General features: G+C 48.3%; 2 protein-coding genes across 3 annotated transcripts; one reads left to right on the top strand and one right to left on the bottom strand.

The window, feature by feature from the left end:
* The first annotated feature begins 697 nt into the window (after positions 1 to 697).
* Positions 698 to 33118, top strand: Gns (glucosamine (N-acetyl)-6-sulfatase). The gene is made up of 14 exons (XM_038314384.1): positions 698 to 956; positions 6885 to 6944; positions 10498 to 10704; positions 12169 to 12234; positions 12597 to 12695; positions 14117 to 14284; positions 16355 to 16437; positions 17557 to 17675; positions 19037 to 19140; positions 26197 to 26298; positions 29254 to 29361; positions 30063 to 30173; positions 31303 to 31463; positions 32137 to 33118. The coding sequence occupies exons 1-14, from the start codon at positions 783 to 785 to the stop codon at positions 32213 to 32215; spliced, it is 1641 nt and encodes a 546-aa protein (XP_038170312.1). The 5' UTR covers positions 698 to 782; the 3' UTR covers positions 32216 to 33118.
* Positions 33119 to 48944: 15826 nt separating this feature from the next.
* On the bottom strand, positions 48945 to 111570 carry Rassf3 (Ras association domain family member 3). Of its 2 annotated transcripts, none has more exons than XM_038314524.1 (5): positions 111342 to 111570; positions 58142 to 58249; positions 55753 to 55990; positions 53934 to 54043; positions 48945 to 51828 (listed from the first exon to the last, which is right to left on the bottom strand). In XM_038314524.1, exons 1-5 carry the CDS (start codon positions 111450 to 111452, stop codon positions 51679 to 51681), a joined length of 717 nt encoding a protein of 238 aa, XP_038170452.1. In that variant the 5' UTR covers positions 111453 to 111570; the 3' UTR covers positions 48945 to 51678. The 2 variants fall into 2 exon arrangements, with proteins under 2 accessions (XP_038170452.1, XP_038170450.1); XM_038314522.1 differs by lacking the exon at positions 111342 to 111570 and adding an exon at positions 73108 to 73254.
* Between the last annotated feature and the right edge of the window lie 27487 nt (positions 111571 to 139057).

Genomic DNA, 139057 nt, shown 5'->3' with positions numbered 1-139057 from the left:
TTCAACAAAGCAAAGGATTTGTTGCGATTGATAGAGCACAGTCTAAAAGCTTCCAGGAAGGCTTGCAGAAACTCATCAAAGAGGCCTGGCTAGGATGACTCAGCATGCAAGCCACCTGCAGCCTGAGTTCGGTCCCCTGGACCCACTCACTAAAAGGCAAGAACTGACCTTCACACAAATGCCGCAGAATGCACATGAGCGCACAAAATACACCAAAATAAATGCGTATTAGAATGTAATTAACTTTTAAAACATCCACCAAGAACTATTTAGCGTAAAGTTGTTAAGATATTCCTAAATTGTTTGAAACTACACGCCAGCTAAGCTAAGTAGAATTTACAACAGCTGAGCCGAATGAGAACTTTCATCTCGAAAGGTGAGAAGTCAAAGGACGCAGGCAGAGACGTCATTAACCCCAGGAATTAGCCCGGACTTTGGCCACCAGCTGATCTGTGTACACAGCAGACGCGCTCCTTCCCTCTGGAGAGCGGAAGAGCCGACTGCGCCCTGATTTCGTCCCCAGTGCCCTGCCGTCCCGCCTCCAGCAGCAGAAACAGGCAGGGCCCTGGCTCCGCGCGGTCCTAGCTCTGTCCAGCCGCCCAGCGCCCGGGCTCTCCGCCGCTCCCCAGACCCCGCCCCCGGCCGCCCGTCACGTGACGACGCGCCCCACCCCCTGCCCCCGGCTCACGTGATCTCGCTTAGGGAGAGCAAGCCTGACCCGGCCGGCCTGCTCACACTCTGTGTCTGTCTGTCGCTCTCGGTCACCGCAGAGCGCGGCGGCCATGCGGCTCGTGTCCGCAGCCTGGCCCCGGCCGGGCCGCTCACCCGCGGTGCTGCTGCTGCTGCTGCTGCTGCTGTCGCTGCTGGGCTCCTGCCTGGGGCTCGTCGGGGCGGCTCGCAGGCCCAACGTGCTGCTGCTGCTCACCGACGACCAAGACTCGGAGCTCGGCGGCATGGTAACGCCTCTCCACGCCCTTCCCCCACTCCCCCGAATCCCCTTTGCTGGGTGCCTTGGCCGTGGGAGGGTGTGCGCGGCCGCTCCGGACCCTCCGTGAGCTCGGACTGACCGAAGGACTCGGATTCCTCTCCTGGGCTCGCCCGCACGCACGCACCATGCACACTCTGCCTCTAGTCCGGACCTTCCTGCTGCAGTGTCCACTCACGACAAACCTGTGGAGGCCAGAGATGGGTCAGGGAGATCCGAGGCCTCGTCAGCCCCCTTCACGAGGGACCTGGGACGTCGGCATTTTTGCTTCTGTGAAGACTATATAAATGATGATAGGAGCCAGAGTGGTTGGCGGGCCGTGGAGCTCTTGAGAGTGTGTTTTGCTTTAAGAAGCATCAGGAAGAAAAAGAAAATCAGCCTAATTGAACACCTGGCTGAGGCATTTCTGTCAGAGCTCCACTTTATAGCTAATGGGTGTTGTCATGCGACTTCATTTCCTTCCCTGAGTCACTTCTGCTCTTTCGAGGTTCTGGAATTTGACCTTAGGGAACATTCACACCAAAACCCACCCACCCCCCATTCCAGGGTCTTGCCCAAGGCTCTGAAGTAGGAGGGGATTAAAAGGAAACCTCCACTGTTCTTCCCTCCTAGGTCAGCAGTGCTCTCATTTAAAGAAAAAAAAAAGTCTTTCCCTTCTCTCTTCACTCTCTTCAGTTCCCCTTTGGCTCTCAGCTGATGGCTGAAGCCGGAGGGTCCTGCCCTTTCCTCTGTGGCAATAACCCTAGGCTCAGTGCCCTTCAGGTTGCTGGTCCCAGCCGGCCTGTGAGTTGTGAAATCAGTCTAGAGAGTGGCTGCCAACATTTTGGCTTTCCGTGTGTCACGTGTGATAATGGTAAGCAGAGCCATAGGTTTCGGGACCGTGAAGTAATGTGTGCCTTGTATTCCGTGGACCTTCTCTGCTACGTGGTGTTTAAGGTGTCAGTGTGGCCACTCAGTCCCACAGCCTCTCTGTTCTTCCTCATAGATCCCATTGTCTGGTTGCTTTGTAGTTTCCACTGAGCCACGAGGATGCCTCATGCATGCTGAGCCAGTGCTCTCTCGGTTTGAGCTAACCCCCCATTTCCTGAACCAAAAGTCTCGATTTAATTTCACTCTTAAATTTTAGGTTTTGCTATGTATCACTCCAGCTGTTTCACAGCCTCCTGCTCCCAGAGCTTTCTTCTCTTATTCCCTTTTTTTTTTCTTTTTTTGAGACAGCGTCTCACTACGTGGCTCTGGCTGGCCTTGAACTCACAGAGATCTGTCTTCTGCTTCACATGTGCTGGGATTTCAAAGCTTAAAATTAAAAAAAAAAAAAAAACCTACTGTTGAAAACCAAATTCTCTGCGCAGCTATAAGGTGCTCTCAGTTCAGTGAGCTTCTCTTAGCACAGCCGTTGGCCGTGTGTAGTCGAGGTAACTGAGGTATTATTTGCCCTCTATAACTTTCTTTTTTGTTTGCTTCTTTCTCCCAGCAGATTCTGTGTTTAGAGGTTGGGGATGTGCGCATGCCACCGTGGCCTGAACGTGGAGGTTAGAGGACAAGTTGGAGGAGTCACCTTGCTCATTCTCCATGTGGGCCTTTGGAATTGAACTCAAGTTCTCAGGCTTGGCAGCACATCTCCTTGTACTCCATAAGTCATCTAGATGGCCCTAGCTTCTTTTTGTTTTGTTTTGTGAGTCAGGGTTTCTCTGTAGCTTTGGAGCCTGTCCTAGAACTCACTCTGTAGACCTGGGTGGCCTCGAACTCACAGAAATCAGCCTGCCTCTGCCTCCTGAATGCTGGGATTAAAGACATACGCCACTACCACCCAGCCTAGTTTTTTTTTTTAATTAATTTATTTATTATGTATACAATATTCTGTCTTTGTGTATGCCTGCAGGCCAGAAGAGGGCACCAGACCCCATTACAGATGGTTGTGAGCCACCATGTGGTTGCTGGGAACTGAACTCAGGACCTTTGGAAGAACAGGCAATGCTCTTAACCTCTGAGCCATCTCTCCAGCCCGTTTTTGTTGTTTTTTAATAGAAGTATATAGGCTAGCCTGAGAAACCAGAAGGGATGCAGGGGACAAGTTGAACTTGCAGCCTCTAGCACTTGGGCCGTCAATAACCTGAGTTCAGTTCCCTGAGTCCTGCAATGGTGTTTTTATTTGTTTGTTTCAAAGCTGCAGCCCCTGGCACTTGAGAGAATTCTGACTTTTCTCGCAGCCCCTTTCAGAGTTGTGACACTGAGTTCAGCTAGGACAACAAGGTGGCGAGCCGAGACAGGAATGGTGTTCAAGAACCTCCTTGGTACCAGGCGAGGTGTGAGGTGTCTTATATTTGTGTTTCTAACATCACAGAAGCTCAAAGGGACAGCAGTCTTATTTGCTTTGTTAGAACACTGTGGTAGCCCTGCCTTGGCACGTGTCATCTGGTACTCACACCCACGGAGGCACTTCGCACTGTGATCTGAGTCTTCAGTAGCATTCTGGAATGTTGTCAGTGGGGAGGTCACCCTTATTCCTTAATTTATGTGTAAAACTTTACGTAAAGTGTCTTTACCGTAGAGAAGAATTGTGCTTCGGTTTTTGTAATAGTTGGCAAAGTAGGCAGTTGGGACCCCACACACATGCACCCCTGGCTCACACCAGCACACCCACACTGACTCAGACCACAGTTTGATATCATAAGGTTTTCATTTATTGTGAATTTTTTTTCTTTTATTTTTTCTCAAGTCAATCCATCCTACTTAAGGACATTATTGCTGTGTTGAAACACTGTGACAATAAACAGCTTGGGGAGGACAGGGTTTGTTTGACTCACGTACCCATAGACACAGTCCATAAAGGGAAGCCAAGGTAGGAACTCAAACAGGGCAGGATCCTGGAGGAGGAAGCTGGTGCAGAGACCCTGGAGGGGTGCTGCTTACTGGTTTGCTGCCCATGGCTTGCTCGGCCTGCTTTCTTATAGAACCCAGGACCACCAGCCCAGGGATGGCCCCACCCACAATGGCTGGGCTCTCCCCCATCGGTCACTAATGAGGAAAATGCTCTAGACAGCCCAATCTTATGGAGACATATTCTTGGCTGAAGTTCTCTCCTCTCAGATGACTAGTTTGTGTCAAGCTGACCACGCTATCCAGCATAGTCCAGGAGGACTCGTTAGCTGTGTGGCTGAGGGTGTACCTGAATTCCTGATCCTCCTGCTTCTACCTCCCAAGACTTGGGATTACAGGCACACACCGTGTTTTTTGATTTTTAATGTGTATGGGTGCTTTGCCCATATGTGTGTATGTGTGTACAGCCGTGTGTGTGTCCTGGTACTACGGAGGCCAGGAAAGGCATCAGATGTGCTGAGACAGGACTGAGATGGTTGTGAGCTGCCATGGGGGTGCTGGGAATCAGACCGGGGTCCTTTGCAGGCTCAGCCAGTGCACTTTCCTGCCGAGCCATCTCCCTGGCCCCTGTCATTACCCATCTTATTCCATCTCATTTGTGGTCAGAGCATCCTTCACAATTATCATTTCATAGCATTTGTCCCGCGTGTTATTCGAGAGTCTCTGCTTTCATGAATTTTCCCAGGGTATGGTGTCCGCAAAAGCACGGGCTGTTTCTTAAATCCTTCACTCTAGGAAAAGGGGTGCTTGGTCGGGAGCCATGCGGAAGTGTAAGGAAAGGCTAAATATGACCTGCGTTGACTTCCATTGTTCAAAGGAAAGTCAGCCATTGGATTATCAGAGTCATCTGAGGACATTCAGAACGCTGCTGTGCAGGATCAGGAGAATCAGTGGTTCCTCCGTGTTTCTCAAAGGGAGTTTGCTTAGGATGATAAGTAACGTTGCACGTCTGCTCATGAGAGAGTAAGTGTGGCTGTTTCTTAATCCCATCACATGGCTTCCGCCTGACCAGCCACTGTCACTTCGGATTAGCACGGACACATACATTCAGTACCATGCGATTCTTGCTCGGGACCTGTTCAGCCATGCGAAGATTATTAACGTTAACGTTTTTGAGTTGAAATTCCTATGAAGCCCTGTGCTGTCTGTCACCTTGTGTTCCCCTTCAGTCCTGAGCTGTTTCTTCCACATTAACTCCTTCCGGTTTTCTCTGTTGGGATATTTGCCTGCCTCAGCCTGTAAGCTCCTCCTCTTCAGCCCGTGAATGACCTTAGCCCTGCCTGCACGCTGTAGGGACCTCAGCAAAGTTGCCTCCTTTAAGGGCCCTCCCAGTTGCTCTTCTGAAGTAGCCCCTGCCTCCTGCCCGACAGCTGTGCCACTTGAACCTGCTGTGTTCCCTTTGTAGCACCTGTACTACCTGAGGTGATTGATCACCTTCAGTTGTCCTGGTCCTAGAACAGTATGGTGAGGTCAGGACCTTGTTACCTGCCTTTGCCTCAATCAGTGTGTGGCACATAAAGTGTTTAACAGATGTGTTAGCATCACACCTTCTATCTTCCTGGGAAACAAATAGTGTCTAGTAGTTTTGCCTGTGTACAGACAGTTTGATGACTCTATTCCCTCTCGGTCCCGGGTCTTCCTCTAGGTCAGCCGTTCTCAACCCCTGTCACCCTTCGCTAAGTTCCTCATGTTGCGGTGACCTCCAGCCATAAAATTATTTTTGTTACTAATTCATAACTGTAATTTGCTACTGTTAGGAATCGTAACTATCTGCTATCCAGGATATCTGCTATGCGGCCCCCAAAGGGGTCTCGACCCACAGGTTGAGATCTCCTCACGGCATCTTCAAAGCTTGACTTGAAGGAGTTGAAATTGTCCTTTGGAGACTGCAGGCAGCTTGGGCTTATAGATCAGTGGGAAAGTGACACATTGTTGACAGCGAGTCTTTTGTTAGCCTAGGTGTGTGTTTGGAAGCTCGATCTTCAAGGAAATCACTGTGCCAGATGGACGGAAGGTTGTATTTAGTCTGTTCTTGGGGTTCAGAGAATTCAGAATCGCATGGACTTCCTCTAGATCCTCACTGTCGGCGGTAGTTTTTGCTGTCTAGAAAGTGAACAGGATCAGTGTACCTTTCTTCATAGTTAAATAACTGCCTTCAAACTTCTGTCCTCTGGGATGACGTTAACCTTTCCCTGTACTTGGTTAAAAGCTGTAGACTGTGAACAGAAGATGAAAAGCAAGAGCAATAGGACTGGATTTGTAGGCCCTGGGCTCAATCCCTAGCCCTGAAGGAATGGTGTGCATGATTGACAGGGGGGGTGTGCTACTGAGGGGGCTCGTCAGCAGGACCCTCGCTGTCAGAGCTCCGTCATTACCTGCGGAAGCTTGGAAGCAGTCTGCCAGCCTTGAGGTCTTGTCTGGTTTCCAGACATTTCAACACTCCATCTAAGTGTTGGCTTCCCCAGGAGTGATGTGCAGGTTTCCTTTCAGATCATTTCATGCCTTGGGGTTATCGGCAGTAATAAGAGGGCACTGCGATTTATTACCTGCACTCAGCGTGGATAGGACAGCACTATGAGCTGTGAACTTCGCTTCCTGCTTGCACAGGGTTCATCTGATTGTAACCAAACCTGTTTGGTTCTGGTTCATCTACAAAACCATTGCTCTTTTGCTTTGTGTCAGAGCTGAGCAAATAGATGACTAAGATAAAGCAAAAGAAGCTGGAGAGATGACTGAAGAGTTAGTTAAGAGCACTCGTTGCTCTTGCAGAGAAGACCCAGATTTGGTTCCCAGCACCCATGCAGACACTAACAACTGCCTGTACGTCCATTTCCAGAGGATCCAGTGCCCCCTTCCGGCCTCTGCAGGCACTGTATGAGTGTGCATGGTGCCCAGACATACACAGGCAGGCAAAACATCCATACACATGAAGTACATCTAAGCTGTAACCAAACACAAGTGCTGTTTGTATGTTTTATTTTATCAAGCATTGTTTAACAAGGAATTGTTTCCCTTGTAGACACCACTGAAGAAAACCAAGGCCCTCATTGGAGAGAAGGGGATGACTTTCTCTAGCGCTGTAAGTTTAGGAGCCAAAGTCATGTTGTCAGCTTTCCTATCACATTCTGGGAAGAAACGCTCACGCTGGGATTCTAGTGTGGTTTACGTGGAAGGATTTTTGTTTGTGTTTTTCATCAAAATGTCTAGCCTTAGGGGTTTTATTAATTAACTAGTCATCTGAGAGGAGAGAACATTCATTGAAATGATAAATTAATTGCTGGTTTTTGTTTTGGGGAATGGGTTGTTGTTGATTTTGAGATAGGGTCTGACTGTGTAACTCTGGCTGCCCTGGAACTCACTCTGCAGACCAGGCTGGTCTTGAACTCACAGAGATCCGCCTGCCTCTGCCTCTCAAATGCTGGGATTAAAGGTGTGCGCCAATGCACCCAACTAATGGCTGGTATTCTAGCCTGTCACATAACTGGGGTATTTTATTGAGGTCCTTGCTGTTAGAGAGTTGAAACTAGGTTGTACAAACCAAGAACATTTATGCTATGTAAATTGTTACGGAATAAAAGTTCCATGAGCTCTGCTAGCTGACTCTGACAAAGGTACTGAGAACACACATGTAACATGTATGGAATCAGATACCCAAAATCTAACCATTCATATTCAAGAACCTTACAGAAAACTCCTAAACGGTGGTGTGGTAGCTTCCTACCAAGAAATCCACCGAGCAGCAGCACAGTGTCATGCTTGGGTTTAAGCATAGACTTTGAGCCAGATTGCCCAATTTGAATAGTTACTTATTTACTTATTCTCCTGCATTTTGGTTTTTTGTTTCCCCATTTTAAATGAAGTCTGTACATCTGCCTCAGGGTTACCATGGTTACATGGATTGGTACATGTGACGCACATGCCAGTGTAGGGCCACAGTAAGTTCTACATGATTTGGGGTGTGTTGTCCACAGGAGTAATTGAAGGGGAGACGTTCATCGCAGTAGGTGTGTGAGGGCAACCTTACTAGAAATGAGTATTCCAGACAAGTAGCATGTATCACTTAAGATGAAGGGCTCAGCATAATTAGGGATAAGACCTCCTTGGCCTGAAAAGGGAGGGAGGGAGGGGAGGGAAGGGGAAGGAAGAGGGGAGGAGATGGAAATTTTTTAAATAAAAAAAAATAATTAAAAAAAAAGACCTTGGGTACTGATCATTCAGGGTTCTGGATGTCATTACTATCTTCAGAAGTAGATAAAACTATGGGAAAATGACAAAGTTATTTCCATTCTTTTGGATTTTTTTAAAATATTTATTTGTTTATTTATTATGTATACAATATTCTGTCTGTGTGTATGCCTGAAGGCCAGAAGAGGGCACCAGATCTCATTACAGATGGTTGTGAGTCACCATGTGGTTGCTGGGAGTTGAACTCAGGACCTTTGGAAGAGCAGGCAATGCTCTTAACCTCTGAGCCATCTCTCCAGCCCCGGATTTTTTTTTTTTACACCAGGAAAACTCATTCTATGTAACAACTTAAAAATAGAACCCAGGGTGGTGGCACATGACTTTAATCCCAGCACTGAGGAGGCGAGATTGGCAGATCTCTGTGAGTTTGAGTTCCAGCCCAGGTTACGTAGTGAGACTTTTTTGAGGGAAAAAAATGGAAAAAAAAAAGTTCCATTCCTAAAAATAGCAGCAGAAAATTCACTCCAGGAATAGCAAGTGGTAGCCATAAATGGTTAAGATTTATACAACAACCCAGACATAGTGACATAAACCTTTAATCCCAGCACTCAGGAAGCGGGATTAGGCAGATTTTTGTGTGTTTGTGGCCAGCCTGGTCTACATAGTCCCAAGACAGCCAGAGCTACATAGTGAGATCCTGTCTTTGGGGAATGTTTGGTAATGTTGCTGGGGGCATTTGTTTTCTATGTGAAGACACTATTATAAAATATAGTTCTAATTAAAGTCAAAACTTTTCTTAGATCCAGTTAAGTGATTTGAAATATTATCTAGAATGATTAGAATGAAGATTGGGTAAGAGCCATCACAATGGTGTGTCGTTTGGTGTTGGGATTGGTACCAGGGCTGCTGTACTCATGCCCAACCACTGGGTTACACATCTGGCCCCTAGGTAGGGTTGGTTTGTGTCAGTACCAGAGATCAACCCCATAAAGGCAATGTCTTTAAAGGAAGGAATGCCTGACCCAGTACTGAAATGAAATGTACAAATTCAGTAATAATGCCATACTGGCCATAAAAGGTCACAGGGCAGAAAGGGAAAAGTTGCAGTTTCTTTTCTGCTACTGCGATAGAATACGACAACCGAAAGCAGCGCGGGGGCAGGAGGTCTGATCGTTCATAGCTGAGGCAAGTCAGGGAATTCAAGTAGGAGCTTAAACAGGAACCATAAGGGAGACCACCTGCTGGCCTTGCTGGCCTGTTAGCTTTCATTTGTTCCTTTTGTTTTGTTTTTCAGAATTTCAGTATAGACCAGGCTGGTCCTAAACTCAGAGATCCACCCACCTCTGCCTCCTGATTGCTGGGTTTAAAGGTGTATACCACCATGACTGGCTTTTCTAGCTTTCTTATACAGCCCAGTACCACCTGCCTGGGGGATGGTGTCACCCACAGTGGGTTGGATCCTCCTGTGTGGATTCACAATCAGGACACTGATCTGGACAATCCCCCAGCTGATGCTCCCTTCTGGGTGACTCTTGGCTGGGTCCGAGTGACAGGAGGCACGGCTGGAGAGGAGGTCCCACAGTGGCAGCTGCCTGCTCCATCCTGAGGACTGGAATGTGGGTCCGTCGACCGTGTAGCACTGGTTGTGACCATGTAACCATGGCCCCACTATGAGGGACCTGACACCCTCTGCACCCACACACAAGCGACACACTTGTGAGCACACATACTCACACATACATGTAAATAAAATCTTTTTAAAGGCAAAAACTTGAAAAAATGTTACAGGGGACAAACACATCTGATTTATAAAAAGGAAAAAGCGAGTGTTCATGTGGAGACCATCACCCTCCTGAGTGTTTCCAAAGGCCAGTCAGAGCTGGAGGCTCAGCTCGGTGGGGAGCACACACTCAGAACGTGCTGGGCCCTGATCTTTCTGTCCTAGCACCTAAAGGCAGGAAGACAGCAGCAAGTCCTTAAAGGAAACAATAATGCTAGCATGAATTCCAGATGATCAGTTTTTGTGCTAGGAAACAAAAAGTAATGGGTCTAATTGTGTGTGTGTGTGTGTGTGTGTGTGTGTGTGTGTGTGTGTGTGTGTGTGTTCCCTTCCCCATCTTCACTTCCCTTTTGTTGCCCCCCCCACCCAGCTTCTGCTTTCATGTTGTATGTGTCCTGTTTACCGCCCCCACTTTGACCCCAATCTCTTCCACCTCTCTCATGATCCCCTCTTCTCAAGTAGCAACTTGTTCACTTTTTTTTTTTTTTTTAATCTACTCTGTTGTTTCTGATGAATGACTTTTGAGCAGCTCTGGAGTGCGCCGTGTGTAGAGAGAGCTCTGCTCCAGGAGACCCTGAAGTTAAAATGCAAGTATTAAGTGCTTTCCTCTTCCCTCTCGGGGAGTCTTTTTTGTGGTATAACCTCACCCTTTCTTCTGTCCCTGTAGTATGTGCCGAGCGCTCTTTGCTGCCCCAGCAGAGCCAGCATCCTGACTGGGAAGTACCCGCACAACCATCACGTCGTGAACAACACTCTGGAGGGGAACTGCAGCAGCAAGTCCTGGCAGAAGATCCAGGAGCCAAGCACGTTCCCCGCCATCCTCAGATCAATGTGCGGTTATCAAACCTTTTTTGCTGGGAAGTATTTGAATGAGGTGTGTTGAATGATCTTTTCCTTTCCTATGATGGCATTTAAATGTAAATTACTATATTTCCTGAGAATAATTTTTTTCTCATTGGTGTTAATTCAAGTCATGCTATTAAAGGGTTATTTGCAGCTTTTTGCTGACCTGCCCATTCAGCAGACAAACACGTGTGCTTGGGTTCTGTAGTTACTTTCCTTCTACCCAGTCCCCACAGCGTTTATTTACAAATTGTCCTAAGTGCTCTTCCATCTGTCTCTGCTTCCCTGCTCTCTCCAGGGATTCTGGTCACATGGCTGTCGAAGCATCTTCGTTTCCATTTCCTCTTTTCCAGCATCAAGTGGGGGGCTTTTGCTGAGGTCTCATGGGATCATTTCTTAATTAGCACAATTCAGGGTGCAGCTCCTTTTTTACCTTCAGGGTGAGAACAGACTGAACGACCAGACTGTGGGGAAACTGATCAAGGAACGGCCCCATGGGCGGTGCGGGTGTGGGAACATATGGCTGGCCTCGTGGGGCTGGGCGGGGCGGTGCCTCACTGTGGCCTGTCACCTCGAGGTCCATAGCCCCAAGTCCACCCCCTGGGACTCAGTTTTCTTAGCATCTGCTCTGTGTTGGGGGTGTTTGGGTTCTCTAGTGATGGCTGAAATGGGGTGCAGGGTGAAGAGACAGTGTGCATTTTCTCACACCCTTTTCCTGTGGTAGCCAGAGGTCTTATCCGGATTTTCTCAGCTCCTTCCTGTCACTGAGGGGATAGCTCTGTGACCTGTGAGTCAGCTTGAGAGAATCATGGAAAGTGAAAGACGTTCTGTTGTGGGGTCAGAGACCTTCGATGGCCAGAAGGGAACTTAGGCTGCTCTGCACACTGAAGGTCATCTGGTGTGTATGTAGTGACGCTTCCAGAGATTCCATCCCGCCTTAAATGGCAGCACTAACTGTGTTTAGGCAGGGAAAGTGTATGTAGATTTCATCAGGACAGCTGAAGTAATGGTCCAGGGTCTGATTCTCTTGGTCGTAGCTCAGCTCTCACCCCATGAGAGTCCCCTGTAGTAGCCAGATGGTGAGGGCTGGGCTTCATAGGCCACACGCCATGTCATAGAGCTGTCGCGGTGTCGTCACTGCGTAGATGCAGCCCTGCTCTCTCAGAAGTGTGTTCAGATACAGCCTCTGCATTGAAGTCTGAAGCCTGTGTCGTGTGACCAGCTCTGTACATTTAAATGATTAAATGGCACGCTGGCCATTCAGAACACCAGGCAGGCAGGCAGGCAGGATTTAGCAGTGCCCAGAGTTACTGAGTCCCACTGAAGAAATGGCTTGAGTTAGGGAGTTCTTTATTCTTTAACTAGTTTGTGTGTTTGGGGCAATTGTTCACCTGCTGTGTTTTAGGCCCTGGCCAAAAGGTGTGCTTGGTTGACTGTTCTTTCTGGTCTGGTCATATCTAGGGAGTTCTAACATCCTGCTTGGCTGTCTTTTCAGTACGGAGCCCCAGATGCAGGTGGCCTGGAGCACGTCCCTCTGGGCTGGAGTTATTGGTATGCCTTGGTAAGTGACTATTCAGGTCAGTGTCAGCTAGTCACAGCCCCAGATGCAGAATATGTGTGCTCTGACTTAGCCCCAATGCCAGCATAAGTCTCACTTTATGGAAAACTATTTGTCTCTTTAATGATGGTCTGTTGACTGGTGAGTCACTCCGTTCCAAGTATTTTTCCTACCATTAGTGGGCTGGTCTTCTTGACCCATGTCTGGCTTCTAAAACCACCTAGACTAATGAAACTCTTCCGGTCTATGGTGATGTCCCCCGAACCAAGTTCAGTGTTGGCTTGAGCAGTTGTCCCTCTTACTCCATCGAGCCCAGCGGGAGCTCACGCTCTGGACTCGCTGCTGATTTTACTTCCTTTCTACAGGAGAAGAACTCTAAGTACTACAACTACACGCTCTCCATCAACGGGAAGGCGAGGAAGCACGGTGAGAACTACAGCACAGACTACCTGACGGACGTTCTGGTGAGCTCTGGGGCCTGGTGCTTGGTTGGTCTAGACAGGTCTGTCTGCCAAAAAATAATTGCAGCTGATCAGAACCTCCAGAGGGTGCTTTTCTTCATATATAAGCTAGTCTTGGGTCTCGTGTCCTCATGATCCCTGCAACTCTAGTGGCTGCCTCAGAGAGACTCTCCTCAGATGTCCTGCAGGGCTCTATGGAGGTGGCACCCTCCTGTCCCGACACGTGTGTGATGGAAACCGTCCCGAGTGTTTACTCTCAGCCTAGCACGTGGTGCAGCCGTTCACTGATAAGTGAGCAAAGCCCAGTTCCTCGGAGGGCAGCCTCTTCACGGCCAGCAATTAACCTGCCGTGGGTGTGTGGTCCTGTGGTTGTGTGCACACATTCCTCTACCGCTTCCTTAGGCTGATAGGTTAGACAAAGGGAAAGAGCGAGTTAGGTAACTCTTGAGCAGAAGCCTGAGGGAGGTTAGAGTAACCAATACAGACAAGGGAGGAGGCATCGCAAGGGCTTTGGCCAAACAGAAGTGAGTCTTGAAGAAACCACAGGAAGCTGTAGAGCCTGTGGTGTGAAAGAATGAAGACAGACGCCCTTTAGAGTTAGTGTTGGGAGAAATGAGGGCGTGAAATGATTAAAGAGTGTGGGATCAGTTCTGCCCTTCCACCATGTTGGGGTGTCTGGGAGGAGACGCAGCTCGTCAGGCTTGGCAGCAAGCACCTTTGCCTGCTGAGCCATCTCACTGGCTCTCTTAACGCTCTTTGAGATATATCATCATATTTTAAGTTAATGCTAAAATAGACAGTTTACTATGTCTTACTGTTTGGGGAGCATAACAACCTCTAGGTCTTGTAAAGTTAAGGTCTCAGTTGCTTTCCTTGGTAGACATGTCAAGGTTGTAAGCATTGTCCAAACCAAATTATTATTCCAGCAGTGTGTTGCGCATGAGGTCCTTCTATATTTGTGTTGATTTCATTGGTTGAATAAAGAAGCTGCCTTGGTCTTTTGATAGGGCAGCTCTTAGGTGGGCGGAGTAGACAGAACAGAATGCTGGGAAGAAGGGAAGTATGGCAGACGCCATGCTTCTCTTGCCCAAGGTGGATGCTGGTTAGACTCATGCTGGTAAGCCACAGTCAAGTGGCGATCTACATTAATAGAAATGGGTTAATCAAGATGTGAGAGCTAGCCAGTAAGAGGCTGGAGCTAATGGGCCAGGCAATGTTTAAATGAATATAGTTTCTGTGTAATTATTTTGGGTGTAAGCTAGCCGGGCAGCAGGATTTAGGCTGCCGCTCTCATACTACACACATGACTGTGACGTAAAATACATTAGAGATTCGTAGCCACACTGTCTACCAAGAGAAATTTCCCTATTGGATGTGCAGTTGCTAGGCAGGGGTAGGAGATGACAACTCTCTGTGTGTGTCAGGCCAATCTCTCCCTGGACTTCCTCGACTACAAGTCCAACTCTGAGCCATTCTTCATGATGATCTCCACTCCAGCACCCCACTCACCTTGGACAGCTGCACCTCAGTACCAGAAGGCTTTCCAGAATGTCTTTGCACCAAGAAACAAGAACTTCAACATCCACGGGACGGTAGGTTCCTCTAATCCGTTAAGTAAGCCTCACTTTCCGTATCTAGCAGGCAGGGGACCATGAGCCTTGAAAGAAGTCCCCTCCCCCCAGAGCTCCTAAAGGGACCATTGCACTTGTTCCTAGTGCAATGTTTTCAGGGATACAGACAGAAAGTTCCTGCCACACATCAGTCAGCAGCTGGAATAGATTCCCAGGAATGGTAAAGACACCACCACTCCTGATTATAGGCATGTCTCCTGCCTCCTCTGTCCTGGTAGCTGTGTCTCTAGAACATCTGCCCTTGCAGCACCTTCAGGGCTTCTCGCTGGCCCAAAGCATGAGAAGAAGGGAGGTGGCACAGTGCAGCGTGTGTAGGGATGGAAGATGAGATCAGGCTGCCTGATGAAACCACAGCCAAGCAGTTGCCTCGTCTGTTAACGGCGCCTGTATCTTAAGCCTGTGTAGACCAGGAAGGCCTCAAACTCACAAGGACCCTCATACTTCTGCTTCCTGATTGCTGGGATTAAAGATGTGTGCCACCATGCCTGTCTCCTTGAAGTATTCTTTAGTTAGTGAGTTGTGTATCCTTTGGCAGAGGGTGTAAGCAGGTCCCCATTGCCTGAGTCTTCTCGAGAAGTCACAGTGATAGTACAGAATGAGTCTTGACATCAGAGCCGGGAGCATCAGTTTCTGTCTGTGAAATGAGCGGGAGTTTATGTTCTCCCAAAGGGGGCGGCCTCAGGCCTTCGATTACTGTAATGGTTACAGTGGAGAGAAGCATCTGGCATACTCTCGGCCACACCACAGGCGTGTGCTCGTTACAGTGGAAGCTGACTTAACTAGTGGACTAGTCTCAATTTTGTGTTCCAAAAAGAGTTCCTATAAGTTACCAGGGAGCAGCAGTAAGATTGAAAACCTTGAGTTACGTAAGTCACAGGACTTTCCAGTCACATGATCTCATGGGAACTTCCGACAAGAGAACTTAAGATTGAATTTCTAAAACCTATTAACCAAGGAACAGTTTCAAGAGTATAGTTTGAAAAATCGTCACTTAGAGTCTTGTAAATACATGATAATTGATGGCATATGGGAATGTTTTTGTTACTTAAAATGTGGCTACTATGTAAATAAAAAAGTCCCTTTTGCCTGGCAGTGGTGGCACATGCCTTTCATAGAGACAGGCAGATTTCTGTGAGTTCAAGGCCAGCCTGGGCTACAAGAGCTAGTTCCAGGACAGGCACCAAAGCTACCCTATCTCCATCTCTATCTCTGTTTCAAAAAGAAAAAGAAAAATCCCTCCAGAATTGAAGGGATTTTTGTTATTTTTTTAAGATTTTGTTTGTAGTTTTACATGTGTGTCTTGGCTGTGGGTTTATGTTGTGGGTGCATTACCCAAGGAACCCAGAAGAGGGCTCAGCAGTTGTGAGTTGCCCTTTGTAGACTGCTGGGGGCCACGCTTACATGCTCTGCTAGTGTGTCATAATGTGCATGCTCTGCTAGTGTATCATATGTGCATGCTCTGCTAGTGTGTCATATGTGCAGAACTTGAGGTTTTAAACCCAGGGTTTTTCCGGGGATGTCAGTCTCTTGAGCTGACAGACCCATGGAACGCAGGGCTGTACAGGCAGAACTTAGAGAGAGGTAAACTAGTACTTGCCCGTAGCTGACGGGATTAGAGTTACCAGCTGAATCTCACTTTAGCTGGTGGCTTCCCTGTGCCGACGAAAGCGCACCGGGTGTTTGCCAGTGGGAGGCTGGAGCAGTCCATCTGTCCGTCTGCAGAGCTGACGCTGGCAGGAGTACAGAAAGAAGAGGCAGTCTGTCATGTGACTCTCAACCTTCCTGATGCTGCAACCCTTAATTCAGTTCCTTATGGTGTGGTGACCTCCAACCGTAACATAGGTTTTGTTGCCACTTCGTAACTGTAATTTTGCTGCTGTTACGAATCATAATGTAATACCTGATAGGCAAGATATCTGATTCATTTAGATATTCTGTTCTCGATAGTTTGCTAGAGTGTAGATGGTCCTTTGTGTTCCCTGGTATGTGACGGTGACAATTGATGTTACACTGGTTTCTTCTGAACTTTAGAACAAGCACTGGCTAATTCGGCAAGCCAAGACTCCCATGACGAACTCTTCAATACAGTTCCTAGATGACGCGTTCAGAAGGAGGTAAGCTGCGGTGGTGAGGTTGTGTTTTATTGTTAAGACCGTTCTCAGTGTGCGTGGTCTGAGGCTGGGATGGCCACTGTGTTATTCCTGAGCAAACGGAGGCAGGCCAGTGAGAGACGTGCTGGGGGCGCTGCCTCTCCACCAGCAGGCGTTCGTCGGCCTTCAAGTGCATGAGGTGTTCTTTGGACCCCAACACTGATTAAAATACCTACTTTTAAGACTTGGTAAGGAAGTGACAAACTTGAACTATTTGCTTGAACATTTTTCTCCAAGCTTAAAGGAAAAGCTAGATAGAAATCAGACCAAATATTGAGAACAGTATTTATCTTTGATGTTTGGGAGTTTAAAGATGTGCTAGGTCAATTTTTGTGAAAATTTACTACTTTTCTCTTAGAGTGGATTGACTTTGGACCAGAGGTCAGTAAACATTTTTTATAGGATCAGATAATAATCATAGTAAGTGTTGCAAGCTTGCAGGCCATGTGTCTCAGCATAAAGGCAGCCTTAGGTAATATGAAAATATTGCTATGTGTCGATAAAACTTTATAAAAACAGGCAGTAGACAAGCTTTGGCCTCTTGCTTATAGGCCAATGCCTAGTGTTTTGACTAGTAAACAGTGCAGCACAGACTTATTTGAACCAACCTAAGTGATCTATGCTGAATTAACAACTGTCCTTTCTGATTAACTCTATTCCCAAACAGTAAAATATAAAGTTAGCTCATTATTAAAAGCCTGATTTATTTCTTTGGAAACAGATTTGAAATGAAGTAATTATTGTGTTCTGGAATTTTCTTTTCTTTTCTTTTCTTTTTTTTTTTTTTTTTTTTTTTTTTTTTTGTTTTTCGAGACAGGGTTTCTCTGTAGCTTTGGAGCCTGTCCTGGATCTAGCTCTTGTAAACCAGGCTAGACTCAAACTCACAAAGGTCCACCTGCCTCTGCCTCTCGAGTGCTGGGATTAAAGGCGTGCACCACCACCACCTGGCAATGTTCTAGAATTTTCTAACCTGTCTTTTGCAATGACAGAGTCTTGAGCTCTTGGTGTTTGCTTTGGTGGGATGGGTGTTTTTGTGCAGCCATTGCCCCTGAAGTCCTGATTCCACCCTGTGTTGGTTCCCAGGTGGCAAACTCTGCTCTCGGTTGACGATCTCGTGGAGAAGCTAGTGAAGAGATTGGACGTCACCGGCGAGCTGGACAACACATACATCTTCTATACCTCAGACAACGGCTACCACACAGGTGAGCGGCAGGGTCAGCACTGTCGTCCGTGAGAACACATCCCCATTGTCACCCGTGTGGTCGGAGTCCAGCGCTTCACAGCAGACTTGCCAGGCCGAGGCACAGAGAAGATGAGCTCATCTGTAGAAGTGAGCTTAGGGAGTGTGGTGTAGACGCGAGACAGAAAGCTGCCTTGCGGGCAACTTTAGCACTGAGTCTTGCAGTTTGGGGACATTCCTGGTTTTTGAAAGCAGCAGTTTGAGTGGACTCCGTGCCCTTGACTTGCACCTCCTCTGGCTAAAGACAAGCGTTTTCTTTTTTCTATGTCTTTACGTTTCCTCTTGAGCTGGCATGAGGCGTGCTTTTTGTGCATATTGACTCAGCATTTAATATATTATCGTGGCTGTTCTTTAACAGGCAGAGTAGAAGCTGGAGTGGCTGGGTGTGACGGCGTGGCTGTTGTATTAGTAACTGAAAAGGCTAAGGCAGGAGGATCGCTTGACTAGGAGCTTGAGGCCTGGTCAGCATCCATCCTGCGTCTTTGTAGAAGGGCACTAATGAGAAACGCCTTCCGTCTTCCCGCTCATATTTTCAGCTACAGATGACAGTCAGACTGCAGCCCTTGCACCACTCTCCCCGTGGGTTTCTCTGTGTGTAGGGGTGAGGGGAGCAGGGTACTGCAGTGCTGACAGTCAGACTGCAGCCCTCGCACTGCTGAGCTACACCCCAGCCCTTGGGTTTTTGATGGGGTCTCACTTGACCTCACTATTGCCCCGCTGTGGCCTCAAGTGTGGGGATTAATTACCATGTACCTTGGCACCCGGCTATTTTCTAAGGTTTTGAAGACACTTGGGAATCCACAAATGGGGCATGTTTCTCTCTTTATGTGGCAGTGTTGGAGTGGCACCATTCACCTGGATCGGCTCACATGGGCACACATGTTTCCATGTTTGTCTCTCGTTCCTTCCCAGACATCATTTTGCTCAGTTTGCCCTGTTTAGAACAGGTCATTTTTAGTTACTTATCTGGAGAAGGTAAATTCAATTATTTTTCCTGTCTTGTGTTGAAAAGGACCCCAGGCAAGTTAAGCTTTGTATTATAAAACTAGAATTAAGGGGCTGGAGAGGCATGGAGTGCTTCCGGAGGACCTGAGCTTAGTCCCCAGTACCCATGTCAGGTGACCTGTAACTCCAGCTCCTGGAGATCCAGCATCTCCTTCTAGCCTTCAAGGGCATGCACACATGTGGCATACTTTTATACAGATACACACATATGCAACACATAGATCTTAAAACGGCATCTTTTCAGTTTCTCAGTGGCTCAGAAGGTGTGTGTGCTGCCAGCGTCCTGGCTCTGCATTGACCTTGTGCGTTTTGTTTCAGGGCAGTTCTCTTTGCCAATAGACAAAAGACAGCTGTATGAGTTTGATATCAAAGTTCCATTGCTGGTTCGAGGGCCTGGAATCAAGCCAAACCAGACAAGCAAGGTAGGTGCCTGACTACAGCCAACCCTGTGTGGAGGTCACACTCGCCTTGGGAAGTCAGCAGTCACTCCCGGAGAGGAAGGCTCTTCTGCTCTTGGGAACCTTGGAAAGAGGGGCTTTTCTCTTCCCCAGCTGTCCACTGCCCCTGTGAATGTATTCCCACCGCCATGTGTGTATGTCAGCAAGCACAGCTTTGGTTCATTTCAGGATTTACTTCCAGCCTAGAAATTCTCATGAGAATCACCATTGGAAATTGTGTGGTTTATTTCTTTCCAGTTTTCATGTGTGTTGACAGAGGTTCCTGTCCTGCGTGGTCCCACAGCCATTCAGTCCGAAAGAAATACACAGAGGTCTACATTAATCATAAAATGGTTGGCCTATTAGCTTAGGCTGATAATTAACTCTTATAGTCTGTAGTAGCCACATGGCTTGGTACCTTTATCAGTGAGGCATTCTCATCTTGCTTCCTCTGCATCTGGGTGACAACTACAGTCTGACTTTTTCCTCTTACCAGAATTCTCCTGTTCTTGTTGCCCCCTGTTGTCCTGGTTTCTGTCTTGCCCAGTTCCCACAATTGTTAAGTCCCAAAGAAATCACACAGAGGTCTACATTAGTTATAAACTGATTGGTCCATTAGCTCAGGCTTCTTTTTAGTTCTTATATAGCCCATTATTAGCCCATTATTCTTATCTCTGTTAGACATGTGGCTCAGTACCTTATTCAGCAAGGCAGTCACATCTTGCTTCTTCTGTGTTCGGGTCAGGACTGCAGAGGAATGGGCTTCCTCCTTCCCAGAATTATCCTGTTCTCATTGACCCACCTCTACTTCCTGTCTGGTTGTCCCACCTATACTTCGTGCCTGACTGCTGGCCAATCGGCATTTATTTAAAATATAATTGACAGAATACAGACAGTTCTCCCACACCAGCCCCCGTCTCTACTTTCTGGTTGCCCTGCCTATACTTCCTGTCTGGCTACTCACCAATCAGCATTTTATTAAAACAATAGAAGACCATTGTCCCACAGCATGTGTGAATGTGTGTGTTTTTCTGTGTGTGTGTACACATGGGCAGTACATGCATGTGTGTATGCATGCACATGTATATGCATTCATGTAGAGGTCCAAGGTTGATATCAGTAATCATCCTTGATCAGTCTTCCATTGTATTCTTGATTGTTCTCCCACCATATTCATTGAGGCAGGCTGTCAGTCAAACTCAGACCACACTGATAAAGCTAGTTTTGCTACCCAGCATGCTCTGCTCCGTCTCCACCTACCAAAGCTTGAGTGGAGGTCAGGCTGCACACCCACCTTGACTCAGGAGATGTGAAATCTGGCCCTCACGCTTTCTTGGCAAGCACTAAGTGCTGACCGCCAGCGCAGTCCACTCTCTGAGGTCATGAAGGAAGGATTATGATTGGCCTGCGGTATAGAACAGACACCCAGCACCTGCTTTTCATTGCCCTTTCAGTGTGGATTGAGACCTGGTGTGGACCTCATGTGAACACCCCAAGCTTTGTGCGTGGGACTCCCCGGGCATCTTGTTAAGACACAGGTCCTAACCACCTCCTGGGGGCATCTGCTGCTGGGCTGACCTCACTGAGTGTAGTGTGAGGCTGTGGAAGTGTTTGACTTTCCCGAGGGGCTGTGAACAAATGCCCGTCCGCCCCAGATAGGGCACTGATGGTAAAACCAAAGCCATGGCTCCACCTGGCGAAGCTGCTGAGTCAGTGATTTGCTGGGGTTCCTTAGAGATGGCGCAGGGGCTTATCACTGGAAAGCCTATCCCAGAATGGGCGTTGAGTGATAAGAGACACTTCACTGGGGCCCTCTCCGGCTGGAAGCTCCACCAAGGCGTCTGCTCCATTCTACCGATTGTTGCTGCTTGTTAATATAAACCTTAAGGGGAGTGGCTTGCAAATCGTGTCACTTCCTGAACTTCCAGAATCTTTCTTCCCAATTTCATGAATCTACTCGCAGGAGAGCATACTCCCAGGCCCTTTCTTTTCCTTACTAAGCTTGTTTGCTCTGTCCCTTCTGGCCTGCAATGTGCAGCATATTCTGTGGCTTCCATTGGTCGATGCCCTTTACCAACCCATCTCACTGAGGCTCTGTTCCTAGAGGTGGTGGCCGCCTTGATCCCGAACACGTCTCTCTAGTGGTCAGGAGACCACAGTAGGTTCTCCAGCTATGTCTTCTCTCTTCTTGATTTCACGTTGTCACCTAAGCTCTGGGACCAGAGAAAATGAACAAACAGATAAAGCTGAAATTGTAAGATGGGTTTCCAGAGGACCCGGACTTCCGGGTACGTATGGTGCAGCACTGTTGAACTGCTCCCAGAAAGGTAGAGACTTCACAGCCGCCATTTGTGTCACATTTGCTCTCATCAAGACCTCTGTTCCACTACAAGTGTTGGCACTTTCTGGTCAGGCCACTCCTCTCAAAGGAGGCAAGCTGGGAAGGTCAGCAGATCTTAAGGATGGCGTTTGACCTGAGTGCAGGCTCTGTATCAGCAGGATGTGCACTTCTTGTATTCTGAGGGAACAGAGTGAAATGTGCCCAGCAGCTGCGGGAGGAACAAACTGTTCCTTCTTTTCATCAGCTTGCTCTGCCAGGCAAATATTCAAATCTGAAACCGCGCCTCTTGTAAGCATTTAAATGGTGTCTGGTTCATCATCAGAGCTGTAGCCTGTCGGCATGTGGAGTTCTGAGTGCTGTGTGAATGGACCTGTGAGGTCACGCCCTCTCACCCCATCCATCAAGGAAGGAACTAAGGGGTCAAGGGAATTGTCTGAGCTCACATGAGTTCATAAGTAGCGGAGCCCTGCCTTGCAGTTCACGGTGTGACTCAGAGTCCACGCACTGGCAATGGTATTTACATCATTTTTATGATGGCGTTGCCTGCCTGAAGTCCTGGGCATAGCAAGAAGCAGCCAGGGAAGGTAAATTCTTAAATCCTTGCATCTGAGAAGACCAGAAACGTTAGCCGCAGCAGGAGAGGCCTCTGAGCATTGAAGAGAGACCTAGATGTTGAGGAGAGTGAGGTCACATGGTCCGTGGATCCAGCACTCTGAGCAGAACAGTGGAAAAGCAAAGATGTTAGAGCAGGCAAGGGAGGTGGCAGCATTTGTACGGACCACTTTCCCCTCCCAAGGAAGCCGTACCTCTCCTCGGCTTTGGCACAACTGGCTGCTGCTTCTGACTGAATTACCCACCTCAGCTCCCCAGCCCGCTTGTCTTTAAAGGCTCTGGAGTGGGGTTCTCCTAGGAAGGGTCTTATCACTTCCCCTGCCTGGTATCCATACTTCTCTATACCTTCGTCCACTCTCAGCTGGCTTCCCATCCTGTTGAGTTTACTGCTTGTTCCTCTGTGGTCCCTCCTGAGTATGGAATACCTCACATTCCACAGGCACTGGGCTCTCCCACACTGGTAATAATACCTCACGCTCACATGCACTGGGCTCTCCCACATTGGTAATACCTCACGCTCACATGCACTGGGCTCACCCACACTGGTAATAATACCTCACGTTCACATGCACTGGGCTCTCCCACACTGGTAATACCTCACGCTCACATACACTGGGCTCTCCCACACTGGTAATACCTCACGCTCACATGCACTGGGCTCTCCCACACTGGTAATACCTCACGCTCACATACACTGGGCTCTCCCACACTGGTAATACCTCACACTCACATGCACTGGGCTCTCCCACACTGGTAATACCTCACGCTCACATGCACTGGGCTCACCCACACTGGTAATACCTCACGCTCACATGCACTGGGCTCTCCCACACTGGTAATACCTCACGCTCACATGCACTGGGCTCTCCCATACTGGTAATACCTCACGCTCACATGCACTGGGCTCTCCCACACTGGTAAGATGGATTTGTAGTAAGCAGAGTCAGGACTGAGAAGAGCTGTGGCTGTTGTCACCATGGGGTTTTGTCACATTCGCTGGGCTGACAGGTGTGCAGTAGAAGTGTGAACTTCCGGGGAATGGGGTGGGGGGCCTAGAGAGGAGCTCAGCAGTTCAGAGCAGGGCTGCTCTGGCAGACAGCACAATTCTGCCCCCAGAACCCACATGAAGGCTTACGCTCTGTAACTCAGTGCTGTAACTCAGTGCTGGGGATCTGATGGCACCATCTTCTGGGGTCCTTGGCACCAGGCACATACATGGTACACATATATATGTGCAGGCATGTCTGCATGGCACTCATACACATGAGATTTTTAAAATCTTCAATTAAAAAGAACATCAGGGAGCATTACTGTGTGTTGGCAATCACCAAACAGCCAGTGGCTCTGTTTGATCTATGGCCTGAGCTACCTGTCACTACTCAGAAGCGGGAATAGAGTGTGTCTGTCAGAGCCAAAGTTGACTGATTTTCTCCTCCGGTGAGACGTCGGTCTAGGTCTAGATTTAGCAGTAGCAGTTCCTCAAAGAAGCTTTAGAAAAGGAACGATTTAAAAAAAAACTGCTCTGGCCCAGGGGAGGTAGATCTGATTAGAAGTCAGGAGGCCACCCGTTAGCTTTAAGACCCTGACAGAGAAAGTCCTGCTCTCCCTGGTCCTCAGATAGGGAGGTATTAGGTTTCTTCCCTCCCTTCCTCCCTACCTCCCTCCCTCTTTTTCTCCCTCCCTCCCTCCCTCCCTCCCTCCCTCCCTCCCTCCCTCTCTCTCTCCCTCCCTCCCTCTCTCTCTCTCTGTGTGTGTGTGTGTGTGTGTGTGTGTGTGTGTGTGTGTGCAGTACCCACAAAGGCCAGGACAGTGTTGGATACCCTGGAACAGCAATCCTCAACCCCTTTGGGGGTTGCATGGCAGATATCCTGCATAGCAGGTATTTATGATTCATAACAACAACAAGATTACAATTATGCAGTAGCAACAAAATAGTTTTATGGTTGGGGTCCCCACAACATGAGGATGGTACTCAGTGGTCCCAGCATGAAGGGAGTTGAGAACCGGTGCCCTAGAACTAGAGCTAGAGGCAGCTGTGAGCCGTGCAGCGTGGGTGCTGGGAACTGAACTCACGCTCGCTGGGAGAGTACAAGTGCTCTTAGCCACCTTCATCTCTACTGGCCAACACCCTGGGCTTCTTCCTACCTGGAGAAGTAAAGGCAGATCCACCTGCTGCCACTTAGCTTTGGTGGCGCTAGACTCTTGCCAAATGAACCCTTGGTGCCTTCTGGGGTGCTGTGTGACTTGCCTTAGGTAGCCCTACATGGTTGTTTAATATCAGAGCTAAGTGTCTGGAAACCTGACTGTGTTCTGAGAGCACATCCCCTTGTTTTCAGTAAATTTGCAGGATTGTATTTCTTTCAGACCTAATTATACACTTGTGAGACCAATGGTAGATTCAATTCTTAATTTTCTGCTCATAATCTGTATCCACGAAAGGTCTCTGAATCTCATACAGTATGTGTACATTTTGAAACCATCTACTTCATAGGCAAAAATCATGTCATGTCCTATTTAGAGAGGACACAGTAATTGTGTGTATATGGGAAGAAAGTATCCTGGGAATACATGTATATTTGTGGTACTTAAGCCAAATCGTAGTGATTTGTACTGGAACTGACAGGCCTTGCCACTGAGCAAAAGTCCATTAGAAAGTGTCTCCCATCATGCAGCTCTAGAATTAGAAGTGAGGTTTTTGTTTGTTTGTTTGTTTGTTTTGTGTGTGTGTGTGTGTGTGAGAGACTGGCAGTCACCGTTTTCCTTTGGATTTTTGTTGCTTGGTATTTACAGTTTCTCTTACACCCTGCGTTGACTGCCCCATGGCCTATGGGACGGTTCAGGGGCTTATGTTCCCTCCTATGGTGATCTCTTCCATTGTTATAGCCAGACTTAGCATCTGTGAGCCCAGCTGCTCGGTTCACCCAGGGGTGTGGCAAGAGTCTCTGGGGACAGCTCTGGTGAGCTTTCTCAGTGACATATGGATTGCTGCTCCCTGAGGTGTCTCCTTGGCATGGTGATCCACGACATCTGCCGAGGTGCGCTGATATATTCAGCACCAGCTTGTACATCACTGGTGGCTCTCCCAGCTACCAGGAAATCTGAGCCCCGCTTTTCATACAGGCCCTTCTGGTTTGGTTTTAAATTTAAAATGACAGTTAATTGATTTTTCTGATCTCATGTTTGACTGCCTAAAATTAAGTTTCCTTCCTAGTTTCTGAGACTTACTATTATGGGTATGGGTGTGCACTAAAGATTGTGTGCATGGCCAGAGGTCAGCCCCAAGCGAGGTCCTTGGGAGCTGTTCGCCTTGTTGCTTTAAGACAGGGTCTCGCTATGTATTCCTGGCTGTCCTAGAACCCACTCTGTAGACCAACCTGGTCTCTGTCTCCCAGAGCTCCGCCTGTCTCAGCCTCACATGTGCTGGGATTAAAGATGTGCACCACTGGGCCTGGCTTCTCAGGGGCTTTTGTTGAGACAAGGTCTCTCTGACCTGGAGCTCACTCTCTAGGCTAAGCCGCACATAGATACGAGGACCTGAGTTTGCTCCTTAGAATCCACATAGAAAAGCCTGTGATCTCAGCACAGGAGGCGGGAGGTGGGGACCCAGAGGCTCTTCTCTAAGGCTTGCTAACCCCCAGACCAGCAAAAAACTCTTAGAAGAACAACATCTGGCCCTCTTCTGACTGAGCACTGCATGCTTGTGGTGCATTTACATCTATGCAGGCAAAAACACACACATAAAATAAAAATACATAAATCTTTAAAAAATGCTAGGAATGCATGTGAGGTCAAGTCTAGTGAACGAATGTGAATGTCAGGTTGCCGCAGGAGTCAGCAGTGCCCCCATGAGTCGTGGTGAGGAGACTGCAGGAGCTTTCCAGATGGTCTGCTAGTAACTGCGTGGTAGGATGAGTGCACAGCTTCCCGCGTGCATGCGCCTGTGCACCTGATGAGCTCGTGTTGGAGCTGCAGTTGAGCGTCTGGAACTGGGTCATGGGAAAGCGATGGTGCCGTGGGCTTCTGGTGGGCGGCTCGGGAAAGGGAAGGCGAGACCGGCTGTGTTTCATCCTGTTCTCTTTGCTCATCAGATGCTGGTCTCGAATATCGACTTGGGCCCCACGATCCTAGACCTTGCTGGCTATGACCTGAATAAGACGCAGATGGATGGAGTGTCCTTAGTACCCATTCTGGTGAGTACAGTCAACAGAGCCCGAGCTCTGAGGAAACCCAGGTAGACAAAGTAAAATTCCTAAGCCTGGTAGTCAGAGGACAGGATTTGTCTCTCGCCATGTGGTGGGAAGGAGCTTCCTAAAGGAAAGATGACATCGGGCGGTGGTGGTGCACACCTTCAATCCCAACACTTGGGAAGCAGAGGCAGATGGATCGCTATAAGTTTGAGGCCAGCCTGGTCTACAGAATGAGTTCCAAGACATCCAGGGCTACGCAGAGAAACCCTGTCTCAAAAACAAACAAACAAAAAAAAACCTGGCTGACTGACGGGGCCGACCACTTGTCATCTCAGCATTCTGTATTCCCTCCTCTCCCTCCATGAACAAACCAAGGTGACCCAGGGTCATCCAGGTTCCGTACAGGAGGACGGTTGATGGCATGTGAGGGCTTAGAAAGAGAGGTTGACACCCCAATAGAAATAAACCAGAGAGCGCTGAGTAACCAGCCACCTATGGAACGGAGGAATGGCCCGGGTCACTGTGGTCACCTCACTGTCCTCAAACAGAGGCTGAAGTAAGGAGGTCCGTGTCACCTCAGAGTGGCAAAGACTAAAGATTAGTCTGAGGAATGGAGGGCGCTTGCACGCTATTTACGAGGTCCAGGCAAATAACTGTCCGGCTAGTTTACTGCCCCGAGTGTGGGTGGAATATCGCAGATTGGCAGGATTGCGGGTGCGGCTCATGGTGGAGCACTTGCATAGCATATGAGGCCTTGGGCTCATTCTCCAGCATCAAAGGGCAGGGTGGGGGGCAGGAGAAGGCAGGAGAAAGAAAAGAATTAGGGGAAATCTATGCATGTCGACGCTCCTCGTTGTCCCCACGCTAGTTATTTATGTCACCTTAAACATACTAGTTTTGACCTTGCTTTGAGCATCACACACATGTACACATGCCCGCACACACTATTCTGCAGTGGATCTGTCTGGGCTTTTTGAGAATTCAGCATTGTTTGCAAGATGGATCCGTATTGTTCTCAGCTACCTGATCCTTCATTACCTAACTACATCATGACCCGGCTGTCTGTCTCTCCTCCGATAGTATCTGTGGGGCTCTAGCTCTGTCATTTAGCTTCTTTTCCAGATGTTGTCTTCCACCTCTTAATGCTTCTTACAGATTTCTGCAAACTGACAGGGACGTCTGGAGAGTTTCTTCTGCTCTTTTCTGCAGGTCTGCACAAAGGGGGCAGAAGTAGGTGTCTTTTCTCGTTAATCCTAGTGTTGCCCCCACCCCCATGAGAGCTGCTGATTTAATTGGCATGGGCCATAACCTGGTCCTCTGGACACTTGACACATTAGTGTGGGACTCGGGCCTACCCACGCGTGACAGATAAGCTCTCCCCAGTTCTGACAGCATGAACAAGGAAGAAGGGGCACTTCTGCAGTCTCCAATGACTCATAATTTGAAAGCTGGACCTGCACAGTTTTGCTCAGGTTTGAGTGTAGCCATGGGTTAAGTAATCCTCATCACCAACTCTCCCTTTCCTGGCATTCAAGGCCGTGCACAGGCTAGCACCCACCCCCTCCAGGTCTTCCAGCTTCAGTACAGGCTAGCACCCACCCTTCCTAGGTCTTCAGCTTCAGTACAGGCTAGCACCCACCGTCCCTAGGTCTTCAGCTTCAGTACAGGCTAGCACCCACCCTCCCTAGGTCTTCAGCTTCAGTACAGGCTAGCACCCACCCTCCCTAGGTCTTCAGCTTCAGTACAGGCTAGCACCCACCCTCCCTGGGTCTTCAGCTTCAGTACAGGCTAGCACCCACCCTCCCTAGGTCTTCAGCTTCAGTACAGGCTAGCACCCACCCTCCCTGGGTCTTCAGCTTCAGTACAGGCTAGCACCCACCCTCCCTAGGTCTTCAGCTTCAGTACAGGCTAGCACCCACCCTCCCTAGGTCTTCAGCTTCAGTACAGGCTAGCACCCACCCTCCCTGGGTCTTCAGCTTCAGTACAGGCTAGCACCCACCCCCCTAGGGCTTCAGCTTCAATGGTCTTTAGAGCTATGGTTCTCAGCTGACACCAAGGATGACCATGGACTTGCTAAAACCTGAACTGCTCTCCCCTGATTTAAAAGGCTTGAATTTATAGTTGATGCTGATGTTAAAACCACTCCAGCCAAGGACAGGATCTAGAGATGAACAAGAAAAGGTCAAAGGCAGTCCCGTCAGACTCTGCAGCCTTACTCTGCCTTCCTAGCCATCTCCTGCATCTTACTCTGCAGCAGGCGGGGGGGTCTCAGTGTCCCGCCCAGTGACCAAACTGGGCTCATCATTGCTCGTGCCTCAGCCTCCCAAGTAACTGGTGCTGCAGGCTTGTCCCCTGGGCCCAGCTTGCCTGCTGCTTGGGGCCTCCTGGCATTTAGACCCTGGCTGTCCACCCCAACCTGTTCCTGCTTTCTCCTCTTGGAAGCTGGGGTTCATGACCCACCTAGACCCGTGTTCTCTGCTATCCTGAACTCATCTGCTTTTGATCTCACACTTTATCCTGTTCTAGAGCCTGCCTTTCTCCAGTATTCATGTCTGCCTCAAATGTGTGTGTTTCAAATGCTGCAGCCTCTCTCCACATGGCTAATATGCAACACGGAATGCAACTGACATGTGGGTGGTACTTCAGGATCTGCACCCCACACTGCCCATCCCTCTCAGGCCTGCCTCCTCTCCACTAGGCACTATTAACACAGACCCTGGTTTGGAGCAGCCTGGACCACCATCAGCTCTTGTTAGCTACCGGCTTCCATTCAGCCTGCCTCACTTCTGCCCTGTAGAGGACTATAACACAGTCTATGTCCCTTTATAGACTGTAAATCCCAGAAATGACAGTGGTGGCTTCCACTGGCGTCCACTCTCACCACTCCTGTCCAAAGGCCCCGCAGGCAGCACAGTGAGAGCCATGCCCCGCAGAAACCACCTCCGCTCTTTTTCCTAGAAAGGAGCCAGTAACTTAACCTGGAGGTCAGATGTCCTGGTGGAGTACCAGGGAGAAGGCCGTAACGTCACCGACCCGACCTGCCCTTCCTTGAGCCCTGGAGTGTCTGTGAGTAGAGCGTGTCTAGGATTACAGCGTTCTCGCCACCCGACTCATGCCGTTTGCCTGGTCCTGGCATCAGGCCCCGCCCCCTCACCTTACCCCCTCCCCACGGCACTGTCAGGGGACTGATGGAGAGATGGGGTTTGCCCATGTGCCATCACAGGCCTTGCACTGGCGGCAGCCAGGCAGGTCACACAGATGTAACAGCCACATTGACTGGCTTTGGGAAATTGAGCCTTGGGTCTCCTGTCCCTCAGTGTTCTGAGTAAAGGACCCAGCCCAGTGTAGGCACACAGTCCTATAATCCTAGGTCTTGGAAGGCAGAGACAAGTGGATTTCTAGTTCAGGCCAGCAAGGGCCCTGGTTGGGGGGCTAGGGGGTATTCTTCTAAAATGTGTGCGTGCATGCGTGTGCGTGTGCGCGTGTGTGCATGTGCACGTGCGTGTGTGTGTGTGTAAAAACACAACACAGCCAACTGTGGACTGGCAGAGCCTGTGGAGAACGTGGGGTTTGGTCTTTGTAGCGCTGAGATCTCGGGGCACTCTGCGTTTTTCTTCTCACCCCAGGATGATCGTTCAGATCGTCCTTCAGAGAGACTCATTTGATGTCTGCTTCCCCTCCCTGGTGACTAGCGTCAGCTGGCTGGGCCACCATGAGATTCTGGTACTGTCAGAGCGAACCTCATTTAACTTGTAAACTTCCCCCAGCAATGTTTCCCCGACTGTGTGTGTGAAGACGCCTACAACAACACCTACGCTTGTGTGCGGACGCTGTCGTCACTGTGGAACCTGCAGTATTGCGAGTTTGATGACCAGGAGGTAAGGGGGATTTGGGCCTGGTGGCATTGATCGGTCCCAGCACTACCCAGGGAAGGTGAGTTTCTCCTCTGCAGTCTCAAGACAGTCCCATACAAACAGGCTTCATTCTCTGACTTTTCTCAATGGAGCCTTCTCTCCTCACCATCCCCGCAACCCCCACTCTTTAAGTGCACAGCTGACTTTCTCAGAATGACACACGCCTGGTCTGTGGGCTAAAGTGAGCACTTCAGCATCTACAGAGAGGAACTGGGACATTCCCAGCAGGCTGGCCAGCATCTGACCTACCCGGAAGCCCCTTTGGTTCACACAGCACAAGAGTGGGGGACAAAGGCCCAGAAGGGCCATCCTTGGGAGAAGACGGGACTTGGCCACACTAATAACTGTGGATCCCTGAAGGGTCCCAGGGCACAGGGCCTTGCATTCACACCCAGTCTGGCCCCCTTACCGTAGGAAGTAAATGTTCACTGTCTTCTTCAGAAGGGGACCGTCCCTTCCTGGCAGCTCAGCAGCACAGTCTTCGCTTGAGCTGAGCTGTCCTTCCCTGTGTTTATCTGTTTGGTACCATTGCGTGGTAGACTGAGCGCAGCGTTCACCTCGCATGTCCTGGAGAACCATATGCGGATTATAGGGAGGCACTGCTGCCAGACAGTCTACGTTAGAGACACTGCTGCCGTAGACATAATACAGCTGTAGTCTTCCCCGCTGGCAAGAAATAGCCCCAACTACTTTTTAAAATAGGAAATGATTCAGGGGCCAGAAGTCAGCGCAGTTCTCACCTCCTTCCTTGCTTGAATCCCCAGGTTCTGAGACAAACATGGCTTTCGGCACTCCCCTCACCGAGTGCCTGCAGTACTGTCTGGTACTGAGGCCAGGCCATCGAGGGCTCACCTCGTGTTCACCTCTAGAGTGTGTAGTGGACAGGTGACCCCAGTTCAGCATGGGCTGTGTGTCCAGTGCAGGTGAACCCAAACAGTATGTGAATGTGTGGCTCTTGAAGCCTGAGCCCACCTGATGGATGGGCCTTGGTTTTTCTATATTTTCCCTTTCCATTTAGAAATAATGTCCTTAGGAATATTCTCAATGTAACCTTTGCTTTTTTTTTCCTTTGCTCCTTCCTTTCTGCCCCTAGGTGTTCGTAGAAGTCTATAATATAACTGCAGACCCAGACCAAATCACCAACATTGCTAAAACTATAGACCCAGAGCTTTTGGGAAAGATGAACTATCGCTTGATGCTGCTCCAGTCCTGTTCAGGGCCGACCTGTCGCAGCCCAGGGGTTTTTGATCCGGGGTAAGTGTCCCCCATGCTGTCCCTAGAGGTCCTGCTCTTCTGGAAGACAAAGGGAGGCTGTTGGCTCACACACACACACACTTTGAGCTGTGTTTATTTTTCTGCTTTTTGAGGGAATGCTGTGTTCTTGCTGTGTCGGCTTGTTATGCAGGGAACATAAACTGCTTGGGACTTGGCTCTCTGCTACCAGTGGCTGCTGAGTCCACAAGCTCAGCCCTGCTCTCCTGTCCCCAGAGCTCTGCTTGGTCTCACCAGTCAGCTCTGGCCTAGCGCTACCCTGATCATAGCACTTCCAAGAGCAGACCGCTTTATTCCTTAGAAATCCTGTGTATGAAACACGGCTATTCCTCCCTTAACCACCTGCCTTTAGTCCCGGCACTCGAGACTGAGGCAGCAGCTCTGTGAGTCTGAGTAGATTTCCAGACCGGCCAGGGCTGTATAGCATTTTTTTTTTAAGAACCTCCTGCTTTTTACCATTAACCTTGTTCCTTGTTCTCTCAACTCACAGTTTGTGCGGAAATATTCTCACCTTCAGAAACCACCTTTAGACTACAGCCTCCTCCGACCAGCTCCTTCTCATGTGTCAGCCCCTCTTGCCCACTCTGCTGGAGAGTGTGCCACGAAGTCCCCATGACTAGCTAGAGTTCATGTGATGTCCTTTTCCTTCCCACAGGTACAGGTTTGACCTGCGTCTCATGTTCAGCAATCACGGCAGCGTCAGAACGAGAAGGTTCTCGAAGCACCCTCTGTAAGGGCCATGCTAGCCTCTGCGTTGGATCCTCACACGCCCCTTTCTCATGAAGTGGCTGCAGTAGGAGCCACGCCTGGATGAGCTCTGGCCTGGCCGTTCAAGTCCTGTTTGAAAAATCCCCCCGGTCAGCTGACTCAGTACTGTGACTCCAGCCCGTGCTGAAGTGGCTGACCCTGTCTCTTCCTTCAGATGACAACCAACACTCCTGAGGTCTTCATCCTCTCCATGTCCCTTCATCTTGGGTGGGCACCATGTGTGATGACCTCCCACGTGGTCAAGTCTGAATTTGTCAAACTGTTCAGATAAATGGCAATACTTTAGGGCAGAAAGAAAAGACCACTCTGACATTTCCACGGTGGGGCCGAGTGCTGGCTAGCCCCAAATCTACAGCCCTGTATAGCATTTCAGACTGAGCCTCACCATCAAACACACACAGCCCTGCAGAGAACTGTCTGCGGAGATGTAGAGAAGTGGTGTTTACAGCATCATCGTGGTGAACGTACAGCTTGTCACCCAGGCTCTGCTCTGTTTTGCTGGATCCCTGGGCTATGCTGATGCAGCCGGAGGCTGTGTAGGGTTAAGGTGAATCCCCCTTAACTCTGAGAGCCATCAGCTCCTCAGTGGCTCCAACCATGCTGCGTGCTCAGAAGCCCTGGAGAAGAGGCACACCACGGGAAGGGCTAGCATGCTTCATGAGTGCCAGAGGCCAGCGCAGAGCAGGCTTGGGTGAGCAGGTTGAAGGGCTGCACATAGAAGTGCCTGTCCAGGGGTTCTCAAGTGTCAGTGCCGCAAGATGTCACCGTGACCGGCTGCAGTTAGCTGCCTTTCTCATTTAACATGGTCAGTGACTCAGGGCCAGTGTGAAGGACCAGCTGCTTTGTCCCACCCACCCACCCACCCACCCACCCACCCACCCACCCATGTAAGCTCTTGAGTCTCCAGAGTCTTGACCAACTAGGGTTCAGTCCGTGTTCCCTGTCCAAGGTTCCTTGCTGCCCAGAACTGCATCCTCCAGTTCCTTAGCTCACAGACTAACATTTCCGCGGTGGGGCCAAGTGCTGGTAGGGCAGCAGAGAAGGGAAAAGTGTGATTTTAGCTTTACACGGCCTCTGCCCAGCTTTAAACACTTGGAACACACAGCTAGAAGCCACTTTTGGGATCCCAGAGGCCATGTTGGGGCAGTAGCCATGGAGTTCATTCCTTTACCTCATATGACCCCAGCAACTGCAGTGGTACTGAGACAGTGGGTGAACACTCTGCTGTGCCTGCTTTAGAGGGAGAGGATGGGTACTGGCTTCCAGGCACCGTCTTCGGCATTAGTGAGGGAGACCGGAGTTGTCCCCAGTACAAACCCAGCAGCTCTCACAGCCTTGGGCTGTGGCGCCGTGGCCTTCAGTTTCGTGGCAGCGCCTGGAAGCAGGTGAAGCCAGAGTGGCGTGAGCCACGACGAGTGTCTCTACCTCGCTGCCCTTACTTTAGGTGACACGTTCGGGGGTGGGGCATGGTGCCAGTCCTAACAGACCACAGCATGCACGGCTTCCCACCTACAAGGGCCTTGTAATCTGTGCTCATGCAAATTTTGATGTCTCCCTTGGAGGCTGGGCCGTGTCCTGCTGGTGTCTTCAAAATAGAGAACCATAAAACCAATGTGGAATGCAGGGATTCTGCCTCAAAAGACTTAATGTTTTAAAGCTGTCCCTCAGACACAAAGTAAAGGGCACACTTAGAGTGTCATTGGGTTTAACAAGTGGCACTGTCGCAAGCACCGTCTGAATTGTCAGAGCTAGGGTCGTGTATAAAATAGTAAGGGTAGCTGTGGAGGTTAAACCTTCATCTGTGAGAAAGAATCCTAAACTTGCAGCTATCTACAGACAGTGGGGCCAGAATCCTCAGGAGGAAGCCGAGGGACCTCAGCTGAGCTCCACTGGGTAGGCGACGCTGCGGGCTCTAGTTCACCAGCTCTTTCTGCTCAATGGACTTGGAAATTCTCTCCTTAGCATCGTGTGTTCTGGAAGTCACTCTGCCCCGGCTCTGTGTCATCTTGTCACTTAGAAAGTGCCCTTCAAAGGACCCTGTTCACTGCTGCACTTTTCAATGAATTAAAACTTGTTTCTGTTCGAGTGGGTGTGTCTCGTTTGTTCAGTCCACAAGAAGGCACTCTCCCAAGGTGGAAGGTGGCTGCTTCGTGGCCATTTGAGGTGCTGGGCACCAAACTCAGACCTGACAGATCAGGTCAGCATTGTCCCACCCAGAAAACCTTTCAGCTGCTGCGTGATACTAATCACTGACCGTTTCCTCCTCTGTGCTCTCCACCTGAGAAGCTCTCACATACCAGTCTCTGCCGATCATCCGGGGCCTGGGAAGGTGGCTCAGTGGGCAAGAACACTGCCTGTTCTTCCAGAGGTCCTGAGTTCAATTCCCAGCAACCACATGGTGGCTCACAACCATATGTAATGAGATCTGGAGCCCTCTTCTGGCCTGCAGGCAGAACACTGTATTCATAATAATAATAAAAGCATTTTTCTTAAAAAACGAACATTTGATCTTGCAGAGGGCCAGGTTCAGTTTCCAGCACCTACATGGCAGCCAACAACCATTTGTAACAAGCCCAAGGGGTCAAGTGCTTCTCTGCCCCCCACGATCTCCTGCATGCACACAAATACATATAAATTAGTTATTAAGAGAGAACATCCTGATTGCTGATGAATCATTTCTACTGTTTAAGTCAATGGATGAACCCACCCACGAAGATGCCTTGTGGTAGTCAGGGTTTTGAGCCATTTCCTGGAGAGGAAAAATGACATCTTGCAGGAGTCCACAAACTTTCTTAAAGGGACAAATACCTCACATTCTAGGCATATAGGTTACATGGTCTCATCACAACTACGTCACAAAGAGTTGGGGCTAGAGCTCAGTGGGTAGAGTTTGCCTCATTTGCACAAAACCCTGGGTTCCATCCCCATCACTAAGTAAACTGGGTGTGGTGAGACACCTTCAGCTCCAGTGTGTGGCTCTGTTCCAACTAAGAAAAACAAACTGGCCACAAACTACCAGCCAGGCAGAGTGGGTTACTTCACAGACCAAGGAGATGTTAGATGTTGAGAATTAGATTGACAGTTTACTGTCTGAAAAAAATAATTTGGGACTGGAGAAATGAATCAGAGGTCAAGAGCATATAGTGCTTTTGCAAAGGACCCAGGTTTGGTTCCCAGCGCCTACCTACATTGTGTGGCTCACAACCACCTGTAACTCCAGCCTCCGTAGGTACTACAGACATGCACAAGCCCACACATATACACTTAAAAATCTTTAAAATTAATTTGAGCAGTACTGTCAAGATCACCCCTATGAATCGCAGGCCTGTCTGCCTCACTTGTGTGAGTGCCCAGACAAAGTCCCACACTGAGGGGATACACGTGGGTTTTGTTGCAAGTGAGGAGCACTAAGCTGAGCCCCCTGCCGTTTCATAGCAAGCCTGCTCTTGGCCCCAGAGAAGACATTACCTCACCCATCGAAGCTGTTCATTTGCCAACAGTCCTGAGAAACGGCCCGCATAAACAATGTTCAGGGGCTTGCAACTGGGATGCCGTAGTTGACGTGCGCCCAACAGCTCTCGGCTGGGTAATAGCAGGTGGTCACTGAGTTGGATGCATTCCCTGCCCGACCACAGAGTCTAGAAGCCAGCAGCCATCCACAAATGCTGTGATGTGGTCAGGAGAGCTGCTTTTCAACCAACCCTGTGTTTAAGGTGAAGGGTGTGTATAGGTAAGTAATGAAGATGGGCACTGTGCTTTTACATATTCTAATCTCTATTGTGTGTGTGCACATCAGAGGACAGCTTCTGATAGTTCGTGTGTGTGTGTGCACATCAAAGGACAGCTTCTGACAGTTCTGTGTGTGTTTGTATGTGTGTGTGTGTGCACATCAGAAGACAGCTTCTGACAGTTCATGTGTGTGTGTGTGTGCGCACATCAGAGGACAGCTTCTGATAGTTTTTCATGTGTGTTTGTGTGTGCACATCAGAGGACAGCTTCTGACAGTTCTCTGTGTGTTTGTATGTGTGTGTGTGCACATCAGAAGACAGCTTCTGACAGTTCATGTGTGTGTGTGTGCACATCAGAGGACAGCTTCTGACAGTTCTTCATGTGTGTGTGTGTGCACATCAGAAGACAGCTTCTGACAGTTCATGTGTGTGTGTGTGCACATCAGAGGACAGCTTCTGACAGTTCTCTGTGTGTTTGTATGTGTGTGTGTGCACATCAGAGGACAGCTTCTGACAGTTCTCTGTGTGTATATGCGCGTGGGCACGCGAGTGCACATCAGAAGACAGTTGATGATTCTTCTGCCCACCGTGTGGTTCTTGGGGTTGAACTAGAGTCCTCAGGCTGAACTGGGAGGCTCTTTGCCTACTGAGTCATATAATCAGCTGAAGCACTGGCCTTTTGGCACAGAAGATACCAAAGCCTTAAAGAGATGATGAGGGAAAGGTAACAGTGGAGGTGTTTTGGTCAGAATATAGTCCTAAATAGAAAATAACAGTGCAGGGTGATTACAAACTACTCAAAAAAAAAAAAAGGAAGGTTTGCAGATCCCTTTAGGAAACATGAGACTTAGCTCTGTCTCACTGGCATGCCAACAGCAGTTGGCACAGGCCCTCCTGGAGAAGACCTAACATCTCACCTTGTACCGTTGACATGGCACCTGTCCCTTGGAGCCCCTTCCTTCCCCCCAGCAGTGGCTCTCAAGGGCTGGGCATATGCATGCAATGAAGTCAGATCCATGAACCACAGAATCCGCATGACCCAACTTTAAAACCGTGTAATGAATTCTTCTGGTGGCATTGGGGATCACTGTAATTAGACCAGGTGAAGGGGTGGGGCCAGGTGTGGCAGCACACAGCTACAATCCTAACTCAGGATGACTCAGCGAAGGTCAGTGCTGACTACATAGCAAGACCCGACCACCAAAGGCCTGGAGAGATGGCCCCTTGGGTAAAGCACACGTGTGAGAACAAGAATGGGTCCCTAATGGATTCCTAATAGCCACGTGGATGTGGGGAGCCCAGCTGTGACTCTAGTGGCAAGAAATCCCTGGGACGAGCAGGCTAGCTAGACTAGCAGTCACCAGTGAACCCTACTCCATTGGAGGTCCTGCCCCATGGCGAGGAGTGGCTGATTGTCACACACGAGAGAGAGAGAGAGAGAGAGAGAGAGAGAGAGAGAGAGAGAGAGAGAGAGAGAGAGAGAGAGAGAGACAGAGACAGAGAGAGAGACAGAGACAGAGAGACAGAGACAGAGAGACAGAGACAGAGACAGAGAGACAGAGACAGACAGAGACAGACAGAGAGAGAGAGAGAGAAGAGCAAACACTCACATAGCCACACAAATGGGAGGGATAGGAAATAAGAGTACCAGTTCTTATGGTATCATAGCCTAAGAGAGTTCCACATTATAGCTTTGTGTTGAACGGAAGTACTTTAGAGCTGAGCTTGGCAGTGCATACCTATAATCCCAGCATGCAGGAGGCAGGAGGGTCAGGAATTCAAGGCCAGTTTTAGCTATGGATCAAGACTGAGGTCAACCTGGGCTATGTGAGACTATTTAACAAAACATGTCATGGCCCCACTGTGAGACCCAAGCTGCCCATGTCCCTGTCTCTCCCTCCCTCTCCACCCCATCCCTGCGTCCATTCTCTTAGCCTACAGCTCTAACACCTGGTGATGAGAGGTTCCCAAAGCATAGAGAAATCAAAGGTGCCTATAATTTTGTTAACCACTAAAACTCAGCTGGGTGGTGGTGGTGCACGCCTTTGATCCCAGCCCTCAGGAGGCAGAGGCTGGATCTTGTGAGTTCGAGGCCAGCCTGGTCTACAGAATGAGACCAGCCAGAATTATACAAAGAAACCCTGCCTCGAAAAACCAAAATCAAATCAAAACAAACAAACAAACAAAAAAACCTCATGGGCCTGGTGTGGTAATGCACACCTTTAATCCCAGCATGGTCAGTCGCTTTCTCAAAACAGGAATAAAATGTATGGACAGATTACCCCTTCAGCGTAATTTATCAAAGCTCACAAAGCTAATTAGTAAAAAATAGATTTTTTTTAAAATAAGGATTTCAAAGATCCAGGTTTAAGTTGGGGATGGCGGGAATAAACCTGTAATTCCAGCTCCTGAGACGCTAAGACAGAGTGACATATGTTCACGGTTAGGCTGGGCTGCATAGCGAGTTCTCGGCCATAGCAAATCTCTCTCTCTCTCTCTCTCTCTCTCTCTCTCTCTCTCTCAAAGTGGAGCTTTAAGTCCATCTTTTGTTCTTTTTTGGCCAGGGGTGGAAATGGGGAGATGTTTCTTAAATTCATCGCTGCGCAGCATGTCTCTTCGTGTGACACCTAGAACCCTCCTGAGACATGCCATCTCCAGCACATTCATCTCCATCCACAGAAGGAAGTAAACTACAGGATACGGCAACAGCTTGAGATACTGTGGCCGTGTAATGGGGATGAGTGACGGCAGATACCCGAAGACAGCGCTGCTTGGAGGAGTGCATGGGAGAAGGCGAAGAGGAAGGACAGCATAAAGGAAGACTGTGGAACCTTGGGTGTGACGATAACACAAGCATCTAGGACTGCCCAGGATAGGAACAACTGAGAACCGCCATAATTGAGATGCACAAGCTTGCTTAAGCATGGCCGGGGCATAGATGATGATGTTGATGATGATGTTGATGGTGGTGGTGGTGGTGATGATGGTGATGGGGGTAGGGGTTGGGGCCTTGCTGAATAGTTTTTGACCTGACACAAGCTAGAGTCATTTGGGAAGAGGGAACCCCAACTGACAAAATTCCCCCACCAGACTAAACTGTGGGTAAGCCTGTGCTACATTCTTGACTGCTAATGGGTGTGTGAGAGCCCATTCACCCTGGGCGGTACCAAGCCTGTACAGGTAGTCCTGGGTGTATAAAAAAGCCAGTGGTGTCAACCCTAGGTGGGAGGTGAAAGGAGAAAGCCAGTGAGCAGCACCCCTACGTGGCCTCTGCATCAGCTCCTGCCTCCAGGTTCCTGTCTTGCGTTGTTGCCCTGACTTCCTGGGAAGATGGGTTACAAGCTGTAAGATGAAAGAAACCAAGCTGCTTTTGGTTCTGGAGTTTTACCACAGCAATAGAGACCCAAAAGAAGACAGATGGGGTTGCTAGGCTTGAACCCTCGAACATCCTAAGCCTGCTCTACCACTGAACTGCAGCCCCTGCCAAATCCGTTTTTCTGTTGAATCCACTCTTTCTGAATTCTGCAGGGTTTGTCCATCCTTTTTGCCAAAGCTTATTTAATGACAGGTGTCTGGGACAGAGCAAAGCCGGCCATTGGCAGAGACTCAACTCGTTTCCAAAGGGGACAGAACTACATTGTCCAGGTGCAGGGACCCACGGCTGTACTCCTGGCATTATGACTTAACCATCTTTGGGTCATTCCTGCTCAGTTCTTACCTCCCGGGAGGCAGGAGGATTACACTCTCAAAGCTGAACAGCTAAAGCAGCCCGCAGCAGCCCGGGATATACATAATGAGCCCTTGTGTCAGGAAACCAAGGACCGACAATGTTGCTGGGTGGTGGCATTGCCCACTGTGCACCAAACCCTGGGTTTAACACCCAGCACCGCCTCCACCAAGTTTATGTATATTACATGCACAAGAATAGAAATAAACACGAGCCCCCACCTTTGCTCCTAAAAGGAGCAGATGTGTCTTTGCGGAATGCTTGCTAAGTACTCAGCATATGTTGGAAAATATTTGAAGGGGCTCCCTGGCTGGCAGCTCATCAGTCAAACCTCTCTCTAGTGTGTTTCTGCAGCTCCCAAAAGCGACACAAGGAACAGTCCAGCTTAGACTGCCAAGCACCTGTTAGCACTCCCCCACTCGCCCCCACCCCCCAGCCTCCTCTGGTGGCTGTTGACGCTATTCTGCTTAAAGCTGCTCTGTGACCTTGCTACCCACCTCTCATCAGCAGCGTCTCCCACGCAGTGTGACACTCTGGACTCTGACTGGGGATCTGGAACGAGTGACAGTGACTGAAGACTGGAGTCACCTCTCAAGGCGGCCGTCCACCTTCTTCTGCACTCTCCCAGAGAAAGAAGCCCACGGTGCCACAGAGTGAGGAGAGAGACGCTTCAGGCCCGCGATGGCAGTCCCCTTTGTCCTCCCTGCCATGCCTGAGAAGCCCCACCCGAGCTCAGTCGGGGCAAAGGCTGCAGCAGGACTGACCCAAGCTGCATCTGGGTGCCCGGGGAGGGAGGACCCTTCTGTCTCCAAGGTATCCACGTGGCCACACGTGTCTAGGAAGTCTTTCCCGCCACATTTGTTTTTTGTTTTTTTTTTTTTTTCTCGAGACAGGGTTTCTCTGTGGCTTTGGAGCCTGTCCTGGAACTAGCTCTTGTAGACCAGGCTGGTCTCGAACTCACAGAGATCCACCTGCCTCTGCCTCCCGAGTGCTGGGATTAAAGGCGTGCGCCACCATCGCCCGGCTTCCGCCACATTTGGTGTCCCCAGCTAGGAGTGATGCAAAGGACACCAAAGATAATGTCTGGTCTCTAGGAAATCACCGACTGAAGGAGTTGGTTTTCGTCGTGGTGGTTTATCCCTGGGAGCTACCTAGACAGGGCTTCGCTGTGTGGCCCCTGCTAGCCTTGAGGCCACACTCCTCCTGACTCGGATGCCTCCATGCCCCGCTTAAGGATGGGGTAGGCATTTACTGACGTGGGAACACTGGCCTCCAGCTATGGCTTGGGGTCTGGCTCACTTGGCATCATCCTCACCTTGCCATGATATGACAGCCCTGTGGCCCTGCTGCTCCTGATCCTCTGATTCTACAGAAAAGAACGCACTCTGTAACAGGGCCAGCTGTAAGTCAGCCTCCATCAGCCGCCCACCGGGAGTGGTCTATGTGGGCATCAGTTCCCTTCTGCAAGCGTACACTTTAAAAATACAAACAAGACACTTGGCAGTGGCCACTCCCCAGCTCAGAGTCCCTCTGGCTCACACACTTTGCTGTGCCTCCACAACCGTGTCTGACCCAACCCTCAGAAGGCCAAGATCCAAAACTAAGTCAAAACTGAAGATGGCAGAAAGGAAAGAGGAAGAGCCAGCTTCCAAAGGGAATGCTGGGAGGGAAAGGAAGCAGGCAAATGACAATGAAATATAAATCACCAGGGCTGGAGAGATGGCTCAGAGGTTAAGAGCACTGACTGCTCTTCCAGAGGACCTGAGTTCAATTCCCAGCAGCCACTTGGTGGCTCACAGCCATCTATAATGAGATCTGGTGCCCTCTTCTGGCATGCAAACATACATGGAAGGAATGTTGTATACATAATAAATAAACAAATCTTTTAAAAAAATATAAATCACCAGCCTTCACTGTACTCCCCCACATGCACTGCCTTAGGTTTTTTTTTTTTTAAGATTTATTTATTTATTATAGATACAGTATTCTACCTGCATGTGTTCCTGCAGGCCAGAAGAGGGCACCAGATCTCATTACAGATGGTCGTGAGCTGCCACGTGGTTGCTAGGAATTGAACTCAAGACCTCTGGAAGAGCAGGTAGTGCTCTTAACCTCTGAGTCATCTTTCCAACTCTGTTGGTTCTTTTTATGGAGGTGTGCACACACATGCACGCACATGCATGTTGAAGGCCAAGGTTAATGGCAGGCAGCTGAGTTCGAGGCCAGCCTGTGGGCTGCAAATGCTGTTGAACATGTAAATGTAATATTTTGAAGCCTAAACAAAAGCTTTTTTACTTTGAAAAGGGTTCCTCTTGGAAACTGACATCTAGGATGTTCCTAGACGAGCTTTGGTGTCAAATGAGGACTGAGAAAATACCACTGGATGGACTCCGAGACTCCGAGGATTCGCTAGTGTCTCTTGTGACCTCATCTTGTCCTCACAGAAGCCCCGTGACAGAAGCCGACAACCCCGCCCTTCCCATCTTTCCATCCTTGCAGGGTCTCAGGTAACCCAGGCTAGTCCTGGATTCACTGTGCAGGTGAGAATGGCCTTGAACTTCGGATCACCCCGCCTCCACCTCTCCAGTGCTGGGGTTACAGGCACAGACCCCACCACACAAGGCTTACGCAGAGTTGGGGGTGGGCCCCAGGTTCTGGTCATGGGAGGCAAACAGTCAAGATTCCATTTCAGAGAGAAACAGTAACAATGAACCAAGAGTTTGACTCGGAGCAATTGTTGCTACAGATGTTAACTGTTCCTCTTCAAAAGTGAACTGTAGTTCTTGTCTAGAATAATAGAGAGCAAAGCTGCCAGACAAACTCTAATAAACACCATCAAAACAACCTCAGAAGTCAGCTCACCTGCTAATAGAAAAGACACCCTCCAATTGTGAATCCAGCTGGTGGCCCTCCTCAAGACCTCAGCTCTAAATGGCTTCTCTAGTCCCCTCGGTTGTCACTCTCTGAAGCACCTGGACTCACATCCACAACACCTGGCTGCTTGCACGGCTCCTTGTTCCTGTGAAGGGGTGTGTGTGTGTGGGGGGGGGGTGTTCTCCCACCATATAATCCACCCAGTCCCTAACAGCTAACTTCCTAACTCCTGTTGATGGCAGGGGTGGTGGCTTTCACTGTAATCTCAATATTGGGAGATGGAGACAGGAGAATTGCCACAAGCTGGAGGTTAGCTTGGCTGTACAGTAAATTCTAAGCCAGTTTGGCTACAAAGCGAGACCCTTGTCTGAAAGAAAAATTGTTCAGTTAAAACAAGATTGGGAAAGTTGGAGTTTCTTTTCAAGCTAAGGGCAGAACGTACTAAAATAGATGAAAGATGTGGGGGCAGCCGGCCCAATCCCTGCGTTCAGGGGCGTGGCTGCCCCAGGGGAGTAAGGTCCTTTAAAAAGGACCGGGTCCCGGAAGGACTCCCGTTTTTGTCCCCCGCGTTACCCTCTGCTTCGCTGGACCCTTGGCTCTGTAAGTCCCCTTATTTCTCCTTTTATTAAAACTGATTTATTATAAAAGGACTATTTTTGGTTATTTCCAAACTCCTCTGAAAGACCATCTCACCTTTAGGCAAGTTCAGCAGTCCTCTTTCTGTGGGTTCCTTGTGTCCAGTTTATGTAGCAGTCCAGGCAAGAGCAGTTTCTTGCCCAAATGGCTAACAAACTCCATAAGTAGCCTCTTCGATGCCCATCTTCCTCTTGAAGTAGATTGGTGCTGCCAGGAGCAGACGTGTCTCATTGTCATGAAAACCCTAAGTTATTAAAACATTAAATGCCATATTTTGTAGTCTTTGAAAGATATGAAGAATGTCTATCTGAAATATATCTATGTACATCTAGAAAATCTAACATGACTACAAGCTTGACTATTATCGATGATTATCCATTAACAACCTATATTTCCTAATTATACATTACAGTTTTTAAAATGAACTACACAATCAAAATAGCTTAATCAAGATCAGAAATACATATACATATAACAAATTGACCTTAAAATCCATACCATTGCAAATTATTTATCTCTATATCATATCCCCCTTTAAATGTAAAAGAACATTTATAAGCAATATTTGGGAAAATGGGCGCAGTTATTTCTCTCCAAACTGCTTCCTGCTGAATGGGGGCACTGTTATTTAGGTCTTTTATGGTGTAACCTGTGTGCTAGGTTTTTCTCAGTTGGCAGTTGAGTGAAGTAATTTTTTGAAGATGTTTACAGCAACCTTTTAAGAGGGAGTGGTCTATCATACCATATTGGGATAAAAGCAATCCATAGAGTCTCGTCCTCTGTGAAAACAAAAGAAGAAACTCTTTTTCAAAGCATCATGTTTTTATATCCAAATCCTGAAGTCATACCGTTAAGATGTCCATTCTGGTCTAGCCTGGCAGCCCATATAATGAAATGTCTCTCTGTATTTAGCTCCTTTACAGTCAAAAATTTTAAAGAAAACACAATAAAATACATAATCCAGACTCTCTGTGAATTTTTCATTTTTACATGGCTTATTTTTACTCTATCACTTTACTTTATTTTGTCTCTTTAAAGACTTTATCCTTTTTTAAAGGCATTAACTTTATTTTTTATATTTTTTTCTCTCTCTCAAGCCTACATACATTTATCCAACATTGTGACCCATATGGAGGTCTTCTATGTCTGAATCTGTCCTATTGTGAATCTGTAATTTTTTTACTGTCCAGAAACATGTTTGATTTGTGCCTTTAAATCGTTAAGCGCTTAAGACTCTAAGCTGTGACATTCCTGGATCAAAAACAGGTACTGTGAGCTTGCCCTGCCCAATCCAACATGGCGGAGCCGCTTGTGACTCTTAATCGGTTACAGCTCTGGGCTGCAGAGCCGCCGGCTGTTCTTGATGTTGGCTCCACCTCTCTCCAATTTCAAAATGGAGGATGTACCATTTTCTACTAGCTCTGGGGCCTCCAGGTAGGAGCCACACTCAGCACTTTAATTCTGAGACTGAGTGTGTGGCACAGAAACTCTTTTCATCCAAGTTACAACCAAATCTGATGCGCAGAGCACCGCGCAGCCTGGAAACATCGGCAGAAATCCGCCATGCTCTCCCGCTCGCCTAAGCCTGATCCCGCCATCTGCCCAGGTGCAGGCGGGGAGCAGTCAGCCATTGGCATGGTCTCAGAGCACTTTCTTTCCAATCCCAAGCAGGCACACCAACATCCAGTCCATAAAAGCCACTGAAATGCTTTAAAGCCAGAGTTTGCATTGGCGGCACAGCACCAGAAGCCGCGTTTTAAAATGACTCAGCTTTTTTTTTTTTTTTTTTTTGCCGCTTTTGCCGAAACAGGAAATCTCTCTACGGCACGTCCAGGCAAACAGCAAAAGGCTGTGTTAAACTCTCTCTCCTTTATTTAAAGCCCTCTCAGGTTTTTAAGTGGATTTAGTCACCACGTTGGGCGTCAATCTGTAGAACGAGCGGCTGGCGGGGCTGTTTCTTGCCACCGGTCTAGCTTTACCCAAAATAATTACACGGAAACTGTATTCATTTAAATACTGCCTGGCCCATTATTTTCAGCCTCTTACTCACATCTTGATTAACCCATATCTAATAATCTGTGTAGCACCACGAAGTGGTGCCTTACCATGTAGTTTCTGGTGTACGTCCATCTTGGGCTGGAGCTTCATCGCATCTGGTTGCAGAGGCAGGGCAATTGTCTGAGCCATCTACCTCACTTCCTTCTTCCTGTTCTGTCTGCTCCACCCACCTAATTTTCTGTTCTCTTAAAGGGCCAAGGCAGTTTTCTTAATGAAAGTAACAGATAACTCTCCTCCATCAGAAAGATGTGAAAAAGGTGATAAGAGGGGCATCAGCGGGTGGTGGCGCTCACCTTTGATCTCAGCACTCGGGAGGCAGAGGCAGGCAGAGGTCTGTGAGTTCGAGGCCAACCTGGTCTTCAGAGTGAGTTCCAGGACAGCCAGGACTATATAGAGAAACCCTGTCTTGAAAATCAACAATAACAAAAGCAGCACCCGACTTGAAGTCTTCATTTGAAATCACAAGCTGCTCTTTGATTCTGCCGCTCTAGAATCAGCCAGGCGTTATTTGACAGAGAGACACTACCAGACCAGAAAACAAACCAAAGCCTCAACCACCCCTGCTGACGAGACTGCTGAGCTCAATCTGGAAGTAGTTCCATAGCTGGTTACTCCCTGTTCTGCCTCTTCCGGTCTTCACCTGGCCTGCCTCCCAACCTGTTAACCCTTAAGCCCAGATTCTCTCTAGAACACTGAATTAAGCAAGTAGTGGCTCACATCAGTAAGTGGCACATGGCAAACTCTAAATACTTAGCTCCATTGCAAAGGATGATGCTTGTCTTGAGGGTGGCAGTGTGGGTCAACCCCCTGCAAGTTTGGATGGTTTGCATGACTTGCTCCTGAACCCTCCTTTTTTTTCTGGTAGCTCAAGAAATTGTCAGACCAACAGCAACACTGGGATTGGCTCCCTGATCTGACCACACCTCCATGGCAGTAGACCCTAAGGAAAAACCCAGGACAGGTGCTTGCTGTAATTTAGCATTATCCCTTAAATTAGTGGTTCTCAACCTTCCTAACACTGTGACCATTTAATACAGTTCCTTGAGTTGTAGGGACCCCCCAACCATAAAATTATTTTCATTGTACTTCCTAACTGTAATGTTGCTACTGTTATGAATCATAATGTAAATATCTGATATGCAGGATATCTGATAATCAATCCCCTTCAAGGAGGTCATGACCCACAGTTGAGAATCTTTGCCCTAAGTGAGACCATAAATGAAAAACCACCAATAAATAAGTAAATAAATGGATGAAAAGTCTGTCTGCTCCGACACAAGCCTGCTCTCACGATGTGAGGTCACCATCAGAGATGTGTTTGTTCTTTGAAAATGCAGTTTACTGCACTTCTTGGAAGTGGAGAACAAGGTAGCTGAGAAGGCTGGTCGTCAGAGGCCTGCCAGTCACTCTCATGGTAGCTTGGCTCTGCCTGGCAAAGTGTTACATTATCCACTGTGGGCTTTACAAATAAGGCTTTGCACATGGTTAACACCTTGTTGACATGGGGTGACAGAGACTTCCCTTTCAGGAAAAGGAAGCAGCAACTTTGGATCATCTGACAGTACCCAGATGCAGTGTTTGTGGAACTGAATTCTGTTCCTTCCTCTTTACAAATCCCATGCTCACACTGGTCCATGGTGTGAGCCCGGAAGACGCGAGAACTCCCCACAGCAAACAAGAAACCCTACAGTGAAAACCAGCAAGATGACCTCTTGCAATCCATCCAAGCTCAAGGGCTCAGCCCCCAAAGCTCATTGCACACTAGCCGCTGAAGTCCCAGGCTGTACATCTGGGTCCCTTGGCCCTTCCTCAGGCTTATTTCATTTACTAAAACAACACACAGGAGCCAGGGAAACACCCATCTGAGTGTTCTGGTTTACTACAAGATAGACGAAGAAATTCACTGGGCAAGACACACCATCCTCCAGGCAGCTCTCCAGATGAAGATGGAGCCTTCGCCACATAACATGCATGCAGGGAAGCAAGGGCAGCCATGTTGAAATGGATCAAATGGGGAAACTAGGCAATGCTGGGGAGATGGCCCCAGTGCTTTGAAGTCTACCTTTCTACAGCAAAGAGGCAAGAACCCTTTGAAATGGAGTCTGATTTTAAATGGAGTTCTCATTTTATTAGGAGCACTACTCTGATATAGAGATGGGACTGGAACTCAACCCAAGGTCACCTCCAGTTTTTCTAAATGGTTTTTATTTTTTTTATGTGTCTGGGGGTTGGGGGAAGGCACGTGAACGTAGGTGCCCACAGAGGCCAGAGGCTTGAGAGCAACCCAAAGCTGGAGTTATATATAGGTGGTTGTAAGCACCTTGACGTGGGTGGGTGCTGGGAACTGAACTCAGCTCTTCTGAAAGAGCAGTAAACACTCAACTTCTGAGCCATCTCCCCAGCTCCAAGATAAAAAGAGAGGAATATTTGCTTCCATGACCTGCCTTCTATGATTTGTCTTAGGGAGGGAGGGAGGGAGGAGTCAAGAATCATAGAAATGTAAATATTATACAAATATATGTGTGTACTGGATGTGTGTGTGTGTGCACATACATACACATATATAATTTGCACACACACATACATGCATGCATATGGGTACTGGGTAACTGTCTTACTGAGGAAAGAGGAAAATGTCATATACATTCTCTTTAAGACAGGGTCTCACTGTGTAGCCCCAGGCTTGCCTTGGAACTCAGTCAATCTACCTGACTCTGCCTCCCAAGTGCCAGATTAGTGTGCACCCCCACCCCCACGCTAGGCACCATACGCATCCTTTGTGCAGACTTGTGGGAGGAGCACAATACTCTCTCTATATTCTGTTAAACCACTGGCCGAAAGCAGCTTCTTTATTCATTAGTCAATAAAAGCAACACGTATACAGAAGGACCTCCCACACCACCCATGGAGTCCAGAAGAGGACACCAGATGTGTGCTGGGAATTAAACCTTGGTCCTGTCAGATGAACAGCCAATGCTCTTAACCACTTCATCCCCCAGAATATTAATTGGGGGGAGGGGAATCAACTGACAATACATTTTGTAAAGAAGCCTAGGGCAGGAAGGTAGTCCCTTTAAGGGGAAAAGTCCCAAACCCTCCTCGTACTAGAGTTGAAGGCTATCCAGAGCCAGTCCCCACCCTCCACCCCCTCTGGTCCTCATCTCACAAGGCCTCTAGGGGGCAGCATGCAGAGCGAACACCTTGAGCAGCCTGGGAGACAGAACAAGGGGAAGCAGTCCACACCACATCCAAGAAAACCGCTCCAACCCACTTGTAAAAACAGTGTAGGAACTCGACACTAAACACCTCCTGCTGCTGAAGCGACCTGTTTCAGGGAAGAAATGGCAGGACGAGGGAGGCAGGGGTGGGCAGGGGTTTCTAAGGACTGCCTGGTTCTGTTGGTGACTTTTCATGTTCGTATGGCTTTCTACAGTCTTCTATGGGTATGTGGCTCACAAGCAAAATGGTGTTCATGCCCAGGACAGGCAGACATGGGGTTATAGGAAGGAAACAGAACCGGCATCTGGAAGAAGGATGTGACCGTTCCCAGAAAACAAAACAAACAAAAAAAACCCTTGCAAACATTATTGAGTTCTGCTATATATGTCTCCCAAAAAAGCTTGTTCCAAAACTTTGAATATATATATAATCATAAATAAAGACATACAAATATCAACTAACAACTTCAATTTTTAATAACAGAAACAATTTTGCCATTCCAGACACAACTTCAGGGGAGAAAAATCTTCCCTATAAAAATAAAACTTAAACTCATCAACATTATAAATATAGCTTTTAACTTCTAGATTTAAAATGCTCCCCTGCAACTCCGCCCTTCATTTAACACCGTTCGCTCGGGTACCATCACATTCTGGAGAGAAAACAGCATTGCAGTAAAGCTTGCTTTCATTTTACGGAAAGGCTGGAATAATGGGTGACAATAGAATAGAGATCTTTGGCCTCTGGGGCTCTTGTTCATGCGTTAGAAACGCTGCTGTAGTAACCAGTGTTTGGGAGAACAGCAATCTTCAGGAACCCGGACCGGGCAGATCTTCCACAGTTTCCGAGTCACGAGGTGTAGTGCACACGGCAGCGAGCGAGGTTCAAACGAACACAGGTGAGGATATTCCTGCATCACACAGTCTACTTCAAGTAAAAAAAAAAATAATAATAAATTCACAGATAGCCATCAGCTACTACTTTCAGGTTCTAGCAGGGTCTTGAACTGAGAAACCAACGCTTCACCAACTCTAAGCTTACTTGGAGGAGTAATTAGAAGACCAGGTGGCTGGCGACAGCGGACACAAACCCAAGCCACAGTCTCAATAGTAAAACCAGCACAGAAGCCACAAAGGCATTCCCTGAACAACAAAGGCGAAGGGCTGGGTGACGGTGTCACTAAAGCCTCGCTGACGCACTAAGAAATTACATGCAAAATTAAGCAAGATGTGCCATTCATATTTTATAGCTAGTTCTACTGTTTTTCTGTTTTATTTTTTTTTTCCAACTCTTCCTAAGAGCTTAGATGATCCGATTGTCACGAGAGCTTGTGGAGCACACCCTGCACTTGGATCTGCCCCACAGGGGACAGCCTCTGACGAGTCGGGAGAGCCACCGCGGAGACAGATACTCAAAGGCACGGTTCATAGAAAAGCAAAGAGCTGGAGCACCTTGGAATTTCCAAAAGAATCCATTAAGTCTCACCCATTAACAATTCCTTGGGAATTTATAAACAACAACAAAATCTACCTAGACTCAAAGCAGAGAGACGGTGAGGGGTGAGGCCCCTCCGGAAGCCCAGCACACCGCTCCCTCTGCTCTCCGATTTGCAAGCTGCTGCAGAAACTGAGGAGACGGCGCCCGGTCCTCAGGAAGGCTTCTATTGCACATGCATTTCTTTGGTTGGAAGGAACACGCACAAGTCTGTTAAAATAGTTCCAGAATGAGCGGCTGTGGTGTAGTCAGCGGGGTGTGGACTTGCCTTCCTTGGGGCCTTAGTCAAGTCTCTGAGAGGCAAGGATGTGGTAGGATTGGCCTTTAATCAGCATCCCTGTCCTCTACTTTGTAAGAACACTTTAGAGGGACAAAGGGGACACCAAAGGGGGAGGGGGAGAGGGAGGGGAAAGGGGAGGTGGAATAAAGGGGAAGAGAGTGATTGTCAAAAAGTTTGCTGTGAGCCGGGCGGTGGTGGCACATGCCTTTAATCCCAGCACTCGGGAGGCAGAGGCAGGCGGATCTCTGAGTTTGAGGCCAGCCTGGTCTACAAAGAGCTAGTTCCAGGACAGGCTCTAGAAACTACAGGGAAACCCTGTCTCGAAAAACCAAAAAAAAAAAAAAAAAAAAAAAAGTTTGCTGTGAGCCCTGGACTTGATACATCTTCTAGCTAACAGCTGAGGGTAAACAGCTGCCCTTACCTAAACTCCTTTTTAATTGAGAAAAAACTCTGGGTGGGAGGTGGGGGGCAACTACATTTAACAGAGATCAGTCATGGTCAGGCCCCACCTATACCTACAGAGAAGCTATACCCAGAGACCATCCGCTCTACACTAGCAGAGTCGGGGAACTGGTGCACAGATGCCAGGTCCAGCCACAGGAGCAGAAGACCTCCCTCTGGTTCACCACAGGGCCAGCCGCAGGGGGGCCTTCCTCTGGATCACCTCAGTCAAGGGTAAATCCGCCACAGGCCAGCTGCAGTTCATGGGCCCCTCCTTTGGGCTTAGCTCCTATCTTTGGCTCTGACCCCACACTTTACCACTAAATCAAGCAATCTTAAAACACCAACCCTGAATGCTTTTAAATGCTTTTGACTCCTTTACGAACAAATACACCTTCCTCCTCTATCGCTAACTCAGAAGCCATGCCACCCTCCCAAGCCGAGGGCGCTCTCCACTCCCTCTACCTTCCCAACGTGCTCTTTTCTTTCTTTATCAAAACTCTTACACAATCTTTCCCCACCCCCCAGACTTCCTACATTCCTGTGTCTTTCAGATCGCGGGGCAGACTGTTCGGACCAAGCAGGTAGTTTCGCCGCAGGACAAGTTTGCAAAGACTGCTTGTTAGTATCTGCACACCCTGAAGCCTAACAAAGATCACATAATCAAAGTAACTAGAAGAAAACAGGGAATCAACCCAGAGTTCATGCTTCCGAGCACTCCAGGATGTGACCGAGGACCACAGGCTCACAGCTTGCAAGAGGTAATGTCGCCATGCCAACAGAACAAGCTTGCAGAGTCCCTTGTGCCAATCGGTGAGGTGCAGGATGCTGCATGCGCAGGCTTTGAGAACTGTGTCTAGAGAGAAAAGAGGAAGGCCCTAGCATGGCGGGCACGGAAATAGCTCTCTGAGCAGGGGCGGTGCCGCTCTTTCATGGGTCCGAGCTGTGCCTTCCTGACAGGAAGCCCTCGCCTTAGCCGGGCTTCCACACCTCGCCCAGGGCTTCCTCCAGCTTCTGCCTGTAGGCTGTGTAGCGCCGCTTCAGGCTCTGCAGCTGCTCATCCTCCTCCTTGTCCAAGATGCGCAAAAAGTTCTGCAGCTCTGGTAGGCTGAAGGCTTCCCACTGAGGGGAGAGGAGAACAGGACGCGTGTAACTCAGAGTCCAGGAATAATTACTTCAGTTCCTTTTTTCCCCAGAGACAAGGTTAGCTGTGAAGCACAATCTAGCTTTGAACTCATGATCACCCCCCACCTCAGCCTCCTGAGTGACTCCAGGCCCTGCAGAACACTGGCTCTCAGAAAGTGGGGGGTACGGTTGTCCTCAGCTCCTAGTCCAACCCTCCAGAGATCGATTCCCAGTATCTGCATCTTCTTCCTCTCCTACAATCTCATCAACTCCAGACGGGTCCACAGACCACCTGCTTTCTCCATCTCTGACCCCCAGCTCTTGGGGGCCACTCCTGGACCCTGGCATCAGCCTCCTCTCCTCAGTTGACTCTCGTGCCCTACAACCACCCGGCCCTACTACACACACGGGTATGGCAAACGCTTATGGTTACAAGCATTCAGTTGGCACCCACTGAACACCACATGAAGTAAGAAATCCTCTCCCTCCCCAACCCGACAGCTCACACTCACCCAGGACCCCAACTGGCTTAGGGCTTGTTCGCCCCTGCTCTGCTCTGCCTAGCCATTTCCTGCTCACCCTCTGGATCTCAGCCTACCTTCCTGATCTTCCAGGATCTCTCCTGCTCCCTTGCCACGCAAGGCTCTCTCTCACTGCACCCCTTAGAAGCCCTGCTCACAATCCAGACTGAAATGACCGATGCCCCTTCCCAGTGTCCCTCACCTACACCTGCCCTGCACGGCAGCCGGCTGCCTCCCGCTACTGGAGTTTGTTTCCTGTCCCGATGACAGCGGTCTGGTTCCTTATCCGAGTCTCTCCCCACGGCAGGTACCATGTCGGACACGCACTCAAACGCACGCACACACGCACACACACGCGCACAAAACGGAGTTGACGACAGTGAGGTGCCTCGGCGGGAGCCTCATCTCTTATCAAGCTGATGACCTGAGTTGATACACGCGGAGAGAGCCAACTCCTGCAAGCTGCCCTGAAGTCCACACATGCGCCGCGCCAAGCGCATGAGCACACATCCACACAAAACAATAAAATACAATTAAGACAAACTTCTTGTATTTTTAAGCAGTGACTGTCAAGGAAACTGCTGCACAAGCCTGGTGACCTGAGCTCTGGGACCCACCTACCGGGGTGTCCCCTGAGCTCTCTCTCTCTCTGCCTGTGCTGTGGCACACACGCCCACAAACACATATCACACATACACACAATAACAATGACGATACTTTAAAGGAAATATTTAGTGTCACTTTATAGATCATTCTGAGTTAGAAAAGCTAGAACAATCAGAGGGTTTGCGCCTCAGGTCATGTCCCCCGTCTAAGCACAGTGCTACTCTCTGCCGGCTAAGCCAGCAAGCCTCTTCTCCCAGCTTCGTGGGCTGACACTCTCCACTCTTCTGGTTTTTAAATTTTTATTTATTTTTATTTTATGTGCACTGGTGTTTTGCCTGCATCTATGTATGTATGTCTGTGTGTGAAGGTGTCAGATCCTCTGGAATTGGAGTTACAGACAGTGGTGAGCTGTCGTGTGGGTGCTGGGAACTGAACTTGGGTCCTCTGGAAGAGCAGGCAGTGCTCCTAACCACTGAGCCATCTCTCCAGCCCTCACTTCACACTGAGAGCTCGCAAATGATCTATAGGGCAGAAAATGTTTCCAGTGAACACCCCAGGAATCCTCCCCTGGGGAGAAGGGTGCTCACACCAAGAACTCCCAAGTCACCCACTGCATGAAGAGAGAAGCGGATTCTGAGGCCCGCATGTGCCGGGTTTCCCTTTATTTCCTGTCAGAAGGAAGCTGGCCGGGAGTCTTTCCTTAGCAGCAGATGGATGGGCAGGCTCAGCGGGGTGAGTGATATGGGGCTGGGAGGAGATCAGAATGGCTCCGCACAGAGCCGGACAAGGAAGAATTATTTCCTCCGACTCCTGAAGAGCCCACGGCAATGTATGTCCTAAGAGAATTACACTGTAAACTAACTTGGGGATCATTCCGGGCGATTCCTGCTCCCTCCCGCCCCACCTCCTTGATGAAATAAAGCAGGCCAGCTGTTCTGTGGGGTTGGATGCCACTGTCAACAGCTGCTTGCTCACCTCTCCAATTTCGTGTTCTCGAAGGACAAAGCTCAGAGTGTCAGTTCTGGGCCCTGCTACTAAGCGCAGGTAGAGCGGGTGCTCCCGGTCGGAGAGCTTGCAGGCATACACTGGGGAGGGAGACAGACAGCCTGTTACAGAGGACTCCCTCACCCCACCCCACCCCACCCCGACAGTCACAGCAACAGCCCACCCCCGAGCCTCTATAAACACCAAGGGCCCACGGTGAACAAACCGCCCAAGATACACCAAGCCTTGATGAGGAGGAAATGAGTTCTAATAACCAAACAACACGAATCCCAAGATCTAGGTGCAAGCCTCTTTGTAGATTAAGAACTGGCAGCCAAGGGGCTGGAGAGATGGCTCAGTGGTTAAGAGCATTGCCTGCTTTTCCAAAGGTCCTGAGTTCAATTCCCAGGAACCATATGGTGGCTCACAACCATCTGTAATGAGGTCTGGTGCCCTCTTCTGGCCTTCAGGCACACACAGAGACAGAATATTGTATACATAATAAATAAATATTAAAAAAAAGTTAAATTTAAAAAAAAAAAAAAAAAAAAAAGAACTGGCAGCCAAGCGAACCAGACATCTGTCACACAGACACGGCGTGTCTCTACAGACGCACTCTAGTGTCTAAAGATATGCCAGCCATGATGGTGACAATTCAGGACACTGCCACTTTATAGACTGTGTAGCTGATGTCCAGCTGAGCTGGCAAAGTTGCTGGCAAGCTAAAAATGTCGCCAGACCTTCCCTGTCCCTTGCTACTTCAGATGGCACTTCACCATAGTTTCCTGGTGGCTGCTTGTCCTCCACCAGGCTGCGGAGCCTATGGCCGGGAGGGCCGGAGCTCTGTCGGGACTGTGTCTAACAAATGGCACACCCTCAGAAGGAAGCTGTGTCAGTCAACCTGTGCGCCAGTACATCTTCCTCTATGGCTGCTGTGGGCTTTTCCCAGAGCCAAATCGGAGAAAGCGCAAACAGCTCACTGCTGTTTATAATACTTCCAGGTCAGCGCAGAGCGAATCGTAGACATCAACTTCCATCAAACGCCTCGCCCGGGACATCCCATACCATCTTATGAGATAAACCTAATATTCTTTCTATCCAATGGGCATGGGCATAAGTTCGGACAGACCCCGAGTCAAAACACCACTTATTCTTTTTACTTGTGAGTTGCATGAATTATACGTATGCCTCTTTGTCCACCACACCACGTGTGCGTGAACTTCAAACATGAAAGCATTACTGAAGACTTCAACCACAGAAATCTTCTTAAAAAAAAAAAAAAAAAAGATTTATTTATTTATTTATTTATTTATTTATTTATTTATTTATTTATTGTGTATGCAGTGTTCTGCCTGCATGTATCCCTACTGGCCAGAAGAGGGCACCAGATCTCATTACAGATGGTTGTGTACCACCATGTGGTTGCTGGGAATTGAACTCAGGACCTCTGGAAGAGCAGCCAGTGCTCTTAATTGCTGAACCATCTCTCCAGCCCCCAGAAGTGTTCTTTTGTGTCCTGAAAGGTATTAAAATCATTGCCACCACACGCTCACCAAACCTGTTCCTCTGGGCATGCCAGCAAATCTCCCACACGTGCCTGCTACATGCAGCCCCAAAGCCCCTCAACCACCTGTCAGCTCAGAGATACAGTCAGGAATCATAAAGATCTGCCATGAGAGGGTGGCTTCCAGTCTGTCCCTGGGCTCTGACACAGTCTGACACGGCATCTATCCGCTGCCCTTCTCTTAACGAATACAAGAGACATAAACAGAGCGGACAGACCGCTCTCCCTGGAAGTGTGGCCACACACCTTGGTCTTCCCTGTGACATCGCTTGTAAAGTGCAAACTTGCTGGGGCTCTCCGTCACCAGAAACTTCTTGAGCAAGGCCTCGATCACTTCTCCCACGGTGTTTGTGCTGCTGATGTGAAGGGTGTTCACACACCCTCGGCTACTGGGTGGGAGTCTCCCGGGGTTGGCTGGGGTCTGGGTTGGTTTGCAGAGTTCCATCTGCACCTTAATGAAGCCAGTGTAAATCCCATTTGAGTTCTGAAGAAGGAAGAAAGGTCACCGTGAGTGGTGTAGGCAGGACGGGAGTGCATTAGTGCATCGAAGACAAAGGGAAAGGCCAACAGTTCTTTGCTGCTCTTCTCTCAACTTCCCAGGAGAGTGCAGAAGACCTCAGTGGGGGGATTGATGCAAGGCCTTTGGAAATGCAGTGGAGGAAACACGCTAGCCCTGCAGCTCGCTGGCCCTGCGGTTTGAACCTCTGAAGCCTCGTGTGCTGGGCCAGCACCCATCCGAGAGGAAACAGTCCTGTGCGGCACATGTCTGCCAGACCAGAGCTGCCCGGAAGCCTGAGGGTTATCTCTGCTCAGTGCTGGGCATCCCCCACCGTCCTCAAGAGAAGGTCAGAGCAAGGGCTCTGAGACACCAAAGGCAGCAATGAGAGGACACCAGGCAATCAGGCTGGCTTTACTCCAACTGGTAGTGAGGTCACATACCAGATGACCTCATCCGTGAAACTCTGTTAAAGTCATTAGTGCACTGCATGCGATGCACGCCAGGCACCTTTAAAGCACACCCAAACCACTGGAATTCAGGCATGCTCACTACAAACACGGGGTGGCCACCTCTTTGCTGTCGCAGTAGTTGACGGTCTAGTCTTCACTCCGTAAAAACACATCGCTATCATGTTGATTAAAACAAATCAGTCTTGTTTAATAAAGACTGTGTGGGAGAACTTTAACATCTTCCATTATTTTTCTTTTCTTCAGGATCAATTTACAAATTTCCTTGTTTGTTCTTGTGTGTGTGCTTCTGGCCTCCAAGGGCACCCATGCTCACACAGACACATGTGCACACCGACAAAAAGGAGGTGAGAAGGGAGGGCGGAAGGGAGGTGAGGGAGGGAGGGAGGGAGGGGGGAGGGAGGGAGAGAAGGAGGGAGGAAGGGAGAGAAGGAGGGAGGAAGGAAGGGAGGGGGAAGGGAGGGAGAGAGGAAGGAAAGAAGGGAGAGAAGGAGGGAGGGAGGAAGGAAGGGAGGAAGGAAGGGAGGGGGAAGGGAGGGAGAGAGGAAGGAAAGAAGGGAGAGAAGGAGGGAGGAAGGAAGGAAGGGAGAGAGGGAGGGAGGGACGGAGAAAGGGAGGGAGGGAGGGGGAAGGGAGAGGGAAGGGAGGGAGAGAGGAAGGAAAGAAGGAAGGGAGAGAAGGAGGGAGGAAGGAAGGGAGGAAGGGAGAAGGGAGGGGGAAGGGAGGGAGAGGAAGGAAAGAAGGAAGGAAAGAAGGAGGGAGGAAGGGAGAAGGGGAGAGAGGAAGGAAAGAAGGGAGAGAAGGAGGGAGGAAGGAAGGGAGAAGGGAGGGGGAAGGGAGAGAGGAAGGAAAGAAGGAAAGGAGAGAAGGAGGGAGAGAAGGAGGGAGGAAGGAAGGGAGGAAGGGAGGAAGGGAGAAGGGAGGGGGAAGGGAGGGAGAGAGGAAGGAAAGAAGGAATGGAGGGAGGGAGGGAGGGGGAAGGGGGGGGGGAAGGGAGGGAGAGAGGAAGGAAAGAAGGAAGGAAAGAAGGAAGGGAGAGAAGGAAGGGAGAGAAGGAGGGAGGAAGGAAGGGAGAGAGGGAGGGAGGGACGGAGAAAGGGAGGGAGGGAGGGAGGGACGGAGAAAGGGAGGGACGGAGGGGGAAGGGAGGGGGAAGGGAGGGAGGGCGGAAGGAAAGAAGGAAGGGAGAGAAGGAGGGAGGAAGGAAAGGAGGGAGGGAGGGAGGGAGGGAGGGAGGGAGGGAGGGAGGGAGGGAGGGAGGGAGGGAGGCAGGCTCTCAGTTGGACGAGCGAAGGCTAACTTGGGGTTATCTATCCCAGCTCTCCTGGTCATTCTAAGGCCACAGGAGAGGTGTCTTTCATCACTTTAAGCAGGTCACTCCATCCTTTCAAAGATCTCTGCCAGTTCACAGGCAATGGACGAACAGACTGGGGCCCACAGCTCTGGAAAAACGGCACCCTTGGGTATCCAAGCTACCAGGCCCGGAAGCTCCCCATCCCCAGACAATTCTCCTTTTCCCTGAAGGGGTGTTGGTATTACAGATGTGCCCAACCCCATCTGGCTTTCTCCTGGGTCTTGGGGATCAAACCTGCCAGGCTGTACCCGCCGAGCCATCTCCCTGACCCCACCTGTCTTTCAGTAAGAACCAACTGAACCAGGAAGGACTTACCAAGGTCATCTTCAACTTGTCTGTGACGGCTAAATTGTACTTATGGACTTTCTCTTTGATTTCCTCTTTGCTGAGGTAATTGTGAGTTTCCTTCTCTTTCTCCACATCCTAGAAAAAAACAAAAAACAGATGTGTCATGCACGAACATAGGGGAAAAAAAAGTCAGATGAACCAGGCGTCTTCTACATCCCACAAAAGAGCAGTAGGCTCATTTCCCGAGACACAACACTGCTCTGTTTCACCTCTAACACCCAGGCTCACCCGCCACGTGTGCCCCCACTTCCCACACTGAAATGGAACCAATCCACCAGCAACTGAAAACAGTACTTCATTAAAAAGTATTCTGCAAATCTCTCTCTGGTAAATTTCCCTTCTGCAAAAATATCACTCCACACAATACGAGCCACTGGACACTTCGACTTCAAACAATTGCTTATTTACACGTTTATTTCATTTTCTTCAAGGCGGGGTTTCTCTATGTAGCCCTGGCTGCCCTAGAACCAACAGAGACCTGCCTGCCTCTGCCTCCTGGGGGCACTCCCTACGCCCAGTTTCTAACAATATTTAAAGATGCACATCTAGAACTGTATTGACGTTATGGTCGCTCCAGCTTTCCAGTCAATATTAGCAATAAGCACAGCAGGTAATAAATGCCAAACAACCGGCGCTAGCCATCGACCTGTCAAACCATGCACAACCTCCCTAGGCCAAGGTGCAAGTGACCAGACCCCTCTACCCAGCACCCTGCCTACTTCTCCCCACACCTCTCTCTTCCTATAACCAGAAAGGGGAAAAACTGACCGGTTAAATTCTCTTGTGATCCTTTAGAATTTACTACTAATTTACTGCCTATAAGTAAAAGACCGTACGTCCTACCCAGCTTTATGCCAACTTGACACAGGGCAGAGTCATTTGGGAATAGACGACTTCAGCTGAGAAAACGGCCCAAGACTGAACTGCGGGCAAGCCTGTGAGGCATCTTCCTGACAGGATGATGGATGTGGGTGGGCCCAGCTCAAGGTGGGCGGTGCCACCCGTGGGCTGCTGAGTGAACACTCCTCCAGATTCCTGCACCCTGATTTTCTGGGACAATGGACTACCTGTAACTCTAAGGAGTAAATTCTCTCCTCCCTAAGCTGCCGTTGCTCAGAGTCTCACCCAGCAGTGCAGACCCTAAGACAGCACAGGTGCAATCACGTAAGCTCGGTGCCTACCTGGGTCACACGGAACTCTCCCAGCCACCCAGCAGAGCTGGCATAATTACTCCGGAGCCCGGATGAGACCGAATTTGAGGAAGTGAATTAATTTGGAAGTGAAGAAATTTTGCCGCTGAGGGGAGGCCTGAGCCCAAAGCCCAGCAACTCTCCCCAGCCCAGTGTCTGGCAGCCTGTAAGTGACTCCACGTGGGCACTTTCATTTACCCTCCCCCAAAATGAGCTAGCTAGTCTCTCTGTGGTGTAGAGAAGAAACAGGAGAGGTTTGTAGAGTTAATCAGCCCTTCCAGTGACATCCCCCACTAGTTACCAGAGCAAGCTCTATCTTACTCCGGGTCCTATATGTCATTTCCAATAAACTGGACCGGTCTTCAAGGCTCTGGCGTAGACGAACATTTGAAAATGTGAAGACCGTGTGTATAGTCAGATTCAAGCTCGAGGAGCGGACTGGAATTAAATTTGGATGGTTTACCCTCCAAAAAGAAAGGATGAAGACACCTCTCTTCAGCTGGCCGAAGCTCACCATGCTCACGGCTAGATATTCTCCAGGCAGGCAGCTGTTATGATCCCCGCGTGGCAGCAGCATAAACACATCAGGAATGGCCACTACGGAAAGCCACCCAGAATATAAAAAGGCTCTTGGGCCCTAATGAGGGCGATGGGCATCTCCTGTGACCATTTCCAGTTTCTACACCGGCCTGGCACATCCTCCCAGACTAGAACCCAGACAGCATGGAAAAGAACCAGCACGGATAATATGCCCATCTCTGGCTCCGCGGGCAAGCCGGAAGCCCGCCGGGAACACTGCCAGTGCCAATGTGGTCCCCACCGCACTCCCGGAAGAGTTTTATATTTGTTGTTACTGTGGGTTAAGATTTTCCCAAAGAGGACCGGAGAGATGACTCAGCGGTTAAGAGCACTGACTGCTCTTCCAGAGGACCCAGGTTCAATTCCTGGGACCCACACGGCAGCTCATAGCTGTCTGTAACTCCCGTTCCAGGGGACCCGACGTCCTCATAAGAGACGTGCATGCAGGAAAAACACCAATGTACATAAAATAAAAATAAATTTTTAAAAAGGAAAGAAAAAGATTTTCCAAAAAAAAATTCTAAGGAAATGTAAAATATGTAGTCCAAACTGGGCATGCCTTCCATCCTAGCACCTGGACAGAGGCAGGAGGATCTCTGTGAGTTCCAGGCCAGGCTGGTATGCAGAACAAGTTCCAGGACAGCCAGGGCTGCACAGTGAAACTCCATCTCAAGCAAAACAAACAACAAACAAACAAAAATGTAGCCCCTTCCTCCTTGCCGGTCTTTCCAGTCGACTAGTCTGCCAATGGCCACAGCTGACCAGGGAATGAGGTAGCCTTGCCTACACATTCAACTTGTGGCAACTGCCCAGAGGCCTTCAAAGGACATACAATTATTCCTGAGAAGACAGGGTAAAGGTCATTGCCTCCTCCATAGACACCAAACTCCTTCTGTCCCTTATAAAGAAAAAGGCACGGGATTTGCAGCTAACTTCGGCACCTCTTCCACACAGTACAGACCATCTCCAGGTTATTCCCAATGCTAACACAATGCCAGGACTCCAGAAACAGCTGCCGCTACGTTGTCAACGTAATACTAGTGAGGAAAAAAATTCTGTACAGATTCAGTGACGACTGTAACTGGTTGGCTGAATCCAGAGACAGAGACCATACGGGTTCAGAGGGGCACGTTCTAAAAGGAACTGAACAGCCCGGTGTGGTGGCACATGCCGGAATCCCAGCACTCAGGAAGAGCTAGCCTCGGCTACACAGCGAGAGCCTGTCTTTAAAAAACAGGAAAAAAAAAAAACCCTAAAGAAATAGCTGAGGGGTAGCAAGCACGAGGCTTTGCCTTTGATCCCCAATGCTGCAAATGAGCACCAGGCTAATGGTGTGGGGTGACGAGGGCACAGCATTCCAGAGGGCTCCAGGCTCTGCTATCTGGTCTACCCCAGGGCCTCCTAGGCCTGTCCCATCACTTCCTGCTAGATGCCGAGTCTGTCACATCTGAAGAGCTCCTGACCTAACAGCAACAGGTCCGTAAAGATCTAATCTGATGCTGTTCTCTCTAGTAAGACCAAAGGAGGGACATGGCTCCATCTAAGGCTTAGCGGCCCCAGCTGCAGCGTGTGTGTCCTGGGGGCTTCAGCTGGGTGAGATCCCAAGGGAAAGAAGTGAAGGGGCAAAGAGAAGGCTTGTTAGTCACTTCCCAAGGGCAGCCTCGATGACAAGGGCTAGCCCGCCCCTAGGCCCCCTGGAACCAGGAGCCCAAGGCACTGAGAGGAACATCAAAGGAGCCATGTCCTCAGGAGCACAGAGGAACTCTGAAAGGTTATCTTTACTTCTCAGAGATTAAACCCCAGGGAAAGAGCAGAAAGCACGAAGGGAGTTGGAGTCCATGACCTACCTACAAGACCCCTTCTGGGCCGGGCATATCATTGTTCAAAGATCAACTGGACAGTAAATCCTGGGAAAACAGAGCATTTCAGAGCAGGGTTTTAAAAAAACTGGGGGGAGGGGGCTACTTGTTTTAATCATATAGGCTTGTGTCTGGGGGCGGGGCACGGTCACAGGGACTCAGTGATGCAGGAGCTGTCTCCCTCTTAGGGTGCATGTTATATCTGGAAAGTTCAGGCTGAATGTGCCTGACAAATTCAGCTGCCTCAAGCACGATTGCAGACAGGGGTGGGAAATGACACCGATTTCAGGTAGGGTCCAAACTGGAGAAGGACCCTTACCTTGGCGAGACTTCCAGGTTGTTTAAGCCTTTGAGAGACTCTTGTCTGCCAACCTGGGGAAGAATCCCACCAAATACATGCACAGTCCTACAGGAGGGAGGGAAGGAAATGCAACCCAGGCGGGGCAAAGAGGTGGGAAGGAAAAGGGCAAAGAGGGTTAAGCCGCGGCGTGGCAGGCGTGGCACGGCACAGTCTATAAGCAGGACTCTCACTTCGGGGCAGGACAGGGAAGGGCAGAGGCATCCGCCCGTGAATAATGCATGGTTATTGCTCTTGGCAGCCGGAGAGGGGCTGGTGCCACACCCCAGAGCGGCTGCTGGGCAGGTTACAAGTCATCTCTGTCTGAGGCCACAGGGAGAGGTCTGCCATCCCAACTCTAAGCTCGCCCCTGGCATTTCAGCCAGTGTGCCCGAAGAGCACAATTTAGGTCAACCTCGCTTCCTGGGCGGGGCCTCATTTCCAGACTGTTTTCTCTCACTACCAGTGAGACACACCCACCTCACAGACACAGACAACCTGCACCCAAGGTGTGTCCCCGTAGGCTCATGAGTCAGACTTTCCAAAGATGACCCCTACAGGTCTGACAGAGGATCCGTGAACAGCTTCTGTTTGTCTGGTTAACTCTGAAGCTACACCAAAATTTAAATTACAAAGCCACTGGACAACAAAAGCTCAAACCATAATGAACAAATACGAGTGGCTTCAAAAGGGTAAAAATAGACAGATGCACAATCACTACTTCTGCTTTAGCTTAGCGACAGAATGTGAATTATGGTTTAGACATACTTAGGTCTGAAATCATGGCTCTGCCACACCCTAGCTGTGGGACCAAAGGTAAGTTACTTAACCTCTTTGCGCCCCGGCTTTCTCATCTCTGTGAAATGTGCAAAAACAATACCTACTTCATACAACTGAGAAGGTACAGTGTAAGCCATCACTGGACAATTATTTATTAATGCCCACTGGCGCCAAGCTCTGGGCCAAGCTCACTTCAAGCTTGTGTGTGAGAGGTAGGTTGTGATCGCCACCTCTTCCCGGCCAGCAGCCTGCTCAAGTTTGCCTGGCTCCCTGTGCCCCACCCACACCTGCCTGTTTGACCGTCACTTGGCTTGGCACCATAGGCCTCTAAGATACAAGGTGGCACTAGGGAAAGAGGTCATGGCAGAGCACTTGTGTGAGACACCTGAGGTCTTGGGGAAAAGCTCAGCGGGGAAACTGCTCTCCAGGCAAGCCTGAAGACCCGAGCTCTGATCTAGCGCTGAGAAAGCTGGGCATGGCGACAAACACCTGCAATCCCAGAGCTCCTTTGGTGAGATAGAGACAGAGACAGGTGGGTCCCTGGACATTGCAGGACAGCTAGTTGGGAGTGTGCAGCAGCAATCAACAGAGACCCTGTCTCAAAACCCACTCATGGGAAGCCTCTATCCTCTGCCGCTTTGGGAGTGCTCCAATGCCTACATGCACACACACAAATATTAATTAAACAAAAATTAAAAGAGGAAAGAAGGATAAGACAGCTACAGACCTTCTTCCTGGGGTGCTAGAGGAAGAAAAAACAAAAACAAAAAACTCAGGTTTTCCACGGAGTAAGGAAGGCGGACCACCAGTGTGTGCTGCACCTCCCCTTCCTCGCGGCTCTCAGGCATCACCCTCTGACACCAGATGAGGTCTGGGTCCACCCTGCAGCCTCAGAGGGTAACCTCACCAGGCCGGCAAGCGCTTTCTCTCCACACTAGACTGAAATCATGAATTACTACTTTGTATTTCATCCCGTTTTGAAAGCAGGCTACTGCCCAGTGATGTCTCAAGAGCTTGGGCTACCTAGTGGCACAGAAACACAACAAGTCCAAGACTTCGATCACACACGGACTGAAATACCTAGCGAAGTCCATCCCCAAACAGCACAGTTCCTGGACAGTGGGCTCTGGCTGCCAGTGGGATTCAGGCAGTTACGGCCCTGACTCCTAGAAACACATTCCGGCCAGGCGGGGCTCCAGTATGGAAGCAGAACAAGGCACCGAGGGGAGTGGTAGTCAATTTCAATTGTGAGCTTGGCGGATGGCGGATAAGGAACAGGGAGAGCACTACTCAGACACTGTGCTAGAATGTGCCTGCAGAGGATAGTGGCGGGGAGGACGCCCACCCTGACTCTGGGCAGCACAATCCCATTGAGCCAAGGTCCCGGACTGGGTGACAGGACAGCTAGGCACTGCTCCCCACTTCTCTGTTTCCTGGTGGACACCACAGACCAAGTGACCCTAGCTAGCTGTCATGCCTCCCTTGCCGTGTGAACTTGGTGGGAAATAAGCCCTTCCTCTCCTTTAAGTTCACAGGAGCCAAACTCGAGAAGCCTGCTCTCTGGAGAGGCAGTGTCTGGAGAGCCCCTCCTCCTGCATGCAGTCCTGGAGCGAGCAGGCGAGAGATGAGTTCTCACTGGCAGTGGTGACGCTTGCCTTTTAACCCCAGCACGCGGGAGGCAGAGCAGAGAGAGGCAGGTGGATCTCTGTGAGTTCCAGGCCAGTCTATGCTACATTGAAACCCAGTATTCCCAGCCCCACCCCCCCACCAAAGAAACAAGTTCTCTGGGAGCAGAGCAAGCAGAGGCAGGGCTGACGTGTTTAAAAGTTCTCTTTTCTAGGAGGTGAAAGGTCCCAGACAGGACCCCATGTATCCCAGGCTAGCTGCAGACTTGCTCTGTATGTGGCCGAGGGAATCCTCCTGCCTCCACGTCTAGTGCTGGGGTTACAGGCACGCCTCACGACTCCGAGCTGACTGACCACATGTTGAGCTACATGCTCCGGAACTGGGCTGTCAAGTACGACAAGCAGTAAAGAACCTTGGCGGGAAGTCATTGTTAGGTGTGCGACTTGGAGACCCTGGTATGGGATGAACACAGAAGGGGCTGTCACTCAAAGCTAACATATAAGAAGGGCAGGATGGCCCGGGTCTGTATTTACCTCAGCTGCCCGGCTAACACTCCTCACTAAGACACCGAGGAGGCAGAGCACAAAAGTCTGTCCAAGGATCAACTTTTCAATGCATACTGTAACTATCCAGCAGCCGTGACGTGTTCCAGCCAACCACAAGCCAGGAGCCGCACGGAGCTTTGGAGACTGGCATGAGGAAAAGGGGCCGCCGGGCTTTGAAGGGCTGCAGTGGGCGGTACAGAGCTAAGCAATACAGACATGGCTGCAAACAAAGGGCGAAGCAAGAGCACCAAGAAAATGTGAACGGGACGTGTAAGTGTGAAGACGCGGGAAAACAATGTGGATGGATGTGAACGGACGTGTAAGTGTGAAGACGCGGGAAAACAAGCAGACACAACTGTAAGACTCAGAACAGCAGTTCCTGGGATGCCCGGAGCTGACCTGTGACCCTAAGAGAACAGCTGATGGGGGCTGGAGAGGTGGCTCAGTGGTTAAGAGCACTGGCTGCTCTTCTAGAGGATCCAGGTTCAATTCCCAGCACCTGCAGAACAGCCCACCCCTGTCTGTAACTCCAGGTGCAGGGGATTGACACCCTCACACAGACACACGTGCAGGCAAAATACCAATGCACATAAAATAAAAAGAAATAAATCACTTAATAAAAGTAATAAGAAAGAACACGGCTTCTGTGTTCTCAAGGCCCCCTTGCTGCAAATCCACGGGTGCCATGTTCAGAGATGCGGTGCCTCTCGTGAGTGTGGTCCTGGCATACTGATTTGGACTGGCCCCTCTGGGACTGTATTTCCAGTCCTGTGAGGACTCAGGAGTCGACCCTGCCTGAGTTCAGCTTGTAGGCGGGTAACTCTCCTCTGCACCTGTGCGTTCTCCTGGCCAACCCCCACCTAGATGTCCCTGCAGCGACAGCTGTGCCCCCACTGCCTCAGCTGACAGAGGTGCGGGCCTCTAGCAGTAGCAGAGGGAGCCACGTGACCTTGTGTCTCCTCTCACTCACACCACATCTTCTAAGATGCCCAGTGGCCTTCGGAATGCTATCGGCTCTGGGAAGCCCTACAGACAAAATGTAAAAACACCCAGCCCAGAGAAGACTTAACGCGGTGAACATGCTATGCTGCTCATTTATTGTGACCCGGTGAGTACTGTAAGCAGGGACATATTTTTTGTTCCATAGCCCAGGCTGGCTTCAAACTTGCCACCCTCCGGCCTCAGTCTGAGTGCTGTGGTGACGGCATGTGATGACTGATAGTCCTTGTGTCTATTCTCTGGGGGCTACCATACTCCTGAAACACACCTGTCATTCCTGGTCATTTGAAGCATCCTATGGCTACTGATTAACAGTCAGAATGACACCAGGAGAGAACACTGGTGGCTATTTTAAACTATTCATTAAAAAAATATTGAAATTAAGCAGACTACAAAAACAAAACCACAGCAACTTTCTAAGGGTGGGCGTGTAGCCATCTTCTCTTAAGTGCCGCAGAAGAGAAACAAGAAGAGGTATGCTCCGACCACCAACACAACCCCTGCCTGTCACCACCCTCTCCCAGTGCCACCCTGGCGGTCCCCTGCTCCTCACCTCATGGTCGCCTCCCCCACCCAGGAAGCCATCCTCACCACAGCAGCCCATGGGTGCGGCCTGCGCTGCACCCATACAGGTCCAGCACCCTCGGTACCTTCTAAGGCTTCTAGTGACCCTACTGTGTTTTTAAATCTTTTACTCCTACGACCGTCTTCCGCTAGCTGGGTCCTGAACAGAGGCAGGCCCTGTCCTCCACACGACAGACCTGGTCATGACTCTGGCTGCAAGCCTGCATTTGCAATCTATACTCTCGCGTGTCTTGCCAAGCCGTGTGATGTTCTCAAAATGCTATAAACCCGCAAGCGCATCCAAGGCTTTCATAGTATCAGACGCAATGTTTTACACGCTCCCGCTACACATCTGCAGCACCAAGGAGCAAGAGGCCTTCAAAGCGTGCCCCTTAAGTATGCTGGCACAGCCGAGCTGCGAAAGCAGGTCCCGGCCCAACACGTTAGTAAGATTGACTGCAGTTGTGATACACATTAAAAGGCTTCACTGGGCCTTCCATGACCTCACCCTTTAAAGCCCTGGTTTCCACTCCACCAATACCCTATATGGTTGTGCTTTTAAAACTGGGTCTCGTGCCAATCGTCAAACAGCCACTCGCGCGTTTGTCTGGAGCCAGAAAACAAACTTGGAGGTGGACCTGTGGCTCCAGGAGTGCCCCAGCTGAGGTCCCAACCTCAAAGCGTGCCAGATTACACTCGGCCTTAGAAAGCCCAGTTGAAATGTTTCTAAGGGAGCCAACTAGATGCTTTCCTTCCGGAACGGTGACACAATTCGTGGCAGATTTAACTTTGATCACATTTTGGGTGAACAAATCAAGAGGGGAGAGGCCATGCACACAAACCTGAGCAACTAAGCAAAGGAATGAGTTGGCAGGTGACGTCAGCGCTCGGGCAAAGGCCAGAGGTTTTCATAACATGCCAACTCCAGGCCTCCATCTCCTTGATGACTGGCAGCCCTGAACTATGGTCTCTGTCACCCCCTACATTAGCTAACCCTCTATTTGACCTGCCTGCAACGCTCCCCTAATCAAGTACTACAAAGTAAGTGTGCTGGAGATAGGGAAAATTAACTAAGAAAATGAAGATAAGACCATGCCTGAAGCCAGGAAGGAAGTGAGCCACACAAAGCCATGGCAAATACCTGTTGGCCCAGATTCCGGATTAAGGTTCTCACTGGTGCACTCTGGAGGCCCCTGGAGTCATTCAGTGGCCATACACCACCAGCTAACGGCAATTACTACCAGGACTCAGGAGCCTTCTCAGTGCCCCCCGCCCCCAACGACAGCCCCAGGGAGACTGGAAGCTTTGGTGGGTGGGAGTCTGGAGGTCAGGTCTCATGTTGTCACAGCCTCCATGGAACTTTTGAAACTCTGTGGTTAAAGGGAGGTTCCGGAGAAAGGAATTGAGCAGGCTCACTTGGAGGCCAGCCAGAAAGCAATGCTGTGACCTGGAAGGCAGGTGGGGCCCGGCTGGGAAACACTGAAGGTGGCAGTTGCTCCACCACCAGCAGGACTCTAAAGTCACCAGAGGTGGGCAGACAAAATGTGTGACAACTTTGCCAGGTGACTGATTTAAAGAGAAAACTCCAGGATGGCTTGGATTTACACACGGTGCTGCAGTCTCATTAATATGCTCACCTAAGAATTGTACACCCCAGGTCCACCGCACCAAAAAAGAATGAGTCATGCTGGGAACGAACCCAGGGCCTAGCAGATCCTAAGAAATACTCTTCTGGCGAGCTTGCATCCTGGTACTTTCTTTTACACACAGACAAAAGTCCAAAGAGGCCATAGGGAGGTTTAGGTTAAACTGTTTGTGTATAGCTCTTGTTCCCATGAATTCAGAATATGCCTCCATAGCAGCCTACACGCCTCCCAAGATGGCTCTTTTGATAAGTCAGTTCCTAACCTATAAAAGGCATGCCTCAAGTAGTACATGATTCCTCCTGCTGGGAGCAAAAGACAAAGATGTCCCCTTTTGTGCGCCGTTATCTCAGAAAACGCTGCTGCCCGCAGAACATGGGCCATGGAGTTCACCTGGAAGCCGCTGAGCCCCTGCAGCCCAAGAAATCATCCTCTTCCTCTTGGCCAGAAGGGCCAAAGTACTGTTGAAGAAGGAATATAATCTGAGAGCAAAGAACCAGGAGACTGGCACCTGTGGGGGCTCGGCAGTGTGCGTGCCCAGTCATCCTTCATAGGAATCGTCTTCCTGCCTCCTGCTCTGCGGCAGCTGTGAGGAGAAATGCGAGGGACCCAGAGGCTGGGGTCACACAGGCGACGTTCACAGAAAGACCAAGGAGTGCCAGTGTTGCCCCAAAGGCTCTGGCCTAAGGCAAAAGAGGACTCCTAACACCCAGAAAGAATGAAGGTCATCTCCATTCCACACACAGAAGGAATGGGGGGGGCATCTCCATTCCTCACCCCTATTTTGCTACCCTTCCCTAGTGTGCTGGCTGGCCTACCTCAACCTGACACAACCTGGAGTCATCTGAAAGGGGGGAGCCCCAACTGAGAAAAGGCCTCTGCAAAATCCAGCTATGGGGCATTTCTTACTTAGTGACTGGTGGGGAAGGGCCCAGTCCAGGGGGAGAGATGTCGCTGCTGGGCTGGTGGTCCTGGGTTCTATAAGAAAGCAGGCTGAACAAGTCAATAAGCAGCTCCCCTCCAAGGCTCTGCATCAGCTCCCGCTACCAGGTTCCTGCCCTGTCTGAGTTCCTGTCCTGACTTCCTTTGATCCTCACAATTACCTTCCAGGCACTATCTCAGGCCTTTTACAATCTGATAGAGAGCAGCTGAGCAGCTGAGACCTGCTCGTGATTTTTGGAGCCTGCGTTATTTTGCCAGAGTACTTAATTGAGTGTGTGGTGATCTGAGCGTGTGTTAATGCTATATACTTGGCAACTAGAGAAGTCATACCTGGCCGTGACCAAAGAGCTCATTCAAAGACTAGAGAACCATTTCCAGCATTAAGAAAATGGCGAGAAAGCTGGGAGAAGTGACAGCTGGATCTCTGAGTTCAAGGTCTACAGAGGGACTTCCGGGACAGTCAGGGCTACACAGGGAAACCTGTTTTGAAAAACAAGGAAAAAAATGAAGAAAGGAAGAATGGAGAGAAAGAAGAGAGAAGGAAGGAAGGAAGGAAGGAAGGAAGGAAGGAAGGAAGGAAGGAAGGAAAAGAGAAAATGTCTAGATAATGTCATACCCTAAAAAGCACCATCCAGCTCATGGAAGGGTTTCTAAATGAATGAGAAGACACTCTATCAAGTATTAACTCTGCAAAGCCAGCCAGCCTAGTGGACAGAGTACTTGCCTAGCACGCAGGCAGCCCTGAGTTCCATCCCTCAAGACCCATAAACTGGACGTGGTGGTGCAGCCTTCAATCCCAGCACTCAGGGCACAGCCAGGAGCAGGAGCTCAATGCTATCCTTGGCGACTTGGCAAGTTTCAGACCAGCCTGGGAGACCTAAAGCAGAGTGCCTAAATATGGAAGTATGCCAGAATGTTGAGTGTTTGCCCTTTATGTGGGGAGATCTGGAAAGGAGCCTCTCTCTCTCTCTCTCCCTCCCTCCTCTTTTTCTGTGGAAAAAAGAAACATTAAAAAAAATTACAAACACTTCAAAAACCTACTTCAGAGTCTGGATGACTTAATCGGAGAAGAAAAAGTGAACCATGGGGTTAGTGGGGGACTTTTCATGTATAAAAAATAAATAGCCCTGGAAACAAAAATAATCATAACACAACTGAGCACTTTACCAGTAAAACTGAGTTCACTTTCATGTGCCAACTGCCCCCCAAAAGAAACAGAGGCACTAGCCAGGCAAGGCTGACAGCCAGCTGCATACAGAGACCGCAGGAACGAGGAGCCACAGACAGCAAACAGAGTTCTTAGAGAGACATCACCATGACAGGGAATTAAAAACAGCTTATCAGCTTCTAAACACACATGTGCACACACAGAGAAGTCGGGTAGAGACATGTCGCCATGTCAGTGAAATAACAGCTCCATCAGCCTCTAAACATACACACAAAGATCTCAGGTAGGGAGACGTCAGTCACCCTGTCAGTGAATCAAAACCGCTCCATCAGCTTCTAAACACACACACACACACACAGATCTCAGGTAGAGAGATGTCACCCTGTCAGTGAATTAAAACAGCATCAGCCTCTAAACACACACACAACACACCCACTCTGATGCACTCAAACATTCACACAAAAACACACATTCACACATGCATGCACAAACACACACACACACACACGAGTACTGCCAAAAAATAATAGTTGGCTCCTAAAGTCACACAGCTGAGCAATTTATAAATAAAGGCTGCCCACAGCTGCCCCGAGAATGGGGCTGCCTGTTTGTTTTATTAGTGTTTGTAACTGACACCGTCTTTGCAGGGGCGAGGCTCTTCCACACTGAGGTTTCATTTGCCCTCCTGTTCCATTTCCTCCTGCAGTGGTGTGCACAGGAAGCTCACAGTCCAGGGGAAGCCAGCTCCACCTTGCCTCAGCTCAGGGGGACAGCAGCTGGCCCTCCCCCACCGCCCAGAGGGTCATCCTAAAGGAAGAGGGGAGTGCTAAACCCTGGCTGGGTGAGAGGTATGGATGTACCCGAAGGGCTGTGCGCATGGGCGGGCACCTTCAAAGCTGCCCTTCTCTCCCTGCTAATGACCCAACGGGAAGCCAGCCGCTGCCACCAGAGGTCGGCCAGCAAAGCCGCAAACACAGGATATTCTGCGAGGTATCGCCTGAGCAAGTGTCCCTGAGGACACAGGATGCTTCACTGAGGAAGCTAAGGAAACGCTAGGCCAGGGACGGCACGGAATTTCACTCATCCGGGGCCACACTCCTTCCGCAAGGATGTCAAGGTTCTGTCTTTCTGCCTTTTCAGCAGCAAGTCAATTTCCTCCCCGGGGAACTAGTCCATGGAGTCCGCTAACAGGCAAACACAACTAAGCTTTTCAGAGAAGCACTTCAGAATGTCCTGTAAGTCAGGTATTAGGACGAAAGACATTTGTCCCTCAGGGTCACCCAGGCCCTGTTGTTCAATTCCTGTCTACACAGAAACTCCAGGTGCGACTGAGTTGGTCTAGGGAATACGTAATATACAGAATTCTTTCTCTTTAACACTTGCTTAGGAACACTTTCCTTTCCCTTCCAAATTATCAACGCAGTAACGGCTACGTACCACTCTACTGTGGACAGCCCTCCAATCAGAGCGCTGACCCAGCATCAAGCCGTGGACTGGTGCAGAGAGAAACACACTAGGTGTCACTAGGCGACATCTGCACTGTGGATGCTTTGGAAGTGAGGTGCCAAGCAGAGGTCCAGGCCACTCATGGTACACTGTAACCTACCCACAAATCCCTGCGGGAGGACATCTGTCCCCACTGTAAGCTGATGTCACAGATGAAGACTACAACCGTGAAGCCTGGCTGACTCCAAAACCACGCCCTTCTACCAAGTGGCCTCTAAAAGCCGAGGAAAACAAAACAAAACAACCCGTTGCCAGATAACCACCTGGCACGGGAAAACACTGCCTCACCACGCATGATTGTCATCATCCCCTCCCCCCCCCCGTTGCTGAGCAGGATCGAACCTAGGACCTTGTGCGTGCTCAGCAGGCACTCTACCGCTGAGCTACGTTCCCAGCCACTTGCCCAGAGACAAACTGTGCTCTTCGTATCAACGTCATCTGTTAGCAGATATGAAGATAACCGGGGCTCCATGTGCCTTATTCCTGTCTTCCCAACCAGTTACGGGCACAGGCGGGGACGTGGTACAAAATGTGGTCCTCTTTAAATACCCAGCATTTGGAAAATGGAATTTATAAACAGAAATTCTATTAAAATACAAGTTAGGACCCCACTCCTCAAATGAAATATAAGGACATGGAGAAACAACTGAAACGTGGCGAGCCTAGAAATCGACCAATGAGGGGGCTGGAGAGATGGCTCAGTGGTTAAGAGCATTGCCTGCTCTTCCAAAGGTCCTGAGTTCAATTCCCAGCAACCACATGGTGGCTCACAACCATCTGCAATGAGATCTGGTGCCCTCTTCTGGCCTGCAAGAATACATGTAAGCAGAACACTGTATATGTAATAAACATTTAAAAAAAAAAAAAGAAAAGAAATCGACCAATGAAAACCACTGACCAGGCATGACCACTCAAAAAATTAATGTGTGCTTGAGACTGCACAGATACCATTTTAGAAACAAAAATAAGCCTTAGAAGTAGCCAGTGCAGCTAGGCATGCTGGCACACGCCTTTAATCCCATACAAGCACAAGCAGGAGGGTCTCTGAGTTCAAGGCCAGCCTGGTCTACAAAACGAGTTTCCAGGACAGCCAGGACTGCGCAGAGAAACCCTATCCTGAAAGAGAAAGGGGAAGAGAATAAGAAACCAGTGCACAGTTGAGGCAGACGACAACCCCTGCTCTGAGCAGCCGCACCTGGATTCCTAACCAGGGAAGAGTCCCAACATGAGTAACCCCGCGGGGCCCCGGAGCTTCCAGCTTCTTTCCCTTCCCACCTTCAATTCCTTGATTTTCGTGTGAGAAAGCAAATCTCTGTGCAGACACCATCAACAAATAATATTTTGCTTCCTGCTGCGTAGTTAATGGACCGACTTTGACCCCTGACAAACATCGACTTGGCACAAATCCTTTAGCAAACAGTTAGTTGTCTTAGGTACAGACATACCACAGTGAAGGACGCATGGGTTCAGCCTCAGGGCTCAAGTGGGACAAAGAAGTGGCAGGGAGGGGGTGAGGGCAGCTACTATAGGAAGGACACCAGGAAAGACCCCGTGGGGGAAGGGCACCTCCATAAGTTGCCCTGTGCAGTCATTGGTCGGCTTCTTTATCAAACATGTCACCGGGCACACAGAAACCCAGAGAGGAGCCAGGACAGCTAATGGAGGGTTAACACACAGCCCAAATGGGCTAACTTTAGACAAAGAAAAAATACTTAGCATGCTGCTAGAGGGTGTTTTTAGAGTTTGTTCCAATTAGCCATCACCAAACCCAATAGTTCAAAGTAAAAAGGCAAAGAGAAGAGAGTCTAGAAAGCTACTCCATATCTGTAGTGCTTGGGGTACAAGCCAATGTTAAGGAGGGAGGGAGGAAAAAAAATAAAAAAAAAAAAAGAGGGAGGGAGGGAGGAGGAAGGGAGGGGGGAGGGAGGGGGAGAGGGAGGGAGGGAGGGAAATTAAAGGGGAAAAAATAAACAATCTGCCTGCCTAGCTAGTGCCATCCCATGCCAAACACCAGAACTATTTGCTCTGGGTGGGGTGGGGTCACGCCGGCGGCCCTTTCTCACTGTTTATCTTGAAAAAGCATTGAGTGCTGTAAAACACATATGAGCAGCAGCAATCAATTAAGCAGAACGGTGCCACCTACGAACAGGCTTAAACATTCCCTAACCGGAGCAGGCCTGGGCTTCCCTTACCAACCAAAGCTGAGGCCAAAGCAAATTCCAGAGTTCAGCTTTTGCTCTCTGAAAGACACCAGCCTTGGAGATTTAGGCTGAACTGCCCAGAGTCCGACCAGCCCTGCGGAGACCACTTCATCACCAACCCCAGAGTTATTTCCCAGAGAGCCTGCCCCTCGTCCTCAGCTCCCGCTAGTTGGTGATCCTGAGAGGACATCACTGCCCGTCTTCAAATGGCCAGTGTTGTTCCATGACATATACCAGTCACGTTTCCTTCCCACTATGCCACAGAGGTAAGTGAGTACCCCACGCTATGTAAGGTGCTTTGGGAAGACAGAGACAGCCCCAGCCCACCCTCTTTCTAACAAATTCAAAGAATGAATTAAGCCTCGATACAATGTGAAAAAGTAATCTTGCAGCATATAACTCTATGTAACCATTGCCACATAACTGAAGTAGTAGGGATCCCAAAGGTCTCTTGCCAGGTGGTACCCCACTGGTTCCAGCTTTTGGGGAGACAATGACATTAGCATCAGAAATCCCCAAGGGACACTGGCGTAAATCATCTTCATCTCAGGCCTGTTCAGTGGGCAGGGGATGCCTGGTGACCAAATAGGGACTTCTTCCCAGTAAAACTGAGATTATGAAGTGGATCCCCACTCCTCTGGAAACTAAGAGCAATCAACAGCAAATCAGCCATTTTCCAGGTAAACAAAGCCACTGAGAGGAAAGCAAAGTTAGAAACCTGCACATCTTCAGGAGGCTAGGAATGCGAACACGCCAGTCAGTCAGTATTCTGGGGCCCTTAGGACAAGCAGCTGAGGCTTGACCTTCTACCTCGAAAGCGAATCCTCTCAGAAAGAAAAGCTCCCAAGGCAGTAAGTAACCTACAGGCTGCTGCAAAGGCCTTCCCACTCGGGCTACAGCGACCAAGGAAAAGCAATCGCTCGTTACCGCTTTCGACAGCTCTTGCTCTCTCTAAACCTGGTTTCTTTTTTCTTTCTTTTGTTTTTCAAGACGGTTTCTCTGTGTACTTCTGGCTGTCCTGGAACTCACTCTGTAGACCAAGCTGCCCTCGAACTCACAGAGATCCTCCTGCCTCTGCTGGGATTAAAGGTGTGTGCCCCCTCCCTCATCTCCCTTCTCCCTCCCCCACAACAGTCCTGGCTATCCTGGTATTCGCTATATAGACCAGGCTGGACCCTAATTCACAGAGATCCATATACCTGTTGGTGCTGCCTGGAGCACGGGCATTAAGGGGTGTACCACCGTGTCTGGTTCTAACCCCGGTTTCTTGCGGTTGAAATGAACATAAAATCCTATTCCCTCAGAGGGTCTTGTTAAAAGGAAAAGATAACCCACATGGCCTTCACCACCGACACTTGTCAGTATTTCATAATAATGATAAATTCAAACTCTAACCATAAAAATGTTTATAAACTGGGCAATCTCTGACCAGAGGCTCAAAATACTAAGATACAGCGGGCATGGCAGCAAAGCCCTAGAATGCTAGCACTTGGGGAGGCGGAGGCAGAGGATCAAAGTGAGTTCACGGCCAGCGGGAGCTACACTGCAAGACTTTGTCCCTAGAAGACAACGAAACAAACCAAAACTGAGAGCGAACCGTTTCTAATAAGTGCTAAATCAGGTTCAATTTTAGCGCCCATCCGAGGCTAAGCGCCCTCACACGAGCCCATCTGAATCATCACAAGAATGTCATGAGCTGGGGGCGCGAAGGACTTCAAATATGAGAAATCCATGGCGTTTTCAAGGACAGGGATTCCACCCAGAAGCATGCCGCTCGCTATCTCCTCGGGCCGACAAATGCTGAATCTTGGATTTCTTAAGTGGTGGGGGATAAGTAATATTTTTTTTAATGGAGCCCTGTTAATGAAATGACTTAGTGGCCGCTGTCAAACTTGAGATCGGATTCTACGCAGACAACTGAGACAATAAACAGTGGCACTCAGGGAAGTTCTCAAAGTGCGGTTTTCACACCGCAGAATCCATGTCCCTAAAACTAAAAGGCACCAATCCCACTAAGAAGCGGGGAAGAAAACACAGGCATACACCCCACAGGGTGAGCTCACATCCCTGAAACATTTCTGGACTCTCTAAACCACGAATTCAGTCTCCGAACAAGAGACAGATTGGGGGGGGGGGGGGGGAGTACTAAAGCAGTGGTTCTCAACCTGTGGGTCGCAACCCCCAAAAGACCCTTCCATAGGGGTCACCTAAGGCCACTGGAAAACACAGATATTCACATTACAATTCACAACAGTGGCAAAATTACAGTTATGAAGTATTAACAAAAATAACTGTATGGTTTGGGGTCACCACGAGATGACAAACTGTGTTAAAGGGGTCGCAGCGCTAGGAAGGCTAAGAACCCCTGGTCTGCAGCCTGGGTTCTCCTCCAGCGAGCATGCGCCACATCTCCACTGCATTTCTGACCTGCGTTTCTGACCGGCCTGCCTTCCTCTGTGTACAGAGACCTGAGGACTCTGAGGATGTTTTCTGCCCTTGGCCCATTTCCTAGGTAGGAGCAAGAGTTCTGTCAAAGATCTGTGTTTCCTGCTTCAAAGTCGGTCCTCTTAAATGGCCACGGGGGCAGGGTGGGTGGAGGGAGTGCCAGTGGTCAGGATGGAAGGGCTCAGCAGCTGTGTGTGCTCACGAGTTTGGTACTTGTGTAACGACCACGTCTACCGCTGGACAGCGCCCCCCCCCCCGCTACCCCCCCCCCTTTGCAGCTAAAGCTCTGCATTTTATGACGGGATGTGACAGAGCTGACGGCTACAACGGCAACAATTTATGGACTGCTCCACACTGCCCTAAGCTTCCTCCATCCCAAGACCACACACTCACTTCTCCCTCAAGCCCTGCGCTTTCCTATGGGGCCCTCAGTCCAACCAGGCAAGACCAGGACCCCCTGGCCAGGGACACACGGGAACCCTTATGTCAACACAAGGTCTGGTCCCCATCTGGGACTTAAAGACACATTGCACATGGAAAGAGCATGTGGCGACAGTCATTTAACATTCTTCCCTCAAAACACACGCAGGCACACAGATGCGAAGTTACTGCGTGGAAGCTTTGTTTCTCTTGGTAACACTAATATGGCCGAAATTTTAGCCATTTCTTTTCTGTTTTCTTTATGTGTTGGGAGGGGGGTTCATTTGTCTGGGTGGATGCATATGTGTGTGCATTCGGATTGGTGCTCAGCAGCCAAGAGGTTGATGTTTACAGTCTGCCTCAATTGCCTCTCTATTTTTTGAGGCTGGGCTTCCCAGCGAATCTGGAATTAACTCACCAATTCAGCTAGAATGGCTGGCCAGCAAGTCAGTCCTACTGCCGCCCCGCCCCCAGTGCCTGGGTCACATGTCTGCACATGCAGCAACACTCCTTTTACATGATACTGGGGATTCAAACTCAGGCCTTGAGCACTTTAATAGTTGTCTGGTTGATTGATTGATTTGTTCTCTCCCCACTCCCAAAAGTAAGCGCCAGGAATTGAACCCAGGACTTTGCACATGCTGGGTAAGTGATCTGCCAACTGAGCTGCAACCCTGGCTCTTGCCTTTCTGCTTTCGTGTGCATGGAAAGGGGGGGGGGGGGGGCTTGAACCCAGAGTCTCCTCGCTGTTGGACAAGGACTGTTAGACAAGCACTTCTTTTATGGCCTGTTTTCTTGAGTTGGGATGTTGATGAGTTGGATCCTAACACCCAGAGCGAAGCCAGAAACACTTGGGGCTCATTAAACACCTCTGAAAAAAGATTAACAAAGAGGGGGGCATTGACGCCCATGCAGAGAACTCTGAGAGTCTGCTCACACTAACAGCAGAGAGTCGTATCTAAGGACTCAGTGTTATCACCAACACACAGACAGAGGGAAGTCAACTTGTCCACGCTACCAACTGACTGAGATCAGGATCTGAGTGTAAGGTCTGTGAACAAAGGTTCTCCCTCTACAGGAGTCTTCTGCTCAAGTCCGGGTTTAGAATGCCCTGGGAGCACCCCCCCCCCCAGGAGCACACACTCTGGGAGCACCCCCCAGGAGCACACACTCTGGGAGCATACCCCCCCCAGGAGCACACACTCTGGGAGCACATTCCCTCAGAAGCACACCCCCTCGGATAAGGCACTGCAGCAGGGCACTGTCCTACAGAATTACAAACTGCATGGCTGACAAGCATAATGAAAAGCTGTCTGTGCTTAGGGGAGAGAAGCCAGGAGACCTCAGCTGCAGGTGGACGAGGAAGACAGAGCCTGCTCTCGCCTCCCAGAGGAGTCAGCCGTTTTCAAACTTCATTTCCCCCTCTAACCACCACGTTTCCTCTATTGAGTGTATCTCAGTCACTGGAAGAAAGCAGAGTGCTGAGCTGTGGTGTGCACACCTCTGCACTCGGGAGGCAGAGGCGGGTGGCTCTCTGAGTTAGAGACCAGCCTGGTCTACACAGTGAGCTTCAGGACAGCCCTGGCTACACAGAGAAACACTGTCTCGAAAATACACACACACACACACACACACACACACACACACACGAAATCTCCCTACTCCTAGTAGGTAGAAAGAAACTTCATCACTACCTTGTTAAAACAGGATTTTGGGTCGCCTCCCTCAACTAGGGAGACGACTAGGAATTCCTTATAAAGCACAGTGCTGTGCTTGTCTCTCAGGACACCACGCCGGCTGCCCAGTGCTGGCCAACACATTCCCCAAGCACACCTGAAACAGAGGGCTCTTTAATCTTCCCTTCAGGAGTCCATTATAATGGCTTCCAAACGTAACAGGCTGTGGGCGTGTACCATTTTAGGTCTAATGATTGTCAAACCCCCTTGCTCTATAAATAAATAAATAAATAAATAAATAAATAAATAAATAAATAAATAAATAAATAAATGACATTTGCTTCCAGCACTATCAGGTTCATAATTTGTAGCTTTTGATCTTTCTTTCTAAATTCCTTTCAAATCTTATTATATTCTAAAATGTGGTGACCTCTGCTCTCACCCACACTAAGGTGAAAAAAATGACAGAGAGGCATGAGGTGACCTTTTATTTACATTTTAATACAGACATAAGCATGAGGGTTAAGAGAATACAACAGACGGGGCTGAAAGCATGGGAGTGGGCCTCGGAGCCACAGCACGGAAGGCAGACCCAGACCCAAGTGGAGGCAGGGAGCTCTTGAGGGACTCTCCTGCTCTTGCCTGAGACAGTTTAATACACAGTCCAGCTCCCTGGTGCTGGAACCATAGGTGTGTGCCACCATGACCAGTTAACGGAGTGCTGGCGACAGATCCCAGGGCTTCGTGCATGTTTGGCAAACACTCTACCCATTGAACTACACCCCCGGTCCATGAAGAACTGACCCTCCGTGTCCTCAGAGTGGCCCCAGGACACAGGTGAGCACAGACTGGAGCCAGCTCCTCCAGCTGTGCTTCCATTGGTAAGAGTGTGACCATGGCCAAGTTTCACTTGGGAGGAATCTAATCTTATCAGGAAATTGCTTTGTATCTCAAGTTATTCCAAAAATACCACATTCTCCTCACCTCACTTCACCTCGTTCTCCTCCCTCCAAAAATGTATTTAGCAGATCAAGAGCCAGGTCTTCAGACACACTAATGGGGCCAAGGAATGTCCTTGAAACAAGGATCACCGCCCAGTGGCTTTCACACTTCCCTTCCACTTTTTGTTCTTCAGAAATTGGGTTGGGGGGCTGGAGAGGTGGCTCAGTGGTTAAGAGCGGCGGCTGCTCTTCCAGAGAACCCAGGTTCAATTCCCAGCATCCCCACGTCAGCTCACAACTGTCTGTAACTCTACTTCCAGAGGATCTGACACCTTCACACCAATGTACATAAAATAAAGTTAAATTCATAAAAAATTAAAAGAAAATAAATTTGGCTGGAGCGATGTCTAGGTTGTTAAAGAGAACGTACTGCTCTGGCAGAGGGCCAGAGTTCGGTTCCCAGCACCCATCACTGCCACCTGCATCCACTCCAGGGGACCCTGGTGACTCTGGCCTCCACAGGGACCTTACTCGCGTCCGTGACTGCCCCCCACACACACATGCAAACTCTCCTTTGTTTACATATGGCTGCTGGTTGTATTTTGGTCTGCTTCCAGACCAGCACACCAGTTTCCTAAGGACCTGGGTGTGTCAGAGGTCATTAGATAACTCATGTGGCTCTGGGGCCAACACCAGGTACAAAGGCACTCTGGCACCCACAAGGATCTCTCCTCCAAAAGATTTCTGAGATGTAGTCATGACTTCAAGAGACATTATGTCTTTGACAAGGGCAGGTCTTGTTGGCACCAGGTTTCATCCACATACTGACTTCCCAGAGGATCTCAGGGCAGCCACCTAAACAATGCCACCTATACTTCCACCCGGTGATATTACAATCTTTGAAGTAGATGGGCCCCTCAGACGCCCTCCAGAGTGCACACCTATGCACACTCTTTTAGCCTGCACCAAAGCCATGCCCTTTATTTCTGGAACAAGACAGATGTTCTGAATGTTTGGCAGGAAGGAGGTCAAGAGTGAGACCCCACCAAGCGGTAAGCACTGCAGGTTAGCTTCACCTGTGTGTATGTGTATTGGCACCATGTGTATGTGTATTGGCACCATGTGTGTGCCTGGTGCCCTTGGGAGTCAGAAGAGTACATCAGATCTCCTGGGACTGGAGTTTTTTAAGGTGGTCGTAAGTGACCATGTGGGTGCTGGGACCAGAACCCCAGTCCTCTGCAAGAGTATTAAGCGGTCTTAACTGTTGAGCCAACTCTCCAGCCCCCGAATTATTCTAGAATTATTCTACTGTGACCAAACACACATAAAACTCTGTCCCCGTGAACCCTGGCTCCTGCTCTCCACAGGTGTAGTCCGTCTCTCCGAATCTGCTTCTCTGGTTACTTGTCCTATTCTTATCTTTTCGAAGCTGACGTCTTTCGCATGGCTGTTACATTTGTCGACCGTCTTTACTTCAGACAACCATTTTTGTTGATGGTCTTTTAACAATCAAGGGACTCACATCAGGATAGCCTGGATCTTCCTCAGGTGAGCAGTGTGGTCCATCTTTCCCTAGTCAGACCTTCAGTCTGGCCAGTTTTTGTTACCTTTGGGAGCACCCAGCATTTCTCCACACCAGGAAATGTGCCCTGCCTTTCACTGGGACTGCCTCAGGAGATGCAGAGACCAGAAGGAGAAACTAGCCGCTGCTGCCTTCAAACCTGTGTGGCTGCAAAGAAAGTCCTGACAAAAGCCACCTGAGGAAGACTGGGTTTGTCCTGGCTTAGTTTGGGAGTTCCATCCATCATGGCAGCAGACAGCAGCTGGGTCACACTCAGAGAGGCACGTAATGTGTAAGGTGACACTGAAAACCATTCGACACGTCTGTCTAGGCGGTGGTGGCACATTCCTTTAATCCCAGCTCCCAGCAGGCAGATGCAGGTGGATCTCTATGGGTTGGAAGCCAGCACGGTCTACAAAATTCCAGGACAGTCAGGGATGTTACAGAGAATCCCTGTCTTAAAATACAAACAAACAAACCCCCCACAGAAAGAATGTTCGCCACAATTCTCTGTTTACATTTTTATCAACCAAGAAAGAATCTCTAAGCTCATAATGGTCCCAGCCCACTCTGTCCCACTAGTACGGCCTTCAGCTTTATAATCTAGTGGTCTATACTCTCTCATCCCTGCCACGCCTCAGAACAAGTACTTTAAGGTCTATACCACGCCACCAACCACCTCAATAACAGTTTTCTCTAGAAATACACAAACTGAATTGAAGCACAGCCCACTGACTTCGAGTTCCAGTCAGAAAAAAAAAAAAAAAGACAACTTTTTTTCTTTTTTAAACTAGAAAAAAAGCAGTAAGGGTTTTGTTTTACTTTTGTCTGTTTGTTCGTTGAAGCAGGATCTTTCTTGCAAAGCGGCATTAACTGGCTTGGACTTCACTATTTAGACCGAGCTGGTCTCAGCCTGCTGAAGCTCCTCCCGAGGAGCTGGGCCCTACAACACCCAGCTTGGTTTTGATTTTCTACAAATAAAATTGACAAGCAGTGACTATGTTATGTATTTCATGAGAGGGCTCCTCTCAGGACATGACTGTCTGTGTGTAGGGAGCTGTGTCTGCCCGCTCTCTCAAAGGGCCTATTTTTTTTCCCATGGCAAATGACAGGTAGGGGGCTATCGCCAATCCATTTAGCAATGTTTTCTTTAAAAAAGATGCATCTATTTACTATAATGGCATACACGCGGGTTGGGGACAACCTGCCGGAGTTCGTGGGCCCTGGGAATTACATTCAGTTTGTCAAGGTTGGCTGGTCAAACCACCGAGCTCTCTGACTGGCCCAGCAATGTAAAAACTGTTAACTTATAATGCTATTGTCTCTTATTTAAAGCACTGTCAAAGAGTATCATAAGACATCACAAGCTTTTAAAAGAGTAACATTACTCATAAAGAGCTGAATAATCGTTTTAAAAGCTCAGAAGCATTATATACATTTGAAACCCTCGACAGACCTCCACAACTCTAACCGAGCGCTATCCCTGGCTACTGCAGTGGCTCTCAGCCTTCCTAACGCTGCCACCCTTCAGTCCAGCTCCTCACGTGTGCTGACCCCCACCCATAGATTTTTTATGTTGCTACCTCCTAACTACAATGTTGCTACTGTTAAAAGTGGTAATGTAATATTTTTGGAGACAGGGGTTCCCCAAAGGGATTGTGACCCACAGGTTGAGAACTGTTGCTCCATCTGTGTCCGATTCTGGTACTGCTGTTTTCTGATGTCCAGTACATCACAGCACATACATGTGAGGACAGTACACAGCACATACATGTGAGGACAGCACATAGCACATACATATGAGGACAGCACACAGCACATACATGTGAGGACAGCACACAGCACATACATGTGAGGACAGCACACAGCACATACATGTGAGGACAGCACATACATGTGAGGACAACACACAGCACATACATGTGAGGACGGCACACAGCACATACATGTGAGGACGGCACACAGCACATACTTGTGAGGACGGCACACAGCACATACATGTGAGGACGGCACACAGCACATACATGTGAGGACGGCACACAGCACATACATGTGAGGACAGCACACAGCACATACACGTGAGGACGGCACACAGCACATACATGTGAGGACAGCACACAGCACATACATGTGAGGACAGCACACACATGTGAGGACGGCACACAGCACATACACGTGAAGACAGCACACAGCACATACATGTGAGGACAGCACACAGCACATACATGTGAGGACAGCACACTGCACATACACGTGAGGACGGCACACAGCACATACATGTGAGGACAGCACACAGCACATACATGTGATGCGGAGATGAGAGAAAGCAGTTTTCCATCCCATCAGGGAGCAGGGGATTTTGATTACATTAGGCAAGTTTCTGGTGCCCAAGTCGAAATGACTCACAGGGGCTCTCGTGGGAACTCAGCAAGCAGAAAGCTGGCAACATTAAGGGGCAGCATTCTCTTTCTCTGACACAGACTTGCTCCATGGCTTCCTTCCAGGCTAGAAGGGACGCACCAACAATGGCTCTTCACCAACCCAGGGACCCCTGGCCTGCACCCTCCACACAGGGCTTGGCGGAAATGCCATGGGCTGGCTGTTAACGACCCTCCTATGGATTCACTTGTTTTCCACATTCATATGCCAAGCTACAATCCCTGGTACCTTGGTGTTGGGGGTCCTTCCAGAAGCCACTACGTCAGCATTACCATTAGGGTGGGTCCCACTCCCTATGACTGGTTCCCTCCTAAGGCCCCAGTACCTCGGTGTTGGGGGTCCTTGCAGAAGGCATTACATCAGAGCGGCCATTAAGGGTGGGTCCTGCTCTCTGTGACTGGTACCCTCCCAAGGGATTCTGGAATAGCACAGAGAGGATGCTCTTCTACAAGCCAAGGGCGAGGCCTGCAACAGATCCTGCCTCAGCCCTCAGAAGGAAGCAGCTTCATCTCTGGCTTCCAACTCAGACGAAGGTGACACATTTCCATTGTTTAAGTCTTCCCATTTCTGGTCAGTTCCTTTTTTGGTGGGGGGGAGGGGGGAGGGGCAAGACCAACATAAAGGGCCAAGACTTTATATAAACACAACTGTAGTGCAAACCACATATTGAAACAGAATCGAGTTTTCTGAGTTCTACACGTTCAAGAAACTTGAGGAGTTATTCTGTAGCTGCTCTGGTGTTGTTATTCCATACTGAGGGGCTCTCTGGAAGACAAAGTGCCGCAAACACACAGAAGAAGAAAGGGAGGAAGAGGAGCCGCACGTCCTCAAGTCTGTGTCAGACACTCCCAGAGTCTAACCAATTAACCATCTGTCTCCTGTAAAACCAAACAAAAACAAACGAATGACATTATGTCTATGAACTGCAGTTCTCGGGTGTGTTTTCAAATGTAAGCCCCTGCCCCCACCCCCAGAGAACCTGCCAGAAGAAGGGTGGGGGAGGAAGTTTAACAGTGTCTTTATCTAAGAAAGTTACTAATGGCTGTGCACCTTGTTACACACCTTTTCCCAGCACTCAGGAAGCAAAGTTAGATGGGATCTTTATAAGTTCAAGGCCAGTCTGATCTACGGAGCTAGTCCCAGGACAGCCAGGGCTGTAAGGCAGAGAAACCCTGTCCTGAACAACAGCAAAGTCACCCACAGGTTTTGTCCCAGCACTTGGGAAGCAGAAGCAGGTGGACCTCTCAAGGCCAACCTGGTCTCCAGACAGGGTATTCAGGGCCAGTAAGGGCTGCAGAGACACACTGAGACCCTATCTCAAGAGAGGGAGGGAGGGAGGGAAAGAGAGAGAGAGGAAGGTGCTAGCGGGCTGGCTCAGTGCTTTAGAGCACCTGCTGTTCCTGTAGAAAACCTGGGTCCCATTCCCAGGACCCACGTGGCTCACAACCACCCATAACTTCTGTTGCAGGGGAACTGACACCCTCTTCTGGCCTTTGTGGGTACTAGGCACACACGTAGTACACACACACACACACACACAAACACACGAAGGTAAAACATCATATAAATAAAATTAACAAATCCAAAAAAATTAAGGTACATATCTACTTTAAAAACAACATAAAATACACTATCTCGGCTAGGGCTAGCTCAGAGGTAGAGGGTCTGGGCTTCACGCCCAGCATCAAAACAAACAAAAAAGAAGTCTGTGTCATTAGCAGAACTGGCAACTGGCAAAGATCTGGCCAAAGAAGCAAGGTCACACCGACAAGTAGGAAGTTACGGGGTAGTGCAACCAAAATTAAGAGTAGCTGGGACTTTCCAGGGAGCAGCTCGATGTATTTTAAGCAGAAAATGTGCAAGAGTCAATATAAACCTGCTAAACTGTGGGTCACTTCACTGACACTATTCTGTAGGAGGGGCATTTGCAAGACCCCTCACCCCATGTCTCCTGAGGTGAGAAAGGAATTCTTACTTCAGTGTGCCGAGGACGGGCGAAAGGTCGGGTTTTGAGGCAATATTAGCAGTCATGGAAGGACTGCCTGTGAGGTTCTGTTCCCTCTTCTGCCTGGAGATAAGCAGATTTGCTCATCTAATCAGCCAAGAACAGCCAAGGATGAGCAGACAGATGAATCCACAGTGAACTTAAAGGTCTCCTTGTGGGGTGCTACCTCATTGCCCAAACACACACCAGATGGAAATCAAATAGTACTTTCTATTTAGTACTGGTCAGGACCGAATTCTGGGCATCTACGTGATGGGTGGAAGTGCCCCAGAGGCCACCGGGTGCTTCCTTGATTCCCTGGTGGCTTTGTGCTACCAAGTCCTGAAATTCAAGTCACTGAGGCAGAATAACTCTCATGAGTTCAAGGTCAGTCTGTGGCACAGGGGAAAATTCCCCATATTTAAAAGAATGACTCTCAGGTTACAGAGATGGCTCGGCGGCTAAAAGCCCTTGCTGCTCTTGCATAGGACCCTGCTCTGATTCCTAGCACACACCTGGAGGCTCACAACCATCTGTAATCCAGTTCCAGGGTACCCGGGGGCATTTCTGACCTCCATGGACCACAGCATGACTGTGGTCCAGATACCACATGGAGGCAAGACACTTACACATAAAAGAAAATAAACTGAAACAAAATGGATGGAAGAATTTATTGTAAGACCTGGAACTCTGAACTGTCAGGGGGAAGCGTAGATATCATACTTCAAGATGTGAGCGGACTCCAGCAGCTCAGGGGATCCTGCACCTGCACTCACAAAAGCTGGCCAACACACATACACATAAAATTTCTAAAAGGCTTTAAAAGAATAAACATTTCTGCTGGAAAGTGGAAATTCTCATAGTAAATGAAATAAGTCAAACACGGAAAGGTAAATATCACATTTTCTCTCATTTGTGAATCTGAGATTTCATATAGATACATAAAATCACATATTGTATGTGTTGTAATTTTAAAAAGCAGCGCGTGAGATAAAGACACCATACAACAGAGCTCGGGTGGAGGGGTTTTCACTGGGGGAAAGTGAACGGGCAAAGGGGGGACAGGAGAGGGAAGACCAGCCTCTGGGGACAGGAGCAGGAGAAAAGCAAGGGCAGAGAGAGACAGAGAGACAGGCAGAGAAGCAGAAAGAGAGAAAGGAAGAGACGGGAGGCGGGCAAGGTCCCCCTTTTAAAAGGGAACCTAGCGAATGTGCACAGGGGGCTGCAGCTGAGCACGTGTCCTGTCGGGATCTCGAGGGCAGGCCAGTGCAGCTCCTGAATACTGACACTGAAGCAAGGCTGAGGAAGGGGGAGACATGGAAGGGAGGCCAGGGTGGGTGGGGTGGTATGACGGATGAAGAATGCATTAACTAATTTATGGCAAGTGGCGTATGAAAACATCTAGGGGATCCATCACTACACGCAATGAGCACATGCCAATAAAAACGTGTATACAGGTTTTTCAAAACATAAAAAGCAGCAAATAAGCCTGTGGTACCTGGGTACATACACTCCCCAAACCTAAGTATCTACAGTTTAGAGCAGATTCACACTCCTGACTCCAAAACAGTGTCCAGACACAGACGAGGTAACTTGTGGAAGCACAGCCCATGAGTGTCCGACAGACAACGCGGTACCAACACCCCAGCCCCTCATCAGTACCTCCCCGGCCATAAGCACCTCTAACCTTGGCTCAAAGACTGGGCCTGTTTCTCATTCATCCTGGATTACAGTCTACAAGGGCCTAAAATAATTTTGGGAGGAGCAAGGGTTTTCATTTATCTTTGGCCAGGATGGGGGCAGGGTGTTAAAAAAAAGACCCTTGGTTAGTAAATTATAAATATGCAGAAATTACTTTGATTATTGAAATAGGGTCTCATGTAGCCCAGGCTGCCCCCAGCACAAGGATGACCTTGAACACCCAACCATCTTGAAAAAACAGGGCTGGGAATCAAACTCAGGCTTTTGTGCACACCAGATAACCACTTTGCCAGATGAACCATACCCCCGGGCCTCTTGATTAATTATTGACAAACTAACATCTATGAGGAGGGAGCCTTTTTAGTCCCCCATCTAGATTAAGACCAGCTTCTACATGACCAGCTGGGTAAACATGGGCAACCTCGTCTGAAAGGGGGAGAATGGTGGTCCCTACTGGGTCAGAATAACTAAAGACTAGAAATCCCTTTGTACAGTGTCTGCCCCCCACCCCCACCCTTGATAAACACTGTTGCTGCAATCTCCAAGCTCAGTTTTCCATCAGGGCCTTTCAACAAAGAAATAGAAAGGAACAAAACCTGGGAACGCTTCAAGCCACACTTCCTACAGGAACTCGAAGTCCTGTGACCTTTTGTTGAAATTTCAGCACGATTCTTATCATGAAAGAATACAAGAAAAATGAGACAAGAGTTTATTAGCCAAGGCTGTTTCAAAGAAAAAGTAGGCAGATCCTGATTTTGTTGTTGTTGTTGTCCTGGTGCTTACTGGAGCCTCCTGCTGGTTTTCTGTTTTGCTGTTGTTTGTTTTGGGTTGTCCCAGGACAGCTGACCTAATGAGTAAGTAGCTGAATAGAACCTTATACTTATATATTGGCTATGTATTTTCATTCTTCCCAGGTCACTGATCAGCAGCCTTCTCTCAAGCTCCTACGCCAAGACAGAATGAAAACCACACAAGGGAGACCGGAGAGATGGCTCCACACTTGAGGGAGACCAGAGATGGCTCCACAGTCAGGAGTGCAGTGTTCTTACAGAAGACCAGAGTAGTTTCCTGGCACCCAAACTGGGAGGCCCAAAGCTGCCTCTAATTCCATCGGACCTAAAGCTTCTGGCTCTTTAGGCACCTGCCCACGTTCATGTACACAGAAACATAATTAAAAATAAGTCCTTAAAAAGAAATCGCACAGCCGGGCAGTGGTGGCACACGCCTTTAATCCCAGCACTCGGGAGGCAGAGGCAGGCGGATCTCTGTGAGTTCGAGACCAGCCTGGTCTACAAGAGCTAGTTCCAGGACAGGCTCCAAAGCCACAGAGAAACCCTGTCTCGAAAAACAAAAAACAAAAACAAAAAAAACAAAAAAAAAAAGAAATCGCACAGGGCTTAGGCTATCGCTCAGTGATGGAGCATTTACCTAGCTCGTGCGAATCTGATCTGCTATCCAGCATGAGGGCGGGCCGGACCAGATATCTAAAACAGCCACTGGAAAGTATGTGGTGTGGATGGAATCTCATACATTGATTGTGGACATATACATTGGTAAACTGATGATATGTACCGAAGCCAAACATCTACCTCCCCTAACATGCAGCAATTCTGCTCTGAAGTCATTATCCAGAAGAAATGGAAGTATGTGTCCACCAAAATGTATGTACAAAAATGTTCATGGTGCTCAGCCTTAAACAGGGCACCAGCATCACCCTCTCCAAGGCTGAGAGATCCTGGAGAAGGGGCAGAAAGAATGTATGAACCAGAACGTTATGAAGGGAGGAGAGCCACGAAATGCTGTCTTATGGTTAGGCCACGGCTAATGGTGGGCAGGGCCTCTACTCAGTATGGAGCACTGATTTATGATCTGTCAAATCATATCAAAACTAGATATGGAACCTAGAAGCCATGGCATGGACACCCCTGAGTCTGGCATCAACTCTGCATGTGTGTGCTAGTTGTGATGCCCAGTATCTTAAGGCCATTTGCTAGGTCATTCACGGTGATTTATGGTCCAAGAACAAACCAACTGCTTACAGTTCAGAGGTGTAGTCCATTGTCATCATGGCAGGAAACAACGGTGGCACACAGGCACACATGGTGCTGGAGAGGCAGCAGGAAGAGAAAATGCCACGCCAGGCCTGGCTTGAGCATCTGAGACCTCAAAGCCCACCTCCAGTGACACACTTGCTCCGAGGCCACACCTACTCCAACAAGGCCACAACTCCTAATAGTGCCACTCCCTGCGAGCCTATGGGAATCACTTTCTCTCAACACAACACCATCTCTTTATGATTTGGTGTTTACCTCCTTATTATTTCATTGCAGAATAGCAATAAGTACCCACCACAGGACCCGGGGCCAGATCCACAATAAAGGGCTCTCCCATTGGTTTCTGCCAGTAGGTGAGAAACTCTGGAGCAGTGACTACGTCGTACAGCGAAACTGTCTGGGGGGCCTGGCTGAAGAAAAGAGTTTCATAAATGTTCTAAAAAAAAGGAAAGAGGGATTATGAAGAAACTGGGACCATCGGCCTTAAGCCTGCCCCGTGGGTACTTTGGAAATCACAGAGCACGCCTGGGCAACTGGAGTAGGAAGAGCCTGATAAGGGAACACAGCCTCCTTTCAGCTGAAGGGACGGTGCCGGGTTACCTCAAAAAGACCCTTTCATGCTCAAGTCGGCTCTCGAAATTTTGGGCACCTTTCACCTGCTACTTGAGCACTCTGAGAAGGTTTTAAAAGGAGATTTTCAAATAAATTAAGAGGGCAGGGATGAAGCTCAGTTGGTAGACTGCCTGCCCTGCATGCACAAAAACCTGAGTTGGATACATGATACCAGGATTGCATAACATGAGGGCATCCACGAATGCAGTAATTCCAGCACTTGGGAGGTAGATGGAGAAGTTCCCGTCATCCTCAGCTACAGAACAAGTTCCAGGCTAACTACAGATGACAGGACCCTGTCTCACAAAACACTAAAATTAAAGAAAAAATGTAATTATGACAATTTTGTATGGGCATATAGATCAGCTGACAGAGTACTTGCTTAGCACATATGAAACCCTAAATTCAATTCTCAGCACAGCATGAAACCAAGCACGAGAGAGCAGAGCATGCCGCCTTTCTCTCAGCACTGACAAGGTGGGGGCAGGACGATCAGAAGATCAGAAGTTCACTGTCAGGTGGGCAGCGGTGCACACCTTTAATCCCAGCACTTAGGAGGCAGAGGCAGGCGGGTCTCTGTGAGTTTGAGGCCAGCCGGCTCTACAAAGCCAAGTTCCAGGACAGCCAAAGCTGTTAAACACAGAAACCCTATGGGAGGGGGCTGGAGAGATGGCTCAGCGGTTAAGAGCACTGCCTGCTCTTCCGAAGGTCCTGAGTTCAATTCCCAGCAACCACATGGTGGCTCACAACCATCTATAATGAGATCTGGTGCCCTCTTCTGGCCTGCAGACATACACACAGACAGAATATTGTATACATAATAAATAAATAAATATTTAAAAAAAAAAAAAGAAACCCTATGGGGGGGGGAGTTCAAGGTCACCCTGCTAAGCAGCAAATGCTTAGCCAGCCCAGAAGTAAGACCTGGCTCAGATGATAAAATGACAGACAGAAAGATAGATTAGATAGATAAGATATTAGATAGATAGATAGATAGATAGATAGATAGATAGATAGATAGCTATAGACAGATGCCGCACAAAAAAGTTACTTGTTCAAGTTTCCTGTGCCTGCACTAAGCTATACTCACTCTAAGTCCCGTTTGAAGACACCAAGACACAGGGAAAGAATTTAGTTATTTTCTGAGGTTGTAGAAAAAGCATTAAATTGAATGGGACTTTACACAGTCAAGCTGCAGCCCACTGACACCCAGTAACATCATCTGCTCTACACCAGACCCCTTAAATAGTCACAGTTCCTTTAGGACATAAAAATAACCAGCATACCAGTTCATTTCCTCTTACTTGTTTCTTTGAAGACAAGGTTTCACTACACAGCCCAGGATGAGCGAATTAATATCCTCCTGCCTCAGCCTCCGAGTGCTGGATTACAGGGATACTCTGTGACCTCTGATGTATGAGTGATTTATCGCCAAACTTCCTTTTTGAAGCTGGAACCAAAAGAACCTAGGAAACTACAAACAAGAAGACTCCTCTCCGTGAGCAGGCAACCCAGGAACTCAGATGCTCAATGCTCACAGAGGCAGAAACATCAAGATGCTCACTGCAATATTACTGTAGCCAAGTAAGTGGGAAGTGATAATCAGGGGCAGCAGCAGGAAAACGGCTTCATGGTGCTGTTTAGCAGCTCAGATGATCTACAACAATGCAAACCAAACTCGGGAACAAGGCAGAACAGGAGCAACAGCTTACAACAGCTTAGGAAAAGACACAATATGAAGACAAGGCATGGATTAAAAAAAAAAAAAACAAAACAAAAAAAAAACTAGCGTTCACTCTGAGACCAGATGAGTGCCCAAGTCATTTCCTTTCTATTGCAATTCTGGATTCTCTAGTGGATGCATCTCATTTAAAGTCATGGAAAGAGAGTGAAGAGGAACGTGTTGATTTGTGGTGTCTCTGTCCCCAGATGCATGACATAGTATTTCTGAAGAGTGAATATCAACCCCCCCCCCTTGAGATATTGGTGTCCAAGGCACACCGTATGAATGAATGAATCTAAGTCTCTCATAAAACCCACAGGCTTTTTGAGTGAGGTAACCCACACCCAGAAAGACAAACATAGTATGCACTCACTCATAAGTGACTTTTAGACACAAAGCAAAGAAAAACCAGCCTATAATTCACAACCCCAGAGAACCTAGACAACAAAGAGGACCCTAAAAGAGCCATACATGGATCTAATCTACATGGGAAGTAGAAAAGGACAAGATCTCCTGAGTAAATGGAGAGCTTAGGGGTCATGGGGTAGGGTAGGGGGAAGACGGGAGGAAGAGAGGGGAGCAGAGAAAAATGTATAGATTAATAAGAGAGAAAGAAGGAAAGAAAGGAAGGAAGGAAGGAAGGGAGGGAGGGAGGGAGGGAGAGAGAGAGAGAGAGAGAGAGAGAGAGAGAGAGAGAGAGAAAGAAAGGAAGGAAGGAAAGGAAAGAAAGAAAAAAGAAACTCAATATGCTCTCCAGGCACTTTACAACACCTCAAAACAGACAAGAGCTTTCTCTACAGGAACACAAAAGATACCACTTGGTCTCGAAGTTTTCCTTCCAAAACCAAACGCAAACACCCAAGCTGCCTACTGCTCAACAATGATGCCTGAAAATGACTCAGACACAGGGACGCTGCTGGTGTCCACAGGCTGAGTAGCTCTGTGCTCATCCACAGTGCGCCCGTCTCCCCACACACTGGAAAGTCCCTTACAGCAAGAGAAAGGCTTAGCAACCCAAATGAATACAGTGCAGAGACAGCTCTGCACATGTCCACACTCAGGGACACGGCGAATGTTTGCATGCTCCCAGAGTCATAAGGAGATGTGTGATGTATTTTAACTTTTGGAATGCACCCAGGTTTTTTAATTTTCTTATGAATCTGAAAGGAAAAGAAACAATCCATGCCGGGCAGTGGTGGTGCATGCCTTTAATCTCAGCACTTGGGAAGCAGAGACAGGTGGATCTCTGTGAGTTTGAGGCCAGCCTGGTCTACAGAGAGAGTTCTAGGGTAGCCATGGCTTCACAGAGAAACCTTGTCTCAAAAGAAAACAGGAGAGAGAGAGAGAGAGAGAGAGAGAGAGAGAGAGAGAGAAACAACAATCAGTAACAAATAACCAGCCTTCAGAATTTCATTCACTATTCCTTGAAACAAATTTCAAAGACCTATTGATTACAGACAGCTCTTAATTACAACAAAGCTTTCGGAAGGTCCCAGTTTCTGTGGGGGCTGAGGCGACACCCGTCACAGTCCTTACAATTCCCACTCGTGTTGTGCATGAATATTTGTCAGATGACGATGGATGTGATCAGTAATTGAGCTGGAAGCTCGAGACCTGGGGGTTTCCTGCAAACATCTACAAATGTAAAGCTCCGAATACAGCTTCAGAAATGCCATAGCAACCTTTGCCACGGAGAGGGCCAGCGTGCCACCACTAACCGTCACACGAGCCCACCCAGCTTAACTACTATGCCTGTACCTACCTGCATCCTCACCTCAACCCAGCTCCATGAGCACAGCATCAAATCCTCATCCTCTGACCTCTGTTAATGGGACAGTCACCCTGTCTAGACTGTGGCTTCCCCTACTCTGCCCGGCCATCCCAGCTTCTACCCACCTCCTGTGCAAAGGATAGCGGTGCCCTTGTGAAAGGCCTGATAGACCCAAAATATATTACGCAGGTAAAGGGCTCTGTATGTGTCTGTGGTAAGCTGGGGTGCCTTCACCATCCTCCACCAGCACCACTGTGGCTGTCAGTGGCTCCCAGTGACCTTCCACTAGGCCATGTGCTCATGAGGCAAAGACACTAACCATGCTCTTCTTTGAGTCCTGCAGGGTCACAGACCTGGGGAAAACATACACTCAGAAAGTAGAGACATTAAGTCAGAGAGGAAGGGGCAGGGAGCAGCAGGGGCTCAGAAACCACCTATCTCCTGCATCCCACACAGATGCCAAGCCGCCCACCACTGCTGGAAACGCCAGGGAACTTAGAGAGTCTGCTGTTCAGTAAACATTCTCACGTCACACCTGCAACCTCACTTAAAAGGGGGAAGCAGAAAAGCGCAGATGTTATGGCCTATCCAGCAGGAAGGTCAAATGAGTAGTTAAATGTGTAATCAAACCGTTTTTATCCAGATGGAGATGGGCCTTGAGAAGCACATGCTGGCCTTTAGGTTTGTAATCCCAGAATCGGGAGGAGGCGGAGTGGAGTCAGGAGGATCAGGATGTTAAGGTCAGTCCAAGTTTCAGGGCGAGAGTTTGAGGCCAGACTGCAATACATAAGATTCTGTGTCAAAGAAAGATAAAATGGACAGAGGGAAGGGAAGGGCTTGCTTGGACAGAGAGCTTAGTCACCTAAACCTAAGTTCAATCCCCAGAACCCATTAAAAAAATAGTAAGATAGATGATAGATAGAGAGATAGATAGAGAGATAGATAGAGAGATAGATAGAGAGATAGAGAGATAGAGAGATAGAGAGATAGATAGATAGATAGATAGATAGATAGATAGATAGATAGATAGATAGATAGAGGAAAAAAACTGGGTGTCATAAGATTCCATGTCAAAGAAAGATAAAATAGAGAGAGGATAAGGACTTCTTGGACAGGGAGTTTAGTCAACTGGACCTGACTTCAATCTCCAGAACCCATTAAAAAAAAAAAAAAAACAAATTAGATAAAGGGGGGGAAGCTGGGTATGGTGGTTGTCATGTTTAAAGTCATAAAAGACTTTTTCACTCTAACATTTTTATCAATTCTTTGATAACTTCACACCACGCAATTCGACTGTATTTGCCATCAACTCTCCCAGCCTTAGGCCCTCTTTACATGCTTGCTTTAAATACCCTACCATTCCATTCTGTGCTGCCCGCGTGCCTGGTGGGTGCCAGGCCACCCACTGCAGTGCAGTCATCCTGCCAGGGGCCACACCTGTCAGGTAAACCTGACCGAGAAGCCATCACCTGCCTATCGCTACTCAGCTGAGAGGGGTGGAGTGTGGGTGGCCCAGGTTGTCCTGTGCGGGCGACCATAGCTACTTTGGTTCGTGAGAACAGCGGTCGATGTCGGGCCCAGGCTGAAAGTATTCCAAAGAACACGTCCTGGCAGGGTAAGCGCACGCCAGTTGGGATAACACAGATGTCAGACTCAACGACAAAACTGACCCTTCCCCAACACACTTCCTCACCCCTACGTGCTACCCCAACTCAAGTCCTATTCTTGAGGAGCACAGTGGCCAGCCCACACCCCTTCTGCCCTTCACGCTTAGTAAGCAGACCGTTCCCTTTGTGTGTGCATGTGTGTTTACATGGGTGCATTATGTGTGTGAGAATATGTATGCACTAGCAGGAGGAGCCCAGACCAGAGAGCCATCTCAAGTGCTGTTCCTCAGGAGACCAAGTCCACCTTGTTTCTTTCTCTCACTAGCCTGGACCCCATCACTAGGTGAGACTGGCGGCCAGTGAGCCCAGGGACCCGCCAGTCTCCACTCCCCTAGAGCTGGCGTTTACAAACTTCAGCACCCAGCTTTTCACACGGGTTCCGGGAACTGAGCTCTGAGGTCCCTAAGCTCACAGTTACACGCCAGTACTTTACCAGCTGAGCTATTTCCCAAGCCCCCTGGATTCTCAAACACAACATGGCGCCGCTGGTGGGCTCCTTCTCGGGACTGTATCTGTAGCTCCTGCAACACAGAATTCCAGATCAGGTTTTGTCTTCATGAGACTCTTTCTTACTGGTACCCAAAAATGGATGAATTAAGTACACCATGAGTCCCTCAATCTCTCTCAAAACATTTCTCCTTTCAGAAAAGAGATGATCCTGCATATTCTGCTCATTTCTCAAACACAATCAACTAATCAACTCCAATTCTCTTCATCCAACTTCCATGCATTCATGAAAAAAGAAGAAAATCCCCCAAGCGTACTGACTGTTCCTTCTACTCCTCTCCAGTCAGAACTGAGCTCCAGAAGAAAATTAACCATTCGTTAAAGAATTAATTAGCCAGGGCCTCTGAGGAACAGATGGAAACCCACAATGTAGCCTCAGCACCATGACAGCCAATAAAGCAGTGGGCTTAGGACCCAGACCTCCCAATGTAGCCTAAAGCACAGTACGTCTCCCCTCACTGCCTCCCATCCACGAGAATACAGAATTTATTAGCCCCGTCTTCTTATTTCTCCACCAAAAAAGCCACTTGTTTCACTGCCTTAACCCAACTTCTTGATTACAGTCTGACACAAGCCTGACCAAATTAAAACCAGATGCTAAACTAATACATGTATTTGACCGGGGGTTCACTAATGCGCTCACTCAGCAACAAGGTTCCATCCCAGCAACGCCACTAAAAAAATAAAAAAAATAAAAACCAATAGCGCTCCCTCTGTCCCCGTGCCAGGCACCACACACACTGAACGTCATCTAGTCTAAGACAGTAACAGCCTCCATAATAACATTGTAGGGCAACCCTTCACCTCCACTAGTAGTGCTGCGGTGTGAACTCCCCCTAGGAGTGCTGCGGTGTGAACTCCCCCTAGGAGTGCTGCGGTGTGAACTCCCCTAGGAGTGCTGCAGGTGTGAACTGCAGCCAGTGGCATTAAAGCAGCACACACATTGGGGACAGAACACTTGAAAATTGTGGCTATGTGGCTGGCTTGTCTATTTATTAAATATATTTTCATTGTGACTTCAGTGTTTACAGCCGTCTCCTTACAAAAAGAAAACACAAGGTGTACCATGAAACAGGATGCCACATTACCATAGCAACAGCCCCACAGATCCCACATCTGTGTTCTCTCCTATTGCATCAAGAGGCCATATGGAGTGACTGACCGACCGAGAGATACCATCTAGGTTTGCACGTGTACACCCCGAAGCTCATGTCCCTCATGATGAAGTGTCCCAGAATGGGTCCCCAACAATCAACTCACAACTACAGCATTATAAACCAGAGTGGTGATCTGACTTTGTTAAGTTCACAAATTGGATGGTCTAGAAGATGTAAAACTTTGCAGGTCCCCTGACACATCTAACAATGCACCAGAATGCCATCTTTCTCCAAAGATTTCTTCATACACAACAAAGACAACTCCAAATGAAATTTAAACTTAGAAGCTATCAAGCCAGGCGGATCTCTGTGAGTTCGAAGCCAGCCTGGTCTACAGCGTGAGTTCCAGGACAGCAAGGGACACAAAAAGAAACCCTGTCTCAAACCAATATTTATCTGTGAGTCATTTATAATTTATCAAAAACACCACAGCTAAAATTGAGACTATGCATTAATCATGCTAGTGAAGGCATTCAGAATTAACATAAGGCTAATTTCAGACAACCAATTTTCTTAGTAAGAAACACAAACCCATCCAGGCAGTGGTGGCTCAAGCCTTTAATCCCAGCACTCAGGAGGCAGAGGCAGGCGGATCTCTGTGAGTTCAAGGCCAGCCTGGTCTACAAAGTGAGTTCCAGGACAGCCAGGCCGTTCCACTGAGAAACCCTGTCTTGAAAAATCAAAATGAAGAAAAGAAACACAATCGCACAGCAAAGGGAGTCCAGGGTGGACATCAGAACCCAGAAGGCTCACCCTACTCCCTTCCCCAGAGTAGACAGGAACTCTGCAGGGTTGGCCAGGCAGATCCCGTGACTCTGCGCTTCCTCAGTGTCAAGTGCATTCAAGCATAACCAAGCGCATTCAAACTGTGCAAGCGCCCAGCAGAGCTGCAAACTGTGGGTGGGGGACAGCTGAGCAGCCAGAGGCGTGGAGGTAGAGCTGAGGACAGCAGCCTTGGCTCCCGCCCCCTTTGCAGTCGCTGTACTTTATCTCATCTCAGCTGATGTCACCAGAAAGAGGACAGTGACTAAGTAGGCAAACAATGACCACACTACCCGCTGCAGGAAAAAGGAAAGCCCTCAGGAGGAAGCGCGGCTGTCCTTGCACCAAGAGAACAGCACTCCATGGCTGGAACCCTGCAGCCATGCAAGTTACAAGAAGAAAGGAAGCTGACACTTTAAACTAGGGCACAGCTCTGTGACCAACACTATACTTTTATTTGACCCGATTATCTTCCCTCAAGCCAGGGTGGCCTGCTTTGAACTGGGAAGACATCACAGAGATAAGGCAAGCAGTTAAAAAAAATCTGAATACCCTCCAGGAATGCCTGGCTGTCCCTTATCAACTCCACCAAGAAGCCCTGCCCAGGTCAGTTAATACAGCCAAGATGTCACCCTTTGACTGACTGTAACGGTTCATGTTAAGTCTCTCAACTGCAGTGGGTCTTCCATTGGGCCTGCTCAGTTAAAGGAGTAAAATATCACAGGTAGTGGGATCTCTTAGACAGAGCAACTGCTAACATTTATCAATGCGAGGCAGGCTATTGGATCGCAGACTTAAAGGCAGGTGGTGACTTGCCCGCGGCACACAGCTAGACTGCTTCAAACACCAAGCGTTGTACATAACTGCTTCAATCAATCAACTCTTCATCTCTGAGCATATATCCAACTGAGATCAGTGGTGGAGAGCACTGACCTGCATGCACGGGCCTTGGGCTCCACCCCCCAGCATCACACACACACACACACACACACACACACACACGTCCATTTCTCTGTATGAGTATGTGTGCGTGCATGTGTGTGCATATACAGGTTAGGACTAGAGTTTGACATCAGGAGCCTTCCTCAGTCACTTCTCCACCTAGTTTTTTGTTTGTTGGTTGGTTGGTTTTGAGAGCAAACCTCTCACCGAACCAGGGGCTCACCAATGTGACTAGACTGGCCGGGCAGGAAACAAGCCTTAGAGACCCTCCTTCCCAGAGTGGTTCACCCAGTTTTGTTTATTGGAGACAAGGGTTTCTTTGTGTAGCCCTGGCTGTCCTGGAACTAGCTCTTGTAGAGTAGGCTGGCCTCGAACTCACAGAGATCCGCCTGCCTCTGCCTCCTGAGTGCTGGGATTAAAGGCCTGTGCCGCCCCCTCCCGGCTGTTTACCCGGGTTTTAAAAGCCTGAGCAAGATCCCAGGACCCACAGAGTAGAAGAACCGACTCCGATTGAGTTGTCCTCTGACGGCCACAAAGACACAACGGTGTGTGTATACAAAGAATAAATAAACAACACAGAAACAGAGCTCGCTCCATCAGGTGAGTTTGAAGCTGATGGCCTACCTTTAGAAAAGCATTTCTTACCCTAAATAGCCTCCCTCCAAATTCTCTTGACCAACTGGCAAGAATGATTAAGAAAGGGGCTTGAGCGCTGGTTCTCAACCTGTGGGTCTTGACCCCTTTGGAGGCCACATATCAGATATCTACATTTTGGTTCATAACAGGAGCAAAATTACAATCATGGAGTAGCAATCAAAATATGGTTGGGGGCCACCATGTCACGAGGAACTGCATTAAAGGGTCATAAGATCAGGAAGGTTGAGAACTACTGGGTTGGAGATGGCTCAGTGGTTAGGAGCACTGGCTGCTCTTCCGGTGGACCTGGGTTCCACTCCCAGCACCCACATGGTGGCTCACAACCACCTGCAACTCCAGTCCCAGAGGATACAATATGCTGTCATGACCTCTGAGGTACACACACGTAATGCACGAACATACACGCAGGCAAAATGCCATTCACAAAATAATAATTAAAAATCTTTTAAGAAAAGAATAACTATGGAACAAATGCCCCCTAGCAGAGACCAAGGATCAAACTGAGCACGGCAGTTTCGTGCAGCGTGATCACCGGCGGTCAGAGGAAACACAAGAAAGCAACTCTCAAACTTCAGAAAACTCTGAAAGGCAGTGCCTTCACCACCAAAGGAAGACAGGCCCGAGGAAAAGCAATCAGCAAGTCTGTTTAAACAAACAGGGACAGACCTGAAAAGGACAAAAGTAATGTTATTGTTTCTCTAACTATGTACATAATATTTACATTTTCCCACAGCTGGGAAATTACTCACGGTGGTCCAGTTTCCCTGAATTCACTCCTTGCATGCCATGGAACCTGCATCTGCTGACATCTTGAAGCTGTAAAGCGCCTGTTGGCTTGCTTCTCCCTCGAACAATCAAATCACATCAACTTTAATTGCTCCGCTAACTGCAAATCACAATGGCAAGCTTTTCCTACGCAAGTCCCAAAGTGTTCTCTTGTTCTGCTGTTTGGAAAGCTGAATCCTGTGCAGGTAAACGCCAAAACCAGGCTGGCAAACAGGGAAAAGGAGACTCAGGACAGGCTTGCAATCTACCGTAACACCAAACAGTAACTCTTCTTATATTTATTTAGTTATTTATTCGGTTTTCCAAGACAAGGGCATCTCATTGTAACAGGCCGAGCTATCCTAGACCTCACTTTATAGACCAGGCTGGCCTCGAACTCACAGAGTTCCCGCTGCCTCTGCCTCCCAAGTGCTAGGATTCAAGACAGGCATGGACACTGTGTGGTAGTCACTCTGTAAAATGTTCATTTAGCTCATTAAAAAATAAAAACCGCCAAAAGAAGAAAGGTTACATCCGAGCAGAGGGAGTTACAGTAATTTTCTACAGAGACACCGACTTGAATCAAGGGCGAAGCTGGGCTTCTCAGTAACTGTGACTCCGTCAGCCCAGAAACCTAGAGGCAGACACAGCAATTCTCCCGGCTTGGTGGGTTTCTATCATCCCTTTTCTTTTCTTTTTCTTTATAATTTAAATTTATGTTATGTGCATTGGTGTGAAGGTGTCAGATCCCCTGGAACTGGAGTTACAGACAGTTATGAGCTGCCATGTGGGTGCTGGGAATTGAACTGGGGTCCTCTGGAAGAGCAGCCAGTGCTCTCAGCCGCTGAGCCGTCTCTCCAGTCCTATCAGCCGTTTTCTAACAGCCTAGTCTATTTAATGAGATGACTCTGGCTCCCCTGAATCCTACAAGGTGGGTGACAATCTGACCCTGTATTTGCTGAAATTTTTGACAAAATTTTGAGACAAAATTCATGAGGGAACCACCTTTAACTGGTTCCCCACTCTTTTTAGTCAACTGGTTCCCCACTCTTTTTAGTCCTGGCTCCGCCTTCTTGGCAAGGCCTGTCCTGTGTGTGTGGTAACAAGAGCCACAACTATTCCAGAAGCTCTCAATAGCAGTGATATCAGCCTGCAGCTCAGTCTCGTGTCTTCCAAAGCACCGAAATATGGAAATGTCCCTCTACTACAGGGTAAGGTTGAAAGAAAAAAGCACATAGCCTTAAGTTCAGCTGGCCACGGAAAAGGGGAACTACCACACCGACAGATCAAGACTGGAGATCTCACCAGCCTCACAGAAGAAAGGCCAGAGGTCGTGGGTGAAGCCAAGCTTACACAGAAAGAAGATCCGAAACAGAGAAATAGTAAAGTCCCTGTTAATTAAAGAACTAGAAACCAAATGAGAACAAAACACTCCGAGCTTCTCACTGAGACAGTTGTTGGAAAGGATGGCTCCCCGCAGCACGGGCTGTCCTTGAAATCCTGTTCTCTCTTTTCACCCCGGTGTTGATGCTCCGGCTCCAGCTGAATCTTTCCCCTGCTTTGATGACTCCAACTAAGAGAGCGACCAATCACGTTAAAGGGACTAAGAGAGGCCAAGGCAGCACCGAACTGCAGCCACCGAAGGGTCCCGTCGTATGCTCAGACCCATTTTACGTTTGTACGCCTAAAAAGATGAATCCGTAACGGAAAACTTTCACACTCAAAATGACTGGTATATAAAAACTACAATCACCAAATGTTGAAGCTGGGGAAACCACACATTGGCACAGAGTCTGCCTCACAAAGGCCTAACGCCTGCGCTTTGTACTTCTTTCGTAGAAATTATTGTCATAGACATACTTTCCAATAAACAGAGAATAGTATCTCTTTAATAGACTACAACATAGACATCAAATGAAAGCTAAAATCATCAGAAACATCCCAGAATTTTCTATTTAAGTAACAAGACTTACTAAATGTCAGTTAAACTCTACAAAAAGATGTAAAAAGTTGAATTACCAAGCGATACCTGCTAAGTAATAGTATTTCCGGGTGGGCATGCCCATGAATTACAAGCAGGCCCTCTCTCTGATATCCGTACTGCACGTCCACTCAAAGGCTATAGTAACACACGTGTGTGAACAGTTTTACATGAAGAATGGCATGTACATGCAGACATTATTATTCACCCCGCAAGGGGAAGGAAATCCTGAGGCATCTACAATGTGGGTGAGCCTTGAAGACGTTAAGCTAACCCAACTATGTCACAAGCAGGCCAATCCAGGAGCAGATGACTGTCCCCAGATGAGCTGTCACTAAGGCGGTCTACAGAGACTAACTGAGCCCCGAAACCCAACTGGTTTATCCCTAAGACCCAGCCTAGCACGCAGTCAACACTTGGAAAATGAATTTAGAAAACTACCCTCCCCATCTCTGTCTCTCTCTGGCCTGCCCATCACCCGCCCCAAGTCTGTTAAAGCTCAGATCTAAGACACCCTTCGCTGGTCTCCGGTTTCCAGATTCATCCTCTTCCCTCCACTCACTGTCTCCCTGTGTTTAGTAACTGGAGAAAGACCTTGAGCAAAATGTAATTAGTAAACTATTCTTAGCCGACCGGGCCACGGAGCAGCAGTTAGCAATTACAGCCCATAAAATACATATTAAGCTCTCTGCTCTAATACTCTGAAGTAACGAGTCCCATTCTTTCTGTAAACTGAACACAGACTTACATGTGGAATGCCATTCGGGCCAGTTTTATCCAATTAGCTCACGTGTGGGGGTGGCGGGGGTGTTCCCCACATACAAGTTTCATAACCTCAAAATGCTGGTATGCATGACTCAAGGCAGGCCAAAATGGAACTATTCCCCTCAGCAGTGAGCAAGCCCCCTTCATAGACAAAACTCTTCCCAGCATGCCCGGCTGGTAGCCTCCCTCCCCCACCCAAGCCACCCAGACGATGAAGAGTTAAACTCTGCTTATTAAGCAACCCTATCCCACAGAAATCGAATGCAAACCATATGCATGTCCTTAGTTTCCAGGTGTTGAAAACTAGGAGAGGATGGTAAAAATGCGCTTGCAGCCAAGCGTGAGGACCCGAGTTTGATTCCCCACACTCACTGTAGAAAGTAAGAATCGGCTCTGGCAAGCTGGCCTTCGACCTCCACACTAGCACAGTGGCATTTGTGTTACACACACACACACACATACTCACAAACACACACACTCACACACACACATTCACACAAATAACCGTAGGCCGGGCATAGTGGCACACACCTTTAAATCCCAGAACCCTGGAGCAAGATGCAGGCAGATCTCTGTAGTTTCAAGGCCAGCCTGGTCTACACAGTGAAAGGTCTCTCTATAAATAAACAACTTTTAAATATCCCTTTTAAAAAAAAATAGGTAAAATTAATGTAGGCCAATATACCTAAACCACGGTCATTTTGATGTACAACTATTTCACATTCCACACACAGGACATGTAAGTCGCATGAACTATACATGAACTGCGGTATGATCTCATTCAGGAGGGGCCCAACTCAAATGATTTTTGCAGATGAATACACCGAGAGAGCATGTAACGTATTTCATATCCATATTTTAACATTTCACCATATTTTTAAAAACTACTGTCTTGCATCTTTTATTCTTTCTTTTACAGTTAAGTCTTTAAAATCTGGTGAGTAGTTTTTACGTACAGTACATTTCAATTCAGGTCGCACATTTTTTTATAACTTATCTAAATTTATCTTATGTGCATTGGTGTGAAGGTGTCAGATCCCCTGGAACTGGAGCTACAGACAGTTGTGAGCTGTCATGTGGGTGCTGGGAATTAAACCCGGGTCCACTGGAAGAACAGCCAGTGCTTTTAATCCCTGAGCCATCTCTCCAGCACCAGGTCAGCCACATTTTATGGGCTTGGTAACTACAAGAGGTGAAACACCTTTGGAAGGGGCACTTGTTCCTACGAGTCAGTTCTGACATATTTTACACATATATTTCAAACTTCAGTCATGTATGACAGGCTCCAACACCCTGTACTCTAGTCAAGAGCACAGCTGACTTTCTCCATTAAAAAAAACTTTTTTTACCTGTGCATATTGGTGCACACCAGCACTTGAGGCAGGCAGGCAGGTGTCTGCGAGTTCGAGGCCAGCCTGGTCTACCTAGCAAGTACCAGGCCAGCCTGGTCTACAGAGTGAGTTCCAGGACAGCCAGGGCTACACAGAGAAATCCTGTCTGGGGTGGGGAGGAAATAAAAGCCATTTCACCAGCTACTGACAGCTAAGTCAGAGTTAACTAGACTAAGAAAAAATGAAAAATACCCAGGCTAGAGATACAGCTCAGCGGGCAGAGTGCTTGCCAAGTTCACACAAGGCCCCTAGTTAGATCCCAGGGACCCCACAAGGGCGCGGAGTGCACACTTGCAGTGACAGCACTTGTAGAGGCTGGAAGATCACAAGTTCAGGGTGATTCTCAGCCGCAAAGCAGGCTGGTGATCAACGCGTGTTACAATGAGACTCAGTCAAAAAGACACAGGAAAGGAGGGGGCAGAAGGGCAAGGGAAAGGAGAGGAAGCTGTTGCTGTGGTTTATATTTTGGCTGGCTAATCAGAAATCTGATCCACTCTGCCTATAGCTTTCTATCTTGAAAGATGACTGCATAAATCATTCACCAAATGAGTACACAAAGCAGTGATCAGCTTGCTTCAAACAGGAAGGTAAAAGCAAGGAGTTGCGGGGTGTGCCTAGGTCCAGGCACGAGAAGGCTAAGGCTGGAGGAATGCATGAGTCCAGGAGTTCAAAGACAGCCAGGGCAGCGTAGTGCGCGCCAGCCTCAAAAACGTCGGGTGGTGAGAAATCGGCTGGGTCTCACAAGTCATGCCGGCTTAGCCCAGAGAACTCGAACTTCCTGCCAATTCCTCTGACAGGCATTAGCGTCAGAGATGCTTAAACTTTTCCCAGCCAAGTTCCCTTTTCCTCAGAGGAACTTCTAACTGACTGGGGGTTAGAGGTATATAAAACAGGCACACAAACCAAACACGACTGATGACAAATCATGAAAAAATTTATTTTAGGAACTGGAGACGTAGCTCAGTTCGTAGAGTGCCTGCCTGGCACGTATGAAACTAATTTAATCGCCAGCATCCAAACCAGAAGTTAAAGGTTATCATCAGATACATCCGCTTGTTATGAATCTGAGCCTGCCTGAGTTATGAAGAACCCACTCTAATAAAAGGGAGTGAGGTGGCCCAGCAGGCGAAGGCTTCTGCCACCAAGCCGATGATGTGAATTTTACCTCCGGGGTCCACACAGTGGAAAAAGGAAACCAACAACTCTCAACAAGTTGTCCTTTGACCCTCACACAAGAACCATGAAACAAATGCACATACATACGTGGACACACACAGAATACGTGTAAAATTATTTTGAGGAAATCTATTTTACAACAACTCTTTAGTGTGTGTGTGTGTGTGTGTGTGTGTGTATATTTAAAATTATACCACAAGACAAGCATAACGGTTTAGTATACAAATTTGCTTTTGTCTCAAGTGGTAAAATTTTATATATAGACTAATTTGCATACTTAAAGTTATGCTTGTCTATTTGCACATAATGAATTACAACTTGACTAATTGGCTATCTGATACTGACAGACATGGCATCTTCAACGTTTTTCAGAGTTGGCCAATATTTGATTTTATAATCATCGATGCTGGGGATGCTCCAAATGCCAATTCACACACATACAACAGCGCAAAATAGCAAGCAAAATTATGTATTCAGCCAGAACACCGTAGTTCAAAACATACAACAAACCCAAACCTGCGTGAGGTACTTCAGCCAGCATCTGTTGGTGCTGTGTGTCAACATGCACTGTGCATACTGCTCAGGGTGTGCGAGCAGAAGCAAGGCTATAGTGACGTCTGCAATGCAACCAACACACCAAGAGAGAACACAGATTCATTGCCCGCTTGACTTTGGAAGCCTTTCACTGTTGCCGGATCTTTCTCCACCTCCGTAGTCAACTGCAAGACTATACGATTTTTCGAAGGAGCCAGGGTGTACAAAACCCTTTGCAGACTGGGTGTGTTTGCCATCACACGAACACCATAAACAATACAACTAGCCATTCACACACTCTAGCTTTCCACGATGGTTCCTGAAAAGGGGCCCCCAAGGCTGGCTAATGAATGGCCTTCAAGCCTCCAAGTGTGGCCTTTCTCAAAAGGCAGCTACTTATGCCAGGGAGGGAGGAGAAGCAAGGCTAAAAGCTGGGGACCCCACTAGAAGGATGGGGGTGGGCCTCACTTTCCTCCCCCTCTAGAAAAATAATGGTCACAGTATGACAGGCACTGGCTGCCAAAGGAAGTCTAAAAAGAATAACCACACCATTGGATATTTTTAGTCTTTCTTTTCATAAATGTTTTTTTGTCACTGCTTCCAAATAATTCCAATCTTGCATGTTTGCCAAAAGAAGAAACGCCAGAGTACACTGCTCAGACGAGGCTACAGAAGGCTGGGGACTGATTTCCTTTTGAAATGCAGTTAGAGAAATATGCCGCTATGAATTCTGCTGACACGATCACAAAAGCCCAGAGGATTACGACTGTAAGAACAGTCATGCAGGCAAGATGTGCAAATGGCTCACACGGAGCAAAACTGCTGGCAGGGGTTGGCTCAGCAGCAAAGAGCATCCGTTGCTCTTCCAGGACCCAGGTTCAATTCCCAGCCGCCACTTAGTGGTCCATGACGATAACTCCAGTTCCTGGGGATCTGACTCCTTCCTTCCGGCCTCTGCAGACAACAAGCATGTGTGCAGGATCCAAATACTTGCAGACCAAACACTCAAACACATAAAATAAAATGAAACTTTAAAAAAAAAAAAAAAGACTGCTGGTGGGAATACTTGTATTCAGTTATAAAGGATTAAAATTTAATATGGCCAAAATACTGCTAATATTATGAACCACCATTCTTTCGCCCAAGTGACCAAAACTTCCAGAGAAAACACTAATAAAGGGAGTGCAGAGGCTGAAGAGATGGCTCAGAGGATAAGAGCACTGGCTGCCTTTCCAGAGGACCAAGGTTCTGTTCCCAGCACCCACATGGCAACTCATAACCAACTGTTCTGACCTCCACAGGCACTGATGCAGACATATACCGAGGCGAAGCACCCATACACCGTGAAATAAAATAATAAAATTTAAGACAGTGCAGCATATTACTATTGAGCCGTCTAATAAGGCATAACGAGATAGCCACGGAGCAACAGCAGAAGACTAAGGAGCCAGTGGAGGAAGCCAGCTGCGGCTCCTGTGGCATAGTGCAGGCTCGCCTTAGCCACACTCCAGTGTAACTTTCCAAAGTTAACGCGGGTGGTGCACAATGTCCTCTCATATTTCTGGAGAAGTCAGGGCTCTTCCACTTCCAGAGCTGAAACAGAGTCCCGTCCCTTATTCCACTAACTACAAGGGCTTTGAAAGAAAGGGGACCCCTCAGCTGGACAGGAAGAGGAGAGCAGGGAAGGGGTTCAGTACTGGAGTGCTTGTCTAGGTGTTCCGAGCCCCGGGGCTTGATCTCCAGCACCCCAGAAAAGTGAGCAGGACTCCTAGCACTCCGGCGAGGACAGGGGAATCACGAAGTTCAAGGTCATCCTTAGCTACACGGAGAGTTGAGGGCCAGCAAGGACTTTGTGAGACTGTCCAAAAAAAAAAAAAAAAAGCATTTAAGTTTAGCTAATTTATATTAATAGTTTTAGGCCATGCCTGTGTCCTATATCTTGAGGCCGTTTGATTTTAGTAACTACAGAGCTGTGGACATTTTTGGTTCTGCTTAAAACTAAGAATAGGAGGGTCTTTTCTTCTTCTTCTTCTTTTTTGGTTTTTCGAACAGGGTTTCTCTGTGTATCTTTGACTGACATCCCTGAACTCACTCAGTAGACCAGGCTGCCCCAGGCTGGCCTCCACCTGCCTCCGCCCACCAGGACTAAAGGTGTGGTGGCCACCACCACCCAGACTTTTTTTTTTTTTCGAGACAGGGTTTCTCTGTAGCTTTGCAACCTGTCCTGGAACTAGCTGTTGTAGACCAGGTTGGTCTCAAACTCACAGAGATCCACCTGCCTCTGCCTCCCGAGTGCTGGGACTAAAAGGGTGTGCCATCACCGCCCGGCTGACTTTTTGTTTTTAAAGATTTGTTTATTTATTTATTATGTTTACAGTGTCCTGTCTGCATGTTTGCATGAAGGCCAGAGGAAGGAATCAGATCTCATTACAGATGGTTGTGAAACACCACACAGCGGCTGGGAATTGAACTCAAGACCTCTGGAAGAGCAGTCAAATGCTCGTAACCTCTGAGTCACTCTCCAGCCATAGGTGGGTCCTCTGAAGCACGGTGACTCCACAAACAAGAATTGAGAGCACTGTATCGGCAGTATGTGCAAGAAAGATCAAACTTCTGAGAAACTCTTGATACATACACATCCATATTTACAAGGGAAAATGGAATTTTAAGTTATCTTTTTGCTAAGAATGAAAATGGAATCTGAATTAGAAGATCCACGCTCCAGTCTTCCTGGCATCTGAATGAGGGCCTCAGACAACCACTCAACAATCTCTCTGCTCTCCTAAGATCTGTGCTTCAGAGGGCTCTCGGGGAACCGGACATATAATCAAGCCAGGAAATCAGTCATTCATTCAGCCAGTATTCACTAAGCAACTGTTGAGCAGAGTGCTGGTACAGGCCAGGGGGGACAGCAAGGGCACCCCCTAAAAGGCCAGTCTTTTACTCTTCCATGCAGATCTTTAGTCCTTTTTCTTTTTCAAGAAGAACAGGGTACAAGACAAAATGAAAATAAATGACACCATTTTCTTTATGTCTCTTTTCATTACCATCGGGGGATAGAAAGAAGTTGGATCATGTTTCCCTGCCTGGCAAGAGAAGAAAGAAAATGTCTACACCCGACCCTCCCCAACACACTCCCTTCTCCTCATCCTGTATTCACCAGAGACTTCTTGCTTTCTTTGACTATGTGCAAGAGTTCCAGAAACCATACTTGGTAGCTCTTCCAACAGGTGGTACAACATAAGGGGCGGGGGGGGGGGGGAATACTGCTCTCAAGAATAAATAGATCCTTATGGCAACGGCTCTCCCCACCTTTCTGGAGGCGCTGGGTATGTGAGAAGTGTTCATCTTGCCCCCATAATCATAAGCAGGAACTTAAGATACAGTCACTTCTTTAAATAAAACAAAATGCCTACTGAAATTCAGGGCTCAGACAGGCGTGGTGGCACATGACTTTAATCCCAGCATTCGGGAAACAGAGGCAGGTGGATCTCTGTGAGTTCGAGACCAGCCTGGGCTACAGAGTGAGTTCCAGGACAGTCAAGGCTGTGTCTATGTAGAGAGACACTGTCTCAAAATAAATACCTGAATGAACTAATTAAAATTAATTAATTCGGGCTTCGGAACCCTTTTCCAACAAGAATCCTTTCTTTAACTGTCAAACAAATGCTACAATAGCACCGTGTACAAGATGGAATAAACAGGCAACGGAGCGTCAGAATACACACCCCGTGAACTGCTCAACCCAGGAAGCGGCTCTTTCAACCCAGGTCTTACATACTCACGTCAACGCTCAATAAACAATGTTGGGAGATATATACAGAGATGTGCATACACACAGTTAGATGACTATTACATAAGCGAATGCATATAATCTGAACTGGCTAACTGTATATAATCCTGGAAAGAAATGCCTACACATATTCTCTCTCTCTCTCCCCCCCCCCCCCTCTCTCTCTCTCACACACACACACACTTTGGTGAACACCCCCCCCCCCCCCCCCCCCCCCGATTACGCAGTGAGCACCAGGCAAGCTCTCTACCACCCGATCTACATCCCCCAGGTCCACTGCTCCAACTCTTTTAAGAGCAGGGAAGGATTCTCAAACTCCAACCACAACATTCCAGCTGGCCCTCGGGGAGGAGAATCTCACACCTGTAGAATTCAAGAACCCTCTAGTTTTCGGGAAATTGCTAGTCACCTCAGGAACACACTTCAAACTAGTACACAAGCTCTTTAATGGAAGGAGAAAATGCAGAGTTAAGGGAAATAAAGGCCAACCACGAAGAGAAAAACAAGGCAGAGAAGGCAGGAAGAAAAGCATTTCTCTCTCTGACCCACAGGGGTAGGCCGGGCAGGGGGTGCCTTAGACTTCCAAATTCATGCCATTAGCACATTCTACTGGAAATAAAAGATAGCCGAGTAAACGGAGCAACCTTAAGTAAACGGAGGCTAAAACCTTGTAGCACCCACTCCAGTCCCTAGGGGGATAAGCTGTAGGTAGGCATATGGGCACTTGACTTCACTCTTCCCCCCTCTTCCCCACCCTCCTTCTCCTTCTTCCCTTTAGCCTAGAAATTTAATAGACTAAAAAGACTAGAACGTCCAAATCTTAAATTTTTACTTCAAATTTTATTTCAAAAACTACTCTATTAAACTTAAAAGGGTTGGCAAGGACAACCTGGGCAGTTCCTCTCCACCAAAACCCCCACCATCACTGGGCCCCTCAACGATTGGTTTCTCTTGTTTTTCATTTCCAGAGCTCTAATAGAAACCTCCGGTGCGAGCCTGTTGTTTTAGGAGCAACAGGTTTGTTCCGTTGCAGTCTCTAAATCTGATGAGAGAGCATGGCCGGGTTAGCAAGGCTCCCTGGTGCGGCTTCCAGGGCCAGAAGGCCACGGGTTCAAGCGCCGACCTTACAAGTCGGGTCAAAGTGCCCCGTTTGGAAGACTTCTCAAAAAAAAAAAAAAAAAAAAAAAAAAAAAGCTAAAATAATCACTGTGACGATCTGCGAAACTGGCACAAGTTCCCGTACTGTCTTTTCCCAAGCCACGCTTCCCACGGCACCCTTCCTCCAAAAAAGGAAGAAACCAGCGTAAAGCTCAGCCCTCTGGAGCTAATCTACCTAGGACGTCCGCAGCACCCGCAAACTGGACCTGACGGGAAACGCGACCTAGACTTTAGCGAGCCCCGACGATCGCCCGGTCCCCTTGCCCCACAGCTTGCCCATAGTGGGGACTGCTCGGTGACCCCGGGCCACTGCGTGCCCTCAGGCCACTCACGGCCATCGAGAGGACTGCAGCCAGGACGGCGCGGGGACCCGGCCATTGCCCCTGAAGAGTTGCCGAAGGAGCCATCCCGCAGCCCGAGTCCCCAAGCAGAGCGGCCCAGGCCATCTGGCTCCCTGCCCTTCCACCTCCTTTCCTCGCCGCGGGCGCCCCACGCCCACTGTACAGGCTTCCAGCACCTTTCAGGAGCCGAAAGGGCAGAGGTCACCCTCTGCACCCCGCAAGCCCGCAGGCGAGCATCGACCCGCGCGGGGGCGGAGGGGGGAGGGTTAGACACGTGGAGCCGGGACCCCGCGCAAGCCACTCACCGGCTGACCCGAACGGGACTTGCCCGGAGACGCTCTCCTGAAGAAGGAGGTCCTGGCGGTGAAGAAAAAGTCCTCCGCGTCCTCCTCGAGGCTGCTGTAGCCGCTGCTCATGCTGCTGGTCCCGACGCGCGCAGGGGGCCTCCCCGGGGCGCAGGCGGCCAGGCCGGGGTGCGGCGCCCGCCCGCCCCGCGAGGTACCCGGCGCGCCGCCCCGAGCCGCCGGCCGGCAGTCCTGCTGCAGCTGCGGCCGCCGCTCAAGACGCCGTCTGATCCCCTCCCGCGGGCTCCTCCGCCCTCTCCCGGCGCCTCCCGGCTCGGGTGAGCCATGACCCCCCCCCCCTCCATGTCCCGCCCCCCCCCGGCCAGCCAAGGCTCCACCCCAGGCCAGGCCCCGCCCAATCAAAGCCCCGCCCCCGGGCCGCTAGGACCCCACCAAGCCCAGACCCACCACGGGCCCCGCCCCTAGACAGCCAAAGCCCCGCCCAGGTCCCGCCCTCACCGGCCGCCGCTGCTGCGGAGTCCAGCCCTGCTCCGCGCGCGCAGGTGGGGCCCCGCCCCCGTCCTCCTAACCACGCCCCTCCGGCCTAGCAGCAGCTCCCAGCGTGGGGGGGTTGTCGGGTTCGAGTTCCGCCGCTGCTACCTCCCGGAAATTGCAAATTCCTCAGTGACCCTCCTGTCCCCCGCGACTGGAACTTTTGGAGAGGGCGGGAATACAACGGAGAACTTTTGCCACTCTCTCTTCCTCGGGCTCGTGCGTGGTCGAGACCGGAGACCTACGGACGTGCGGCTAGCCCCTCCCTGACCGTTACTAGTTAGCAGAGGTGGGTGGGGAAAGAGCAACTGGGTTGTGCTTATTCGAAATAAAACATCCTCTCTGGTTGAACTTCGGTCGCTCCTCTTTCCCGCCTCCCCGTGGCGAAAGCGCTTCCCAAATGTGAATGGCTGAAGTTCAGATTTTAGAGAACAGACAAAGTCCATAAATCGCAGGACAATCCAATGCTTTTAGTTAAGTTTACTTTGTAAACGTCGCCTTCCACAAGCAGCCCTTACACGGCCACCTACAAAGGACGAGTTAAATTGTGGGGACAAGTAGATTAGACCTCTCCGTTCACCCACACTCCGTTTCCCTTTGAAAAATAAAAAGTTCTTGCAATCAGCTAAACTTTTAAAACGCGACATTTTCTTTGCTTAGGGTCACCTGAGGGCCGTTATCACCTTGGTGTGACGGGGGTGACTTAAATCCTACTAATTTCCTTGCAGAGACCTTGAAGGGAAATAGGTTTTGAAGCTTTAAGGTTAAGAGAAGGAAAAGAAATGGTTTCTGCGTCTTCCCTTCGACCCTGGGGCAGAAAGGAGACGTAATCTGCCTTCCTCCGGGCTTACTCACTGGTCTAGTTTGCGAAAGAGTCTCACTACAGAGGACTCAACCCCAAACAGATCTCAAAGTCACAACCTGTCTTACAAACTTTCCATGAAAGACTTCTTCCTAGCCACAGAGCAACTAGGTGACTGGCAAACCGAGTCTCTAACTTCATGGTATAAGCTGGCTCCTTGTGTATCTTTCCCATAGCCAAATGTAAGAGAAGAGGGCAATTACTCAGTGCAACAGTTGTCTTGTTTGGCTCTTACTGTTACATCATTCAAATATTATCATATCACGTCAACAGTGTCTTCATTAAATACTCCAGTCTGCAAAGTGGGTGTGTTAAATAATTTAGAGAACCTCTTTATCTATATCCAAAAAGGGTGGAGTCCCTCACCCAGAACAAAATACTCCGTCTATGACTGTTTTGAGGGAAAATATGCCTCAAGTACTTTATAATCCACCACACCAGAAAAAAAATGGATTTTTTTTTAGCCTAGCATGGTGGTACTGGTGCATACCTGTAATGCCAGCATTCAAGAGGCAGAGGCAGGCAAATCTCTGAGTTTTTAGGCTAGCCTGGTCTACATATCAAGTTCTATGTCACCTAGAGTATATAGAGAAACAAAAGTATATAGAAAAAAAAAAGAAAGATTTTTCAAATTGTTTTTAAGGAGAAATGACTGAATTAAGTTTTGTAGATACCGGCATTTCATCAGAATCATGTGGGACTGGTTTGTTGTTGTTTTGTTTTGTTTGTTTGAGACAGGGTTTCTCTTTGTAGCCCTGGCTATCCTGGAACTCATTCTGTAGACCAGGCTGACCTCAAACTTAGAGATCCTCCTGCCTCTGCTTCCTAAGTGCTGGGATTAAAGGTGTGTGTTACCACCTCCCGGCAGGGTTATTATTTTTTAATTTTAAAAATTAGGGCTGGAGAGATGGCTCAGAGGTTAAGAGCACTGACTGCTCTTCCAGAGGACCTGAGTTCAATTCCCAGCAACCACATGGTGGCTCAGGGCCATCTGTAATGAGATCTGGTGCCCTCTTCTGGCCTGTAGGCATACATGTAGGCAGAACACTATATACATAATAAATAAATAAAAATATTAAAAAAAAAAACTTCATAAAAAAAAATCACTCGGGAGGCAGAGGCAGGCGGATCTCTGTGAGTTCGAGACCAGCCTGGTCTACAAGAGCTAGTTCCAGGACAGGCTCCAAAGCTACAGAGAAACCCTGTCTCGAAAAAACCAAAAAAAAAAAAAAAAATTGATTAGTGTTTGTGTGTGCCGGCACTCCTGCCGTGGCATGCCCGTGGAAATCAGAGGACGGTTGTGTGACATCAGCTCTGTCCTGCCGTCTTTACCTGGGTCCTGGCGGTTGAGCTCAAATGAATGGCATTGTACCACAAGTACCCTTTATGCGCTGAGCCGTCTCACTGCCCTCGGAAGAATCACTTGTAATAAAAAAAAAAAGTCATGACTTGGGTAAGGTGTAGTCCAGGGGTAGAACATCTTCATAAATGGGGCCCTAAGGTTTTATTCCCCAGCCCTGAGGATTTTAAATAAAAAATAAATAAATAGCGTCATTATTAACAAAGTAAGTCACAGATTTCAAGCAATAAAAAGCAAAAGGTGCATGATTATCATATTTCTATATTTTCCACAAAGCAGCATTTTGTGTGTGTGTGTGTGTTTCAGGACAGGGTTTCTCTGTGTATCCCTGGCTGTCCTGGAACTCACTTTGTAGACCAGGCCTGCCTCATGAGTATTGGGATTAAAGGCATGGGCCATCACTGCCCAGCAAAAGGACTTATTGCCAAACGCAGAACTGAATTTGTAAGTGGACTGAATCACCATTGGTTCCCCACTGATATAGGAACCTATAGGTTTAGATTTTCACTAAATGCCTTCTAACATGTTCTTCACATGTTAACGGGACACACACACACATGCTGAAAGGTTAGTAAATGTATACAAAGTAGCTTTGTCCGACTAGCCATAGCCTATGAAGCAGACATAGGAGGCTAGTCCCGTCCACGTGTATGGGAAATGCTTCTCAGGCATGTGAGAAGGCCCTGTGGCAGGAGTGTGGTTGGCACATACAAAGAACAGGAAATCAGTGTTTTCTGACTGTGTAAGTAGAGGGGGTGAGTATGGGGAACTCTTGTCAAAAGAGAAAGAGAAGGCCAGCAGCAGAGGCGTGGTTCATGGTGGAGGGGTTTCCTAGCGTGTGCAAGGTTCAACCCCCAGCCTTGAAAGAGGAAAACGTAAAGACATAACACAGTGAAGTCACTATTCTATAATGGTTTTGTATTTTTACCAGACTTTAAGCAAAAGGTTGATAATATTTGACTTCTTCATAAAGTACTTATTTAGTTACTAAGCAGAGAAAAGAGTTAAATAATATGAAAACCCTAATGAGAAGAACAAGGAGGTCCATATTTTTCTCTCTCCTGAAATCAGCCAACTTATTGTGAGGCAGGCCATGAAACAGCGTGCATGATATAATCACATGTTTGATCCTGTAATTGCAGGTGACATTCTTTCTGTGTGCTAAGGCAGAAGATAACTTATCACAGATTTAGCCTAAAGGTCACACAGACAGAAGACTGTTCCACCAGGGCCTGTGAGACCTGGAAAAGGCATGACCTTGGGGGACAGTCAAACCGTGTTGGAATGACAACAGTCTTGCTTACTCTTTTTGCTTCATTTTATTTTTTTATTTTATGTGTTTGGGTGTTTTAACTGCATGTATGTCTATGAATTACACGTATGCCAAGTGCCAAAGGAGTTCAGGAAAGGGTGTCAGAGACCCCAGAATACAGTTACAGACAATTATGAACCAATGTGTAGGTGCTGGGATTTGAACCCAACCCACATTCTCTGCAGCCAGTGCTCTTAATTTCTACGCCATCTCTCCAGTCCCCGTTGCTTATTCTTTTGCGACTTTTCCTCCGTTGAGACAGGGTCTCACCGTGTAGCTCTGGAACTCACTGTCTGGACCAGACTGGCCTCAAGTTCGCAGAGATCCATCTGCCTCTGCCTCCTGAGCCCCGGGACTAAAGGTGTACTACCACACTAGGTTTTTGTATGACTTTTAATATTTTAAGTAACTATTCTGAAACAGGTTTGTCCTAGTAAAATGGAAATAACAACATTCCCACCTTATTCTCCTTGGCTTACTATAAGGATTAAGTGAGAGAAGTTTCATAGAGCCCTTGACACAGAATGGGGCCAAGCAAATATGAGTCTTTTGTACCCTAAAAACTAGGTCTTGATGCCAGCTTAGCATCTTTTGCCCATTTCTTTTTTGATGACTAAACATTTCAGCCCAAAAATAAAAGCTAGATAAAAGGTTCAATGGCAGCTCAGGGGTTAATGTTCAGCTGCTGTTGTGGTTGCCTTGGGTACTGGCTGGGTTTGTGTGTCAGCTTGACACTGGCTGGAGCCATCAGAGAGGAAGGAGCCTCAGTTGAGGAAATGCCTCCGTGAGATCCAGCTGTGAGGCATTTTCTTAACTAGTGATTGATGGGGGGAAGGGTCCAACCCATGGTAGGTGGTGCCATCCCTGGGCTGGTGGTCCTGGGCTCTATACGCAGGCTGAGCAAGTCAGGGGAAGCAGCACCCCTCCATGGCCTCTGCATCAGCTCCTACCTCCAGGTCCCTGGCCTGCTTGAGTTCCTGTCCTGACTTCCTCTGGTGATGAACAGTGATTTGGAAGTATAAACCAAACAAATCCTTTCCTCCCCAACTTGCTTTTTGGTCATGGTGTTTTATTGTTGCAACAGAAGCCCTCACTATAACACCTTCCTCTACCACAGATGGTTTTCATTGTGGGCTGATCTGAAGAGCCAACTATTAAGACACTAACTCGGAAGAGAAATCGTGCTGGGTGACTTTTTGAAACATTTCATCACCTTGGAAAAAGACATCTCTCCGGATTTTGCAGGCTAAAATGTGGCATCTGGGAATTCTGGAGCCAAATTCTGGACACAAGTGACACCCTAAACTTGGCAAAGCTGAATGATTAAAGAGACTCCTTGGGTCTTTGAATTAACCAGCTTTGAAGCTGCCCTACTTAAGACTTGTTATGTGAGACAATATGTTTTCTTAGCTTGGCATTGTAGCCCACACCCATAGTCCCAGCCACTCAAAAGGCCTTGAGGCAGGAAGGTTGCTTAAGCCCAGGAATTTAAAGTCTGGTGGATTGACCAATGTAAAAAGAACCCTCAAAATAAACAAGGAAAAAAATGGTGTTCTAAAATTTTTCTTAAAAATTTTCAGAGAGGGGCCGGGCGGTGGTGGCGCACGCCTTTAATCCCAGCACTCGGGAGGCAGAGGCAGACGGATCTCTGTGAGTTCGAGGCCAGCCTGGTCTACAAGAGCTAGTTCCAGGACAGGCTCCAAAGCCACAGAGAAACTCTGTCTCGAAAAAAAAAAAAAAAATTTCAGAGAGGGGTTTTGGGTGGGGGGGTGTCCTTCAGCAGAGAAGAACACTTGCTGCTCTTGCGAAGGACACAGTTTTTAAACCCAGCACCTACGTCAAGTCACTTATGACTGTAAATCCAGCTCTGGGGATCGGATGCCTCTGATCTCCACAGGTAACCCCTGTCACCCCCCCATATATACACACAGACACATACATAAATACAAATAATTTAAAATCTTTTTTCTTAATTCTAGGTGAGAGCTGGGTGTGGTGACACACCCATCCTACAGCAGCGCACTAAGGGAGAGGCAGGAAAGTCACACAGTTTGAGGCAAGCTTTGTCTACGTACTGAGTTCCAGGCTCATGAGGACCGTGGAGCGAGTCCTGTCTCAAAAAAACATCACAACACAACAACAATTTCTAGCACAGTTAAACCTAAAAGGAAAGAAAGAAAGTTGTGGTCAAGAGCGTGTACTGTTCTTGTACAATATCTACGTCCAGTCCCCAACACCTGCCCTCAGGAAGCTCACAGCTGCCGGTAATTGTAGCTCCAGGGCATGGGACTCTTTTCTGGCCTTCATGAGCACATATCTCCACCACATATACATGCACAGAGAGTTACATATAAAAATAAATCTTTTTTTTTTTTAATGGAAGTTGATTACTTCAAGACCAGAAGGAAATCACACAGGGTAGCCTTCCTGCTTCCACCCATGTCTCTCCAGTTTGATCAGTCCCTGGGATTGTGGCTATCACTCTGGTAACTTCCGTTTTGCTCATGACAAAGACAAAGAGAAGCAATATAACTGAGAGGCAGAGTGTTTGGTGGCTAAGTATGTAGGCTCGGGAATAAGAGGATTGGGTTGAACATGTGTGGATACGGTGTGACCCAGAGTAAGCTATCGAACTTCATTACAGCCTCAATCCACAGCTAGAAAGTAGGAAAATAATAGCACCCATGTTGCAGCATTCTTCCAGAGATGAAACCAAGTAAGGCATGAAGGGTGTTGCACCTGACACACTACAGCTCATTAATGTTAGCCCATGGACACAACGGTTCCATATTTGTGCAGTCTCAGAACCTAGGAAAATCATGTGCTACTCATGAGCCTGAGGCTACCTAGGTGCAGAGCACAAAATAGAGAAGAAGAAAAAAAGGTTTTCCAATGTCAGTCCAACAGATGTTGGACCTACTGAACCAAACTGAAATGTTTCCAAAATGATGCCCACAGTCTGATACCTATCCTAGTATATCCTAGCACAGCGTCTGCATTTCCTGTCACAACAGTAAGGCTTAGCCCAGGGACAACAGTTACCGACTGCTTAATCAGTTGCTTTCCCTCTCAGACTCACAGCCCTGGATGGGCAGTGACTCATCCTTGATACTTGTTACTTGTTGCCTTTAAAAGACAAAAAAACAAAATAGTCGGGCGGTGGTGGCGCACGCCTTTAATCCCAGCACTCGGGAGGCAGAGGCAGGCGGATCTCTGTGAGTTCGAGACCAGCCTGGTCTACAAGAGCTAGTTCCAGGACAGGCTCCAAAGCTACAGAGAAACCCTGTCTCGAAAAACAAAACAAAACAAACAAAAAAAAAAAAAACAAAAAACAAAATAAGGGACTGAAGGGACAGCTCAATAGTTAAAGCACTTGCTGCTCTTCCATAGACCCCGGGTCAATACCAAACATCCATATGGCAGCTCACAATCGTCTATAACTCAAGTTCCAGGGGATCTGACTGCTTCTTCTGGCTCCTTTGAGCACGAGATGTGCATGTATCACACAGGCATCATGGTGTTCGAATGAAATTGGCCCTCGGGGGGGGGGGGGCTTGTATGCTTGAATACTTGGTGCCCATTTGGTGGAGCTGTTTGGGAGGGATTAGAGGTGTGGCTTTGTCTGAGATGTGTCACTGGGGATCGGATTTGAGGTTTTCAAGGACTTCCACCATTCCAAGTGATCTCTCTCTATTTCTATCTCTCTCTCTCTCCCTCCCTCTCTGTCTCCCTGCCTGCCTCTTGTTTATGGATAAAAAGACAAGCCCTTCTGCTGTTCCTGCCACCGTGTCTCTGCTCCCTCATCGTGGATTCTCATCCTCTGAAATCATAACCTAGTCTAGCCACATAAGTGAGCTCCAGCTTTAGTGAGAGATCAGTCCCCCAAAATAAGGTATACTTATTTTCTGCACCACCCAGTCCTGCAGTTGTTCAGTCCCAAAGAAACACACAGAGGCTTATATTAATTATAAACTGGTTGGTCTATTAGCTCAGGCTTATTATTAACTAGCTCTTACAATTTAAATTAACCTATAATTCTTATCTATGTTTAGCCATGTGACTTGGTACCTTTTCTCAGTGAGGTATTCTCATCTTACTTCTTCTGTGTCTAGTTGGTGACTGCAGACTGAGCCTTTCCTCTTCCCAGAATTCGCCTGGTCTGTTCCCCACCTAATACTTCCTGTCTGGCTATTGGCCAATCAGCGTTTCAATAAACCAATATGAGTGACAAATCTTTACAGTGTACAAGAATATTATCCTATAGCTAATAATGAAAATAATAATCATAATAATAAGGTGAATGTGATATATACCTGATATTGACCTCTGGCCTCCAAGAACACATACACCTGACCACACATGTACATTGCACTTATATAACACACACATGCACACATGTGCACACTCATATACACACACAACTTTCACGTAAGTTATTGGTGCGGGAGAATTCTCTGCATTCTGTCAATCATGTTTTAAATAAACGCTGATTGGCCAGGCAGGAAGTATAAATGGGTAAACCAGACAGGAAGTAGAGGCAGGGCGATGAGAGCAGGAGAATGCTGGAAAGGAGGAAGCCCATTCCTCCCATTCCAGCCCAGACTACTGAGAAGCAAGATGTAACCTGCCCGGCTGAAAGGTACTGAGCCATCCTGGCACTCTCTCCAAGCCAGTGCCAGTTTATTCAGGTGCTGTGGGATAACTCTTCTGTGCACCATGAGTATATGTTGCTATCATTGGCTGATAGTATAAGCTTCTTTGGCCTATAACAAGGCAGAATATAGTTACACGGGAAAGCCAAACTGAATACAAGGAGAAAGAAGGACGGAGTAGAGAGAGATGTAAGTCAGACACCCAAGAAACAAGATGACAGCAGACCAGCAACAGCCACGGCCACATGGCAATAAATAGATTAATAGAAATGGATTTATTTAAATGTATGAGCTAATTAGTAATAAGCCAAAACTATAGGCTAAACAATCTTTAATTACTATTAAAGCCTCTAAGTGTTTGTTAGGAAGTGGCTACAGGACACGGTGGGACAGAGACACCTCTGTTTACATTCATGTTCAATTGATGACATCCTATAGGAAAGGGGGTGTGTAAAGATGCTGCTCCCTAAGGAAGGCCCCTTGGATGAGGAAAGACCATTCACTGAGCCTTACTTGAGCTTTTATTGTATTCCAGACACTGTTCTGGAAGCTTGATCTGTAGGATGTACTGACACCTTATAAACTCCAGTGACCCTGACTAAAGGGCAGGGTGAACATCCAGGAATGGCGAAGCTGTCTCCACACCCAAGGTCGCCTCCGAACCACGGTGCACATTGCTTGTGGGGCACAGTCGCTTGAGGGGAAGCGTGAGCCAACCTCAAAGAAAAATCCAGAAGGTTTCTGCCTGGGTGTTGATTTATGGATGCCGTGAGGATATCTGCTGTCAGACCACGTGAAGGGCCAGTGAGACGACCCAGTAGGAGACGCTGCTTGTAGCCAAGCTGGAGGACCAACGCTCACTCCCCTCCGACCTCCACATGAGCATTGTGTCATGCATGTGTGCACATGTGCACACATACACACATGCACAGATAAATGTTCTTTTTGTGTGTGTTTAAGGTTTGAGAAAGAAAAAAAAAATCTCATCCAGAAAACCTTGGCACTGACCCTCCTGATGTCTATGGGTTTGTTTATTCATTGAAGGGTCCCCTGTGTAGTCCAGGCTGGCTCTGAATTTGTGATTCTCCTGCATAAGCCCTCTCAATGCTGGGATTACAGTCGTGTGCTCTGTTAGCCGGGCTTTCCTATACTTATTTTGACTCATCCTTCTTCTGTAAGTTTGTCTCTCTTTGTCCACATGCACCTGCTAAGGGCTGTTAGCTCCCCAACCCTTATTCTGGCCAGGTAGATTGATTCTGAGTTCTTTTTTTTTGTCCCGGGATATTTGTCAACGTTATGACACACTCCCGTAGCGGGACTCTTCCAGGAAGCTACATCTAGGAAACACGTGGGGTCCTCAGACAGACATCACCATCCTCAGAGTCTATATTAGGGCAACAGTTTCGGGGGAGCACAACAGTTTCATCATAGACAAGCATTCCAGAGAGAAAATGCTCTCAGCCCCCTTTGATTTTTACAAGCGTGAGATACCAGGGTCTACAGGTTGGGGACAGGCTGCTCAGGAACTGCTTACATTGAGCAAAATGAATCATCCACATCCAAGTGCAGGAGCCTGGCTAGGGGAGGGAGGCCTGCAGGGAAGCTCCGCTGACTGCCGTGGGTGTCTGTGTGACCCGGGCTTCTCTTTCACGGCTTCAAACGCTGACACCTCACTAGCCAAGAACACGGGGAACTGGGCAAGACATAAAAGAAAAATTGTCAAATTGGTACCTGCCTTCCAAAACCTTGTAATTTAACTGGGGAAATTATATCATAATGGCCGATGGTCTGTCATTAGCCAATCAATAAGCCCTTTAAGACCCTATCAAAATATAAAATAAAGATCAGAAGAACATGATAAGATTGGGTCTGGGAAGCCTTCCGCGTAGGTGGTACCTTTTCTGTCTGAAATGAGAGAGACAGATGGGAGGAGAGAAGTCACTTGCAAAGACGCAAGCGCAAACTATGAGCACGTGAAATGAAAAACTGGGAAGAATCATAAATAAAATGGAGTGGGGTTTGAGTGTAGCGCCAAGATAGAGTGTGTTTAACATTCGGAAGGGTCTGGATTCAAATGCCTGCGCAAAACAGGAAGAGGAGAAAGAAAAGTACAGAAAGAAGAAGAGGAAAAAAATTATTGAAAAGCCAGACTTGGTAACCTCTGTCTGTAATTCCAGCAGTAAAGAAGCTGAGGCAGGAGGATGATGGGTTGGAAGCTAGTCTGGAATGTCTAAGACTTTATAAGGCTCGCCTGGACCTCACCACGTAGACCAAATAAGCATCAAATTCACAGTGCTCCCAGCCTCTGCCTCCCAGGACTGGAATTAAAAGTCAGCACCACCTCCTTGCACAAGCCCCTCAGTCCTCAACCTCCCGCACTCCCAGTACCCTGATGAAAAAGTGTAAATTGCTGTAGAAGAGTTGACAACAAGTGTTGAAAGCCAAGTTCTTGAAAGCACACTGAGGAAGTGAGGCCTTCTCTACCAGGTTTGGAAAGAGTCAGGACATGACATGCAGAACATGTCACGGGTTGGTGACTGGGGACAATGTTGTAAGAGCACTGGACAGGAGCAGACAAACAAGCTGGGCCGGCAGCTTGGGCAACTTCCCCTATTTATCATGGCAGCCTGCAGGGCAGAGCGTGGCTTCTGCCTCGCCACTGGGAAACACGACTCCAGGTTTCTGAACCTTGCTAAGCGCTGGCTGATTGGTGGTGTCAAAAGCAGACCTCCTCTCGTTTTGTTTGAAGATGTGTGGGGCAAACCACAGACAGAGGCTGAGGAGGTTGGGCGGGCTTGCTATTTCCAACATGCCTCTAAGAGGGATGAAGCACTTGTTCCAAAATACACCGCTCTAAAATATGTCGCTCTAAAATATGCCGCTCTGGTATGAGGAATCTTTTGAGCTGAAAGCAACTGAAGAGCACACTCAGGAGAAGGTCTAAAAATAGAGTGTCCATTTCTCTTTCCTAAGACGGGGCTGTAGCTCAGAGCTGTAGTGTGCCGTTAGCATGTGCAGGTCTGTTGGTTCAGTCCCTAGCAACACACACACACCAGAAGGTTCTACTTAAAAAAAAAAAACAAAAACAAAAAACTTTCTCTTCTGTTGTACCAGGAAGGGAAGGGATATAGGAACATGATTTTTTGTTTGTTTGTTTTTGTTTTTGAGACAGGGTCTTCTGTATTCCAGAAAAAAGTAATTATATGTTTGATAATAATGCATCTTCACCGCTCCTACCATATATATTAAGCTTTATATTTGTTTTCAACACAAAAGAGTGGCTTCGTACATAGCTCAGAGGTCCAGTGGCCACCTAGCATCCCAAGGCCCTAGGGTTTATCCCCAGCACTATAAGCGAAGCAGGCGTATGAAAGTCAGTGATGAAGTATTTGTTGAGAAACATGTTTGTACTCAATCATGGTTGCCAAAGCTATAAAGAAGTGCAACAGTATGACAACATATGAGAGACTGGACCAGAAGGTAAGCTGCAGGAACTATTATAAATATGTAATCTATTATGTATTCACATATGCGTGTCCATGCACATGTGTGTAGATACCTGAGGAGGTGTTAGATGCTATGGAACTGAGGTCACAGGCCTTTGAGAGCTGCCCAATGTGGTTACTAGGAACCCAACTCTGTTCCTCTGGAAGAACAGCAAGTGCTCTAAACAGCTCTCCTGGCCCAGGAACTGTTGAAATCTCGATTGTGGTTGCGGTGGATCATGCAACTGTTTGTTTGTGTATCAGAGTTTGTTTAACTATGCCCTGGAGAGTGTGAACCTGCTGTATGTACATGACACAACCGTATTTTCCTCCAAGTATATTAGCATCTAGTTATGTGGTCCACACTGGCCTTGAACTTGCTCTTTCTGCCTCAGCTCTCCTAGCATGCTGGGGTTACAGCGTGGACTAACATACCCAGTTGCTACCATTATTTATAACAAGCAGAGAGTACTCGCTTAGCATGCATGAGATCCCCAGGCCCATGACAATTAAAACAGGACCATTAGGTGGCTCAGCGGGTAAAGGCACTTAGCCCGGGCCTGACGAACTAAGTCATCCAGAACCCAGTGGAGGAAGGAGAGAACTGTCCCACAAGTTGCCCTCTGACACTGGCACATGCCATGGCAATACATAAACACAAAATAAAATGAGATTAAAAAATTTTAAATTATAATAAGAAGAGGAAACACCAAAATGCCCATAAGTTACTCAATTGGTTAAAATAAATATTATGCAAACCCTAAGAAGAAATGACAACAATCTCCATATGTTGATATGATATTGGCATTATCTCTAGAGAAAGCCTTTTAAAAAGATTTATTTGGGGGCTGGAGTTGGCTCAGTGGTTGAGAGCACTTGGTTCTCTTGCAGAAGACCCGGGTTCGATTTCTAACACCCATAAATCGGCTCACAGCGGTCTGTAACTCCAATCCCAGGACATCTGACACCTTCCTCTGCCCTCAGACACTAGGCATGGAGGTGATACAAATACACACATGTTGGCAAGACATTCATATGCATAAAATAATAAATCTTAAAAAAATATAAAAAGACTTATTTGAACTCATGTGGTGGCATTTGGGAGGTAGGGGTAGGAGGATCAGAAGTTTAATGTCATCCTTGGCTATGTAGTGACTTTGTGGCCAGTTTGAGTTAAAAAGACCCTGTCTCAAAACAAAAACAAATAAAAAAGCCAAAATTGCATGGAATAGTGTCTCTAAAATAAAATATGCCTCAGATATATTCCTCTGGTGATTCAGAGAAACCACAGATGGCAGTCATAGAAATGGTTTCTGAAAAATCTAACTTTTTATAAGAGAAGTTTGTACATATTACACATCAGCAACCATTAGAAATACGGGCGTGTCTGTCTTTTGTCCTAGGAGGAACTTTTTCCCCAGGGAAGAGGACACTTGATCTAGACAAATGACCACAGGTGACTGTCACTTGGGAGAGTTCTCTGTATAACAGTCACTGTTTGCTGCTACTTCCAGTCCCTAACCTTCTGTAGACTGTCACCTCCCATTGCCTCAGAAACCCCTATGGCTCCAAGCTCCGTGTGAAGGTCAGCTGTCTGTCTGCTCTCCGAGTGGAATGACTTGTTTGCACATATACTAACTATTTGGAATTATACCTGTGTGTGTGTGTGTGGTTGTGTGTGTGTGTGTGCGTTCTTGTGTTCCCGCATGCATGTGCACATGTTGGGGGCCATGCCTGTGAATCAAAGCCCGCATGCTCAGTAAGCACTCTGCCCCTTCACCACATCTCCAGTTCATGAAACATCTCCCCAAGAAGCCACTGCGTGCGTGTGAAGGGCAGAGGACAACTTGTGGGAGTTGGCTCTCCTCCTTCTCCCACTCGGGTTCCAAGGATTGAACTTCAGTGGTCAGCCTGCTTAGCTTGTGAGGCTTGCCAGCAAGCACCATCCCCTACCGAGCCATGCTGTGAGATTTTTTTTTAATAAAAATCCGAAGAAGAACAATCACAGCCCCCACATGCCACTTGTTTCGGGTGGGACCAGACTCTGGGCAAACAAACATCGAGACATGCTTTCATCTTCAAAGTTTCTTTCAGTGTCTTAAAGATAAGCTTTGCCCGGCCATCGAGGGGTGTGCCTGCCAATGGCTGTATCTCCACATGAAGAATTAAATAGCGGCGTGTAATAATGATAGCTCTGTGTGTCTTGGGCCAATGCTTTTTAAAAAAGTTCCCAGCATCTTCTCAGGGTACTTATCTTAGCCTAAGGGCCTATAATTACTTCCTCTTCACAGGTGGGAAATTGAGCTTTACCGAAGATAAGTCCTATCTCCCATCATAGTCGAAGCTGATACTCAAGACACTAGAGCAGAGAGGAGATTAATGGGACTGGGAGTCTAGCGTTCATATTTCAGGTTTTACTCCATAGGTGGTACCACTTAGAAAGATCACTCCAAACCCTACACTTTATATATAATGAACAGTCTAGAACGCGTTTAGAAAACTTCTTAGTATGTGCTTCCCATCCTTCTCCCTTTTCAATGAAATGAAGGGTGTTCCTCCTCCTCTTTATTTGCGAGTCGAGTTCATGGGCTTGTGTCTACAAAGTAATTATACGGAATGCAGGGCTTACTCAAGCTGTGTGTGGGCAGACCTGGTCTCGCTGCTTCTTACAGAGGCTTGAACTGCTAAGTTCATGCTCACAATAGTCACAGATGTATTAGTAGAGAGAAAGCTGACGTCCCAAGCATAGCTTGTCTTTTTAGGAAAGCGGTTATAGATTGTAACCAGAATACCCAAATGGTTGCTCCAATTGCTGTGGGAAGCCTTATGGCTAGGCTGTTGTCTTCAATGTTTATTTGTAGAGGGACATCCTTGAATACTCAATTGCTACAATTTTTGTGCTTTATTTTGATTTAAATAGAGTCTGATGTAGAGCCAGGCGGTGGTGGCGCACGCCTTTAATCCCAGCACTCGGGAGGCAGAGGCAGGCGGATCTCTGAGTTCGAGGCCAGCCTGGTCTACAAGAGCTAGTTCCAGGACAGGCTCTAGAAACTACAGGGAAACCCTGTCTCAAAAAAAAAAAAATATAGGGTCTGATGTAGCCCAGGCTCACCTGGAATTGGCTATGTAGCTGAGAATGGCCTTGAATTCATGATCCTCCTGTCTCTACCTCCCGAGTACTGGATTACAGCATACATCATCAGGCCCACTTACTCTGATATTTTTAGCTTGAAAAAGAGAATTGGCTTCCAATATTAAGTCTCAACTTGTATTTTGTTCTTTATGTAAAACACTTGGCTTTAGTGGAAAACTTTTAAATTATATTTTGAATGGTAATATAATGATTTCTTATTTTTTTTCGAGGCAGGGTTTTTCTGTAGCTTTGGGGCCTGTTCTGGAACTCATTCTGGAGACCAAGCCGGCCTCTAACTCACAGAGTTCCACCTGCCTCTGCCTCCCAAACTCGGGGATTAAAGGTGTGCGCCACCACCGCCCCGCACCATTTCTTATTTGTACATCAAAGTTTTATTACAATCAGGGTCATAACAAGAATTTTCCGAGCTAGATATGAATAAATCATGTGAATATTATTAGAAATTACAAGCTAAACATTTTTTTTTTTGATTTTTCGAGACAGGGTTTCCCTGTAGTTTCTAGAGCCTGTCCTGGACCTAGCTCTTGTAGACCAGGCTGGTCTCGAACTCACAGAGATCCGCCTGCCTCTGCCTCCCGAGTACTGGGATTAAAGGCGTGCGCCACCACCGCCCGGCTCAAGCTAAACATTTTTGATCCCACCGAAAGTATATATTTTAACAAGCCTGAAGCTACAGCTCAGTTTTGCTTAGGGAATACAAGGTTCTGGGTTTGAAGCTCAAGAAAGCTCGGTTTGATTCATGTTAACCCGGTGACCTGGTCTGCTCCTTTAAACCCACATTAAAAACAAAAAGCAGATGCAGTAGTGTCCTTTTGAGATCCCAGCGTTCCTGTACAGGAGGGAGGTAGAGACAGGGGAATTGCCTGGAGGATGCAGCTGGCAGACACAGCGATCCTATCTCCTCGACAAGGCGGAGGAGAGATCACTCCTGAACATCATCCTCTGGCCTCTGTAGAGCATGCTGCGGCATGCGCATGCTCACACTCACATACACACGAATAATACATAATAAAATTTAAAACAAAAAACATATACATGTAATAATGTTAGAGTTTTTCGGTTTTTTTTTTTAAAGGCATGTATTTTAGTGGAGGGACATGTCACAATGAAAAGGTAAAGGTCAGAGAACAGCTTCTGGGAGCTTCTCTCCGGCCACCATGTGAGTCCTAGGTGGGCAACTCAGGTTGTAGGCTTGGCATCAAGGGCCTTTACCCACCATGCCACCTCCGCAGTAAGGTAGGGAATACTACTAAGAGTGATTTCTACACAGCTTCCAACGGCTGTGTCGTAAAAACAGGCTGTGAGTGTACAGCTGCAGGGCTGGAATGCAGCTCAGCTGGGAAAGCACAGGCTCTGAGTTCCGCCGCCAGCACTAACTGGGTGAGGGCAGAAGGATCACAAGTTCAAGCACACCCTGCTCCTTAGCAAGTTTGTTGTGCAACAGTTCCTTCTGAGATTGAAACCTTCCCTCCCGCTGGGAAAGCTCCGCTCCTCAAGCAGAAAGACAAAGAACTCAAGACAGCTTCAGGAAGTCCCTGAAACTGTCTAGATCCACTAGGTCCTTCCCAGCCAGAGTAAGCTATCAAAGCTGAGAGTCCTGCTCAGAAAAGCAAGACTACAAAGAAGACTCTGAGACCAAACCAGCTGTCCGGAAGAGGTTTAGACCAGCTGAGTCACTGGGAAAGGACACTCTCCAACCTGTTGAGCTGCCTGCAGGCCTGTGCAGGATGCTCCAGGTCCCCAGATTTTGTGGAGTTGTCACCCATACTGGGATGAGCTTTGGTGATACAGCTGTCTTTGAGTCATTTCTGCTCCTGTAAGTAACCCCTCACCTATACTCCTGTTAGTAACCCCAATAATATTCATTGGTTCACCAAGTTGGACTTCGGTGGAACCCGTTCTTTGGTCTGACATGGGCTCCCCACTAGGGTGAGTTGATGGGTGTTACATCTCCCCAATAAAAGTTTTGTCACATAACAAAGTTCAAGGCTAGCTCGGGCTACAGAATCTGTCTTAAAACACAAAACACAAAAGTACAATTGACAAAAAAACCCCACCACCACCACCACCACCACAACAACAAACCAGTAGTTCAGTTTCTTATGCTGATCCTTAGAGAAATAAAAACCTAGATATTAAGAAATATTCTTGCCAGGCGGTGATGGCACATGCCTTAATCCTAGCACTCAGGAGGCAGAGGCAGGTGGATCCCTGAGTTCAAGACCAGCCTGGTCCTCCCTTCCTTCTTTCCTTCCTTTATTGTTTGTTTGAAATGTTTGAAATAGGATTTCATATAGTCCATCTGACTTTGAACTCCCTGGGCAACCAAGGATGACTTTTAACTCCTGATCCTCCTGCCTCCATCTTGCAGGTACTGAGATTACTGGCATGAGCCACCTCTGGCAATAGTGTCTTTTTTTTTTTTAGTCTTTTTGCTGTTGCAGATTTGTTTTGTTTGGAGGGGTTGGCTTTTGTATTTTTTCCTTTCTTTTCTTCCTCTTTTATTTTTTTTTATTTGTTTTTATTTTTTTGGTCTCTCGAGACAGGATTTCTTTGTAGCTTTGGAGCCTGTCCTGGTGCTTGCTCTGTAGACCAGGCTGTCCTCAAACTCACAGAGATCCACCTGCCTCTGCCTCCTATATTCTGGGATTAAAGATGTGTGCCACCACTGCCCGGCCTTGTATTGTTTTTTCAAGGCCGGATCTTACTTACTGCAGCCCTAGGTGATGTCCTCTGTAGCCTAGGCTGGCCTCAAACTCCTGCTGGTGACTTCCTTCTATCTCAGCCTCCTGAACGCTCCAGTTAGAGACATGGAAATTGTGATGGCCTTGTCTTTATTTTCTTCAGTTACTTAGCGAGAGTGGGTGGAATCCTAAGAGCAATCAAGCGCCTGGCATCCTAGTACAGAATGCCACATGAGGCATAGCAGCTGGGAAATACCAGGGAGATCCCAGCCTGTGTCATGGTGCATCTGTTCTTTACTCCATAAGGGACACAGAGGGACATGGTGACACCACTGGGCTCAGACACGTTAATCCTGCAGATGGATATCCATTGTCTAATTGAAGGTCTTTTAAATTAAATAGTGAACTTTACGTTTCACATGGGAATTCTCTGGCCAGGCAGCATGACATTTTAGACATATATTAGCCACGCTAGGTCACTCTCAAATTATTAGTTCCTGCTTCCACACATGCAGCTACTGCTACGGTGATAGAGGAAAAAGTATGGAGGTACAATACAAAAACCAGGCTTGAAGCTCAAAGTATAATACGTGCCTGTGTGAGTAGTGTGTGTGTGTGTACGTGTGTGTGTTATATAAGTTTGTGTGTGTCTAGAAACTACAGGGAAACCCTGTCTCGAAAAACAAAAACAAACAAAAACAAAAACAAAATAAGTTTGTGTGTGTAATAGATACATGTGTGTGTGCATGTGTTGTGTAATATATACATGTGTGTGTGTAATATAGACATGCTGGTGTGCATTCACACGGGTTCACCAGCTATCAGCATTAGATATATTTCCTGTCACTCTTTTTGTTTTTTTGAGACATGGTCCATCACTAAATCTGGGGTTTGCCGGTTAGGAGACTGGCTGGCCAGCAGCAAGCTCCCAGAACCCTCCTGTCCCTACCTCCCCAGTGCTGAGAGTGCGTGCCACCGTGCTGGGCTTTCTATGTGGGCTGTGGACGAAGAGAACTCAGGTCCTCGTGCTTGTGGACCCATTTCCCGAGCTTGCTGTTCTAAGATTATTTTAAATTTAAAAAGGACTTAGACTTAAAAGAGCATATGAACTTGGAGGTGGGACAGTTCACTTACTGGCTGTGTGACTTTGGGGAAAACATTTACTTTTCTTGAACCTTAGTTGTCTCATATGCCACTCAGTGTCATAGTGTTCCCCTTGGTAATCAGAGCCAGATGGTAGCTGGAGAGCCAGCTCGCGGGAGTTTCCCTCTGTCTGTCCCTCCCTCCATCCCTCCCTCCCACCTGGTGTAGGCGGGGCTGGGATTGAAACCCAGGGCTTTGTGCTCTTTTCCCTCCTTTCCTCAGCTCTTTCCCTCCCCTGGCTTCCTTTCTCCCCTTCTTTTTTTTTTTTTTTTAACTGAATATTTATTTATTTATTTATTATGTACACAATATTCTGTCTGTGTGCATGTCTGCAGGCCAGAAGAGGGCACCAGACCTCTTTACAGATGGTTGTGAGCCACCATGTGGTTGCCGGGAATTGAACTCAGGACCTTTGGAAGAGCAGGCAATGCTCTTAACCACTGAGCCATCTCTCCCGCCCCCCCCCTCTCCCCTTCTTATGTCTATGTGGGTGCTTGTGTGTCCCAGCAAGCCTCTGGAGGTCAGAGACAGCTTGCAGGGGTCTTTTCTCCTCCTTCTACCTCTCTTGGTTCCAGGGATAGTGCTCAGGTGCCTTCTCTGCTGAGCCACCTCCCGATCTCTCTTCCTTCCTTTCGTTCTTTTGACATCTTATGGGAGAGGGTTTTCTGTGACAGACCCAGCCTGCATTCTTCCTCAGGGCAGCTTTGAACTCTGATTCTTCTGCTTCTGTTTCCCAAGAGCCGAGGTCACAGCTGTGCACCACCATGCCTGGGTTTTTGTTTCTTTTACGAGAATGAGAAGGCTAAGTTCATAAAATTCTAAAGTAGACACAGTAAGACAGGATGTAAAGGGTTGTGTAGATGGGAACACTGCCGGTCAGCATCCATTGAGGCACAGCAAGGGTACTGATGAAGCCCCGGGGAAAGAGACTTCTTCCCGTCCTCCACTTGAGCTTGTGAAAGAGTATACTATTCCCCGGGTATTTCTGAAGCCTAGAGCCCAGTCAGTCCTCATTTGTTTGAACCTGACCCCAAACTCGCTTGACCTCTTGACCCTGAGACCTGGTGTTATAGGTGTGCACACCCATGTTCAGACCAGTCAGTCTTTATGGTCTTGGATTTTTCAAGTCATCCAAGAAGTGTTCTGGTGTCCTTAGGCTGAGGTCGATAGTTTCCAGCCTGCTGGAGAACCCGGTTTAAGAAATACTATGTTTTGCCTGGTGGTGGTGGCCCATGACTTTAATCCCAGCACTCGGGAGGCAGAGGCAGGCGGATCTCTTTGAGTTTGAGGCCAGTCTGCACTACAAGAGCTAGTTCCAGGACAGGCTCCAAAGTGACGAGAAACCCTGTCTTGAAAAAAACCGAAAACAAAACAAAAGAAAAAATACTGTGCTTTCCCAGAGGCACTGAATGACTGCCATGCTCTAGTTGAACCATAGTCTTGTTGCCCTGAAATTTGCTAAGGCTTTGGTACTTTCCATTTGACCTTTGTTTTCTATGTTGCTAACCCAAGGTGACAACTGACTTTTAAGGAGCTGTCCTGTGCTTTTCACATGCCTGTTACAGCGTAGGCTCCTGAATTCACACACGTGGCACATACGCCCATTATACATGCAAACACAAAACAATAAATAATTAAATAATAAAATTTAAAATAAAAGATCTAGTGTTGCATACTCAATTACCAAATTTCTGTTGCTGGTACGTGAAGGTGGGAAGTCCTTTGGGAAGTAATTAGGATAAGATAAACTCATGAGGTTGGGGCCACCATGAAGGCTTTCGTGGCTCTGTAAGCAGAGGAAGAGAGACTTGAGCTAGCACGCTTGCACTCTTGTGTTGTGGCGCCCTTTTGGCACAAGATGCCAAGCAGGGGGTAGCGCCTTGTCTGTAGATTTCCCAGTCTCCAAAACTGCAAGGCAAAATAATCATCCGGGGTTTAGGAATCCCCCAGCTCAGTGTTTTCTTTTTTTTTAAATATATTTATTTATTTATTATGTATACAATATTCTGTCTGTGTGTATGCCGCACGCCAGAAGAGGGCACCAGACCCCATTAGAGATGGTTGTGAGCCACCATGTGGTTGCTGGGAATCGAACTCAGGACCTTTGGAAGAGCAGGCAATGCTCTTAACCTCTGAGCCATCTCTCCAGCCCCAGCTCAGTGCTTTCTTACAGCCACAGCAAGTGGATAAAGCAACACTTGAAGGCATTTGTGAGAGACATCCTTTGGTGTGAATCATGGGGAGGTCATAGCTGTAAAGCTGTGGGATTGTTGAGAGGGGAGAAAGGGGCGGCAAACAGAGCATTAGGACCGCAGAGATGGCCCAGGGCTTAGAAGCACCGGCTGCTCTTCCAGAGGACCTGGGTTCAGCTCCCACCACCCACACAGCAGCTCGCCTGTAACTCCGGCGTTATCTTCTGCCCTCGGTGGGCACCGCATGCACACACGTGGGTGCACACCATACACGCAGGCAAAATACCCATACTCGCAAAATAAAGATAAACAGAATTTTTAAAATGGAACACTGACTTTCTCTTTTTCCTAAATTATTCTATTTATCATTAACATGTGTTTGACATGCTGTTCCCCCGTGCCATGGTGTACGACAACAGTCAGGATGATTTTGTGCTGGTTTGCTCCTTCCACCTTTGCTTGGGTTCCCAGGATCATTCCCTGGGCACCAGGCTTATGCAGCATGCTCATTTACCTGCGGAGCGATCTTGCCAGTCTGGATTTGTATTGAGCCAGGGTGGTATAGCACACTCTGGCCTCCAACTAGCTATATAATCAAGGATGACCTTGAATTTCTCACCTGACCTCCCTCCTAAATGCTAGGATTATAGGTGTTTGCAGCCACATCTGATTTAGGTAGTTCTGGGGATTCAACCTGGGGCTAGGCAAGTACTCTAAAGCCAAGAGTGTACATTCATGGCCTCTTTAGCTTTCTCTCTTTTGGGGGGACATCTGGAGAAAACACTTCTGAGAGTAAAAAAGAAGGAGGCAAGGCCAAGAGCAAATGAGAAAATGGGAGCCATAAGACATTCAGGGCAAACTTCGCCCGCCCGACTCTGGTTCCCTAAACGAAAACTTTCTTTTCAAGCCCTCCAGGCAAAAATGGGGCTCAGAATCATGAAAAGTTCAAAGTTTGTTAGATGTCGAGGAAACAGCTGTTTCAGGAAGTGGGGTTTCTGTGTGTAGAACACTCTGCAGAAGCCAGACTGGCATCCAAGCCTGCTCTACCACCACAGTCACGGTCAGAGGAAGGAAACGGTGGAGAGAGAGCTGAGTGCATTGTTGTTGAGCACAGGTGGCTTGAATTACTGTACAGCCCCAGAGCGCAAGGCTGTGAGCGACCTGGACACGAGGTTTTAGCTGGTGACACCGTTTCCGGATAGGAATCTCACAGTTACGTTTAAGTCAAATGTTAGTGTCTGGAACAGCGGCTGGCGAGCATTAAAATATGAATGGACTGGAGACTGATAGCACTGGGAAAAAATGAACAGCAATCCGTATGTGCCACGTAAAGTAGATTTTGCAGCAGGCTTAAAAAGAAACAGGAAGTGGACAGGCTTGGGGACAGAAAACCAAGGGACTCTGCTGTCGGGATCAGGTGGATTTGCTGCAGGGCAGGGTAGGTAAGAGGTTGCGCTGTGGGCCGTGGGCCAACAAAAGTCACAAGGATGACTGACGTCCTGGTTTATGTAAAGCACAGATCCGATTCTACCTGACACAGAACACTTGGGTAACAATGAGTCAACAGAGAAAGTTCTCTTAATTTCAGAAAGAGTCCAAACAAAGTGGCTGTGTTAGCTGCGCCAGCAGGTGGGCTGGGTAATCCTCCTCAGGAACAAAGGGTCAGTATTTCAAGGCTGGGTAGTAGGTTCCTTGGATTCCTGGCGTTGCCTGGTGTAGAAGCAGGTGAGGATGTCTCTGCAGCGCTGACAACAGCTTGTTTTGTAAGGATGGCTCAAGGGCTTGCACAGGAAGGGTGGAGCACGGGGCGACAGTCCCCACAACCAAACCGCACACCCCGGTTTCCTGCAAATCTCAGATCTCTCCGGACACTTCCAGTTTCCCATATGAAAAGCAAGAAAGTAGAGCACCTCCAGACGGCCGTGGCCAAGGGGAAATGACAGCGGGACAAGTCAAACCTGAGGCTCAGTCTTTGTTTACATAATGTGAAGCCCTGAGAGCCGGTAGGCACCCTGATTCCTGTCTAGAGGAGTGGTGCCCACTCCTAAGACAGCTCGGAGGGCGTTCTGGAAGGGAAGTTGTTGCAGATTTTCTTTTTCTTTTCTTCTTCTTTCTTGTTTTTTCTTTTCTTTTCTTTTCTTTTCTTTTTTTTTTTTTTTTTTTTTGAGACAAGGAATCACTATGCAGCCCAGGCTGACCTCCTTAAATTGTATTTATTATTTGTGTGTGTGGCAATTGGAAGAGCACCCACGCCATGGAGATCAGAGGGCAGCTCTCTGGAATCCGGTCTCTCCTTCCACCTTATTTTGAAGCAGGTCTCTTGCTGTTCCTGCTGCACTTTGTAATTCAAGTGAACCAACCTGTAATGTTCCACGTGACTCTCCTGTCTCTGGCCCTCATCACAGGAGTTCTGAGATGCCAGATGTGTGCCACCACAGCTGGCTTTTTACATGGGCGCCGGTGACCAAACTCAAGTTGTCAGGCTTTAACAAATCCAGTTAAACTTAAAATCCTTTCTGCTTCTGTCTCCCCAGCTCTGGGATTTCAGGTATGAGTTACCATACCGTGCTTTCTGTGTAAGGACCGAGGAACCAAGTTTGTACCAGGCTTTCTCTTTGGGCCGCCAACCAGCTACCAAATCATGACATGGAGATTTATTATTAGTTATGCATGCTCAGCCTTAGTTTATGCTTGTTTCTTGCTAGCTCTTATAACAAATTAACCTGCTTTTCTTCATCTACATTTTGCCCCGGGGCCTTTCACCTTTTGTTCTTTCTGTGTGTCCTATACTCCCTGCTTGCTCTGTGTCTGCGTCAGTGTGGCGTCTGCCTGGCTGGCCCCCAGCGTCTCCTTCTCTTTCTCCCTCATTCTCTCCTCTCTGTTCTCTGCTTCTCTCCTCCTACTTATTCTCTCTGCTCACCAGCCCTGCCTGTTCCTCTTCTCTCTAGCTACTGACTGTTCAGTTTTTTACTAGACCAACCAGGTGCCTTAGGCAGGCAAGGTGCAACAGTAACACATTTACATAAACGAATGTAGCATAAACAAGCGTAACACATCTTACTAGTCAGAGTAATTAGTCCACGACAGCACAGGTTCCTGTCACTAGTCATGTCCTCCCCAGGCTTGCGACGGTGCTGAGTGGCAGCAGCCAGAGGAGCTGCTAAGCTTAGAAGACATGCTCCCCACACAGTCGGGCCATGGGGCGATGCCGCAGTCCTGAGCAGTGAGCACGCTCCTCACCACACAGAGCAGCTCAGACTGTGTTTCTGGGGAAATGGACGATTTCTCAAGGGTTGAAAAAAAAAAAATCACTTCTTTTGATTTGTCGTCAATGGAAAGATCCCGCAGCAATTTTTTAAGAATCGGTCTGAGGGCTGGAGAGACGGCTCCGTGGTTAAGAGTACTGACTGCTCTTCCAGAGGACCCGGGTTCGATTCCCAGCACCCACATGGCAGCTCACAACTGTCTGAAGATCCAGTTGCTAGGGGATCTAACACCTTCACATCAGTGCACATAAAATAAGTTAAATAAACCATGAGAAATTAAAAAAAAAAAAGAATCGGTTTGAGAAAAGAAAAAAGAAAAACCTGTCACTACGTTAAGAAAACTCTTTGCAGTTTTCACAGGCTGTCTTTCATTCCTCCGTCAGATTCGCTCGTTTTCCATGAGCATTGTTGCGGGTCTGCCTCTGCCACCCTGTCCTTTACTTTCTGCAATGTCCTACTACGTTTCGACGTCCCTACAACGTCATTGCCTTACCGACGTTGCTTTTCCTTCCCATAATATAATTAATATTATTAATTATATTATTATATTATTAAATATAATTATTTACTTATAATTATGTACACACGTGTACATCTGTGTTTGGTAATGTGCGTATGTGATGCCGGTACCTCAGAGTCCAGGGTGCCAGTCTTGGAGCTAGAGTGACAGGTGTGTGTGCGTGCATGAGTGTGTGTATGTGTGTGAGTACGTAGATGTGTATTCATATGTATATGAACACATATGCACGTGTGTCTGCACATGGGGCCTGAGGTTGACACCGAGCATCCTCCCTGATAGATCCCCTCTTATGTATTGAGGCAAGGTTTCCTGTTGAATCTGGAGTCACCGTTTGGACTTGCCAGCTTGTTCTCTGTGTAGACCCCTGCCCTTGCTTCCCTCCTTCACTACCACCTCACCAGCTTTCATGTAGGTTTGGGGGATCCAGTTCTCAGGCCTGCATGACAAGCAAGCACTTCAGCGGCTGAGCCACTTTACCCTCTGGCCCTGCTTCTTGATTTTTGATGGAAAGGTCTCATAGAGCCCCACCAAGACTGGTCTGGAATTCACCCTGCAGCCGTGGATGACCTTACATTTCTGACCCTCCTGCTGTCTCCTGGTGAGTGCTGGCATTACTGGTATAAACCGCCACACCCGGTTTACGCGTCTTTGGGATCTAACCCAGTGCCTTCTTTTTTTTTTTTTTTTTTTTTGGTTTTTCGAGACAGGGTTTCTCTGTAGCTTTAGAGCCTGTCCTGGAGCTAGCTCTTGTAGACCAGGCTGGTCTCGAACTCACAGAGATCCTCCTGCCCAGTGCCTTCTGAGTGCTAGACAAGTGCCTAGCCACTGAGCTATGTTCCCAGTCTACTCTTGTCTGTACCTTTATCTTTTTCCTCTCTGGTGTTGGGACTTGCTTCATGTTTGGAGGCAAACCTCGAGATCATTTCTAGCTACACTTCAGACCACTGTGTAAGTCTGCTGCGGCCTATTGAACCACCTCCCAGTGTTGATCATTTGCACCGATATCAGGGGCTTCGTGCCTTCAGAAAAGCAAAGGTTAAGTCAACTTCACCCTGGTGTGAGAAGGAACAATTTTATGGACATTTAAGTTTTGGCCAGATGGTGGTGGCACGCCTTTAATCCCAGCACTCCAGAAGCAGAGACAGGTTTATCTCTGTGATTCTGAGGCCAGTCTGGTTTACAGAGCAAGTTCCAGGACAGGCCCCAAAGCTACACAGAGAAACCCTGTCTTGAACAACCAAAACAAACAAACAAAAGGCATAACTTGGCCAGCAAGATGCCTCCGTGGACAAAGGAACATGTTAAACCTGAGCTCCATCCCAGAGCTCACATGCTAGGAGGAGGGAACCAACTCCTGCAGGTGTCCTTTGACCTTCAGATACATATGTGAGGGCACATAGACACTCACACATACACACACATGCAGATGTATGATGTTTAAAAACAGGAATAACATTTTAAGAAGATACAACTTGCAGGTAAGCAAGAAATCAGCTGCCCCGGCAGTCCTTGACTGTCTTATCTGTCCTCACAAACAAAGCGAAGAAAAACCCATGTTTCTTACTAACCGAACATGCTGCGTGACTTGGAAGATTCCCCACAAAGAAACAGACACTCAACTCAAAGCGGGGTGAGTGGTGACTCCTCTTGTGGTCCCAGCTTTCTCACATTCAACAAAGCCTTTGTGGTTCCCTCCCTGAGCCACTAAGATTCCTCTTATTACAAAGCCAACTTGGGACTGTGACAGTGCCCATCCCAGCTCTGATATTGGTCACGATGAGTCCAAAGGGAAGGTTTCGAAACCAAGCCGGCTGGCTCTCGGGGGTAATAGAAAATGTGACCTAAGGGATCTACTGGCCTTTAGTGCTTCCTGAGCCAAGGCTGCTGTGGAGGCAGCCACACAAGGAAGAATTCTATTCTCTAACTACCAATACCTGGGGCTGCAGTTAAGAATGCTTTTATAGGGGATACAAGTTCGGTGCCCAGCAACCAACATCACTCTAGTTCCAATGGGTCCAGTGCCCTCTTCTGGCTCCCGTGGACACTGAATGCACAAGGTGCACACAGACACTTAAAGCATGTAATTATGACAGGGTGTACCTCTCAGAGAGGACTTAAATGCTTACCTAAGGAAGGCAAAACCCTGAGTTCCATCTGTAAAACTTTCAGACACCATTGTTTTAAGACAGGTTCTCACCAGGTAGCCTTGCTGTCCTAAAACTCACTATGCAGGACAGGCTGGCCTTGAACTCACGGAGATCTGCCTGCGACAACACACTCAACATTTTTTGTTTGTTTTTAATTTAAAAAATGGGGCTGGAGAGGTGGCTCAGTGGCTAAGGATGCTTACTGCAGTTCCAGAGGACCTGAGTTTAGTGCCCAGCGCCCACATCAGGTGGCCTACATCCATGTGTAATTACAGCTCCAGAGGATATGCTGGACTTCCGGCCTTCACTGGCACCCAAACACATGTGGCATTCTCTCACAGAGACACGCACACACATACAGAGAAGTAGAAATTAGAAGTAAATCCTTTTTAAAAATTATATGTATTC

This window comes from Arvicola amphibius, chromosome 17 (genome assembly GCF_903992535.2).
Source record: "Arvicola amphibius chromosome 17, mArvAmp1.2, whole genome shotgun sequence".
NCBI classification, from domain to species: Eukaryota; Metazoa; Chordata; class Mammalia; order Rodentia; family Cricetidae; genus Arvicola; species Arvicola amphibius.
The sequence above is the reverse complement of the archived record's forward strand: the minus strand, read 5'-3'. Positions and strand labels throughout refer to the sequence as shown.

Bases quoted from the DNA above. Each gene is read 5' to 3' on its own strand.
- Rassf3 (XM_038314522.1), bottom strand. From the start codon at position 73,239: ATGGTGTCTGCACAGAGATTTGCTTTCTCACACGAAAATCAAGGAATT. The intron at 58,250-73,107 runs GTGCGGCTGCTC...GTTTTTTTCTAG, and splicing joins TTCCCTGGTTAGGAATCCAG to GATGTGGAGAAAGAGAAGGA. The intron at 54,044-55,752 runs GTGTGTGGCCAC...CTCCCTCCCCAG, and splicing joins ATGTCACAGGGAAGACCAAG to TGTATGCCTGCAAGCTCTCC.
- Gns (XM_038314384.1), top strand. From the start codon at position 783: ATGCGGCTCGTGTCCGCAGCCTGGCCCCGGCCGGGCCGCTCACCCGCG. The intron at 12,696-14,116 runs GTGAGCTCTGGG...TGTGTGTGTCAG, and splicing joins ACTACCTGACGGACGTTCTG to GCCAATCTCTCCCTGGACTT. The intron at 31,464-32,136 runs GTAAGTGTCCCC...TCCTTCCCACAG, and splicing joins CCAGGGGTTTTTGATCCGGG to GTACAGGTTTGACCTGCGTC.